General features: G+C 44.4%; 4 protein-coding genes and 1 non-coding gene across 12 annotated transcripts; 4 read left to right on the plus strand and 1 right to left on the minus strand.

The window, feature by feature from the left end:
- Positions 1-8576: 8576 nt before the first annotated feature.
- On the plus strand, positions 8577-30260 carry Smpdl3b (sphingomyelin phosphodiesterase acid like 3B). Of its 2 annotated transcripts, XM_021644093.2 has the most exons (8): positions 8790-9227; positions 18121-18334; positions 19124-19221; positions 22458-22601; positions 24143-24315; positions 26356-26536; positions 26623-26756; positions 29686-30260. In XM_021644093.2, exons 1-8 carry the CDS (start codon positions 9158-9160, stop codon positions 30043-30045), a joined length of 1374 nt encoding a protein of 457 aa, XP_021499768.1. In that variant the 5' UTR covers positions 8790-9157; the 3' UTR covers positions 30046-30260. The 2 variants fall into 2 exon arrangements, with proteins under 2 accessions (XP_021499774.1, XP_021499768.1); XM_021644099.2 differs by lacking the exon at positions 26623-26756 and having other exon boundaries at positions 8577-9227.
- A 346-nt stretch (positions 30261-30606) lies between these two features.
- Xkr8 (XK related 8) lies at positions 30607-39301 on the plus strand. The gene is made up of 3 exons (XM_021644052.2): positions 30607-31047; positions 32732-32928; positions 35387-39301. The coding sequence occupies exons 1-3, from the start codon at positions 30755-30757 to the stop codon at positions 36235-36237; spliced, it is 1341 nt and encodes a 446-aa protein (XP_021499727.1). The 5' UTR covers positions 30607-30754; the 3' UTR covers positions 36238-39301.
- Positions 39302-39467: 166 nt separating this feature from the next.
- On the minus strand, positions 39468-119831 carry Eya3 (EYA transcriptional coactivator and phosphatase 3). Of its 7 annotated transcripts, none has more exons than XM_060379377.1 (18): positions 119716-119831; positions 102020-102115; positions 98441-98484; positions 92894-92973; positions 89461-89527; positions 86803-86939; positions 79628-79765; positions 70920-71005; positions 69427-69610; positions 67486-67622; positions 63066-63149; positions 60982-61071; positions 56648-56706; positions 54425-54585; positions 51019-51133; positions 48709-48830; positions 44927-45027; positions 39468-42809 (listed from the first exon to the last, which is right to left on the minus strand). In XM_060379377.1, exons 2-18 carry the CDS (start codon positions 102050-102052, stop codon positions 42729-42731), a joined length of 1719 nt encoding a protein of 572 aa, XP_060235360.1. In that variant the 5' UTR covers positions 102053-102115; positions 119716-119831; the 3' UTR covers positions 39468-42728. The 7 variants fall into 7 exon arrangements, with proteins under 7 accessions (XP_060235360.1, XP_060235359.1, XP_060235363.1 ...); XM_060379376.1 differs by having other exon boundaries at positions 67486-67625; XM_060379380.1 differs by lacking the exon at positions 79628-79765.
- On the plus strand, positions 57777-60115 carry LOC132652984 (cytochrome b-c1 complex subunit 10-like). Its single transcript, XM_060379383.1, has one exon. The coding sequence runs from the start codon at positions 58364-58366 to the stop codon at positions 58529-58531; it is 168 nt and encodes a 55-aa protein (XP_060235366.1). The 5' UTR covers positions 57777-58363; the 3' UTR covers positions 58532-60115.
- On the plus strand, positions 104471-104594 carry LOC132653411 (U6atac minor spliceosomal RNA). The gene has a single exon (XR_009591153.1). It is a non-coding gene; the product is annotated as a U6atac minor spliceosomal RNA (small nuclear RNA).
- Positions 119832-140083: the final 20252 nt, after the last annotated feature.

Here is a 140083-nt window from a genome sequence, read left to right on the forward strand (position 1 = left end):
TCAGATCCCAGGGTAGATGGTTGTGAGCCACCTTGTGGTTGCTGGGAGTTGAAGTCAGGACCTTTGGAAGATCAGCCAGTGCTCTTCACCTCTGAGCCATCTCCAGGCCCATGTTTTGTAACTTGTAAACCAGGCTGTCCCTGCGTTCACAGATCTGCCTGCCTCTGCCTCCTTAATGCTGGAATCCTTAAAGATGAGCCATCTCAGGAATCCCTGCTTAGAGAGGGTACAAACACATCTTGTGGAAGTTGAGCCTCCTGAATTTTGTCACTGGCTAGTCATTTTTAGTGAGATGTGGTGGTACAGACCTGAACTGGCCGCACTTGCCCAGGCTGGAGGCTCTTGGAGTTTGAGGTCAACCTGGGTTATCCCCTAATAAAAATATTTGATCTCCTTCTTTTTTTTTTCCTTCAATGACTATTTTATTATAATTTGAGAGAGAAATATAATAATAAGTCAAACAGTTGAACAAAATCTTAGCAGCAGAGGGGCAAGGATAAGAGAAAGGAAGACAGCCATGCAATGAAAGCTGGTGAGCAGCTGGACGGGGTTTTTAGAGAAAGAATGAGAGTGTCCTAGTATCAGGGCAAGTAGTCTTAGGGTTCTGGCCAGTAGCCAGGAAAGACATAAAAAGAAAAGGAAACATACACACTCACTCACACATGCACATACACACACACACACACACACACACACACACACACACACATTTTAGAATCTCAATATATAACTCTGGCTGGCTGGGTTGGAACTCTGCATTTAGACCAGGCTGGCTTCAAGCTCACAGAGCTCTGCCTGCCTCTGCCACACAAGTTCTGAAATTAAAAGCATGCATGAGCCAGGAGCAGTGGCACACACCTGTAATCCCAGCACTTGGGGAGGCAAAGGCAGATGGGTCTCTTTAAGTTCAGGATCAGCCTGGTCTGCATAGCCTACATGCACATATACACACACAAAAGCAAAAAACAAAAACAAACAAAACAAAACAGAAAACCCTGTCTCAAAAACCCATGGGGAAAAATAAAAGCATGCATCACCATATCCTGCTAATAGCTACACCCTACACCGTTTGACATACAATTCAGAAAAGTAGGCAGACTTAGCAGGAAAGATCTGTAAGCCACTGATGAAGGACATCTATTATTTTATTTATTTATTATTATTTTAAAAATCATTTATATTCTGTGTATTGGTGTTTTGTCTGCACGTATGTCTGTGTGAGAGTGTCAGATGCTCTGAAACTGGAGTTTCAGACAGACAGTGCTGGGAATTGAACTCAGGCCCTCTGGAAAAGCAGCCACTGCTCTTAACCACTGAGACAAGCTCTCCAGCCCAAGAAACACTTACTCTTTTAAAAATAAAACAAAACCCTTATTTTTAAAAAAGATTTACTTATTTTATGTACATTGGTGTTTTGCCTGAAATGTGTGTCTGTCTGAAAATGTCAGATTCTCTGGAACTGGAGCTACAGACAGTGAGAGCTGCCCTGTAGGTGCTGAGCACCAAACCCTGGTCCTCTGGAAGAGCAGCCAGTGCTCCCAACTGCTGAGCCATCTCTCCGGCTTCCCAAACTCCTCCCCCCCACCACCCACCACCCCGCTTTTTGAGACAAGTTTTTTCTGTGTAGCCTTGGCTGTCCTGCACTCACTCTGTAGACCAGGCTGGCCTCGAACTCACAGAGATCCACCTGTCTCTGCCTCCTGAGTGCTGGGATTAAAGGCATGCACCATCATGCCCAGCCAAAACCCTTATTTTAAGTTGGGTTTAGTGACACATACCTTTAATCACAGCAGTTTGCAGGCAAAGGCAGATGGACCTCTGTGAGTTCAAGACCAGCCTGGTCTATATAGTGAGTCTTAGGACAGCCAGGACTATGTAGAGAGACCCTGTCTCAAACAAACATACAAACAAACCCAAAAAACTTATTTTATGTGTAGGAGTGTTTTGCTTATATGTATGACTGGTGCCCCTGGAGCCCAGAAGAGGGTATCGGACACCCTGGGTCTGGGTTTACAGACTGTTGTAAGCCATCATATGGGTGCTAGATATTGAATCCAGGTCCCCTGGAAGAACAGCCATCTCTGCAGGCCCCCTAACAATTACCTTATGGCCTTTTCATTTCTTTGCTCTAAGGCCTTTAGTGTCTCCTCTGTACAATTTAAAAGAAAATGTGGTGACAATTCTTGAATTTTGGTTTCTTTAAAAAAAAAAACAACACACAGAAATAGTATGTGAATATGTTTTTATTTTAATCCCAGGTGTGGAGATATGGGACTCCTTCGAAGCAGTTGACTACGATTTGCCTAGTGCTCTAGCAGAGGTGTGATTTTTGCCAGCCACAGATGTTTTCTGTGATGGTGTGATATTTGAAATTCTGGGGACTTTTCAGAGGCTGTATCAGTTCTAGAGTGGGGTGGGTGGTTGTTGGTTGTTGGGGGGGGTGTTAGTAGTCATGCTCAAAGAAGAAATTAGATGTTAGGAAGAAGGAGAATACCAACCGTTCTATAAGATGCTGGGGTGAAAACCTGCTAGCTCAGAGAAGCAGAGAAAGCACCCAGCTGACCTTACTACTTAGCTCACATCCCAAAGGAAAAAGCCAAAAACCAAAAGCTAAAAACCGAAAGCCCGAGGTCAAAAGCTTGCTAGCTCAGCTGACAGCCCAGAGGGAAAAAGCCAAAAGTTCTTTCTTCTTCTCCACAATGTCTCAAATACTCTTCAACTCAAGCTTCTTCCTTTCTGTTTAATGTCTGTCATTTGGTTACTTGCTCCACCTCTTGATTTATTAAATCCTGTGTACAGAAAGCTCTTGGAATAAAGGTGTGTGCTATGGCTGAGCCACACCAAACAAGAACACAGGGGGTTTTTACAGTTCACAATCTCAGGGATCATAATAGGATCAAATATCCTGCAACAATTAGATTCAAGGATCTCTCTCTCTCTCTCTCCCTCCTCTTCTTTCTCTCCTATCTAGTGGTAGGAGGTGAAACCAGGGGGATAAAGGGTAGGAAAAAGAAGAACCTGCAAAGCAGTAAAAGACCACCTTCAGAAAGGTCTTTGGAGCAGCAGTTATAATTCTATATGTAGCTATAGGAATCTGTCCAAAGGGTTGAAAGGAAGATGGGAGTGAGCCTGGAGAGTACTTGCCTCTTAGCTGCTGCTGCTTTGTCTTTTCTGTTTTGTGTCACACTGTAGCACAGGCCTGTCTGGAACTCAGCATTTTAGCCCAGGTTATCTCTAAACTCATGCCCCAGACTCCCAGTTGTTGAGATTATTGACATGAGTCACCATATGTATGACTCTTTTGTCAGTTTACCCCAACATTCTTAGTGCTGGGGATTGTAGAAATTACAGTTGCTGAGAGTCATACACATACACGGGGGTCATTTTAAGAAGGGACGTTTAAAAAACAAGTAAAACAGCAGCAACAATTTGGTCCTCGAAGGAAAGCTGACACAGAAGTTCCCTTCAGGATGAATTTATTAATAAAAGGGCCTCAAGGTTGTGATGCGTTGAGGCGGTACAGAGCAATACAACCCGTGGAGATCTGAGCATAATGGGAGTTTAAGGAAAGACAAACTTTCCTCTGAAGCCTGGAGAGGAACATCATTAAGAGTGATAATCAGGGAGCTGGTGAAGGAGTCTGGTAATGGAATTTTGCCTCTTGGCCTTGGCAGATGTGAGTTTAATCTAAAGGTCAGTTTCTCAGAGACGGACCTCGGCAGTGTCTCCAGCAGGGTGCTGGTCCCTGAGAACTAGATAACAAACCCTGTGTGACCTTGAGGGAATCCTTGGAAGTTTTGCCAAGTGAAACAAATGGGCTGTTTCTGTGAGAAAGTTGCTTGTGGCTTTCTGCTTTAAAAAAGCTGTTTGAGTGCCTAATAAAGGAGTCTTGATTGGAAACCTGTCTTGACTCCATTCTTTGCGTCTCTGTCCCTATCATTCCCACTCCCTCTTTCAGGTAGACCCTGCTTGACTTGCCTGAGGGACGGGTCAAGCTGGAGAGATGGCTCAGAAGTTAAGAGCACTGGCTGCTCTTCCAGAGGTCCTGAGTTCAATTCCCAGCAGCCCATGGTGGCTCATAAAGGGAGTTGATGTCCTCTTCTAGCGTGTAGGTGTACCTGGAGACAGAGTACTTCTACATAAAAAAAAAAAAAAAAAAACATTATAAATAAATTCATTGTAAAAGTGAGAAGGAGTGACATAGGGAAAGCATGAGAGTGTAATGCCAGGTTCACGGGACCTTCAGAGACCACCAGGAGGCGACTTGATGCAATAGCAAGAGAACTTTATTACAAGAGCAATCGAACTCGGGACCCAAGTCTCACTGACGCAGCAGTAGAGAAGTGGGACCCGAGCTCTGAGTGAACAGGATTTTTAAAGGGAAAGTCTATGAGCAGGGGGTTTCCATGGCAGCAAGCAGGGGGGCCCAAGCCTTGGCGTTACAGAATTGGGTGAAGTTTAGCAGGGCGGGGTGACCTTTTCTGGGGCACACAATCACAATGGCTAAGGCATATAATCACAATGGCTATTTTTCTAAACTATATCTGAAACATTGGGGAGAATTTTCCCACCCGATTCCCAACCGATTCTCAGTGATGATTGCCAGGGAGATTGTCTCTATTTTCTATGAAGTATTTATTCTGTGATATTTCCTGGAGGGTGTTGCTAGGAGAGTTAACTTTGTTTTTGTTTTCTGCCAGGTGTACATTTTGTGATTTTTCCTGGTACCTGAATTCAGCTCCCAGTCAAGATGGCTCTTTACCCAGGCTAACTTAAACTCTTCAAGAGAGACACAGGCACCACTGGGATGGGTGAGCCTTCGAGAGAACACTCATCTTCAGACCAAATTCCCTAAAAGAGTCTGGGGCTAATCCCCAGAACACAAGAAGGGTCTGAGTTTCTTTATAAACTCTTAGGGGTTGGGGGATGTTTCACATCACATCATCTAGCTCAGCATAGCTCATGTGACAGGGAACTGTAGAGGAATGGTAATTCAGAACATGGCTGTTTTGGCAAGAGATCACATCCAGAGACCTTCTAGGTCTGTGTGATCAGGCTGGACTACAACCATGCCATTAATCCAGGAGGCAAGCAGATATGAGTTCAAGGCCAGCCTGGTATAGAGCAAGTTTCAGGTAAAGAAAGGCTTAGATCAAGGTGTGTTGGTACATGCTTTAATCCCAAACAATGAAGGTAGAGTTAGTTTGTAGAAGGAAGGACCCATGTTTGAAAGGGATGTCTAATTGAGTGGGAGAAAAAGTCAAAGACTTGATGGAATAGGATATGCCCACCTCTCACTATAAAGAAGAGAGAGGAAAGGGAAGCTACTTAAGGGGCGATACAGAGGGAGAAGCAGAGGCAGTTTCTCCAGGATAGTAATAGAGAGACAGGTTGCGAAAAGAGAACCCAAATGAAGACCAAATGAGACAGAGAGTAAGGAGCCAGAAGATTAAAACAGATTATTGGGGTTAGTTTGAGACCAAGCAGAGAAAGAGAGAGAGCAGGAGAGAGCAAGAGAGGAAAAGAGAGAAAAAGAGGGAGAGAGTGGCCTACCAGCCACTAAGCACCTGGCCCAGATGAATGTCATAGGACACAGGTACTGACATAGGTAAAGGCAAGCCAGTTGATTGCTTGCACAACACAATAGCTCCAGCACCCCTGAGGAGACAGATTTAGGAGGAACCCTCCTACTCATTCTAATTCCAGGCCTAGTAGTTACTAATTCCCTGTTCAGCCCGGCGGGGGAGGGAAGGTAGCAGTCCTTGAGTCCTTGGTCCCTAGTCCCATGAGTCACCTTCCGAGCTGACTCAGCAAGCCTTTTGATTCAAAGGAAAGCCACACCGCAGTACCGAAGTACCATGGGTAAATCAACTGCACCCATTCTCTGAACTCTATCCATTCTTCCTTTTCCCTGGGAGAAAATTCAGACTCATTTATTTCATCACCTGCTTCCTCTGGGTGATGCAGGCTCTGGATGGGGGCAGAACTTGACCCTGCTGGTACTCTACTCATAGGAAAAGGCTGTACCATTCTGAAGGATAAAGGTTTTCCTCCATTTCCCTTCCTTCCCCCCTCCTGTCCCCTTTCACTTCCTTCCTTCCTTCTTTCTTCCCAGGACCTGGTGCAAGATAGGCAAGCAACCCGAGCTACACTGCTTGCCATCTATGTTTTTTGTTTTGTCAGGGTCTCCTGTACCCAGGCTGGCTTAAATTCTCCATGAGACAAACTGGAACTCCCCAGACGGTTCATCAGCCAACATCCATCCTCCTGCTGGAATCTTACTGGCTTCTCTCTTCCACCTTTCTCCACCCCCTTTTCTTTCACCTTTTCAACCCCCTGACACTAGATAAGAGGAAAGAGATCCCTGAATGAACTCATGGGTCAGAAAGAGGGCTATGTCATCCTTAGACTACTTCCTGTCGATTAGGGGTATTGAGCTCCTTGGGAAAATTTGATCTTAGCTGTCAGGATACCTAATTTTTTTTTCTTTTTTTCTGTTTCTTCTTTGTGCACAACTACTTAACAAATGGTGATCAATGGCAACCAACAATCCATGATGCCTCTAGGTAGCGTTTACACCCCCTGAAAAGTCCTCAGAATTCCAAACATCACACAATTGCAGAAACTATCTGCAGCTGGCAAAGTCACGCCCCTGCTAGAGCACGAGGCAAATCATAGTCAGATGCTGCGAAGCAGTCCTATATCCTCACACCTGGGATTAAAACAAAAAAAAAAAATTCTTATAATATTGCTATGGTTTAAAAAAAAAAAAAAGACTTATTTACTATTTATACAGTGTTCTGCCTACATGTGTGCCTGCACACCAGAAGAGGGCACCAGATCTGATTATAAATGGTTGTGAGCCACCGTGTGATTGGTGGGAATTGAACTCAGAATGACAGTCAGTGCTCTTTAACCTCTTGGCCATCTCTCCAGCCCTATAGCTGTGTTTTTCTAAAGAAACCAAAATTCCACAATTCTCACTGCAGAGATCCACCTGTCTGTTTCCTGGCTGCTAGGATTAAAGGTGTGTGGTACCACTGCCTGGCAGAGCTCATTCTTGTGATTAAAGGTCTCAAGTACTTTGCTACTAGCAGGGTATGTTGCAAGGGAATTTTGCTAAGTCTGGCTGTACGGAATTTTCATTCTCACCTCTTTGCGGTTTTCCTGCTGGTCATGACACCTGCAGGGACCTCACAGCACATGAGCACATTGACTTTAGCCTTCTGAGCTTCCAGGAATGTGAGCCAGCACATTTCTGTTCTTTACAAGTTACCAGGTCTCAGTCTTTTGTTACAGTAACAGAAAATGGATTAAGACAACTTTCCTGGCTTAGATGTGCTGCTGTTCTCTCCCTGCATTCACCTTTCTGAAATGCAGATTGAACCGTCTTTTTTTTTTTTTTTAAGATTTATTTAGGGGGGCTGGAGAGATGGCTCAGTGGTTAAGAGCATTGTCTGCTCTTCCAAAGGATCCGGGTTTGATTCCCAGCACCCACATGGCAGCTCACAACTGTCTGTAACCCCAATTCCAAGGGATCTGACACCTTCACACTAATGCACATAAAATAAAAAAAATTAAAATAAAAAAGATTTATTTAGGCTGGTTGTGTTGTCACACACCTTTAATCCCAGCACTTGGGAGGCAAAGGCAAGTGGATCTCTGTGAGTTGGAGGCCAGTCTTGTCTAGAGAGTGAGTCCCAGGACAGCCAGGGATGTTACACAGAGAAACCCTGTCGAGAGAGAGAGAGAGAGAGAGAGAGAGAGAGAGAGAGAGAGAGATTTATATATACCTCATGTGTGTAAGGGGTTTTCTTCATACATGTGCACTGTGTGAATGTTAGGGACCTGCGGAGGCCAGAAGAGGGCACTAGCCCCCCTGGAACAGGAGTTACAGACAGTCTGGAGTTACAGTCTCCAAGTGGTGGATGGAAACCAAACCTGAGTCTCCTGCCAGATCAAGTGCTGTTAACTGCTGAGCTGTCTTCTCCAGTCCCAGGGTTGTCTCTGATTCTCTTCCTGGCTCCCCAAAACTCTCAGCTCAGACGCCTAAAGCAGCCTGGCTCCTTCCTGCTTTCCCGGCCTCAACCCCTAATTCTGTTCTATCCCCGCTCCTCAAGGCTCCCTTATAACACTAACCCCTCTTTCTACCTCACTGACGACCCAGATCCACCTCCCCTACAACCTGTTTTCTTTGTTCACTAAATTCAACTGGTTAGGTGTGGGGGTAAGGCTGTGAGGTGGAGCAAGGACCTGGGTTTCAATCCCCTTGCAAACAACAACAAAACACACAAAAAGACAAAACCCGAGCCATCACCAACAACAAGAAAACCAAACCAAACCAAAAACTCTAAAGGAATTAAGCCTGTGCCATCTCCTCCCAGAAACCTCTCATCGTCTTCCTCAGACTGAGCCAGGTCCCTCCTCAGCCTTCTCAGGTTGCGTAACCTGCTGACGTGAGTCAGCCCTCAGTCTCCTAAGGGCAGGTTCAGCTGGACACCGCCACCTTCCTGTTGCCTGGTTTCCGGTAGTTCCCAGCTCCTGGCATCATCCGGGAAGAACCCTTAAGTGTTCTTTGTGATAAAGTCTCATGTAATTCAGACTGGCCTCGAAGTCATCCTGTGGCCTATGATGGCCATGAACTCCTAATCCTCCTGCCTCCACCTCGAGAGTGCTGAGATCATCGGTGCAGGAGTCTTACCACATCTGGCTTAAGTTTCGGTTCCTGTATTCACATATCTCCAACTAGCATTTAAGGCCTTTTGGTGGCCAAAGCCAGCCAATTAATTCATTCCTGTTGCTGTTCTGCAAGGAGAAGATCATGAGTGGAAGGTGCTTGCTGTGATTTCGAATCATTTTGCTCTTAGTTACTTCTGTATTTCTCTCGAAAAGTAGGGGGCTCTAATACAGTATCTTGCAACAAAGATGTGGTTTCCACGGAGACCTGCAAGTTTTCCCTCTCATCAAGCTCAGGCCCTACGGGGCAGAGGAGGAAAATAAAGCGCAGCCAGCCGCCAGAGATAACTTGGATCAAAGGTAGCAGCCAGACGGGAAGTTCTGCCCAGACACGTGGCTGGACAGAAGTTGGAAGGAGACTGCGGAGCGGACAGACCAGGAGGAGCCTCAGCCGCTGTGATTGACCTTGAGGACGAAGAGGATGACGAGGATGACGTTGCTCCGGTGGCTGATATTCCTGACCCCCTGGGGAGTCGCAGTTGCTGAACTAGGTACCGCCTCGGGGGAAACCTGCTCCGTCTTTGTTTCCTACTGGGAACCGGGGGTGGGTGTGGGGGATGGAGTCTGGGCTGCTGGGATCAACTCACAGAAGGTGCAGAAAATGTAAGGCAGCTTAGAGGTTAAAGTGAAGAAGAGTTAGCCATCAAGGCTGTTTGTGTGGGTTAGCTCAGTTGGTAGACAGACTTCAAGGGTAGCCTAGGATACATGGAACACGGTTCCAAAACTAAAACAGAACAAAACATACAAACAAACAAAAAAAACCCAAAGCCGGGTGTGGTGGCACTCACCTGTAATCCCAGCACTTGAGGAGGCAGAGACAGGTAGTTCAAAGTGAGTCCAGGACAGCCAAAGCTACACAGAGAAAAACAAACAAATAAAACAATAATAGTAATTTAAAAAACCAGAAAGGCTACTTGAGCTAGAGGATTTTAAGTGGGAGCAGCAGCCTGCCAGAGGCCGGACACTGACTTTGCCAGTGGGACGCCGAGTTGGCTTAGGGTTCGGTCCTTGAGAGCCAGCCACTGAGTGGAAGCAGGTGGCCAGAAAGATTGATGAACTCAATCAGGACGCTCTGATTGAAGGCTCAAGTATAGCTCTGTGGTTGTCCAAATGAGCGGGATCCTTCCTTGGGATTCCAACAAAGAAACACACAAAACACACAGGCTAAGGGCTGGCAAGCTAGCTCAGCGGGCAAGGTGTCTGTCAGCAAGACTGACAAACTGACAAATGGAGTTCAGTTCCCCAAGTCCACATGACAGAAGGTAAGTTGCCTTCTGACCTCCACATGAGTAGAGTGGTGTATGCTCACCCAGTAGATAAATGTTTAAAAAAAAAAAAAAGTTAAAAGCCCATCTCTGTACCCTGGTGAGTGTAGGAACCAGGAAGAAAGCAAAGAAAATTCAGGTCATCAAGGAAGAAACATTTCCTCAGTTGGGACAGTATAACAACCAAAGAGAAAACCAGCATAAGCAAGAAAAATGTGTACCGTTCCAAGGTGACCTTTTATTTTATTTTTTCCACGAGACGAGGTCTCACTGTGCAGCCCTGGCTAGCCTGAAAGTTGCTATGTAGCTCAGTCTGGCTTTTATGCTGGAGATCCACCTGCCTCTGCCTGTCAAGGGTTGGGATTAAAGGCGAGTGCCACCACACCAGCCAAAAGTGAAACTTAAAAATAAATTACAAATCAGAAAAGCTGTCAGGCTAGTAGGGCAGATCCGCAAGCCACTGCTGGAGAAAGATTGTTTTACATGCGTGGGTGAGTTGCTGGCATGCCTGTGTACCATATGTGTGCCTGGTGCCCTGTAGAGGCCGGAAGATGCTCTGGAGCTGGAATGACAGTCTGGAGCTGCCATGTGGGTGATGGGAATTGAACCTGGGACTTCTGGAAGAGCAGCCAGTACTCTTAACCACTGAGCCATCTCTCCAGCCCCTGTGCTCATGACTTTTTTTTGCATAATACCTTCACAACAATTTAGCTTGAGAAGTATTTTCATCCCCACTTTACACAGAAAATCTGAGCTGGAGAGAAGTATCCAGGATTACACAGCTAGTGCGCCTGGACCTGAACCCAGGCTGTGCAGCTGTGGCCAGGGACGCTGAGTGATTTCAGTGACTTACGCTTGGCATTAGGCTCTTGGAAAACTGTCTTTTAAAACCTTACCTGAAAATAAAGGAATAAAAGCCTTAATTTTAACAATATATGCCATGTACTCCTCCACACACAGCAGACACTCAGGCTGTGTGGACTCAGCTGTCTCCTTCCACCCTGGAGGCCCCAGGGATCGCACTCAGGTCCTCCGGCTCGTTGGCCACACCTTTGCTGCTGGGCCATCTTGTACAGATGATGCAGTGTCAGGATGCTCCCTGTGTTGCCCAGGCTTGCCTCCCTGGGTTGCCCAGGCTGGCCTTGAACTCCTGAGCTCCAGTGACCCCCGAGTGGCCACAACCACTGGCACACACCACCACATCTGGGTAGTCCCAGCAGACTAGGTGCTGTTAACCACCATCCTCATCTCACACGAGGCTCGTGGGACCCAGCGCCTGCCCGAGATCTCAGTCAGGGCAAACATTTTGCTCACTTGCTGTAAGCTGCATGCCCTTTTTTTTTTTTTTTAAGGACTATCTTTTCTATTTTCTTCAAGTTTGCTGGAATGCACATATGTATTAAAAAAAAAAAAATTCCAGGAGCTGGAGAGATGGCTCAGCAGTTAAGAACGTGTTGCTCTTGCAGAGGACCGGTGTTCCCAGCATGCATGTTAGGAGGCTCACAATTGCCTGTAGGTCTAGCTCCAGGGGATTCCACACCTCTGGCCTCCACAGGCATCTGCGCTCACAAGTACACACACTCTCACATAATTGAAAATGGCAAAAAGGAAAAATAGATCTTAAAAAGCCCGTCTAGGGCTGGAGAGGTGGCTCAGTGGTTAAGGGCACTGTTTGCTCTTCCAAAGGCCTCGGGTGCAATTCTCAGCACCCACATGGCAGCTCACAACTGTCTGCAACTCCCATACCAAGGGATCTGACAGCTTCACACTAATGCACATAAAATAAAATAAATTATTTAAAAAGTTAAAAAAAAAAAAAAAAGCCCGTCTCTATGGCACATGCCTTTAATCCCAGGGAGGCAGAGGCAGGCAGATCTCTGTGAGTTCGAGGCCAGCCTGGTCTACAAATCAAGTCCAGGACAGCCAAGGCTACACAGGGAAACCCTGTCTCAAAAAAAGCCCCCAAAAGAATCCCCTGGTATTGAGGCAGCTTTCTGGGGTCCCACTCGGAGTTTAATAATAATGATGACACATGGGGACATCCGTGTGGTACGAGGCTGTTAGCTTGTTTGCCGGGGCTGTCCCTCACCTACCCATCTAGACCACCCGATTTCTTGGCTCTGCTCCTGCTCTGCATCTGTCCCTCTGCCCCAGATCCAGCCGCCAGCCCTGTATTCAACAAGAGCCACTTTCCTTTCTCATACAAAAAGAAAAAAAGTTATTGGCGTAGAGGGAGAAGTTCTACACCTTACTCCTTCCGAGCCCCGCAGCAGGACTCCGCTGGTCTGTATTTTACAGCTGCTCTTGGGCCAGACAGAGGGCAGGGTGACCTTCCTGAATTTCCCCCACAGCAGCTTGCTTTTTAATATGATAATCTCAGAGAATCTCTTTTGGGGCAGGTGGAGGAAGTGACAAACATTTACATATCCTGCCAGCACCTGGCGCTGCTCCCATGGCAACGAACAATTGAAAATACAGAAACACTAGCTCCTTGCCCTGGTGCATACTTGTGATTCAAGCGCTCTGGGAGGCAGGGGCAGGTGGATTTCAGTGGGTTCAGGACAGCCAGGGCTGCACAGAGAAACCCTGCCTCGAAAAAGAAAAAGGAAAAAAGGAAAGAAGAAAGAAAGGCAATACAGGGACACACTTTCATAGTCAGCTGATACAGTGTAGGAGCAGGAAACCTGGGTTTTCAGGGTCTTCCAGTGAACAGGGGACTGCCTAATTGCCAATCAAGCAGCAGCCATCTCCACTGAGCCGGGAGCTGTGTGCTGTACCATCTTCAGCCAAGAGCGGGGGTACTGTCCCGGGCAGCTGTGGGACATCCCGCTGCTGTACGTGTCACCCCCCAGTGTGAGCCAGTGAGGTCAGGTATGCCCCCTCCCCTGCCCCCAAGGCTGCCTCAGGGCCAAGGGAGAGGGCTGGCCAGGGAGCATGGCAGCCTCCACACCTGTAAGACAGGACAGGTCCACGTGACCGGGGAAGGTGTTTGGAGGGGTGGTTGTGCCGTTAGCACAGGAGCAGGAGGTGCTGTGCACACACTTGAGCTTGGGTCGGGGCGCACGTGCTGAAGCCAAACGACGGTTTGCAAAGGTCAGTTCTCTCCCTCCACCACGCACATCTCCGGCATCGGACTCAGGTTTTCAGGGTTGGCAGCACGTGTCTACCTGCTGGGCCATCTTGTCTGCCCATGCAGAGCTCTGGAATATTGCCGAATGTCCACAGCAAAAGGCTGAACTCGGGCCAACGGCACCTTGGAGTGGGGGTTACGTGTGGCAACTGACAGCGTGGAACCAGAGAGGAGCTAGAATTGCAGAGGGCTCTCAGAGAGCCTTGTTCTAAACATCTTACACTGCAGGTAAACAGGCCTGAGAAGAGGAGCATGCCATTAATCCCAACACTCAGGGGGCAGAGGCAGTCGGATCTCTGTGAGTTTGAGGCCAGCCCTGTCTCCATAGTGAGTTCCAGGACAGCCAGGGCTACGTAGGGAGACCTTGTCTACAGTCAAACGTATTCCACTTCATTTATGGCTTCAGTGAATTTTTAAGTGTTGTTTTTTTAAAGGAGATTTTAATTTTTATGGAATAGTTTCTCTTTAGTAGGCCATAGATATTTTACTAGGCCCTGGGCTCTGGGTCTGTGATCAGCAATGGGTAAAGGAACCTGGTACTGTGGGTTAATAGGAGGAAGGCCAGGGGCTGGGCCAAACTTTATTTTTTCTTTTTTTCTGTTTGTTTGTTTTCCAAGACAGGGTTTCTTGGTGTAGCTTTGGCTGTCCTGGAACTTACTCTGTAGACTAGGCTGGCCTTGAACTCACAGAGGTCTGATTGCTTCTGCCTCTTGAGCTACCACCACCTGGCTCTTTTTCTGCCTTTTTAAAGGATTATTTTATTTTCTTTCTTTCCAAAATCTTTATTTGCTTATTTATATGCGTGTGTGCACATATGCGCCATCCCCTGTGTGTGGAGGTTAGATGTTTGCCACTGGGAATAGTTCCTCTCTTCAAACAGTGTAAGCCTTTATAAAGCATCTGAATTCTAACAAGATCCTTGGCCTGAACCCCCTGCTCTTATTTTTTAAGATTTAATTAATTTTGTGTGTGCCTGTGTATGTGCAAGTGTGTGGAGAAAGCATTGAGCGTCTTCCTGTATTGCTGTCCATCAATTCCTTTGAGGCAGGGTTTCTCCCCCAGTCTGGGGCATGTATTTTCTCAGCTAGGCTGGGAGCCAGCAAGTCCCAGGCTTCCTCCTGCCTCTAGCCCTGACAGAGCTGGCATTATAGTAGTGGGATGTCCCATTTGTATGGGTGCACTAGGATCTACCCATTGAGTTATCTCTCTAGCCCCAGGCTGGCCTTGAACTTCTCATCTTCCTGTCTCCGCCTCCTAAATTCTGCGACTAGAGGTGGGCAAGACTATACTTGCTGGGTGCGCCCTCTCCTTCCTTACGGCTGACATATAATAGCCAGTTTCCTGGGGTTAGGGTTAATTGTCGAAATGGTGCCCTGTCTGGCTTTAGAGAGGCTGACTTTGAACTCATCTGCCAAGTGAACAGTGGGGGCGCAGGCCTTTAGTCCCAGCACTCAGGCAGCAGAGGCAGGCGGATCTCCAAGTTCCAGGCCAGCCTGATGTACAGAGTGAGTCCAGAACAGCCAAGGCTAGACACACACACACAAATAACCTGTCTTGAAACACCCTCCCCATCCCTCACCCCCCAAAAAACCTTACTCCAACCATTTGCCAGTTATTTGGAAGGCTGAATGGAGAGATCACCTGAACTCTTGAGGGGAGAGGGGTGCGGTTCAGTAGTAGAGCATGCAGGAGACCCTGAGTTTGATTCACACACACACACACGCACTCACAGTGCTAGGGAGATTGGGTGTAGTTTCATTTTTACTAGAAAGTGACAACTGGCCTTACCTCACCACCAGCCAGGACTTTCGGGAATGAAGAAATGTGCACTTCGGCTGATACCAGAGAAACCAAGTGGCTGCTTGTGGTTAATTGAGAAAGATCCTCCTTGAGGCCGGTAATGGCTTCTGCTCGGGTCAGGAGTCGGGGGTGCTTGATACCAGACCGAAGTTGGTATCAGCTTGCTGCATTAGGCTGGCTAGCTTGCCCTAAAACATGGCCACAGGCATGAGCTAGCGGATGCTCGGGTACTCGGAAGGCAGCCAGCTAGTCCAGCTGTTGATTAGGATGGGCTACTTCATTATTCTGGTTTACAGTTTTTGTTCCCACGGGAATAATTTCAAATCCGCTAGGGGTTGAAATCTGTGTGGAAAGGTTAAATCCTACTGCAGGGCTTTCGGGGTTCCCCTTGTGGTTTAATAATAAAGAGGGAGACATCTTTACAGCTTAAGGCTTGGCATTTTTGATGTTGTTGTTGTTGTTGTTGTTTTTCTGTGGCAGTCTCCCCGCCAGCTTTTAACTTAGCGGGGCTTCTCTGCCATCGTGTCTTTTGACAAGGCTGTCTCTGCCTAGCCCCTCCCCCCCATTCTTCCTTCCTCTCCCGTTGCTCTCTCTATTCAGTCATCCTTTGTCCCCAACTTCTTCTCCAGCTCTTTATTAGGCAAAGAGACACATTTCTTGCTTAGCCAGTGTCTTTGAGGTCTACGTGACCTTCCCCACCTCAGCTTGCCTTTCTTTTTTTTTTTTTTTTTTTTTGGGCCATGAGAAATTGACAAACATTTACATTTCCTGCTGGCCGCCTGCCCAGCAATTAACAATTGAGAACACAAGGACACACTTTTTCATAGCCAGTAAATACAACATTTGTGGGTCATCCCAACAAAACTCCATTATAAACAAAGGTTCCATTTGGGTAAAAAATCAAGATGCAGGTACCTGTAGTCAAATAAGACGCCCATCTAAAACACTAGGGTACTGGGCTGGTGGGACCATAGTCTTGTCTGTTAGGATGTTAGTAAAAACGATGTCGTGCACACAGCAGATATTATATGAAAGAGATTTATTGGATGGAGGTGGAGAGACAGAGGGAAAAAGGAAAGAGAGAGAATGATGAGGGACCCCAGGAAAAAAAGCAAGGCAGAGAGCAAGAGAGGAGAGTAAGAGAGACACAAAGTGACGGGTTTGTCCTTTTTAGCTTACGCATGGGCAGCTGAACTGGGCCAGCCATACACCTGGTGGACCACACATGATGACATAGGTAGGAAGGCAACCCAGAAGCAGGCTGCCTATGTTAGGCCCAGTAGGAAGAGAACCCAGGAGACTAATCATCGATGCAAAATCCACAAGAGGTTTATTTTGACCATTGCGCAGTGGGGTCACCCCTGCTGGTCAGCAAGGAGTGGCCCCGGGAGACAAAGGCCTTAGGTTTTTAAAAGACAAAGCGTGGGAATTTCCAGGGGTTGCAATCTTGGCAATTCAGGGTTGGATGAGGTATTTAACTTTTAAAATAATTGGTTGTTTCTGGGCACCTGTAGGTCCGGTCAGCCCTGTTGTAAATATCTCATCTTCAAGTCAGTTTGGACTAACCTGCCATATGAGATACAGCCGCAGTTAATGGTGGGAGAGTGATGAACTCATCCCGTGTCTGTTCTGAGGTGTGGGGGCTACAGGCTTTGGGTCAAAGGTCAGGATTGGGGCCATTTGGCTCAGTTTCCAAACAAAGTTTATCTCACAGGTGCATACCGGTGATTTTCTCTCCACTTAGTAGAGATCTCTGCTTGTTCTCTTCCTTATCTCTGCCCTTGCAGATGGCTAATGTCAGGAACTTGTACATTCCTCTGTTCTCCGGAGAAGCACTAAGAACTTGAAAATATAAGTTATAAGGCAATTAAAAGAAACATAGGTTACAAAGTTAGTCTGATTCTTTCACCTATATGCTAACTGTCTCCCTGGAGAGTCTGCAAAGTTCAGAGGTTAACGGGCCTGAAAGTACGTTGCCAATGGCTGGGTATTCTAGGGCTCAGACTCTCTAGGGAGATGTGATTGCTGAGCCGTAGGACTTTTGCCTTTGCCATATGATCTCTGGCCTGTTGACCTCTGAACTTTGCTTCCTTATCAGGGCAGTGAAGATAGTAATCCAAACTTTCCAGGGCTTTGGGCAGGGCAGCTGTAAAGCACATTAGAAGGGTAATGATTTGCTTAATCAGTCATTTATATCTTAGCACGTTTCGGGTCCTTTCCCCAAATCAGGCAAAGGTCAGGAGCGGTGGGCAAGGTCTTTTTTTTTTTTTGGCAGGCAAGATCTTAAAATCACCCAGCAGGAAAGTTGGGGACCTGTTTGGGTGCCACATTCATGTCCTGGTCCTCACCCCAAGTTCAGCTTCCTGTAGGGAAGTTGTTTAAAGAAGTGAAGGAGGAAGTGATGGGGTGGTGGAGAATGAGGTAATCCCCAGGTTTCTCCCTCAGCCGGAAACACAGGACTGAGGGCAGAGGTTGGACCTGCTTTCCATGTGCTGTCGAGAGCTGGGTGTGGCCATGTGCTTGGGAGACTTACACGGAAGGATCCTGGGTTCAAAGCCAAAGAGAGGCTGGTCACATAGCCCCATGCTCCACCTCACCAGCTTCTTCTATCTCCTCGGAAATGCACCAGCTTCTCTTGGTTTGGATCGAAATCCAGTCAGCCACCATCAACAACATGCTTCCCCTCAGTGTGTGCTCATGTCCCGGATCACCAGCTCCCGGCCTCCGCTCTGATCTGCTCACACTCATCTCCACACATACTCCCCAGGGACTGCAAGGCCTCCCAACTCATGTGTTAGTGTAAGCCTTCTCCCTCAGGGTAGATCTTTTGCTCATATCCCATGGCATCTGCTGGGCCCGGATCTGTTGACACAGTCTCTCTGAGTGGCCCGGCTTACCGAAGGCCCCGTAGCTCCGAGGTGGAATCGGGGTGTTTAACCTGCACCCTTTTCTCAGCTCTACTTGCACACCAGCACCCCGCTCAGCGCTATGAGGGTCATGTGGTCTCATCCCTTCTGTACCTGCTGTGGGTACTGGGATGGGCAATTGTGAGACCCTCTCCACAAGGTCACAGGCTGGGCAGAGCTGGGCTGGGGAACTTTTTCTTGAAATCTGGCATCCAGAGGAGCCTGCGTTTGCCTTGGGGCTTCTTCCTCATCCAGCACTGAGGGGTGTTCTCTTTTCCCACAGGGAGGTTTTGGCACATCTCTGACCTGCATCTGGACCCCAACTACACCGTATCGAAAGACCCCCTTCAGGTGTGTCCGTCGGCCCAATCCCGGCCTGTGCCAAATCCCAGCCCTTGGGGTGACTACCTCTGCGACTCTCCTTGGGCCCTTATCAACTCCTCCATCTACGCCATGAAGGAGATTGAGCCAAAGCCAGACTTCATTTTCTGGACAGGGTAAGAATGGTCATGTACCACTTATGAGCCGGGCCCTTAACGTCCTCTGTCCCTTTGAATCCTCATCTCAGCTGAATATCCAGGATTTAGAGAACTTGGCAAAGTAGCTCAGTCCTGGGGTAGACACTAGGCAGAGACAGGGACCGGTCCTCAAATGGCTTTCCGGTTTGCAGAGGATACAGGTGAGCCCGGCCACCCACCGAACTGTGCAAGGTACCTGACCCACGTGGCAGGATGGGAAAGGATTTCCGCAGAAAGTGGTGACCCAGGAGGCCAGTGAGGATGGCTGGAGGTGCTCCCTCTGCCAGGCTCAGTGCGCTCAGTGGGTGATTGTGGGACGAAATCCATCATTCTTTCCCAAGGGCAGCATTTTTCTAGACACCTCTGGGAGCTGGCAGAGCTGAACGACAGTGGACGAGAGCATTCCTAGGCTTCTTACGGCTGTTTAGCTGTAGAGCCATTTCCGAGAGAGCTGCAGTTTCTCGGAAGATACAAGTCAGCTGTTTTGTTCTTATTCAGTGTGTATGACTCTACGATTAGGTCCCCGTCATTATCCATTTTACCTATGAGCCAACAGAGGCTGGGACAGGCTGACAAGCAACCCAGGGCTTCACAGCAGGCGCTGAAACGGCAGAGCCTGGGTTTTAATTCTGTCTTTCCGTACTGGGGCCCAGCTTATCTTTGCTTTGTCCTGTGGACGTGGCGAGCCCGCTCAGCAGCTTCCCTCACACCCACGGTTGTCCTTCTCTCTTCTTGTGCCTGTCCCAATGTCTCACTGGTGTTTTACAGGGATGACACCCCGCACGTCCCCAATGAGAGCCTGGGGGAGGCAGCCGTGTTGGCAATCGTGGAACGCCTGACCAACCTCCTCAGGGAGGTCTTTCCAGGTAGGACTGATCGCCTGAGCCCCCGGTGAGCCTGGCGTGGGGCACAGCCGCAGCAGAACAGCTGGCGCACAGACCTTCATTGGTCATGGCTGCCTCCAGGTTTCAAATGCTTGACGGCAGCCATTTCTTAGCTTTTGCGCAATCTTCCCAGGTCACCGGCCTGTGGAAGCAGGTGGCCGCTAAAGAATTGCCCCACCATTCCTCCATCTTACACTCTTCTCTGTCTAAAGCCAGCCTCGCATCTCAAGGTGTCTACACAGGGCATCCCTGGGCGAGCCTCCCTCAGGTTCACACACGGCCTCTGTATCCTGGCCTGATGCCGAGCTGGTGTCTGCTGTCCTCAGACCATCCGGCTGCCAGGCCTCTGGGAGATGCTGCTTCCGGCCAAAGTGCTGTTGCTCAGTGCTTCCTAAGCTTTTCGAGCAAGGCAGAGTGGGCAGCGAGTGGTAGTGAGAGGCATGACAGGGAAGAGGGTGCGTGTGGAGATGGCTCTCGGAGATGGTTTTAAATGGGCCGTGCAAAACGCAAGGCCCCGGGGGCTGAATCAGGCCCACGGGCTACCAACTGGGAACCTGAGAGAGCTCCTTACCAGTGTCTGCCCCTATCTCCCTCTGCTCCTCCTAAAGGGCAGTCATGGGCCCCTGGGCTCCACATGCAGAATCCTGATGCTAAAAACAGACAACCGCTGTATATATATCAAGGGCTGCTCCAAGAATCTGTCAGCCTGAACGCATCCATTGTCATGACAACTGCGAACAGGAGCTGTTAGAGTTTTCCTAATGGGGACTGTGAGTGTGGGCATCAAGTTAACTGGTCAGGGTTACGTGGCCAGTGTGGGGCTCTATGCTCCCTTATGGGCACCTCTAGTCTCCTCCTTTGCCATAAACCGACCTCTGCAGAGACGCCTGGATCTATCCAGCTTATCTAACCCAGCCCTGCATGTTCCACGAATATAGGCTTGTCCTTCTTCCAGCGAAGGTCACTGCTTTGGGTCCAGATGGGCTATTCGCCCACCCCCAGCAATAGGTACTTTAACCCCTGTTGCAGTTAGGGAATGCTGGCTTGGGAGTCACTTTCTCGTGACAGATTCGGATTCATCCCCAATGCTGAGCCTCTTTCCTCCGGGTCACACAGCACTTCTAGAATAAAAATGAGAGAATGGGGAGGAAAGCATTTATTGGGGGCTGAGTAGGTGGCTAGGTGGTACCTTGTCACATAGGCAGGAAGACCCGAATCTGTTCAGATCCCCTACGTTAAACTGTAGCCAAGAGGACAATGGGAAAATTAAAAAAATAAAGTGACTGGGGAAGATACCCCAGCATCAACCTTAGGCCTTCATCCGCACTCACATATATACCACAGACACCAAACCAAACCAGAAAACACCTCATTGACCACCATTTGACACGTGCGTCAAATTTACAGATTTTGTCAAGTCTATGTCACATTCGTCAAAAACTGCTAACACCGCTGGCTGTGAGGTGGATCGTTTTTTATATGGCCATGAAGAAAAGGACTACCCTTAAAGAAGGACACGGTGTTTTTTTACAGCCACACCTCATTTTGAGAGATGTTAAAATGGGACCGTAGTGGAGGATACTGGAAAGAGTTATAACGTGGGCCAGCAAAACAGTTCTCACATCCTGTAGATGTAGGCTACGGACACATAGGTCAGAGAATTCATTGAAAAAGAGCAAGAGGGCCAGGAATGTGGGAATGTGGCTCCGTGGTAGAGTGCATGGCTGTAGGTCGGATTCTCAGCCTGAAAACCAACCAACCAACCAGCCAACAAAAAACTCAAAGGGGTGGAGGTGGAGAGAAGACAGGGCTGACCTGGGGAGTTTCCTCTTCCTTTCACGTGGGAAATTAAGAGGCCTGCTCCGTGGCTTTGGTCTGAGGCTGAGAGTTTATTCCCTCGTTCAGTCGGTCAACAGGTAATTACTGAGTTAGCAGTTCGGGAAGCGGAGGCACACGATGAATGAAGCGTGGGTCCCCCGCCACGCAGCCTTCGCTTTCGTGGCACCTGGCCCGTAGTGAACAGTGCAAAGGGCTCTCTCCCTTCCAGGGATTTGTGTTTCCTCTCAAATCAGGTTGGCCTCGAACTCACCTGTAGCCCAGGAAGGACTTGAATTTGCAGTCCTTTCATGTCAGCCTCTTTAGGGGTTATTATTTGTCACTGGTTTCTGGAGGCATGGTTTCTGTGTTGCCTTCGGCTGTCCCAAAACTAGTTCTGAAGACCAGGCTGGCCTCAAACTCACAGAGATCTGCCCGCCTCCGCTGGGATTAAAGGTGTGCGCCACCCTGCCTAGCTCTTCCGGAGAATCTTTTGTTGTCGTTCGTTGTTAAATATTTGTGTCTGGCATGCAGGAGGTGCTTAATAAATGAAAGCAGAAATGAGCTTGAGGCACCGGAGCATGTCTGTAATTCTAGCAGTCAGGTGGAGGCAGAGAAGATGAGGCTAAGAGTTCAAGGTCAGGCCGGGCTTCACATTGCGACCACATCTCAGAAAACAAAACAAAACAAAACAAACCTAGCTCATCTATTACCACAACTAACAACATAAAAAGCCAGCAGGAGGCAGTCTCCTGGGCCCCCCTAATCATCTTAGTCACATTTATTGGCCACCAGAAGGAGGGATTTTCCAGCCCTCCCCTCCTACAGCAAATAGCCCTCACATATCTAGTTATTCCTGTCTACGGGTCTGCAGTGCTGCTCGGTCTGAGAGCCCGCTGGTCTGAGAGCCCGCTGGTCTGAGAGCCCGCTGGTCTGAGAGCCCGCTGGTCTGAGAGCCCGCTGCCCAGGGCCGCGCTGGCCTACGGCAGGTGTGCGATGCGAGATTTGTTGACTCAACTGAGTCGGGGGAAATTCCGAAGACCTCCTCCCTGAAGCAGGATGATCTGCAACTGATAAGAACCCAAGTGGCTGTTCACCATGAAGGATTGCCTTTCCCTCCTATCGTCTGAGGGGCCTCCTCTCTGGTCAGGATGGCCCCCTCTCTGGTCAGGATGGCCCCCGCTAGGATAGGGTTTGGAGATGGGATCTAGAGCTCAGGACTCTTCCTCGCCAGTTCTCAATGAAGCTCTGGCCAGATGCTATCTGGTTGTGGTTTTCTGCCTATCTTCGCTTTTCTCTCCACTGTGTTATCTCTCTTCCCCTCTGGCTTTGAGGGCTAGTGACTGCTGAAGAGGTCTGGGCCCTCTTGCATATTTTGGTAATATTTCTTCTTTTTCCTTCAGACACTAAAGTCTATGCTGCACTGGGAAATCACGACTTTCACCCGAAAAGCCAGCTCCCAGCAGAAAGCAACAGCATCTACAGTCGGGTGGCGGCAATGTGGAGACCCTGGCTTAGCAATGAGTCCTTCGCTCTCTTCAAAGGAGGTATTTAATGGCACCTGTTACCATAAGGACACAGACTGTTAGCCAGGCAGGGTTCAATCAGATTCCATCTTCACAGCAAGCCCTGAAACAGGTACAGAGTTTGTCCCCATTTTATGGAGCGAGAGAATGAGGCCGAGGTCACAGGGCTCGGCAAGGGAGTTGGGAAGAGAATCCAGGACGATTCCAAAGCAATGTGCTTAACTCAGAGCAGTGGAGGTGATCCTAAGCCAGTGAATGCAGGCACAACCCTCAGCAGCCTGCGGGACCCTCTCGCAGCCCCAGGACAGCGCTGGGAACTTCAGCTCAAGCTGACTAGAACTTGGGCAACTCCTGGCCTTGTGTGGGGGCTGGCTAGCGGGCTCCTTCTCTGGCAGAGCTGTTCTTATTCTACAAAAGTAGGCGTTGCTGGTCTTTGCTATTTTTCGGGTTCTTCTTTTTCCCACCCTTCATCTGCCTCCCCCCCTCCAGTTTCATCCCCTAACACCAGATAGGAGAGAAACAAGGATCGAGAGGGGAGAGAGATTAGGAAAATCCCTGAATCGAATTTCTTTCCTTTTGTTTCTTCTTTGACCATGGCTACTCACAAACTCCAGCCAACCTTCGTAAATGACCAGCCACCACTCATGCCTACTCACTCCTGGATTCATGTGCTCTCTGAAAAGTTCCCAGAATTCCAAATGTCTGGAAAAGCCACACTTCTGCTAGAGCACGAGGCAAATCTAGTTAGCTGCTGCAGACAGTTGGAAGCAGCCTCACACGCCTACACCTGGGATTAAAACAAAAGCACATTTCGTTTTTATCTATCTATCTATCTATCTATCTTGGTTTTTTTTTTTTTGAGATGGGTCTCTCTGTGATATCTCTCTCTGGATGTCCTGGCCTCACTTTGTAGACCAGACTGGCTTCAAACTCAGAGATCTGTCTGCCTCTACCTCCCAAGTGCTGGGAGGAAAAGTGGGCTATTTCTTTGAAATTCCATCATTTTCACTACAAGTAGGGTATTTAGCCTTGTCTCTGACCTCTGTCTACTAGATGCCAGTCACATCTCCAGTGTGACCACCAGATGTGTCTCTGAACATTGACAGATGTCCCTTGGAGGCCACATAGCTCAGTTGAGAATGACTGGTGCAGAGACCTCGCCAGCCCGGAGTTTCCCTGACTCTTTCTTCTCTGCCCCTTGTCTCCTGTTGCTGGGTCAAACAGTAGCCTAGCAGACACAGAAGCCTGTTCATTTAGTCTAAATAGGTCAGCTGCTGGGGCAGAGGTAGGCTCTGGATTTAGATTAGATTAGATTTTAGATTAGATTTAAAATAATTTAGATTAGATTTAAATCAGATTTAGATTAGATTGCTAGTCCATTATCCAGATGAGGAATACTGAGCAGAGAGGGTTCAAGTAACTTTTCCAAGTCCCCCAGCCAGTGAAGGATAGGGCCAGGATTAGAACTCCAGAACCTTACCCCTAGGTGCCTCTGTTATGGGAAGGGAGGGCACTGGGGAAAGAGGTCAGACATTGAGGCTCTCCTGGCTGTGACATTCTAGGTGCCTTCTATTCTGAGAAGTTGCCGGGTCCTGGCAGGGCAGGGCGAGTTGTGGTCCTCAATACCAATCTGTACTACAGCAACAATGAGCAGACAGCCGGCATGGCCGACCCCGGCCAGCAGTTTCAGTGGCTGGGAGATGTGCTGAGCAATGCATCTCGGGACGGAGAGATGGTAAGCCTTCCTGCTCCTTCCTGTGCCCCCGGGTTCCTTCCTGAACTGAGTCTCCCACCAGACACAGACTTACACACCCAGTGAGGCTGCTCACATCCCACAAGGCCCTGCAGCAGCCTGGGCCCAGAGAGGCTTCTTCCCACCACGAGGGCCCTGTGAGTTGAGGCTGTAAAGCCCGCTGCATGTGAAGACACTTAGGGCCTCAGAGGGCTGTGATGGTCTCCTCACAGCAATCCAAAGCCTAGAACCCCAGTCTCCTTGCTCCAATTTCAGATGTCTCTCCATGGCTACCACACCCGTGGCGGAGGAGCCCACGGTACCCAAGGAGGTTTCGCATGTGGGTGTGTCCATCTTGTCTGCTGGGCCAGCAGCTGTTCACAGACTGGTACAGTGGCTCAGGGCTAAGTCCAGGCATCACCCGGCACAGCTCAGGAGGACTTCTGATGCCAAATCTCATCTATGCTCTTGATTTATTGATTTTTTAAGATATGCTCTTATGTCGACCAGGCTGGCCTTGAACTCCCAGAGATCTGCCTGCCTTTGTCTCCCAAGGGCTGGGTTAAGGGTGTATACCGCCAACCCTGGCTAAGCACATGCTCTTAAAAAAATTAATTTATTTTTTATTATTAATTACAGTTTATTCACTTTGTGTCCCAGCTGCAGAACCCTCTTTCATTCCCTCCCAATCCTACCTTGCCTCCCTCATCTCCTCCCATGCCCCTCTCCAAGTGGGAAGGGGTGGTCCTCCTCCCCTTCCATCTGATCCTACCCTATCAGGTCTCATCAGGACTGTCTGCATTGTCCTCCTCTGTGGCCTGGCAAGGCTGCACCCCCAAAGGGGAGGTGATCCAAGAGCAGGCCACTGAGTTCATGTCAGAGACAGCCCCTGTTCCCCTTACTAGGGTACCCACTTGGAGACTGAGCTGCCATGGGCTACATCTGTGCAGGGGTTCTAGGTTATCTCCATGAATGATCATTGGTTGGAGTGTCAATCTCAGAAAAGACCCCTGGGCCCAGAGTTTTTGGTTCTGTTGCTCTCCTTGTGGAGCTCCTGTCCCCTCCAGATCTTTCTATCTCCCCCTTCTTTCATAAAATTCCCTGCACTCTGCCCAAAGTTTAGCTATGAGTCTCAGCATCTGCTTTGATACCCTGCTGGGTAGAGCCTTTCAGAGGCCCTCTGTGGTGGGCTCCTGTCCTGTTTCCTGTTTTCTCCCTCTTCCGATGTCTATCCTGTTTGCCTTTATGAATGAAATGCATAGCTTCTTTTTTTTTTTTAAGATTTATTTATTTAATTGTTTATTATGTATACAGAGTTCTGCCTGTATGTATACCTGCACGACAGAATAGGACACATCTCATTATAGATGGTTGTGAGCCACCATGTGGTTGCTGGGAATTGAACTCAGGACCTTTGGAAGGGCGGTCAGTGCTCTTAACCTCTGAGCCATCTCCCCAGCCCCCTTGCATAGCTTCTTTAGGCGTACAGATTTTAGTATGTTTATCCTATATTATATGTCTAATATCCACTTATAAGTGAGTATATACCATGTGTCTTTCTGCTTCTAAGATACCTCACTCAGGATGATCTTTTCTAGTTGCACCATTTGCTTGTAAATTTCATGATTTCCTTCTTTTTAATTGCTGAGTAGTAAGTATTCCATTGTGTAAATGTATCACAATTTCTGTATCCATTCCACAGTTGAGGGACATCTGGCTTGTTTCCAGATTCTGGCTATTACGAATAAAGCTGCTACGAACATGGCTGAGCAGCGCATGCTCTTAATTCTGCCTTCATTCTGCATTTTGCAATGGTGGCCCAGGGCGCAGGTGACTTAGGAACATAAAGCACAGCGCATGCAACCATGCAGTGCTCTCCTCACACAGGCATGGAGGATCTGCCCCAGCTCTGAGGAGAGAAGAGCGCTCTTTGAAGGGTTGGGAAGAGTTTGTGGAAGCCTGCCTTGGGGGACGTGGGCAGGCTTTGGAGGGCAATGGGGGGCTGCAGAGAGCATCTCTGATCCGTCTACCTCTCTCTTGAAGGTGTACATTATCGGCCACGTGCCCCCAGGCTTTTTTGAGAAGACACAGGGGAAGGCCTGGTTCCGAGAGAGCTTCAACGAACAGTACCTGAGGGTGGTCCAGAAGCATCATCGTGTCATAGCAGGCCAATTCTTCGGGCACCAACATACCGACAGCTTCCGGATGTTCTACGACAACTCAGGTACTCCATCTTAAGGGAACAGCCCCCACCCCGCCAGCCTCCTCCTTCCTTTGCCCCTTCCAGCCCGTTGTCTTTCTCCCCTAAAGGTGTCCCCATAAGTGTCATGTTCCTCACCCCTGGGGTCACCCCGTGGAAGACCACATTACCTGGAGTGGTCAATGGGGCCAACAATCCGGGCATTCGTCTCTTTGAGTATGACCGAGTGACACTCAACCTGCAGGTTAGGAGCGGGGGGGGGGGGCTGCCTGGGGCCGGGGGTGGGGGAGCTCGAACCTATCACCACCTTAGTAACCCCCAGTAACCCACCTGCCACCTGCCGCTGGCTGCGCTGGCTGCTTGAGGCTTGACAGGGACTGTTGGTTAGAACCTTGGAGCCACCTGCCGCCAAGTCAGGTCAATCCTTTCCCCAAGTCTTTCTTTGTTCTAGATCGCCGTCACTGTCCCCTACCCAGTCCCCCTGCCTTCACTTCCGGAAGGGATTCCTCTTCCTAAAGCACCGACTCCATGTTGCTGCTTTGTTACTCACAGACCTTAAATATCTCCCAGTGCCCTGGAGATAAAACCGCCTCTCCTTAGGGAAGAGCTGAGCTCAAGCTGCTTCCCATTCACCAACTTGGACCCAGCCCCTAACTCCTGAGCACGTCTTCACTTCCCGGGAGTTGCTGGGATTGTTGAAATGCTACTTCATTCATTTAGCAAAATGTACTAAGCATGTGCCACATGCCAGGCCCTGGTTGAAGCTCAGAGATGCAGAAACAAAGGGTAGAGTAACCGCTGTCCTGCTCCGAAATCCCTCCAGGAGGAAGATAGTAAACAAATAAAATTTAGCATGGGAGACAGGGACGGCAGGGCGGCTTCAGGGCCTTGCAACTATAGGAGAACCTAGCAAGAAGACCCTGCCTCAGAAAGGGTGTGTAGTGGGGTGGGGTGGGGTGGGGATGGGGGGGTTGTGCCCGCAGCTCAGCAGCAAAGTGCTTGCTTAGCGTGGAGGACACAGGAGGTTTGATTTCCAACACTGATAAAATAGGAGGGAGGGAGGGAGAAGGTGCTAACGATTTTGGAGTGTGTGGGCTGTGTCACATAGATGGTACAAGGAAAAGGTCAAAAGGAGGCATTGAGCTCTGTGTAAATTGAGTGAGAGTGGAAGAGAGAGGAAACAGCGAGTCAGATGCCCTGGGGTGGGAAGGGGCTGGGTGTCTTAGGGGAAGAGCTCGGAGACAGATGGGTGACCTCTGAGGGCACAAAGGGAGAGTGGAAGGCTTGAGGCCAGATCAAGGTCATGTGGAGAAATCTGCATCTGGAAAGCTGGGGACAGAAGCATGAATTGTTCTGAGTCATAGTTTCGCAAAATCACCATGTCTGCTGGAGAGAAAGCAGACGGCTGTGACCAGTGTCTGGGGATACCAGATGCCGGAGGGCGGTGGCTGGCCCAGGGTGCTGAGAATATTTGATCCTAAAGGCATTTCAGAGGCTGAGGAGCCTGAATTTTCTGACGGAGACTTGATGCAACCTTCCTTCCTTCCTTCCTTCCTTCCTTCCTTCCTTCCTTCCTTCCTCCCTCCCTCCTCCTTCTTTTAATGCTTATTTTTTCATTGTTGTTTTGCCTGCATGTGTCTGTGTGAGGGTACAGAGCCCCTGGAATTGGAGTTACAGACAGTTGCCAGCTGCTGTAATACGGGTGCTGGGAATTGAACCCTGTTCTCTGAAAGAGCAGCCAGTGCTCTTAACCATTGAGCTGTCTCTCCGGTCCTGATACAGCCTTTTGCCTCAGCTGCCTGAGTACTGGGATGACAGCTGTGAGCCACAGTGCCCTGTCCTGTCTGAGATAGAGAGAGCAAGGGAGAGAGAGAGAGTGAGGTAGGACACCAACTCAGTTCCTCAGAGGCGCCCTTGGAAGTTGGAGGGATGGCTCAGCGGCCAGCAGCATTTCCTGCTCTTGGAGAGCACTCCAGATGACTCTCGGCTCCCACGTCAGGCAGCCCACAACTGCCTGTAGCTCTAATTCCAGAGAATCTGACCTTTCTCTGGCCTCTGTGGGTACCTGCATGCACGTGCGTATACTCTACCTTACACAATGAAAAATAAAAGAAATTAAAAAAAATTCCTCTTAACTGCAAAGCCACCTTTTGCTTAGGTCTGAGGGTGTGTGTGTGTTTGTGTGTGTGTGTGTGTGCGTGCGCGTGCGTGCACGCCTTCCATCATGTGGATTATGGGAATCCATCCTGCTGGCCTGTTGTCTGTCTGCATGCTCACTGCCATGCCTCCTCTGTACACCTGTACAGAGAGGACTCAGTGCAACGATGTCATGTGCCCGGCACACGCAGTTCCCTGAAATCGCTCACTGAAATCCTCTTTCCTCTCTGTAGTAGCCAGACACTTCACCTGAGAGGCTGTTCTAGGTCTGAAGGCCCTGCTGAGTCCCAGAGGGCCTTGTCTGAATGCAGAAACCCCTGTCAGCCACCATTCTGTGACTTCTCCCAGCCAGGCACCTCCCCCTACCCTCACCTCCCTGCTGATGCCACCCGAGATTACTCCCCCTTCATTCTGTAAAGTTTTGCTGAGCATCAGTGCTTCTGTGGCCAGCGCGTGGTGCCTGTCAGTTTGGTGGGACAGGAAACCCGCACGTAGTGAGTCAAGTAGTCTGTTCTAATCCCACCCCTGCCACCGAAGCTTGCACGCTCTGAGAAGGTAGTTACTGTGATGGCAATCCCAGCATCATGGTTTCAGAGCGTGTTACTGCGTCGTGGTGGGGAAGGCTTGGCAGAGTTAAGGGTGGCATGCGGTGGGTACCGGGGCTCCTCGTATCAGCCTTGAGTAGGGAGCAACCGATCCAGAATCAGCTTCAGAGGCCTGCTTTTGCCGGCTAGAATTCACCTCCTAAAAATTCTCTAGCCACCCAAAATGCTGCTGCCATTTGGGGAACAAACACTCAAAACGAGCCTGTGGGGACACTTCATTCAGATTCAAACCGTAACATCCCCTTTAGGCCTTCATATCCTCGTCAGGAGAATGAGGGGTACAGTGACCTCATCGGAACCAAGCCCGGGGGTAACAAGCAGCAGCCGTTATGGAGGGCCTGGGCCCAGGTTAGGTTGTGGGTACGACTAACCACCTGCTCCTTGCTGACTTACCCCATGTCTCTAACCCAGGACGCGGTGACCTACTTTCTGAACCTGAGCCAGGCCAGTGCACACGAGACCCCACGCTGGGAGCAGGAGTACTGCCTGACAGAGGCCTACCAGGTGAAGGATGCAGGCACGGGCTCCATGCACACGGCGCTGACCCGAATCGCCAGCGAGCCTCACATCCTGCAGCGTTATTACGTCTACAACTCGGTCAGCTACGACCATTCGACCTGCGGGGACCTCTGCCGCGCCGAGCACGTGTGTGCCATGCAGCAGGTGGCCTTCGGCACTTACGCTACCTGCCTGCATGGCCTGGGCGCCCGGCTGGTGCCTGGTTTCCTGCTGGTCCTGACCCTGCTGCCGAGCCTGTTGGCGGGGCTGTGACTGCGGGCTGTGACTGCCTGCCCTCCTAGCCAGGGGCATCTTTCTCCTGGTAACACTGGGCAACCTCATCCCATGTAGAGATAAACTCTGCCATCGGTCTCCCCTGTCCCCAGAGAGTAAATGGCATGGGACCTTTGGGCTCACCAGAGAGGTCCCTACGAAGCACGCTGCTTCCAAGTTTTTGTGTTTTACCCACAAAACATGCACGTAGCACACGTCTTTGTTCTTTATTCTGTTTAATACGTATCAGACTGCCATGCACTCGATCACCCAGTAAAATGAGCCGCCAGGAAGATGGGCCCTGTGGAGATCCTGTGCGCTCGATGTAGCCCCTGCTCAGGGCCTGAACTGGGCGCCCGTGTGGTCTGCAAGACCCCTAGGTACTTCTAAAAAGACTTTGCTGGTTCGGTTTCGCAGCAGTGCGGCCCGGACTCTAGGCTCTCTCGTAGTCCGTTCTTGGCTCCCTGGAGCCTCAAACGTAAAATCCAAACCAGTAGAAGCCGGACTTTGAACGAGGCGGGCCGGGGGCGGGGTCTGGCGGCGGGACGGGCTGCGGGGCGGGGTCGCGGGCTCGCTCCTCCCCGGACAGGGCGAGAAGGGGAAGTTCCGCCCAGCAGCCCGGCCTCCCGCAGGACTGCCCCGCCCTCTTCCTGCCCCTTGAGCGGGGGCTGCAGGGCAGGTCCGCGGTGGCAGGGCTGGCTGGAGGGCCATGCCCTTGTCGCCGAACACTCATGTATTCTTGCAACTGGTCGTGGTCTCGGGAGGCACCCTGTCTTTCCTGCTGGACCTGGCCTGCGACCTGTGGGCCACCGTCCAGTACTTGCTCGTTGGCCGTTACCTGTGGGCCGCGCTGGTCCTGGCGCTGCTGGGCTTCTCTTCCGTGCAACTGCAGCTCTTCAGCTGGATTTGGTTGACAGCTGACCCCCCGGAGCTGCACGGGTCGCTGCCCTCGCGACGTTTCCTGGCTGGGCTGCACCTGCTGCAGCTCGGCTACCTGTACAGGTGAGTGCCTGGCCCGTCGAGGAAGGGGGACGTGGTGGGCTGACAGCCGGCGGAGCCAGGCCAGTCTTCCCCTGGGCACTGCTGAAAGCCCAGGAAAGGTGAAGGGGGCTTCCGGGCCTCCGAGTCAGATATTCTCTGGGACCCGAGGTTGGCACTGCCACCTGTGAATTCTGTTTCTCTTGTGCTGCGTTTGGTGTACTCAATGGTAGTCATGTGAGGAGGGCAGGCTGCACAGCCAGAAGTGAGGGTAGTGAGAAGGTCCCTGGTATAACATGGGTCTGAGGACTGCGTTTATTTAGTTCGTTCGTTCGTTTGGTTGGTTTTTTGAGACAAGGATTTCCTGTGTAGCCCTGGCTGTCCCAGAACTCAGAGATCCATGTACCCCTCCCTGCCTCCAGAGTGCTGGGATTAAAAGCCTGTGGCACGCCTGCTGTCTTATTATTTTTATTGTGAATAGGACCTTGAGTGAGACATTGACCTCTCTGAGTCTCGAGTTTTGTTTTGTTTTTTTTTTTAAATTATTTAATTTTCCCTTATTTTATGTGCATTGGTGTGAGGGTGTCAGGCCTGGAGTTAGACAGTTGTGAGCTGCCATGTGGGCGCTGGGAATTGAACTCAGGTCCTTGAACTCAGTGTTCTAGCTTGTATGGCAATATTTGCTTCTGGTGTCCTGGGCAGAATAAAGGCACATGTTTGTAAATTATCCTGGCACAGTTAGCTTCGTGCTTGCCTGGGTCACCGCTGGCCAGATCCACGACTTCCAGGACACTGCCCCTTCCTTTTCTTTTTCATTTCTGTCCTTTTCTCTGAACATTTGCTTCCCATCAGGGACCAAAGAGGGCAGAGATGGGTCCTGCTTGACTCACCTGTGTCCCTGGAACCAGCCAGGGCTGGACACAGACTGGTTCTGAACTGGGCAGGCCCCATGTTCAGCCAGAAGAGAAGACAGCAGAGAAAGTCCCTGGCACAGTGCTGGCCTGAGGAGTGTTTTAATCATGACTAGACCCTTGGGTGAGATGGAAGAAAGTGACACCAAGGGGTCAGGGTCACGTCATTCAGCAGGGCTTCCTGGCATGCTATTTGCTGGGATGGGGTGGCTGGATCCAGAACCGCCTGTGGAATTCTCATATCTTGACAAAGCTTCAAGTAGTCTCCAGCTGTGGGGAGGGAGCTTTGCATGTCTGCATTTTGCCTGAGGAATTGCATCATCACGTGTACAGCTCTGATGAGTATGAAGGACAGTTATTACAGGCAGGCCGGAAGAGGAGAGGGGTCCCTTGGATCTAGTTACAGGTGAGTTACCTCCCGTGCTGGGAGCTAAGCTCTGGACTTCTGCAAGAGCAGTGAATTCAGTTACCTGCTAAGCCATCTCTCAGGCGCCTCCCATTTGCTTCTTAATTCCATTTCCCTTCTCTCAAATGGGCCGTCTGTGAGTAAGTAGGACGGGGTTGTGGTAAGCTTGGGATCATGCCTGACCATCAAGAGTTGTATTTCTCCCCCCTTCTGACTGAGGACACCAGTTCCACGAGTTAGGTGGCTTGCCCCAGGTTACACCGCACTGAAGTGACAAGCTGGGCTGGAAGGCTGCCTCCGTGCGCTTGGTGGCAGGAAATGGAAGAACGCCCAGACCGCTGACCTGGCCCACTTGGGCGTGTGTGTGTGTGTGTGTGTGTGTTCTGCCTAGGTGCTTTCAAGGGCTGAAGCAGGGGCTGCTGATGTGGCACCAGGAGCTGCCGTCTGAGTATGACCTGGCCTATGCAGACTTCCTCTCCATGGACATCAGCATGCTGCGGCTCTTCGAGAGCTTCCTGGAGGCGACGCCGCAGCTCACACTGGTGCTGGCTATCGTGTTGCAGAGTGGCCAGGCCGAATACTACCAGTGTGAGTGCTGGGCCGGTGGCTGTCGCCGTTGGTGGCCTTCCAATGGCAGCGGTGGTCTCACTCTCAGGCAGATGAAAAGATTGGGAGCTTTGGGCAGTTGATCTAAAGTCATTTTCAGGCTGCATGAACTTAGAAAAGCAACCTGTCTCACGGGGTAACGAGATTAAATGTGGGGAATATATATATAAAGCCTGGAGTCCAGCACATACTACATCTTGTTTTGTGTACGTGTGTACATGTTTGTGTGTTTTTATAGGTGCATGTGTACATGCAGAAACCAGAGGTCAGTGACAGGTGTATTTCTCTCCATCTTTTATTTTTGAGACAGGGTATCACTGTGTAGGCCAGGCTGACCTGGTAGTTATTATGTAGACCAGGCTGGCCTTGAACTCAGAGAAATCCTCCTGCTTCTGCCTCCCCGATGCTGTACTTTTTATTATTTTGATGGTAATAAAATATGGTTGCCTGACACATAATAGGTTTGCTAGAAGACTGGCACTTTATTGAGCTCTGCCTCAACCTGCATGGTTTAGGGATTGACCTAACTGGCAACCAGAATGAAAAAAACAAGATAATCTAAAAAGCTGGGATCAGGTGGGCCTTGAGCTCAGAAACAGCAGCGAAGCACATCTGGAGGTCTCTGTAGGGGAGCCATCTCAGGTTGAGTCACGAGAGGAGGAAGCTGCAGTTGGCAGTTTGTACATATACCGGTTTTAGTTATAAGTCAGCTGTTTCTAAATCTCTGGGGTCCGGGGCATTGGGGTCCTTGATGTGGCCATGCCCACGGCAGTCACACACATCCCTGTGGGACTTCTGTGGTCCCCACAGAGCACCTTCATACACTCACGTTTCTTCTGGGGACACAGCAGTGAACAAGATACACAGAGCCTCCACCCAGGCGACCATTTAGGCGACCAGCCTGAGACTAAGCAAGGCTCTGTCTCACACCTGAGGTGTGCCCATGGCACCCCTTTTTGCTCCCCATTGCTTCATGCCTCAAGGTCCTCTGCAGCACCTCCCAAGAGAACCTGTCTTGTCATCACTTGCAGTGGGGCCTGGGAGAACCTCTCACATCAGATCAGAGGAGAGCAGTGCAGGAAGGTGCTCGCTTTGAGCGCTCGCTCTGGTACACGGGATCAGAGCCAGGTGGAGACGGTCTACACTGTTGGTAGTGCAAGAGGAGACAGGTTTTTCTAATTTTTTGATTAAGCACTTATTATGTGCCACATATTGGGCCACCTGGGGACCCCAGATGAGCTGAATCAGTTTAACCTCTGGTATCTCAAAGATGGAAAACAGGGGCCTGGAGAGATGGCTCAGCAGTTAAGAGCACTGACAGCTCTACCAGAGGACCAGGGTTCAATTCCCAGCAACCACATGGCAGCTCACAGCTATCTATAACTCCAGTTATCTGACATCCTCACACAGATATACACACAGGCAAAATATCAACACACATAAAAATAAATAATAAATAGTAAGAAAAAAAAAAGAAAGAAAACAGGCTGGGCCATTGTGGCACACTCTTTTGATCCCAGCACTTGCGAGGCAGAGGCAGGTGGATCTCTGTGAGTTCTAGGCCAGCCTGGTCTATAGAGTGAGTTCCAGGACAACTAGGGCCACACAGAGTAACCATGTCTCCAAAAACCAACCAACCAACCACAACAGGTAATTGCTATGTTAATTGGGTGGTTGGGTTGTTACAGGGGCCTCTGGCAACAGAGTGGGGTCTAGATGGGCATCCCCAGAAGATAGTCAGGCTAGGGTTTGTAGGGTGAGGAGTTGGCGGGTAGTTAAGAGATGGGGGTAGCTACAGCTTTGATACCAGGCCGCACGTGGCCTCTGGGGCACATAGTAGATCTCAGTAATCTGTTGAGTGAATGAGTCAGAAGAGGTGAGGGAAGACACGTAGGGCATGCCTCTATCACTCCATCCTCCTTGGAGGCTCCAGTACTTTAGGCAGTGCAGAGGTGGGACAGGAGCCCTGTCACAAACTCCTGGATCTTGGTCAGGCTGCACATGGAGGAGAGTGAAGAGGGGTGGGCAGGCCATCGCTCCCAGTCCTGAGGACAGCTGTTACTGAGGCCTGCTGCTACACTGTGGGATATGCCCACTGTGTAACTGGAGAAAGGGGCCTAGAGCTGGTCATCTTCACAGCCTGGGAACTTGGGCTTTCCTGGGAAAGGAAGGACTACAGAACCTGGAGTAGGCTTAGGGCACAGCTAAGGCGTGGTCCAGTCTTTATGTCACCGACCCTGCCATACTGAATGTTACCAGGGTGGCATTTGAAAGCAGAGCACTCTCTCTTGCTGGAACTTAACTGAATGTTCAAGTGTCTCTTGAACAAGCTGGGGCTTCTAAGGCCTGCCGCAGGGTCTCTGTGGGGTTTCCTGTGAGCCTTGAGGGGTTGCCAGGCAGGCTGCACACAGGCTGACTTGTTTCTTCTTGCTCTTGGTAGGGTTTGGCATCTTCTCATCCTTCCTGGGCATCTCGTGGGCACTGCTGGACTACCACCGGTCCTTGCGTTCCTGTCTTCCTTCCAAGTCTAACCTGGGCTGGAGCTCCTCTGCCATCTACTTCCTGTGGAACCTGCTGCTGCTGGGGCCCCGAATCTTTGTCGTTGCCCTGTTCTCAGCTTTCTTCCCCTATTATATAGCTCTGCATTTCCTCACCCTGTGGCTGGTAATGCTGTTCTGGGCCTGGCTTCAAGGCACAAAGTTTATGCCAGACCCCCGCTCTGAGTGGCTCTACAGGATGATGGTGGCAATCATCCTTTATTTCTCCTGGTTCAACATGTCCAGAGGCCGCACCCGAGGCCGGGCCATCATCCACTTGATCTTCATCCTCAGTGACAGTGCTCTGCTGGTCACAACTGTGGTGACGTCCAGCACCTGGCTCCCCAATGAGACCTTATTGCCAACGTGGCTGACTATAGGTGGAGCCTGCTTCCTCCTGGGACAGGCTTTTCGTCTGATCTACTACCTCTACCTGCATCCTCGCTTCTACTGGGAACCTGACCAAGTGGATGGGGCCATGGATGGGACTGTGGGTGGGACTGTGGTTGGGTCCATGGGTGGGTCCATGGGTGGGTCCACGGATGGGTCCGGAAGTCTCCTTCCTCCCGAACATACTAAGTTGCTTTTTAACAGGCGAGCCACTCAGTTAGCACATCAACTCTTCCCCAAGGCCAAAGCACGGATGGTTCTGTCCTCTAACTCAGACCCTGAGTCAGCCAGTGAAGATGAGACGAGGGGAGCTTGCAAGGGCTTCCAAGTCTGCTTGCAAGGGCCAAGGGGACTATTCACATAGAAGCCATTTTCTCTTCCTCTTCACCCAGTAGAACTTGCTGTCACCAAAGACTCACATTGTTGCCACTCTCACCTCTCAGGTAACTGGTGGAGGTGGCCTGTCTCCTGGTTCCCTAGCCTGCTCTAGAAGACCTTGGAATTCTGGGAGATGTTCTTGACAAGGCTTCCCTACTTCCCCCACATCCACTCACTTCAATCAGCAAATGCGGAGGGCACTTTATCTTCTGGGAGCACCATCTTAACTTTTGAACTGGCTGCCACCCTGGCTTCTTTCCCTGTCCATTTGGACAAATCCTGAGTAGGCTACAACAGCTGAGGCCAGCAATGTCCTGCCATCCCCTGCAGTATCACAAAGCAACCATCTCTGCTGTGGGTCCTAGGCCACCTTTTTAAACCAAGCGCCTTCATGGACCTGTGGTCTAGGCCATATACTGTCCATTGAGTATTTTTCATTCTAACAGCATACATACCTCCTACCTCAATCTGTGTGAAAGGAGAAGACGTGCTAACAGTATTAAAACCTCATGAAATTCTCCAAACCAGTATGTACCATTAAGTGCACTCTATCAGGCTTTCTACTGTGGAGAGGTGGCAGGGGCCTGGAACCCCTTAAAACTGGAGAGAGATGTAGGCCAGCTTAGGTTTGCTTTCCAAGATGTGGGAGCTGGTGAGTCAGAGTAGGTTGCTCATTTGGCTGGCAGCAGAACTCACATCTGGGCAGACACTGGTGCATTCTCTTAGCAGCTCTGTCTGGGTCTGAAGAATATACAGCTAGGAGGCAAGTCTGAGGGCTGGGTGGAAGGTAAAGTGCTGGGAGCCCTTTGTGGATGAGAGGTGAAGTAACTCCTGGGATGTGGATGTGACTGAGAGTTCTGTGGAGAGGGATGTTCTACTGAGAGGTTTGTGGTCTGATGGGACAAGGAATAGGAGAAAGGTCCTAGTGTCAGAAGAAAAGGTTCTAGGTCCCAGTGCTGGGATCCAACCTAGTTCTACTAGTCACTCATTTATTGGTGTGGAGGTAAGATAAACTGGCCAAAACACGTATCACAGCATAGTGCCAACTGCTGAAAGGAAAACAATGGAGAAGTGAGGGGTTGTGTGTTGTGTGTAGGAGGCACAGCTTTACAAAGAACCGTTAGGAAAGACCCCTGAGAAACTGAGGCACTGAAGGTGAAGAACTACTTCAGCAACTGCAGCCTGAAGCCTAGAGTCATGTGGTATGTTGGAGAGAAGTAATGTCTGCAAGGGCAGCAATCTCGCTGCAAGAGGACTGTGGGGTGCTGTTGGTCCCAGCTAAGGAGGCTGCAGAGATGCAACTGGGGTCTGGAGAGACAGGCTGGGAGAGAAGATGCTTCTTATACTAAAAATGTATGTGCTGAATATGGACAGGGAGCACCTAGTGGTTTCCAGACTTGAATTTCATAGACCAGTAAAAGGAGCCCCAGTGATTATTGATGTTAAACGGTCATGAAAAACCCCTACCTCTGTCTTCACCACCTCATGAAAGAACAGATACAATGACATCAGAGGGGCTGTTTTATAAAGGTAGGCACACACCTGAAATCACTGTTTATGCAAAGGGTAAGATCTACAGAGGGCTGGGCTGGCGGGGCACACCTGCCACTCTAGGCAAGGACTCCTCCTCAGTGACATAGTCGGAGGCCAGCTTGGACTGCATGAGACCCTGTCTCAAAACAAAAACAAAACCACAGCATGTGTTTAGGATTTTAGTTTTGGCTAAGCTTTCATCTATATTCCAGGTGAAGTTGTCAAATGATGGTAACATTTAATTAAATCCAAACAATGTGTTAGTATAATACATAGCCATATACTTTATAAAAATTACAGTGTTGTAACTAAAATACACTTGTGTACACTTTGTGTTTTTGAAATGGGGGCTTAGCCTATGCTGGCTTAGAACATATTACGCAGTTGAGGCTAAACTGATCCTCCTGCCTCCGTCTGTCAAGTCCCGGGATTAAACACGTGTCAGGGCTGGGGCTGGAGATATGGCTCAGCATTTAAGAGGACTGAGGTTTGGTTCCCCAGTACCCACTCAGGGTAGCTCACAGCTGCCTATCTTTGGCTCCAGCATCCTCCTTTGGCCTTTGCACATGCATATACAGGCACACAAACACATAAAATTAAAAAATTAGAAACATCACAACACTGGCCTTGTTTTATGACATACTGTCTAGCCTATTCAGGAAGGCTGTGAACACATCTTCCTGCCTCAGCCTCCCGATGGCTGGGGTTACAGGTGTGCACTGCCATAAAGAGCTCTGTATGGTATATAAAACCACATTAGTGAAATTACCTGTAGTTAGAAAATGTCTTTGGAGATTATCAGTAAGATACATACGTTTCTGGTTTTGGACATTTGAGATGAAGTTCCACACCCATGGCTTAGACTAGCTCAAACTCTGGACAATCTTGCCTGTTTCTGAGGATTACAAATACCACACCTGACCGAGAACTTTTAATTGTGAAGAAACCTGTTTTAGAAAAATAAACCACCTTAAAATTTATATGTCACCGAAGGGTTTGCCGAAGAAATGCCACTTTGTTAGAAGTTGGAGGTGTTTGCTGTCTGGGTTTGGGAAGCTTCGGCACTAGAACCTCTACGTGTACTGAGCAAGGGTGCAAGCAGCAGCTGACAGTCTGCTTCAGGTGCATCGTGGCTCAAAAGCTCAACCAGGGCATGAGACGACTTTCCATTTCCCGGAGGAAACTCACCTTGTGGGCCAATAGATCTAACCCCCAGAAATAGGAACATGAAAGGCTTCTAGGCTGTTCTCCAAGCCAATGGGGGACAATCAGACTAAAGGGGAGGAATGAACAAAAACTGGTTGATGTGACATGAAATCAGGCCAGATCAAAGGTTTCATAGTAGCTTGTTTGTTTTATTGGGTTTGCAGCTTATACTCAGCATACAAAGACTGACTTCTTTTTAATAAAGTTCAGCACACTTGACAGTTCATGAAATCTATTCCATTTCTACACCTTAAAAAGCAATGTATTTTAGAAACAAGTCAAATAAACATTTTTCTTGCAAAGTTTTAAAACCTTTTCTCTTTATTCAACATATACCAACTGATCGCTGTATATGTGAAATTAGTGACTCAAGTTATTGAAAGGGTGACATCCTTATGTTAATGAAGCCCTGATAAGGACCCTGCACAGCTGGACAACTGGGCTAACCTATTTAGAAAAGACAAAGGAGAAACTGTATAGAAAATAAAAACTTTATTTTTTTCAAGTTTATAAGATAGTTCCCATTACATATAACATTATGGTCAAGGACTCTAGCCACAAATGCCCAGAGTCACATAAATACATCCAGCCCAACTGATGCCTTTTCCTGCTAAGAGGCATCTGGAGTCCAGGGGGAGAGTGGTGATCCAAGTAGAAATGGCCCTTACTGGGATGGCTCCGCTCAGTGTCCAAGGAGGCAGCCAGGGAGCCGTGCTCACTAGAGCAGACTCAGGGTAGAGGGAGGGCAGGTGGCCTGCAGATGAGGCTGGGACACAAGCAGAGTTTTCCCTCTTGTGGTTAAGAAGCTCAGAATTCCAATTTGGCATCGACAATGAATGTGCCTGGATAGTTGTAGCTTCTTGAGGATGGAGACGAGGTGAGCAGCAAGGACACAAGCTACTTAAGAGACCCTCAGCCACAACCTGGGGAGGGGCGAGGGAGGTCAGGCTTGCCTTACTCTCAGGACAGCACAGTGCTTTGCCCAGTGCTCCTGTCAACTGCATGACTCCCATTACAAGTATGTCTAGAAGCGCCACATGCTTGCAGCTGAGGCTGTCAATCAGATTCTACTTGGAGCTATGAAAGTTGAGTTTGGGTGGACTGCAAACAAGCTGTGCCAAGTCTCTAGGGACACTAGCTCTAACATCCAACTTGCAGAGGAAACAGAATACCCACCAATCAAAAGCCCAAACAAATTCTGGAGCAGGTACCCACTCTCCCAGACATCACCAGCTGCCCCAGGGCCCTGGACAGAGTGATGCTAAGGCACAGTCAGTTTTACATTCGCAAGTCAAGCCACCTCGTATCCCAGGGCACTCCAGAGCCACTCCTACGACGAACCCTCATTCTGAGATGTGCAGACCAACCCTCCAGAATGTAGGATCCAGCAGAGAAAGGGTTCACCAACTAATTTCTTCAAGGTGCTCCTTCCAGTAAGGACAGCCTCTTCGTGATGAAAGCACCCAGTTTCCTTCAGCTCTAACTTCCAACAGCTTTTAATTTTTACAAGATTTTGACGTGTTTTCTTATATGTATTTAAGTGCTTGGTGCCTGAAGAGGCCAGAAGAGGGCATCAAATCCCCTGGAACTGTAGTTACACATGATGGTGAGCATCACTGTGGGTGCTCAAACCTTGGGCCTCTGCACAGTGGCCCGTGCTAATAACCACCAGCCTTCGTGATGCTGCCTGCTCTTTCCTTCCCAAGTCTGTGAAAGGGAGGGAAAGTCGGCACTTTTGCTTCCTGTCTGTCCTAATAGGGTGGCTGCTGCCAGAGTGGAGCTCAGAATACCTCCTTGCCTCTCCAGTCAGGGCAAAAGGAAAGGGATACTGTGTTATATTCTAAGAACAGAGTCTCCCCTGAAGTGTCTTGGTGGTACCTGTGTGCAGAGCAGTGTGTGTGTCATCACTTGGCAGTCTTGTAAGCCTGAAGCACAGCACCAATAGGTGGGCTTTTGTCCAGGACAAGAAACTACACTGGCAATGAGGAAAGGACTTGAGACTTGGAAGTAAAACTTATCCTGGAGTTTTCTATGATGGATCATGAAACAAGGCTGGGCAGGGTTGGGATAGCGGTGCTAAACACAGCCTAGTAAGGTCTAGCTTAGACTCCAGCTCCTTGCTCCCACTGCTACCTCAAAACAAAGCCAAATGAGTGGCCAAGACCAAACACCAACCTCACCTCCTGCTGAGCCTCTTCTTCAACTACTGGTGTCAGAAGTACTGTCCAAGTTCTGAAGATGGTGTCAGCCTTCTGCTGCCATCTGGTAGCCTGGCATTAAGAGGAATCCTGCTTCTACACTATAGCATCTCTGGCAACAGTGACTGTAGCTAGGGGTTGGTCAAGAACCTCCTGAGGACCAAAGCTGCACATTTCCTCAATTCTAGAGAAGTATAACCCAATTAAGCAGACACCCACATTGGTCTTAAAGAGATAGTGCCTTCAAAAAAACAAACAAAACAAAAAACAAAAAATGCCAAACCAAACCAAACAACCCCCCCCCAGTTGGGCTTGAAGACTGGGACTAGGCCCAGTTCCCCCCAAAACTGTCTGACTGGCATGGGACAGGCTAAGAGGTGCTCATACACCTAGCTCAGGATTCTATTTTCAAGCATTTGAGTCAAGAAAGTCTTTCTGGCCTGGCTTCCCACTTGAGCATGGAATCTGAGAAGTAGGGTATTTGACAGGAAACTGGATTTTGATTCTAGTTGTCTGCTCTCCACTCCCATGTTAAGTGCACTGTGAAGGAAGCAGCTCTCACCTGCTCTTGGACTTCTACTTGAATTGAGTGGGCAGGGGCTGGCCAGAGCTGCACGGAGAGGTGGACGTGAGATGTACAGGGCAGGGAGTGTGAGCCCAGCATCTGATGGCTGAGCTGGACACTGCTCTGCAGGAGCACTAGGTGAGATCTTAGCTCAGGAGCCACGGATGAAACTCCTAAGAAGCCCGAACCTCCGGGGACAGAGCCTCTGAATTACAAGCTAAAGGCTTAGATTTATTGTCTGTGCCATTTGGTTACAGAGGAAGGAGGGCTGGCAAGGAGACTGAGGCTTACAAGATGGGAGATGCCAAAGTCTAAAGTTAGTAAGCGACCAGGGCCCTCTTGAGGGCAAGGAGCCTCCCTAGAGAGCAGAGAGCTGGAGGCACTGAAGAGGCGCTGCTGTCACGGAGGTATTTCAGATATTTCCATTATTACTGTCACGGAAACTGTACACACTGCTTTCTTCATAGAAAAGGTAGCTGCTTCAAAGACCAGACCCTCACCTACAAAAATAACATACCCATTCACTGGGAGAGAAGCTCTACAGCTAAGGTTACAGAAGGCGTTCTCAAGGGGACATGTTTTCTGTCCGTGTGAACAGGAACAGCTCCAGTCTGTCCAGGCACCAAGAGTACAACTGTGCCCCAAGCATCGCCTTTTCTTGTCCTTCCTTTTTCAAATGAAACCAAAATTAAAGCACAGGGGTGCTGCAGGACTTCTGCTGCTCTAGCCAGCTGCCGTACAATGGGTGGTGGGGTGCAGCTCACTCTTAGCAAAAACTGCAGTTGTTGGTTCTGATTGTGTTCTCGCCAGCATTCCACGAAGAGAGAGAAAGAGCATGAGAGACGGGGAGGGGGCGCTGAGACAGAGACAGAGACAGAGACAGAGAGACAGCAGAGAAGGGTCTCAGAGGGTGCTGGCCTCTGGCTCCTGTGGGAGGTAAAAGAAGCTCACAAGGAAGGAAGTTCCACATTCCAGTTAGAGGAAGTCAAGCTCTAAAGCCTGGTGCAGGGACACCAGGTCGCCATGGTTTGTGATCCTCCAGAAGGGCATGTTGTGCTGGAAGGGAAGAAGGAAGGCTAGTTAGCTTAACTTCTGGGCCCCAACTCCCACGCCCTCCTCCACAGATGTCTCCTGGAGGCTCTTGGTAACCTTCTATCCTAGCCCACCTCACAGGACTGAAGACCACATTTGTAAGAACTCTGTACAATACACTACAGAGACATGAGGAATTTTTATGAGATTTTAATGCTACCTGTGCTTTTATGAGAGAGAGAGAGCTTTTGAGGTCTTCAGAATCCAATAAAATGGCTCAGATAAGAAACCAGTATTTCTGAATGTGGTGAATGCCTGTGATGCAGCACTTGGGAGGCTAAGGCAGGAGGATTACAACAAGGTTGAGGCCAGTCTGAGCACAGGAGATCCTGTTACAACTGACAGGCTGGGAAGGAAGCTAGTACTAAGGTTAGTTTCACTGCCTTGCAGACGGTCAGTTTCCCATCAGCCTTAGCTCTAACAGGCTCAAATACTACCCACGTCCCAAAATCAATACAAACACATTTTATGTCATCAAAATTGTGCCAAGAATGACATGTGCTACTTGGGAAGGTGCGCAAGTGCCGCAACCTACGTTCTGTGAAGTGGGCCCTGACTGTCCAAACTGGTTGTGTATGACTGGGAATGCTGAGGTCTAGACACTTGTGGTTTACAGCTGGTTTTCCCTGTGCAGCTGCTCAAGAGTACTGTGTAGAGTTGTTAAGTCACAGCAGAGGAGAGGGCAGCAGTGCTAGGTCAGGGCATGAAGGGGAAAAAGGACGCTGACTGGGAGGACCCTGTGTGCAGGTTGCTCAGAATCAGGCCCTCATCCCGGGGCACATTCATCAAAGACTAGTTTTCTTTCATAAAGGCCATCAGAAAGATTCCTGACAGAAAGCAGGTTGGGCTACATAAAGCACTCAGACAATTGGGGGGTGGTGAGGGTGCTGTTATCTTTTGAGACAGGGTTTCTCTGTCTGGACAGCCCTGGCTATCCTAACACTAGCTCTGTAGACCAGGCTGGCCTTGAACTCAAAGAAAGCAACTGGCACTCAGACATTTTTGATTTAAATTAGTTTTATTTAGGTTTGAACGCCTAATGTTTAGACTTAGAGCCTGGTGCTTTATACCAGCTGAACAACCCGAGGCTTTCTGGTCTACATTCAGACATTTTTATTGAGGATATTTTGTTTCTCTGTGTAGTCCTGGCTATCCTGAACTCATTTCATTTTTACCCTCAGTGCTGAGGGCTGTCTGTAGGGACTCATACACTCCATGGGCCCCTGGAGGGTATACTTTCTAGCAGATTCTAGCCATCAGGATAGGGGTGAACTCTGCTAAATCTCAAGCTCTTCTTTCTCTTCCTCATTCCTTCTCCAGAATGAAGCCACTGATGGTCTCCCCAAGGACAGACCAAGCAGTACTGGAGAATCAAAACTTCTAGAACTGCTCCATCAAGTAGCAAATAAAAACCATGAAATAATGATGCTGGCTGATTTTCAACCATGTATTTCACTAGCAGTTTCTGTGGTTTCTAGGAACTAGGTGAAGAAAATCAGGGTAGTCATAGCTGGTAAACCATAGCTCTAAATCTAAAAATAAAGAAATAACGGCAAAGGAGGCTGCCCATGGAGCAGCTGAGCAGGCACAAAAGATGGTAAAGAAACCATCTTTATTCACAGCTAATAGTGCATGTCACCTTACTTTAAAGAGATGGGGCCTTTTAATGTGGATGAAGCTGATCCAAACTCCTGGCTCAAGCCGTTTCTACTCTCACCCAAGTAATCAGGACTGTGGGTGCATACAACCACACTTGGCTTAATGTACCTGATTTTAAGTTCAATAGCCCAAATTTATCCACTGTCTGCTGTAAGAAGGAAGGATAACCCAGGGCTGGGCCTGCATAGTGATAGGGGAACTATGTGAAACAACTTTCAGGGCTTTCAAAAGTAACAAAGATTTTTCTCCATAATACAATTCCCGATTGCGTGTACTGTTTTCTTCTCCCTGAACAAACCACACCTAGGTTCAGCCCTCCTACTGCCTCCAGAGTGTAGGGATTACAGATGTGCACCACTGTACCTGGCTCTACTGCTTCATGCACAACCACATAACTGAATTTTTTTCCTTTCCACAGTTACCTGCTTGGCTGCAATTTCTTCATCTCGTCCATCACCAATCACTACATATGTGACTTTTTTTCCAAACCTCGACACAATTCTCTCAAAGCAGCTCTCCTTACCTACAGGGAAAAACACATTTCCTATTAGGACAGTCTTCCCTCCCTTTTCTAATATCAAAGACAAGGACTGCTGCTCTGTTCATCTGCCTGGGCTTGGCTAGGACAACTGGCAGCCTGAGGTTCAATAGCCCCCTGCCCAGAGGCTGTGAAAGTGCGCCGTTACCAAAACAACTCACGTTAATCTTCACACCAAGGGGAAGGTGCCCAAAATCTTAGCATGAAGGAGTATCTAAAAACAGAAGATAATAAGCCTTGACTGAAAAAGCTATGTGCAAACTCTTGTTGCATACTTTATGGTTCACATTTAACTCTCATTCCTCACTTTAGAGACAATGGGCCATCACAGGTTTAGCGACCTACATCAGGTCACAAACAAGCCAGCAGGTAGATTTGGCTTGCGTCTTGACTCTAAATCCAGGCTGCGGCTGTCATCTACAGCAAATGTTTTCTCTCTTTTTAAAGCTCTGTAACACTTTAAAAAATTATTTAAATTTATTTTATATGCATTAGTGTGAAGGTGTCAGATCCCTTGGAATTGGGGTTACAGACAGTTGTGAGCTGTCATGTGGGTGCTGGGTATTGAACCCAGGTCCTTTGAAAAAGCAGACAGTGCTCAACTATTGAGCCATCTCTCCAGTCCCCCATGATACTTTTTTATTAATTAAACTTGTTCTTGAAGAATTTCATGTGTATATAATAATGTGTTCTGATTACTCTCAGCCCTGCCTATCATCTCCCTTCCACTCCTGCGGTCCCCCCAAAGTCCCTTTCCCAGTTTCATGGTTTTTGTTTTGTGTCCCATGGTCTTGACCTGGGCCATATATGTGACCAAGAGCTTTGAGCGACCCACTGGCACTTAGTGGGCTCACTGTTGTATACCCAACGACTGTATATTTGTTTGCAACAGAGATGCTGAATTTAGTGACTTTGGGAAATGAGTTATTATTACTGTTGTTATTATTTTTGGTGGTACCTGGGACCAAATCCAGGGCCATGCTCTCACCGGGGGAGCACACTGCCACTGAACTATAACCCAGCCTAAAATGAGTGACTTCAATTCACTGTAGACAGTTTTTTGTTTGTTTTTGTCTTTTTTCTGAGACAGGGTTTCTCTGTGTAGCTCTGACTGTCATGAACTCACTCTGTAGACCAGGCTGGCCTTGAACTCAGAGATCCACCTGCCTCTGCCTCCCGACTGCTGGGATTAAAGGGGTGCACCACCACCTGGCTCACTGCAGACAGTTCTAAGAATCATTGTGTGGTATCAAAATTCAAACCTAACCTGGAGTCAACACCTAAAACATAAGCAAAGTCTAATGCTATGGGGAAGATATTTTACAGAATATATAAAAGATAGGACATTATAGCCCTTGCTTTTTGGGGGAGATATGGGGGGGGACAACAACAGGGTTTTACCATGCTGCCCAGGGCTTCCTTAGACGGGAATACTTCTGCCTTAGCCTCCCACATTCTGGAAACACAGGTGTGTGCCACGACCCAGCCTTGCTCTTCTATTACCCACTCACAAGTTACTTTGTTCAGTTAAGCAAGGTCCAACTTTCCTTCCTTCATCCAGCTCCATTAACCTCACTTTTAATTTCTGCCAGATCCAGTGACCCAAGACCCTTCCTCAAGACACTTGACTGCCAGCTGCAGGAAAGTGACTACAATACACACAAAGGCCAGGACAGTGAGATGGCACAATGGGTAGAGATGCTTGCTGCCAAGCCTGGTGACCCTAGTTCAATCCTCAGTACCCCATGTTGGAAAGAGGCAGCAGACTGACATACACAATTGTGCATTGGCTGTGCGCCTGCTGTAGATCAGGGTTAACTTTAATTCTGAACTAGGAGTGGTATGGATAGGTCTATGAGTAAAGGAGGAAATGAAGTCTGAGGGCATAGCTTACTTGGTGCTGTCTGGCATGCATGAAACCCCAGGTTCAATCCTCTGCACTTAGAAACAAAGACAGAGCATGCTTGTAGTCACAGCACAGCAGGAGGATTAGACTCCTGGGATACCTAGGCTACTGAGTGAGCTCACTGGCAGCATGAAACTCTGTCAAGAAGGAGTATGGGGGAAAATGGTAACCCTGAAAATCTTTTGCAACTATCGTGCATTTGTAGTATCTACCTTCCTTCCTCACTTTTCTCTAACAGAAAGGATGGGCACTGAGTTGAAGGTATTTAAGAGAGTGTGGAGAAGGAGAAGGGGCATTTGGCTTTTCCTTGTGGGACATGAGTAAGAAGGAGCAGCACTTTAAGCTGGGCATGGTGGCATATGCTTTAATCTTAGCTCTTAGGAGGCTATCAGAACTGCTGGGTCATCCTTGGCTACACAGAACATTTGAAGGCAGCCTGGGCTACATCAGACCCTGTCTCAAAAAAAAAAAAAAAAAAAAATATATATATATATATATACAAAAAGGAAAACCAAAATTCTGAAATCACTTTAGAGAAACTGGGAAAAAAAACTCTCCTCTTCTCACTCCCATTTCACAGTTCTGTCAAGGAAAGCCTTGGGCATCTTCCTGTAGTTACCTAGGCACCAGATCACTGCAACTTCCAACATTAGCTCTGGACTGAAGAAAATCACCAAATAAGCTCCCCTAATGTCAGAGAGAATAAAACCATTGAAGAGCCTATGGGCAATGATCACTACAGAAAATATGGCTCTTGGGTATGGGAGGCTCCCAGGAAAGGTTCCCTGCATGGGAAAGCAGAAGCAGAGGAGGCATACATGTGAAGAGAGCCTGTTTCCTCAATACTCAAAAGCCCTTGTCAATGGAGCATTTACCTTGGGGAAGGGGGTAGGTAGTGTAATGGAAGGAATGTTGAATAAACTCAAATGACTGCAGAACTCCTACTACTAACTCAGTGCTTTCTCAAGTCTTTTTTTTTTTTTTTTAGGGGGGGTCCATGGGTGGCGTTTTGAGACAGGGTTTCCCTGTGTAGCTGTGGCTGTTCTGGAGCTCTATAGACCAGGCTGGCCTTGAACTCCTGAGTGCTGGGATTAATGTTGCCAACACTGCCCAGCCCTTTTCTCAATTCTTAACACTTCATGATTGCTTTAAATCTTCATTTTACTTTTATCTTATTTAAAATCTTTAAAAATTAAATCTATTCATTTTATGTGTGTTTTGCCTGCATGTATGTATGTATGTATGTATGTATGTATGTGTACCACATGCGTACTTGCTGCCCTCAGAGGTCAGCAAGTAGAGGAGTTATGGGTGGTTGTGACCCACCATGTGGGTGCTGGGAACTAAATTCAGGTCCCCTGCAAGAACAACAAATGCTCTTAACTACTGAGCCGTCTCTCCAGCTAAAATATTTTTTTTAATTAATTTATTTATTTTGTGTGTGTGTGTATACATATATGTGCCATGGAAATCACAGGATAACCTGTAGAGTTCATTTTCTCCTTCTACCATGTGTGTCCTGGGAATTAAGACCAGGCCATCATACTTGGTGAAAGTTTCCCCAAAGGTGGGCACAGTGCATGCCTGTAATCCCCAGCACTAAGGAAGGTAGAGGCAGGTGGGTCACTGTGAGTTCGTAGGCCAGCCTGGTTTAGTTCCAGGACAGCCAGGGGTAACACAGAGAAACCCTGTCTTGAAAACAACAACAACAACAAAAAAGACATTTTCCCCAAGAGGCTGGTGGGAAAGTAGCACCATACCGATTTTGGTAGCACTGTAGATGTTTTCAATAGGAAATATTTCTCCTAGTCCATACAGGAGAACCTTGGCCAGGGCTGGAACCAGCTGGGTGGTTGTGATCAGAACATTCACACAATTCTTTCTAGAAAACAGTAAGAAGAAAAATGAACTTGTAAAACTGAAACAATGCAGGAGCACAAATTGAAACAGGTCAGCTCTTTAGGCTCTAACTTTTTTTTTTTTAAAGATTTATCTATTTATTATGTATCCAGTGTTCTGCCTGCTTGCTATGCCTGCTGGCCAGAAAAAGGCAGCAGATCTCATTATAGATGGTTTTGAGCCACCATGTGGTTGCTGGGAATTGAACTCGGGATCTCTGGAAGAACAGCCAATGATCTTAACTTCTGCACCATCTTTCCAGCCCTAAAAAGAAAATCTCAAAGACCTGGATGCTACTGGTCAATGCCAGTATTAATTCTTCTTTCTTCTTTCGTTTTTAAAGACAGGGTTTCTCCATGTAGCTCTGGCTGTCCTGGAACTCAACTCAGGAACCAGGCGGTCTTCAGCTTAGAGGTATTCCCCCCCTGCCTCCTGTGGTCTGGGGTACAGGCGTGCCCCACCATTCCCGCTCATTTATCACTCTTCAGAGTCTTTCTGTATTAAAGGGCAGAGGGGCCAGTGACATTGCTTATGTACACGTGTAGGTGCGGGGGACTGAACCTGGGCGCTCTGCACGAGCAGTGAGTGCTCTCAACTCCTGAGCCATCCCCTGCCCTGCACCCTGTTAGCTGCTGCCGCAGTCTTATCAAGAACACCACATTTTGGAAAACAAGTACACAGTGAGGAGCCTGCACTTGTTGTTCTAAATCATGGCAATGCCAGTCAGGGTCCTTCTGTTCTTCACACAACAGCCAGTCAGTTACAGAAGACACAATAATTCCCTTGGGCCTAAAGGAGTTAATTTAGGATTATTATTATTAATACATTATAGTATAATTATATTACACTATTACTATTACTGGATGGCTATCGTCAGGGAGAGTTTTGTTTGTTTCCCAAGTTATAGACATGAGGGAGAGAGGGAACAATATGGTATTGGTACAAGCTATAGCTGCATTTATTTTCCAGTCTATGGGTCAAGGCAAAAAAACCCCTTGATAATCTTAAAAAAAAAAAAAAAAAAAAGGAGGGAAGGAGGGTGGGATCGGGAGGGGAGGAGGGAGGGGCTTAGGGGGGATACAAAATGAATAAAGTGTAATTAATAAAAGTTAAATAAAAAATTAAAAAAAGATTTACTTACTTATTTGTTTGTTTTATGTAAATAAATACTTAATCTGCATGTACACCTGCATGCCAGAAAAGGGCATCAGATCCCAGTAGAGATGGTTGTGAGCCACCATCTTGTAAGCTGGGAATTGAACTCAAGACCTCTGGAAGAACAGACAGTGCTCTTAACCACTGAGCCATCTCTCCAGCCCCCATCTTAACTTTTTTAGAAATTACATTTGTTTACTATGCATGTTGGACTCAGCAGCATTGCTGGCCCCTAATAATGAACTGCTGCCATTCATTGTTTCTCCACTTTTTGAGACAGTCTCATGAAGCCCAGACTGCCCTGAAACTCACTATATAGCTCAAGGTGGCCTTGAACTAACTCCTGATCCTCCTGGCGCCATATCTCAGAACCTGAGACTGCAGGTGCGCACCACTATGCCTGGCTCTAGACCCCTTTTCATTTAACTTCTGTTATCTTTTTGTTGGTTTGTTTTTGAGACAGTGCTTCTCTGTGTAGCTGTGGCTGGCCTCAAACTCACAGAGACCCACCTGCCTCTGCTTCCACTGCCAGGGCTCACGTTAACCTTTTCTTTCTTTCTTTCTTTCTTTCTTTCTTTCTTTCTTTCTTTCTTTCTTTCTTTCTTTCTTTCTTTCTCTCTTTCTTTCTTTCTCTCTCTCTCTCTCTCTCTCTCTCCCTTTCTCCCTTTCTCTCTCTCTCTCTTCTCTCTCTCTCTCTTCTTTCTTTCTTTCTTTCTTTCTTTCTTTCTTTCTTTCTTTCTTTCTTTCTTTCTTTCTTTCTCTGTTTCAAGACAGGGTTTCTCTGTGTAGCCCTGGCTGTCCTGGAACTCACTCTGTAGACCAGGCTGGCCTTGAACTCAGAGATCCTCATGCCTCTACCTCTAGAGTGCTGGGATTAAAGGTGTGAGCTACCACTGCCTGGCTTATCTGAATTTTCCAATCTCCATTCCTAAGCCCCGTTTTGGGGGATGGCCTAGTTTGGACTAGGGACAGAAAACAGCGTGAGAAGATGGGGTGTAAAAGAAACATGTCCATACCGAGATTGGATGAGAAGCAAGGACTTTAACGCAGTTCCTAACCAGGAATCCGTGAGAACTTCGATCTCTGCTCTTAGTCTCTGCAGGGCTTCCTTCCTCTGGGGGCTCAGGAGGCCTTTCAGATAAAGCAGACACACTTGTTATTGCAACATCATAAACTTACTAAGATGGTTAATTTGTCATCAGCTTCATCTCTGGTCATGAATGTGAGGGACCATCAAAATTAGGTCACAGAGGTGGGAAGAGGAGAGAGCAGGCTGAGCACAAGGATTCTTTCATCTTTGTTTACCCCATGTGATCAGTGTCCCCTGCTCCTGCCACTGTGACTTCTGCAGTAGTGGACTGCGTCCTTGAACTGTGAACCAAAAACCCTTCCTTCTTTAAGCAGCTTTTGTCAGGTGCTGTGCTGGATACAAGTAACCAATTTATTTGCTATATGAAGAAGTAACTTCTATGAGTACCTGAGTTTATCCATTCCCATGTTTTAGAAAACTTTGAGAATGGTGCTACTCAAACCTGACTCTTCACCAAAATGTTTGCTTTCCTGTGGGCACACCGTAACAAGGTCAGCTGACAGAAACATGGGAAGTAGGTTCTGGTATAAGGTCCTTCTGTATTAACAATGAGCATTATCTACAGCCTGAGCGACCACACCTGAATAGCACTGCTTTACAACACAAAGCTAGGAAACAAGCAAGGACAAATGACTGTTACAACAGTTCTTAGCTCTAAAAACAAAGACCAAAGGCCAGCGGGAATAGCCAGGGTCAAGATTCTTCCCCAGCTAGCACTCCCCGTGACTGCCCTGTGCTTCCATCTGCACAGGAACAGGCCAGTGGGGATTCCAGGGTGAAGGACCAGGCCCCTGCACTTTAGTCACTTCTGAAGCAACTCCAGGCAACAGCAGGCTAACACGCTGATCTCCAAGAATAGATAGATTCTGCATAAAAACATAACAGGTTTCATGCGGGAGCCACTGTAACAATATTCAAAAAGCAAACGTGACTCAGAATTTTCTGTACCAAAGGTTAAATAAAAAGCCTTGTGTTCTTCTCATGTCATAAAAACAGAGAGGAAGGTTTTGTTTGTTTTGAGGCAGTCTTAGCCTGGAACTCATTCTGTAGACGAGGCTAGCCTTGAACTCTGAGATCCACCTGCCTCCACCTGCCTCCACCTGCTGGCATTAAAGGTGTACACCACATACCTGGCTGATACCACTTTTTATATACCAGAGTAAGCTGGAACTAGATCTAATTAGTAGACAGGAAGGATCTGAGACTTAAGCTTGGGAGAGGGGAAGAATTCAGAAAAAAAATTAGATTCCTGAGATCTGGAAGCTAATACAAGATTTTCCTCTGGTATTAAAGAGTTCTCACAGGAATGACTCAAATAAACTTCAAAGCTCTGTCTCTGCTTTCAGTCACACACATGTGGGTGACATGACTCTTGACACACAAGAACACTCTCCTGTGCAGTCTATAGCGTGCAGAATGTTTTGAAGACGATGGCTCATAGTTTTAAATATGTTCTTATATGAGCACATCACTAATAAAGGAACTATAAGATTGGAAAGTGGGGCTGGAGAGATGGCTCAGAGGTTAAAAGCACTGGCTGTTCTTCCAAAGATCCTGAGTTCAATTCCCAGCAACCACATGGTGGCTCACAACCATCTGGTTGTGAGGATCTGGTTCCTTCTTCTGGCCTGCAGGCACACATGTAGGCAGGATATTGTATAAATAGTAAATAAATAAATCTTTGAAAAAAGAAAAAAAAAAAAAAAGATTGGAAAGTGCCCTGACCTAAAATCAGGGAACGTGGCCAGCCTATTTATTTGCTATGTGACTGTATATGCTGTGCTTGACCCACGATGGATGTTAAGTTCTCAAATGCCAAAGAGGTGTTTAAAATAGATTTCTATTGTCTCCTTCATTTTGAACAATCCATGACTAATTAGTTCTGAGTAACAGAATTTTAGGCACACTAACACGAATAATATTTTTGGGCAAATAAAATTTCTTGGACACAGTCACTATAATCCTGGGCCTCTTTCCCAACCAGTGCAGTGACTAGGTCTATCTGACTTGCTATGATGGGTTAAATGTCTGCTCTTCAAAGTACAGCAGTCTATTAATAGTACCAACAGTGGTTGTGACTTAAGAAGAATAAAAACACTACACCAAATATAATGTATTGAGTTGGGCATTGTGGGGCATATCTAGAATCCTAGTGCTTGGGGGCAAGTTCAAGGATGGTCTAGGCATCCTCACAAGACCATCTCAGCAACCACCCAAATAACAGATCTAAACCATACCCCAAAAGCTAATGTGATAAGGCTTGTCCTCAGCTGAAGGTAGGAAGTCCTGTGCTTTAATGTGGTATTAGGAACCAAGCTACCTTCTCATCCTCCTCCCTTTTTCCCTCCCTCTCTCTTTCCCTGCTGCAATGAGGTGACCAGCCTCTCCCTGCCATGATATTCTGGTTTGCCTTAAGCTCAAGATAACAGGGCCAAATGAGCACATGACAAAATAACCCTTTCCTCCAGTTAAACTGATCCTTTCAGGCATTTTATCACAGCAGTAGAAGCTGACTAATAGAGCAGTTTCTTTAAAAAGGTGTTTGTCTAAAGGAAATAGCATAATTGTCCAAAGTTAAAATAAGAGGAATCAGGAAGCCAGGCAGTGGTGGCGCCTTTAATCCCTCAGGTAAAGAAAGGCAGGTGGATCTGAGTAAGTTTGAGGCCAGACTAGTCTACAGTTAGTTCCAGAACAGCCAAAGATACACAGAAAAGTCTCATCTCTAAAAACAAAACAAAACTCACATTAACAACAACAAAAACAAACAAAACAAAACAAAAAACAGAAAAAGGAGAATTAGGAATGTAGAGCTTCTACTGAAAGCCCCATTCTAATGGCCACCAATGGTGCAGAGCCTCAACTGTCATCTACCATTCTTTTTTTTTTTTTTAATTTTAAATGTTTTTATTTTATGTGCATGTTTTGTTTGCATGTATGTATGTGTATAATATGCATGCCATTTGCCCACAGAGGTCAGAAGAGGGCATCAGATACATTGGAACTGGAATTACAGATGATTGAGAGCTACTATGTGGGTGCTGGGAAGTTAACCTGTCCTCTGGAAGAGAAGCCAGCACTCTTAACTGCTGAGCCATTTTTCAGCCCTTTATGCCCCATTCTAACCGCCACCAATGGTACCCAGCCTCTCCTAACGTCTTTCATTCTGATGGCCATCAATGGTGTGGAATCTCCAAAGAGTTTCAGTTAGATCTCTATGTTTTTGTTTACAAACAGAATTAATGTGGCATAAATTCCTAAAAAGTTGCAAGGAACTCTGGGAAAGGAATGCAGGAAACCATTAAGAAACAGGTTCAGAATGGATGTCCACTTACCACCCACATTGCTTTTATGCTTATCGTAGATTTCTCTCACTTTCCGGTATCGGAAGGCCAGTTTCCTCATCCAGTCCACGCCTCCCTGAACGCCCACAGATGAACCATGGCTACCACTGCCTCCTGAACCACTGAAACCATCTGTTGAGAAACTATAGTTGCTGCAAAGAGAGGGGATAATGAAAATTAAAAAGCATACCCACAGGGCTTTAGGTGAAACGTTACCTGAGCTCCTGTGGCCTGTTCTTGGCATCTAATAAACAAAGGTAATGCTTTAACAATCTTCTCGCTAGAACACATTTGCTGCTGCTTGTTTTTTGGAGAAAAAGCTTCATATGGCCCAGGCCGCCTTAACCTCACTATGTAGCTGAGGCTACACTTACACTTCCTTCTGATCCTCCTGTGTCCACCTCCCAAGTGTTGGAACAACAGGTGTGCACCACCAGTATGTCCAGCTTCTCCCTCCCTTCCCAGAATGAAATGTCAGTGACCACAGAAAGGAAGAGGGGAAAAAAACATAAGCACCAGCATCCCATATAGGCTGACTTGGGATATAGCATTGTTTTCATTATTGACAAAATACTACATAGTAAAAAAAGCATTGATGACAGAATACTATACAGGGAAAAAAAGCAGAATATACAACTATTGTAACTGTGTAAATATGATTAAAGCTATATAAAAAAGGAGACATAGAGCTGGCCATGGTGGCTCACATCAGTAATTCCAGCATTTGGGAGACTGAATCTAGAGCACCATAAGTGTAAGGTCACATAGGCTACGTAACAACTTCCAGGGCAGCTTGGCTAGACTTTTTTCAAAAATCAAGCGTGTAAAAATAAGGTTCAATACATTAAGTGTAAGAGTCTATACTAAATATAACTGCCAAGAAGCCAGGTGGTGGCACTTGGAAGGCAGAGGCAGCTAGATCTCTGAGTTTGAGGCCAGTCTGATATACAGAGAAAGTTCCAGGACTGAGGACTGAGTTCCAGGATGTTTCATAGAGATTCCTTGTCTAGGGAAAAGCAAAACAAACACCCAAACAACCAAATAAACAAATTAGCTGCCAAGACATAAAACAGGAAATCCGGTCAGTCACATATATAAAAGAAAACAAACAAATACATAAGCCAACAGGCTACTTGCTTCCTAAGGAACAAACAGTCTTGGCCATGTAAGGTACAACACACACCAGTAGTTGCTGCTCTGCAAGGGTTTCCTTCTCAGTTCTACATGGACAGGTGTGTCCAACTTTCCTATGCATTTAGGAAACTACACATGCTTTTCATCCTAACACATGGGATGCAGAGGTAAGCTGAGCTGAGTTTGAGGCCAGCCTGTTTACATAGTGAGTTCCAGGCCAACCAGGGCTACACAGCAAAACCCTGTCTCAAAAACAAAAAATGGGGGCTGGAGAGATGCCTCAGCTGGCTGCTCTTTCAGAGGACCTGGGTTAGATTCCCAGCACCTACATGGCAGGTTACAACAGCTTGTAAGTCCAGTTCCGGGGAGATCGGGTGCCCTCTTCTGGCCTCTGTGGGCACCAGATACGCATGTGATGCACAGACGTACATGCAGGCAAAATAATATTCATACACATAAAATAAAATTTACAAACATATATTATCCTAGTGCAATGGCACACACCTGTAATACCAGCACTTAGGGAGGCAGAAGCAGGAGGATCTCTGTGAGTTCCAGGCTAGCCTGGTCTATAAAGCAAGTCCAGGATAGCCAAGGCTACACAGAGAAACCCTGTCATGACAACCCTCCACCCATCATACCTGATACCATCATACCTCCACAGTTCACTGAGCAAAATTCCTGATGCTTATGTGCAAGTAGAACTACCCAGTGAGAAGCATGCTTTCTCCTGAGAGGAAATCTATACAAAGAGAGAGCAGTACAACAGTGCAGCCATCACTCTTGAGATGTGGCTTCATCATCCAGTATGGCTACCTGGTAACTCCTGAGACCTTGGTCAAATGCTACGCCACTGAGGCCTCCCTAATGGTGCCACCTGCTCCTTTTACAGATCAGTGTCACTTCACGTCCTCTGCTTCCTATCACCTCTCTGCCTTATCACACTAAGTCTCGGTTAACTAGACTGGTTTCTGACTCCTCTAGCAACAGTGAGCATTTTAATCTTCCGCTTCCTCTGAATGCAGTGGCTTTGTACATACTAGGTGTGCTGATGTTCAGCCATCACTATGTTTACCACACCTCAGATCCTGGCCATTGTCATCAGAAGCCACATCTTCCACATGCACCTGGTCACACTCCTGTTAAAAGACAAAACACATTATTTCACTCCAGGGAACAAAGGTGCTGCCACTTACCATGACACGCTATACAAGAGCACGTACGACAGGCAGGAGGTGAAACACCTCAGTCTCTCTGTCACATAGACACCCCCACTGTCCAAGGGAAACCAGCTGCTTGAAACCTTCCTTAACAGTTTTAGCAATCACAACAGTTCATTTCCACAACTGCTTTCACACTGTCCCGAGCCTTTATGTCCCCTATTAGAGTGTAAATTCTACTACAAGATAGGACGCAGGACTCGGGTATTATATCTCCCTTGCATAATTTAGGGTTTTGTTTCTTATTATTTTTTCCTTCCTGAGACAGTGTTTCTCTGTGTAATCCTGGAACTCATTCTATAGACAGGCTGGCCTTAAACTCATAGAGATTTGCCTGCCTGTCTTCCAAGTTCTGGGATTAAAAGTGTGCACAGCCTGGTTTGTATATAAATTATTTTTGTAGATGAAACAAGATACTGGAAAAGTATGATATCAAAACTGGGAATAGGGGGCTGGAGAGATGGCTCAGCAGTTAAGAGCACCGACTGTTCTTCCAAATCCTGAGTTCAATTCCCAGAAACCACATGGTGTCTTACAACCATCTATAATGGGATCTGATGCCCTATTCTGGCATGTAAGGAATACATGCAGATAGAGCTTATATATAAATTTAATACCCCCAAACAAACAAACAAAAAACAGTCAGAATTACTGGAACAGAAATGCATACCTAAAATATAAGCATAATCACAGGTTATCTAAGTCAATGCTTAGATCTAGAACTTGTGTTCTAAAGAGAGATGAAATGATTTTCTCAGGATCATACAACTGGAGAGTAGTAGAAAGAGAAGGTCAAATGCACCAACCGCCTAACTGCCTGCTGTCTTCCCTGATAGAATCCTGAGGAAGGCTTTTAAAAATGCATATTCTTGGGTTCCTAACACACCTACTTGAACTGCTAGAATTGAAGACCTAGAATCTCCAATTTTTAAATTATTATTTATTTTTAAATTATTATTATTTTGTTTTGTTTTTCAAGATAGGTTTTCTATGTGTAGCCTTGGTTATCCTGGACTCACTTTGTAGACCTGGCTGACCTCCAACGCACAGAGATCCACCTGCCTCTGCCTCCCCGAGTGCTGGGATTATAGGCCACTTTGCCCCAGCTTAGAATCTCCAATTTTAAGACATTCCCCAGGGATTTCTTACGACCCCTAAAGTTGACAACTACTGACCTGGGAATCAGGAACACATTTAGGTCAAATTCTTTTAGAACTTTCGGGCCTGAGTGCGGGCTATGTCTAGAAAATCATTACAAATACACTTTGGGAATAATAATTGGCACATAGTAGGTTTTAAACTAGAATTTGCTAATTAAAAACTATGCTGTCTCATTTTGCCAACAAATGTAGTTGAAGGAAGATTAGAACACTGTGGACCTGAGGAGAAGCAACTGGATAGAGCCACAGTGATGTGACTTGCTGGAGAGCTGTCTGTGTTTAAGGAGAACTGGGCATACAATGTGTTTAGAAATGTTTTTACTTTACTTCCAAATTGCTGTTAGAAATGACGTAACATGACACAGGCGCCGTGGCCCATGGGAGCGGGTGACCCTGACTGTTGAGGTCCTGCAGCGATGCTGAGCAGGTTTCTAGGCCTGCGCTACCGGGAACTGGTCAAGAATTGGATCCCCACGGCCAGCATGTGGGGTGGGGTGGGTGCTGTGGGGCTGGTATGGGCCACGGACTGGCGGCTGATCCTGGACTGGGTGCCTTACATCAATGGCAAGTTTAAGAAGGATTAGGCAGCTCCGTCCTCTTGCCACAAGCCTCACTGGTGCCACACCCAGCCACCTCAGAAGCAGCCCTGTGGAGGATGCCTAGCTCTCTCCTGGGGAGCTTCTGCACTGATGGACACTGGGGCTGACGGGTGTGTCATTAAACCTTCTTCTTGCCTCCAATGCCTGGGCCTTCTCCTGCGCCATCTGCCTCCCGCCTTGTCCTCAAGGCATCCCCAATCCAAGGGTCCTTTAAGCACTCAGTGTTTGCACGTCTGGAGTCTTTAATGGCAGAAATCCTTACCACACTGACACAGTTTATGGATGGAAACTGCAGTTGTTCTCTGGGGCTGGCCCCATAAGTCACTTTCAACTTTAAAAAAAAGAAAAGAAAAGAAAGAAAAGAAAAGAAAAGAAAAGAAAAGAAAAGAAAAGAAAAGAAAAGAAAAGAAAAGAAAAGAAAAGAAATGACGTAATGTAGCACACGGTGCAGAGTGTAGAGTCATGAAGTGGAAATACTCACTCCCTTTCCTCCTCTGTCCTGTTTCCCAGCAATCCATTGCTCTGGCCAGAACAACTATTACTAGTTTTTTGAACAAGGCACAGGCTCAAGCCCAGGATGGGAACATGACTCTCAGCCTGAGATTCCCACTCTGAATTTCTCACAGCCCCAATCCTATGATCTATTATGCTGTGTTCACTTCAAAGGAAAACTCAAAAGGCAAAGCCAAGAGTTTTTCACTGTATTTTCTCAGTGTGTTCTATTTTCCTGGCACCTAATCACCGAATGGCTGAGTACATGAAGCTTCACTTATACGGATAATTCACATGTAGAAATATAATCAGAGCCAAGTGTGATAGCGTATGCCTACAATGACAGCACTTAGGTGGCAGAGGCAGATGGACTTTAACTTTAATGCCATCCTGAGTTATACAGACTGAATGAAGCCTTGTCTAAAAAAAACTTCTAGACCTCCAAATAAAAAAACGAACAAAACACCAAGCCCAAAACAAAACAAAAAATACTTAAAAGTTTCTACAAGAAAATATAGAAGAATATATTTCCCATTTGAGGATAGGTAAATAAACTTTAAACAAGAGCCAGAAACTTTTTAATATAAAGAAAAAAATGTAATAGTAAATTATACTTTATTAAAACTAAAATTATGGATTTCTAAAAGGCATGAAAAAGTCAAATCATATTTAAAACACATTTATAGTGCATATGAGATACAGGACTTTTTTTTATTTTTTTAAACCCAAGTCATAACGTTACTTTGACAAATTATACAGAAAAGAAAATAGCCAATTAAAGTAGACAAAAACTATCTAATAGCAGTAAGAGTAATCACCTATCAATTAGAGACCTAAAAGGTAAATTATTTTTAAAAAAGGTAGGATTAAAGAGTAAGCCAGGTATCACCAAGAAGCGGAGCATAGGGACTGGAGAGACAGCTCAGGTCAAGCATGCTGGCTGCTCTCCAGAGGAGCTGGTTTATTTCCTAGCATCCATCGAGCAGTTGTAACTGAAGTCTCAGGGGATCTGATGTCCCTTTCTGGCTTTATAAAAAAGAAAGAAAAACTTAAAAACAGAGAAACAAACAGAAAACAATACAGCAGCAGCAGCAGCGGGACACAACGGCACAGGCCTTTGACCCCAGAACTCAGGAAGCAGAGGTAGCGATTTCTCTGAGTTCAGGGCCAGCCTGCTCTACAGAGTCTCAGGCCAGCTAGAGCAGAGACTGCCTCAAACAAAACTAATCAAACAGTTATGTTATTTTATATAACATACTGGATTACTGACTTTTATTTTAGTGTTCCAGTACTTTACTTCCACATAAGTTGACTAAAACAAAAACCAACTTTTGCTTTATTTTTGGAGACAGGTCCTGAACCCACTATCTTCCTACCTCAGCCTCCTAACTGCTAGGATTACAGGTGTGTGTCCCCAGCCCAGGCTGAGAGGGGCCACATACTTTCCTTCCTAGTGCCACTTTTTCTCTTAACTCCTATGCTTAAAATCTATGTTTTAAACTTCTTTTAAACTCTTTCAACATACTCTAACTTGGGCTATCTCAGCTGGTAGAGTGGTTGCCTAACATGCAGAAAGCCCTCTGTTCACTCCACAGCACTGCATAAACCCTGGCATGGTTGCACATCTGGAATTCAACCACCCTGGATGCACAGGTAAGAAATCAAGTTCAAAGTCATCTTCAGCTACACAGTGAATCTGAGCTACAAGGGAACCTGTTTCAAAACAAAATGAAACAAAACATCATACTACAAACTACAACTCCTGCTAGCTGGTGATTCAACTGTGACATCTTCCTCCTGGAAATAGATTCCTGCAGGGATCCTGTTAACAGATCCTTTCCATTCGTCTTATCCAATCTCCTACCTTCTAAATACAAGTGCAGGCACTAACAGTTATAGAACAAAACACTCATGGAAGCAGAAAACCTATTTAAACCACTTACCTCTAAGTCATTGAAAAACAGATGTGTATCAGCCACTTCAAAAATCATTTCTTCCATTGTTAAACCTGAGCCAATTACTACTGTTGGGTCCTGGAATAAAAACAGAAGTGAGAATAGCACTGGTTCTAAGTTTCAGATATTTCAAAACTACTCTGGGCCTAGTCCAACACGATACAAGTCCATAACAGTACTTCAAATCTTACTGAGCCAATATCACTCACATTTATAAGAACCCGGGATTACAAAATATAGAGGCTATAGGGCATTAATAAAAATGTCAAAGTCAGGCGGTGATGGTGCTCACCTTTAATCCTAGTTCTCAGGAGGCAGAGGCAAGGGGGGCAGGTCTGAGTTTTAGGCTAACCTGGTCTACATAGGAAATTCCCGGACAGCCAAGGATACAAGAGAAACTGTGTCTCACCAAAACAAAACAAAATTCTGCTACTGCAATATGCATGATCCCTTTTTTGCTCATGTGACATAGGGAATACCAGACACCTAACTATCTAACCAACCAGGAAGTAAAGAAGACCAGAGTCAAAGGATGTGCAGGGTAACCAATGCAGGTTGCTTTAAAATGAAGCGTCAGTCTTCACGTAGAGCCTAAGTATTTTTCTAATGGTCTTAGGGATATAGTTTTGGAGCCTCTGTCAGCTGTGGAAAAGTACTCACAGGAGAGATTCCTGATACTCCAAGATAACTGGGAGTAGCAAGACAGCAAAGTTATTTTTATAATTTATAATTTATTTCTAGAAATAAATGATCCTGGAGATGATCTGTGGTGAAGCATTTTGCACATTGGAGGCCGAGGCAGGACAACTGAGTTCAAGAACAGCTGAGGCTACACAGTGAGACCCTGTCTCAAAACAAAGAAATACACAGAACTAATAACAACTCATTCTTCTAGTAAAAGTAATGCTTACACTGAAGACTAAATACATTTAATTTTGTCTGGTACAACTAACTTTTTAAGAAGCACATCTCTTTCAGATCTAGGAGATGTGGCTCACACCTGTAATCCCAACATTTGGGAGGCTTTAGAGGCAGGAGGATAACTGACACTTAGAAGCCAGATTGTGCTATACAATGAGATCTTGTCTCAAAATACAACACAACAGAAGTCACGTGATGATCTATTTTAGAAATCTTAGCTCTAGCTCATTTGAGGCTAAATGAAATTCTTAGAGATATTTTAGTGATTTAAGGCTTAATAGTCAGTCCTTAGAATATATAATCTTGAGATTTCATTTAATTTTGAGTCTTATTTTTATATTTCCATGCTCATAAAACACATTAAAAAGTGCAGTTATTTATTTTGGGATGTGTATGTGTGGTGTGCACATGGTCAGGGGACAGCTTGCGGGGAGCTGGCTCATGCTTCCACCATGGGTGTGGAGGACCGCACTCAGGTTCTTAGGCCTGGCAGCGAGCACTTTCACCTGGTAAGCCACTTCATCAGCTGGAAACGCTCCCTTACACAGCTTCAGAGTCAGCACTGCTCCTAGACCGGGCGTCTAGCTTTACCATCAACGCTACCCAGTTATGTAGCCTGCCTGGCACAAGACATCTGTCAAGTTTTATACATGGGGAGTTCCGAGCCAGCAGGGTAGGAGGAGGGGTATAGCCCAGTGGAACAGCACTTACCTAGCACTTGTGAGGCCCTGGGTTTGATTCCTAATACTGTTTTTTTGTTTTGAATTTTTATGTGGATGGGTGTTTTGCCTGCACGTGCGTCTTTGCATCACATGTATACAATGTCTGGAACTGGTGTTATAGATGGTTATAAGCTGTCATGTGGGTGCTGGGAACCAAACCAAAGTCCTTCGTAAGAGCAGTAAGAGCTCTTAAATCACTGAGCCATCTCTCCAGCCCCAATCCTAAGAGTATCAAATATATATGTATGTGTGTGTGTGTGTGTGTGTGTGTGTACACTCACACACATATATATGCATATACACACACACACTCAATAGGGCAAGACAAGCAGCAGAGAAAATGGATTTTCTACCTCAGCAGTTGGGAGAATTACATCAGCTGCTCATCTCTGTCAAAGAAAGGACGTTATAACAGAAGACTCAAATTACCTTTCCATACTTCTGAGCATAGGATCCAGTAAGAAGGGAATGAAATATGATGATGGTTTCATCCAAGTCCCAGAGAAATACCCGCTGAGGGGGGAAGACAAAAAATGAGTTATCTTATCTGTCAGTCACAGTGAAATAAACCAAAAAGAAAAAAAAAGGAAAACTGGAAAATCCACAAATACGTGAGAGTATAATAACACAATTTTAGACAATGGTCCACAAAAGAAATCATAAATAAAATTAGAAAACCCATTGAGATGAATGAAATAACAAAATGAAACAAAACAAAAAAACCCAACATGTTAAAACTTATGAGACAGTGAGAGCAATGGTGAAAGGGAATTTTAACCGTAAATACACATTAAAGGAAGGAAGCAGGTGGCATGAAAAGCATGACTTTAATTCCACCAGTTGGGAAACAGAGGCAGGAGAATCTCTGCGAGTTTGAAGCCATCTAAGTTTACAGAGAGAACTTCAGGCCAGCCTGGGCTATCCAGCAAGACAAGAGAAAAAAGAGAAAAGAAAAAGAGAGCAAGCAAGCAGATGGCATGGGTGTATGCCTGCACTCCCCAAACTGGGGAAACAGACAGGAACTGTTAATTGCTACCCTAGGCTACACAGCAAGAGCCTATACAAGAGAAGAAGGCAAAGGAAGCAGCAAGCCTCCGGGCAGATCTTTACAGGCCTATGGCTCTGGGTTCAATCCCTAGTCCAAGAAGAAGAAGAAAAAAAATCTCAAATCATAGCCATACTATATATCCAAGGACCATTAGACATGAAAGGCAAACTAAAGCTAACGCTGGGGAAAGGAAGAAGTCAATAAAGGATAAAAGAGAAAGAACCTAAGAAACAGAACAGAATAAAGACAGTGAAAGCAACAGTGGGTTCTCTGAAAATATCAGCAGACCTGACATTTACCAAGACAGATGAAGGAAAGTCAGAGATTCAAATTACTAAAACCATAAATGCAAGTGGGGACAACAATATGGACTTCCTAGACATCAGTGGACCCTATGAATCATCAACAGTTGCATGCCAAAAAACTGGATAACCAGGTGAAATAGTCTACTTCCCAAGAAACACACAACACAACCTAAATTGACTCAAGAAAAAGAAAAAAACCTGCCACTAGTAAGGAGCTTGGAGCCAGCCATTTAAAATGACACTAAAGGAAAAGCCTGAGATCCAGTGGTCTCACTGGTGAATTACAGCGGACATTTAAGTAAAGTAAGAATCAACATCACTTCCTAAATTTTTCCAAAAACACACTGAGAAGGAAGGAACACTTTCTATTTCATGCAGTGAGGCCAGCATCACTCTAAGACTAGACAAGACTAGAGCAGTGTGGAAAATGACAGCCCTCGTGAAAAACAGTGTACAGATCTCAACCAAATAGTAGCAAGTGATCTTCCCCAACATATAAAAACAACTATATATTGTGATTGAGTGGGATCACTTCTTGGAATGACAGTTCTCTGAATACATAAAATTAATCACTGCAACATAATGAGAGGAAAACCAAGCTGGGTGCAGTGGCGCACGCCTGTAATCCAGCACTCTGTGAGGCAGAGGCAGACAGATCTCTGAGTTCAAGGCCAGCCTGGTTTACAAAGTGAGTCCAGGACAGCCAGGGCTATACAGAGAAACCCTATCTCAAAAACAAAACAAAACAGAAAGTTAAACTTGAGTTCAACAGTGTTTTTATAAAACTAAATTTAATAACTACCAATTTAAAATAAACAAGTTAAAAAAAGAAAAAAAATACCCTGTTCAAAAATTCATAGGGAATTTGAAGAGATCTCTAAATAACCAAAACCACCTCGAGAGAGGACAGAGTTGAAGGAGTTATGCCATTTAATTTACAACTCAAGGTCACAGAAAGATACTCAATATGATTAGTCATTAGGAAATGCAAGTAAGAACTACAGTGAGATATCACTTTATACCCAACAGGGTAGCTTTTATTTTAAAAGGGGAGGGGCCAGACATATCTTTGTACGTTAAGTTCCAGTAGCCAGAGCTATGTAGAGAGCCTTTGTCTCACTACCACCACCTAAAATACAATTTAAAAAGGGAGGAGAGAAATAAGCATTTATGAGAATGTGGTCAATAATGGCGATGTAAAAGTGTAGAAGTCTGGTGGCTCCTCAAAAAGCTGAACACGAAATAAGATCCAGCAATTCCACTCTCTGTATAAAGAACTGGAGAAGTATAATACAAAGTATTCAAAGCCTCATTATTCACAATGGCCTAGAAGTGAAAGTGCCCTTCAACAGACACAAGATAAGCCAGATGCAGTATGCACACACATACAGTGTGGAGTATCATCCAGCCATTAAAATAAGTGAAATTATGATCCATGCTGCAACGCAGGTAAATCTCAAGAGCATTACACTTAGTGAAATGAGCTTGACAAAAGAGTACAGATAGTGGCTGGAGAGATGAGATGGCTCAGCAGTTAAGAGCACTCCCTGTTCTTCCTGGGTTCAATTCCTGGCAACCACATGGTGGCATTTATAATGCCAACCATTTATAATGTGATCTGATATCCCCTTCTGGCCTACAGGTATACATGAAGATAGAGCTCTCATATACATAAAATAAATAAATCTTAAAAAAAAAAAAAAAGAGTACAAATACTGTATGTTCACATTCAGCTATAGCTACACCAGGCAAATCCACAGTAGCAGAAAGCAGAAGAGTAGTTGCCATGGGCTATAAGGAGTATGAAGAGTTACTGTTTAACAGGTACAGAGTATGTTTAGGATCAAGAAAAGGTTCTGAATACATGGCTGTCATCTCAGCACTTAGGAGTATGAGGCAGGATTGCCCAGGAGTTCAAGGCAAGGCTGAGACTGTCTCAAAACAAACAAACAAACAAACAAACAACCCACAAGTGTAGCTACTGTATTTAGTAACACTGAATTATGCTCTTAAAATGGTAAAATTGGGGGCCTAGAGAGATGGATCAGTGGTTAAGAGCACTCACTGCTCTTCCAGAGGTACTGAGTTCAATTCCCAGCACCCACATGGTAGCTCACAACCTGTAATGGGATCTGATGCCCCCTTCTGGTGTATGTGAGGACACAGCACTCAGATATGTATGTATGTATATATGTATGTATGCACACTCAGATATATATTATATATATATAATGTTTTTTTATATATTATATATATATATGGTGAGGTTGGGGCTAGAGACATGGCTTAGCAGTTAGAGCACTGGCTGCTCATCTAGAGGTTTGACTCCCAGCACCCATGTGTAGCTCACAAGAGTCTGTAACTCTAGTCACAGGGAATCAGACACTCTCTTCTAGTCTCTGCGGGCATGAGGCATGCATGTGATATATAGACATACATGCAGGCAAACTACCTACACATATTTTTAAATATCATCCATACTCATAAAAATTTTCAAATCTTAAAAAAAAAAAAAACAAAACACCACAGTAAAGTCTTTTAAAAAGTGTTTTAGGTGGAGTCTCAGGTAACTCATGTATCCAAAGATGACCTTCAGCTCCTGCTCTTCCTGCCTTCTGAAGTCATGGGATTACAGGTATGTACTATGTCCAGCAAAAAATGTTAAAGGTTTAGGTAATACACGCTGTAGTACAACTGTTAAAAGTAAAGAGCTGTCAATATTCCTAAGACTGACACCAGAACTTTAGTTTCCTTATTTCTTGTTGTATTTGCTCCCCAGAAGAGAAGAGGAAGACAGACTCTCTGTGCAGCTTCAATTTACCTGTGTCTAAGAGCATATAAATATATTTCTTTGCTTTACTGAATAACATCAAAGAAAAATAAAAACTACAAAATAAAGGTACTGCAGTAATTCTGACTTTAGAATTCTGTATGTTTTTTTATTCTTTCCAACCATAACTGAAATCTATGTCCACAGTAAATTTCCCTGGTGTTCAAAGCACAGCATGGTTTGCTGGCATGCTCAGTAAGCAGTCACCAGATCCCACTTTCAGTTTCTTAATAGAAACAGTATGACATCATTTATAGCTCCTCTGGCTTTCTCCTAAAATGCAGTGTAATTTTTTTTTTCTCTGAATGTAGAAAACAATTTGTTCTTTCTGTTAAAGTTATCCTGAATCAGAAAAGGTAAAAACAACTGGAAGGGTTTATATATAGGTTAATACACACACACACACACACACACACACAAAACAACTGGAAGGGTTTATATATAGGTTAATACACACACACACACACACACACACACACACACACACACGTGCGCACACGCTAAGTCATGGGTATGAATGGATTTTTTTTTTACCTACATTTTTTTTTCTCTTGGCCCTGAGAATTCAAGCAGACACAACACACAACATTATTTCTGCAAATTCCAGACATATGCCTGACAGAAGTGAGGAAAACAGAATAAGTTAAGTCAAGTTTCTTCACATACTTCTAATTCACTGTCCTGGGAAGAACCGGCATCGGCTTTCCTCTTGCCGCGGTTCTTGACAGTCATGTTTTTCCGGGACTGATCATCAGCATCTTTATTTGGTGTATTCTGGGATAAAGACGGGCTTGTGGAGGAGTCTGCTGAAAGGAGAAGTAAGATACACAGGCTGTAAGAACCGCAGCAGGGAGTGGGGCTGACAGGAGGAATAATAAAAAGACAGGGTCCTTATTTTAAAAATAAAGGAAACTGGGAAAAGAAAGAAGCCCCTTATACCACAATGGCCAGGAGCCTGAAGTAACCAGAACTGTCTACAGAGACAACATCTGCCTACAGAGATAGTATCTGCCCACAGAGATGAAATCTGCCTATAGAGACAACTCTGCCTGAGAGAGACAATACTTGCTTACAGAGAGTATCTGCCTTCCTAAAGACACCCTAAAAGGACAGACTGAACAACAAATTATGCCTTCTTATAGTCAGAATGTTTGTGACCTCCATTTGAATTACACCAGGACCACCTCTCTCACACCTCATGAAAAGCACCTCACAATTTCATTTATGAAGAAAATGTTCCCGACTGAGAGGTAGCCCAGTGGATAAGAGCACTTGCTGCTTTTGAAGAGACTTTGGTTTAGTTGATTCAAAGCCACCTGTAACTCCAGTTCTAGAGGTCCCAACGCCCTCTTCTGACCTTTGAGGGTAGCAGACAAGCAGTGGTATACATACATACATACATGTACACAAAATACACAGATGTAAATAAATCTTGAAAAATTCAGAGGATAAAGCTTTAAAAAAAGCTTTACAGCTTTTTAAACTGTTATTATTGTTATTTTACATGCGTAAGTGTTTCGCTTACATGCATGTCTGTGTACCACATGCATGCAGTGTTCCAGGAGGTTTGAAGAGGACATCAGATCCCTGAACTACTAGATCCGGACAATTGCTAACTTCCATGTGGACACCCGGACTTGAACCCAGGCCCTCTAGAAGAGCAGCCAGCACTCTTAACCGTGGAGTCATCTCTCTAGTCTAAATTGGAAGAACTAATCTCTAAATTTTTTTTTTTTGAAATGTAGCCCAGACTGGCTTAGAACTCACAGGTATCCACCTCCCTCAGCTTCCCAAGTGTCAAGGGTGTTCACCATGTCATCCAGCCTTTTTACTTACTATTTAAACTGTATTTAATACTTAAATTTAAGCGGTTTATTCTTTAAACTTTGTTATAAATCACACTGTTTTGAGCAATGTAACTTAGACACATAATCGTACCTGCAGCCACTGTAAAGCCGTGGCAGAGGGCTGTGTAACCTTTCCCACGCGCTCTAGCTCCCACACTTACTCCTGTGAAGCATGATCTTAAATAACCCACTAACTTTGCTTCACTCTGCCTCATCCTGAAATTCTGTGGTGTAATCAAGGACTAGGCTTTCTACAAGTAAGAAGTCCTTAGTGAAAGGGGACTCCTTGGGCTGCTGGTGGCACTGCAGGCAGGGCCACGCCTCCCAGTGCCACTCACAGGCAGTCTCTGACTTGAGAGTCAAATGTTAGGACTGTTGGGGAAAAAAATGTAGTTGTTCTTGGAACATTAGCGAAGTTTAAGACAGAAAGATTGCCTGCTCCGAGTTCCTAGCGGGAGTTTAAGACAGGCCTGGGTTAAACCTGGAAGCTGGCAACCTTCAGGCTGGCCCTTCGTCTGAAGAGCCCTGCTGAGTGCAGCACACTCACGAGGAGGGCAGAGTGTGCTCTAGAAGCGCATCTTCCCACTGCTGGCACTCTTCTGTTCCCAGCATCTACACACATTCTACCAAGCAGTTTCTCCCCACAGTCTGTTTGTGCAGTTTACACTTGAAAGGGAAGCCAAGAGCATGGTAAACTAGCTTCTCCCAGAACAAAATCATCTCAGCATCGCATGGAAACACCTATTGCTCCAGTACTCACCAGAGGGAAGCCGCTGTGGGGCTGGCGCAGGTACTACAGCACTAGGCTTCTCTGTCTGGTACGTGGTAGCCGCTAATGTGGTATTCTCAGCATCACTGTTAGTTTGGCCTGCAACTCCAAAGCTGGAACTAGGGTAGCAGGCCTGGTACTGATTCTGTCCAAGAATAGTATAGGTAGGATAATCCTGTGGGCCAAAGGAAAGAAAACAAGACTATTACCTATTAGTCATAATGATTTTCCTAAAATATTGTCTTTTTATTTTTTCACCTACCTAGCAGTCCCAAGAAATCAATGATTTTCAAAACACAGAAACATGAGTATAGATGAATCATCTAAGTGAACAATTTAATCAAACAAATGTATGTTTGATTAAACACTCTTCAGGAGTAAGCCATAATGTGAAAAACTAAAGACAGTGTCCTTAGAAGATCAGAAACAAGAGCTGTGAGAGGAGAGAGCCCATGCAGGGCCGCATGCTACACAGATGGGGATGCACTAGGAACACTGGGCCTCTGTGCTGGCACATGGACCCAACTCAGGAGACAGGCAGGAGGATGAATGAAAGTCTGAGGCCAGCCTGGACTATGGCACATCCCAGGGCAGCCAGGGGTACAGAGTGAGGCCCTGCCCCCAAAAATCAATTTACCCAATCAAAACTAAACAGCCCCCCCCAACCCCAAGGTACTTGTGGATATAAGAAAGAACAATCACCACAACAGAGGGACAGTCAGACCCAGAAAGTCAATGAGTAGGTTAATTGTAGCCAAAAAACCCACAGTCTGCGGAAACAGAAGTGGTCCTGGCCGTTGCTGCAGAGAAAGTCTGAGCGTGTTAAAAACAAAACAAACTCTACAACACAACACTGAAGATGTTACAGTGATCATTTAAGCACACATGTAACTGATCAAAACCAAATCACAGCCAGGCATGGTGGTGGAGAGATGGGTGGATCTGAGTTCATGGCCAGCCTGGTCTACACAGTGAGTCCCAGGGCAGCCAGGGCTACATGGGGAAACCCTTGAAAAGCAAAATACCAAAACCAACCAACCAACCAACCAACCAACCAACCAACCAAACTATAATCAAGGAATAAGGGGATGGGTGGAGGTATTTACTTATTCCACATTAGTTGTGAGTGCCTTTTAAGTGAGTGCCAGTAATTTGTATAGGTTCTGGGAATATGAAAGTGAACACAAACAGAAAAATGAATCACTGCTCTTGGAGTGCAAATTCTAGTGGAGGTTGGGTGAGGCTTAGGTAGAGTAAACACAGTAGGTAATGCGGCAGATAGAACCATATTCCTGGGAAGATTAGTAAGGAGCAAGAGAAACGTGATAGCAGCCAGAGAGTTCTGAGGGCATCTGGCAACAGGACTCAACAGTCTCCACTATTGCTGGTTGTTCCTTAGATGGGCAAGTTAACCGTGGAAAGAAGAGAGGAAGTGAAAATCAGATGAATCTTACAAAGGAGGATGAACAAATGGGACACAGTACCTGATTTGAGATACTGGCCACAGCTGCTGCTGGAATATTGGCAATTGCAGATGAAGTGGATATCAGGCTGGCATTTGTGCTTGAAGCTACAAGATTGAGAGGATTAGGAAATATTAACGATCCCATGTAAATGCCTTAAAGATATGGGAAACAACTTGTTTTAATAGAACATATGTACAAGGAGACAAAGAACACTGGCTAAAGAAGCAAATGCTGGAAGCTAGAGAGACAGTTCAGTGGTTACGAGTACTGGCTGCTCTTCCAGAAGACCTGGGTTCAAGCTCTAGCACTCATATGATGGCTCGCAATCATGTAATCCTGGCCCTCCTTCTGTCTCTGCGGCACCAGGCATACATATGGTGCACAGACATAAAACACGATACACATGAAACTCAGGAACAATAAAAAAGAAGCAATCACTTGTTTTGCTTTTGCATGCCATACCTTGATTATAAACAAAACAATGGAATATTTGCTTCAACTTGAGTCCTCAGCTCTTAATAGGAAAGTCCTAGAAGAATGCATGCACAATTCACAGCTCATAGTGACACACCAGTAAAGCCAGAACTCAGCCAAATCATCACAATCTTTTCTAAAAGCTCAAGAATGATCCCCCTGCAAGTGACCTGACAGTCAGTAAAGCTCTGGGAATCCTAAGTTGTGGCACTGTTTATGGCCAGTCATCCCAAATTAGGTCTTTCCCGAGGGACATATTTATTTTGAGAAATATAGCTAGTTCTCCAAATTCTAACTGCTATATTCAAATAATGGCTTATTAATGTAGTACTCTGCCCCACAGCCATGACAGGGCTCTTAAGGGCTTCCTTTCCTAGATGAAATGCATTTAATAACTTATAGGAGGTATTTGCTTCCCATCAATAATCAGTTTCTTCTCTGCTATAACTTAATCCATTCATTTTCCTAAGAGGAAGCGTCAAACAATTATTACACAGCAATTTTAATCACTTTATGGGAAAGGACTTTCCGGTAGTTTCTAGATTCTGCAAGCAATATCTTCCCCTGGCAGGTCTGAAACAGACTGGACTGAATAAAGTACTTTAAACGATAGAGAAGAAAGCTTACTAGCATTCTCAGCAGTCACTTCCAGACCAACTTCCCTTTCCTCTGGGTGTGGCTTGGCCTTCTCTTTTCTCCTCCTGCCCAGCATTCTCTTATTTACTAACACCTGGAGATGGCTGGACTCAATCATACCCGGCTACTATCCACACGGGAAAAATATATTCTGGTAAGCAGCTTTAGAAAGGTAATCCTCAGCCAAGCATGGTACAGTGAGGAGGTGGAGGAAGAAGGATCAATTCAAGGTCAGCCTCACACCCACAGTGAATTAAAGGCCAGTGTGGGCTACATGAGATCCAGGCCCCTCAAACCAACGAAAAACAATTATAAAAGAAATATAATAATCCTCAGTCTAAAAAATGACTGGAATATTTCAGATTCCTATAACTATCATTGAACCCAAGTTAATTTACCTAAAAATGTAGATAATCACTGTATGCTTTACCCTGTATACATGTGCTCTGTGTATAGCACAATCACTCACTATATGCTATACCCTATATAAGAAGTTAGGAATAAAAAAGTCCTAATCATCATACACACATGTATTTGATGGTCTCAATAAAGAATATTAAACTGCAGATATGATAAAAACAACAGTGAAATACAAAACAACAAGTACAAACTTAGAGAGCCAAATAAAATTTAAATAATATCCCCTATTTTTATGTACGGAAAGGCTGTCAGATCTCTACCAATGGCTGATTTTTACATGGTCCTCATTCCTGTTTTGACAACGTTGTTGATAAGTTATTGAAAGACAAGGCTTCTAAGAATCATATTCTATTAGGTCAGCTTAATATAACCAGTGTATCAGAGCTTCGATGAAAAAAAAAATCATAGTTAGAATTAAGTGATACTGTCTTAAGGGTTAATGGCACATAAAAACTTGAGCAAGGCCAGTGAGATGTACAAATTTGGCAACCTCAATTTTATCTCTGGAACCCACAATGAAAGGAGAAGCAACTCCTGAAAGCTGTTCCTGTGCCCTGCCCCACCCCCAATTACAGAAAAGTTTACTCAAGGCCAGGCACAATAGTTCACCCCCACAATAGTTCAGTATACATCCCAGCATGCTGGAAGTAGACACAGTAGGATTTTGCAAATTCAGTGTCAACCTAAACTATACAGAAAAACCCTACCTCAAAAAGGATTTGGTTTTCACCCACTTTTCTAAATTTAAGCATGTCACTCTGCTTTGTTAGCTCACAAGAGCTTCATGTATGTTACTCAAAACAAGAGAGATTCTTCAAGGTACTCCCTACCAGAACTGCCCCTCCTGGTCCTCCCAGCCAGGTCAATGACTCCTCAACATGTCAGTTTTCCTTATACAAGCTCTCTCAGACCTCTCTCTTAAAATGAGTCCTTTCCTGTTTTCTCAGACCCACAGCATTTTTTGTTTGTTTTGTTTTGAAGAAAGGGCTTCCCCGTGTAGCCCTGGCTGTCCTGGCCTCCAACTACAGAGATCCACCTGCCTCTGCCTTCTGAATACAACACAACAGCTCCTTCCCTGTTTTCTCAATCATGGTAATGTGCCTTTTCTTCCTTCAGAGTACTTACAGAAATCTTATTCACTTACTCTTTGTGTTTTCTAGACTAATCATATAGACTGTGAGCATCAAGAAGACGTATTCTGCTATCTTATTATCTCCAGAACCTAGCAAAGCACCCAATATATAAAAGATGAGGCTCAACCGGGCATGGTGGCTCACTTCGTTGATTCCAGCACCTAGGAGGTTGATCTCTCAGTTCAAGGCCATCCCAGTCTACACAATGAGACAGCCAGGGCTATATAGAGAAACAACATCTTGGGAAAAAAAAAAAAGATGAGGCTTAATAACTATTTGTAAGAGTCAACCTGCACATACTAGGTATGAGAGACAGAATCTTTCTGTCTATTAGAGGATGACAGTCCAGTTATACACTCTTTTATTCTTTTGGTTTTTCAAGACAGGTTTTCTCTGTGTAGCCTTGCCTGTCCTGATCTTGTTTTGTAGACCAGGCTGGCCTCAAACTCACAGCAATCTGCCTGCCTCTGCCTCTCAGAGTGCTGGGCTCAATTACATACTCTTGAGAGAGTGACATACTCTCAGTATGTAACCAAAATATCTAAGCCAAAAGTTTTAGCCTTTGGGTCTCAGCAGAAACTGCATATTTGTTTAAAACTGAATGCCTATGTGGATCATTCATTTGTCAAACACTGTCTACTATATGCAAGCACTATTCCATGGGCTCAGACTATATCAATGTACTTAAAAAACAACCCAGGAGAAAAAGCTGCACTGAAGAAGCTTGGTAATGAAGTCTCATCTCCTCAACAAGGACTGCTGAGATGGGTAAAGGCACCTGACTTTAACCCTGGAACCCACATGGTACAAAGAGAGACCTGACATCCAAAGCTGTCCCCCAACCTCCACATGCATGCTGAGGCACGTTCTCATACATGCTTTCATGCAGAAACATGTACAACACATGATGGAGTGGAGATTTACATCTGCAATAGCTAGTCTGAATTGAACTGTGTGATAATGGATGGGAACTGGAAAAATCAGTGTGAATTCATGCTGAACTTTAAAATATTTACATATGTACTTACACAGGCTAGAACACACACATCTACCTATTGCTCTGTTAACACAGCATCTAAAGGAAATGAGACCTGACACCCTAGCTGCAATGTGTCCACATCTTGGTCTCTAAACATGTCTTATTAGTTTAGTAGCACTGCATGTGTGGTGGTTTGGTAAGAATGGACCTCACAGGATCATTTGTGTGTGCTGGTGTAAGTACGGAAGTAAGAGGACAAGTATGGAAGGGAGCTGGTACTTCCTCTCCACTGGATGAATTCAGGTCATACGGCTTCCATGACAGACAAGTGATTTTACCACTGAGCCATTCTGTTAGCTCCATTTCTTTTCTTTTCTTAATGTGCTTTCATACATTTATTTTCCTTTTAAAGTTATATTCAGAATAGGTACGGGAGAGAGAGTGGGACTGGAGGAGAGGAGGGAGGGGCCTATGACGGAGATATAAATTGAATTAATTATAAAAGCTATGTTTATTCGTGTGTGTGTGTGTGTGTGTGTGTGTGTTCCCATATGGAGGTCAGAGGGCAACTCAGTTCTCTACTTCCACCATGTGTGTGCTGAGGAACGTATCAAGCACTTTTACCTATTGATCACTGTAATAACCCCATGTCTTGGTTTCTAATACCATTCTTTTCATAAAGAAAAACCAAGCTTGGGGCTTGTGAGATGGCTCAGAGGTTAAGAGCACTGGTTGTTCTTCCAAAGGTCCTGAGTGTAAGTCCCAGCAACCACATGGTGGCTCATAACCATCTAGAATGAGGTCTGGTGCCCTCTTCTGGCCTGCAGGCACACATGTAGGGAGAATAAATAATAAATAAATCTTAAAGGAAAAAAAAAAAAAGAAAAACTAAGCTTCTCTGGAGAAATGGCTCATCAGGACTTAGGCAGATAATATACAAGATGTGCTTAGAGCATCTCAGTGTCAGATGACAAAGATTCTAAAAAAAAAAAAAAAAAATCAAACATCGAAAACAAAAACAGGTCAGTAGTGGGTAATATAAAAAGTGTCAACCAGGCAGTGGTGGTACATGTCTTAATCCCAGCACTTGGGAGGCAGAGGTAGCAGATCTCGGAGTTCGAGGCCACTCTGGTCTACAGAGTGAATTTCAGGACAGCCATGGCTACACAGGGAAACCCTGTTTTGAAAAACCAGAAAGGAAAAAAAAGTAAAAAGATACCAGAGTCAACTAAATATGACCAAATGAGATAACAGTTAAAGCTGTTCTGCATTATAAAATAAATGTATATGAGTCCAGGCACAAATGATCAGTAAATAGTAAGTGACAAGAGAAAAGTGAATGGCTATCAAGGAGGGGGAGGGAAATTTTAAGCATGGATATAACTTCTAGGCCAGGTGGGGTGGCTCACGCCTCTAATCCCAGCACTGGGGAAGTCAGGAGACAAGATCAGCCAGGGCTATACAGCAAGACCCAGTCTTAAAGACACACCACCCACCCATACACACACACACCGGAAATATTTAGAAAGTAATTTTGCAGTGGAGATACCTGATGAACATTCCTTCAGCAGATGATCAAGGTTAACACTAACTGTCCTAAGTCATATGGATATAATGTACATTTGACATGTGATGGCATCTTACCTCTGTGACCCTTGAGAAACCTGTAACTCCAGTCTAATCATAAATAAAACATCAGATAAGTTCTAACAGAAGGCCATCCTCAACCCCACCCAAGTCAACAGAAACCGGAAAAGTCTGAGAGCATAAATCTCTGGAATCTAGGAATCTAGGGAGACATGACTATTAAATATAAGGTTTGTCTTCCATTTGAGTTAAGTTACCCTGTTAACAGATAACAGTTTCTAATATCAGCTCATTAGTCATACCAAATGTAGCATACTCATAAGATGCTAACTGTATGGAAAATTGTAGGGTGTACATATTAGCCATGATCACATTATTTTGCAAAGCCCCATTTTTGCAAACGGTTAAGAACTAAACTCACTTGTTTCCCAGAGCTCAGTAACTTCTAGGCCCTTGCCCTCCCCACCCTATCAACCCCCAGTGCAGTGAGCCTCGAGATACTGATCTGTATCTTGAGAATTCTTTTTGTCCCCTTCTCTCTTCATTCACCCTAGCTGCAACGGACCCCAGGCTCTGGTTCTTCTTTTAAGAGACTGCACACTTCTTCCAGATGAAGCCCAGCTGTTGCTGAGTTGTGCATCCTCTTGTATGTATTTTCTTCTGCCCAACTTTGCAATACAAATTATATGAGGACTGTGCACACTCTGCTCAACTGTTCTGTCAATCTAAAAGCATACTAAAAAACAAAGTCTGCAGGGGCTGGAGACAATAATCAGCAGATAAGAGCACATGCCACCCTCACAGAGGACCTTATTTAGGTTTCCAACAAATATGCTGGGCAGCTTCTAATTGCCTGTAACTCGGCATCCAAGGAATCCAATGCCCTCTTCTGGCACATTCAGCTATACAAGTTTTAAAAAGGGGCCAGAGAGATGGCTCAGCACTTCATTAAGACCACTAGCTGTTCTTGCTGGAGACCTGGGTTCAATTCTCAGCACCCACACAGTGACTCACAACCATTTCTAACACCAGTTCTAGGGAACATGACATGACATGACATGACATGATCTCTGCTGGCACCAGGCGTACACGTGATGCACATACAAGTGTGTAGGCAAAAATCATATAAGTAAATAAATAAATCTTATAATAAATAAATAAACAAATAAATAAAAATCTTTTTAAAAAGTCTGCTAATGAAACGAAAACTCCTGGCCAACAAAAGGCTACTGGGTATTATCAACAAAATGGGAGTCCAAAGTCATCAGTGTGTGCCGAGGAGAGAGACAGCAGGGGGACCTACTATGAAGATGCCACGTGCTCAGCCCCACTAATCATGCCTATACTTCATTTTAGTCAAATGTCTCCCATAAACTTTTTTTTTCATATTATGAAGAAATAAATGACAACTTGATGCCTTAAAATTTATACTTTGTATCAGTATTAATAAACAATAAATAAAGGAAAAACAAAGTTAGATATATGTTAATAAATTCCTCAAATATGGGCAAGTTGACACTGGTGCCATGACTTCAACCCTGAAAAACATAAATATTACACTCACACTCTAGAGTTAGAATGTTCCACCTCCATCCTGATTTAAAGTTATTTAGATTCTCTGTGCCTCAGGCTCCCCATCTGGAAAATGGGGTCAATAGTACTTACTCACAGGGTTGCTGTGCAGATGATACAGTACCTAGCCATGACTTAGAACAGAGCTGCGAGCACAATGAGCACTCACTGGGCTCCAGCAGTTACTACTAACGACGAAGGAAACCAGGTTAACAGACTCCAAGGAAAAAATAGACACTTAAGACATGACGTAAAGACAGCAGGTAATGAAATTCAACAGACGCTTTCCTGACCCACTTAAAGCAACGTCTTCTAACTTATTCCAAAGATATGATTCCACTTATTTTGCAAGGGAAAAGAAGTGTTAAATTCAAGACACAATTACTGAAGAGTGCAGACTTTACACCCCAATGGGAAAAGAACCCTTATTTTCCCTTGTCTTCATGCCCTATGTGATCCCTAAATAGGGATGTATCTAAGAGGGACCTGGTTATCTCACTGCTTGTAGCTGATCCCAAAGGCCTATTATCTTAGAAAAACACTGAAAATGAAATGAAAGTTAGAAATGGTGGTGTATGCCACTCCCAGATGGGCTCAAAGGGCTGGGTTGGGAGCTTCTTCTATTAGGCCCACGGGTTCAAGGTGAACCTGGGTCACTCCTTAAGCTTTGTTCTTCTTGGGTTGTTCCTGTTAGGAAGGAAGAAAACAGGGAGGAGAAGGCAAAGAGAAAATGAAACGCAAGAGAAGACTCTGGCAACTGGAGGTAAAGGTAGCTGAGACCTAGGTCTTAAGAACAAAGCAGGGGCTGGAGTGACGGCTAGGTGGGTAAAAACACCACTGACTTCCCAGGGGACCTGCGTTCTGTTCCTAGTTCATTCCATCTGAGCAGCTTGCACAGCTTGTCCCTCAGGTTGTCTTCTGGCCTCCGTAAGCCAAGACATGGCTACCCTCACGCACATGCATAGTCATACACAAGTAAAATTAATCTCAAAAAACAAATATCAAAGTTGCCTAGCACTGTCCTACAGAATCAAACAATTCCCAAGTCAATTAATTGAAAATAGTTAAAACTAAGTCTTTTTCATCAGCAAAGTTCCTATCTTCAGAGGTTTTGGGTGCTTGTACTCATCTCTCCAGAGTTTATTTTATGAAGAACAAAGTGCAAAAAGCTGTAAAAGAAATAAACAACAAAAACATCACAGAGGCAGATGAGAAGCCAAGTACATGGACACAGCTTTCCACTCTAGACCAATGGGACTGAGAGTGCAGGCAGTTAGCACCACACTGCCCTTCTGCCTGCTCATTCTGATTAGAAAATTCTCAATTTCAAAGAAGAACTCAGAAAAGCACAATTGTTCAAAATTTAAGTTTCACTCTGAATAGGGATAAAAATAACTTTTCTTCTTTTCTTCAGAGCTGGAGATGAAACCCAGTGCCTCACGCATGCTAGGCAGGCACTCTACCACCAACCTACACCCTCAGCCTGATAGTAATCTTTTTAAGCAAAAGAAATACTCTCACCAAGGAGTAAATGGGGATGCGTGTCACAAAGCCACCAGCAGAAGAGCCATCCACATCGCACATTCCACTGACAATTCACATAGAAGCCGGCCAAATTCGGACTCAAGGAGTTGCCAACTTACATGTGAAAATGCCACTGAGAACAGACTAGAAGGAAATCAAGAGAAGCTTTCTGGGTATCGGCATGCAAAGGAAGGCGTCACTTCTATTAAGCAGCTCGCATTCAAAGCCTAGGCTACTTACAAACCATACTCTGCTCAGATTTGCCTAACACAAAAAAGCATGCACAAACGCATGCCATTCCCTTTACTACAGATGCTGCTCCTGTATCATCCAGTTTGTTTGGATATACGGGCAAACTAAAAATAAAAAACAACGACACACACACAACCATGCCTATTTACCTTGAATGGGATAAGAATAATGTGCTGGGCTTGGCTGGCTTGTGGTTAACCCTGTAGTGCAGGTGAGAACACTGTGTTGACTTGGAGATGGAGTCTGAATTAAAGCACTTTCAGGTTTCACACCTGGCCACAGTGCACCTGAATCAGATAAAGTGGACCAGTTACAAACAACGCATGGGGCTGAGGGACACAGCTATGCTTTAAACACCAGCTGGCAGGTTTCAAGCCGAAATCTTAAAGCAAGTCTGCTTGTAGGAGAAAATTACTCCACTTCTAATACACCACAAGCAAACATATTTCCAAGAATTAGAGCATGGGGCCACAGGAACAAACCTTGGCGAAGAGCCCAACAGGAGCATGTATGTACCTTCACCTCAAGGGTTGCAGCAAGTGACCAAGATTCAGAAAAGAGTACACGCCGGTTGTGGTGGCGCACACCGGTAGATTTGCTGAAGGAGGCAGAGGCAGAAAGAGTCCACTAAACCAGAGCATTTGTCAGAACTGACATCGTATAATGAGAAGTTCAAATTGGCAAGGTGGGAAATAGTCTATGTGAGTTAAAATTCACTTACCCATAGAATAAGCAAGTTTTCTAAATGCCTTCGTGACAGCTTTTTTTAAACTGATTATTTTATAAATGTTGTTTCCTAGATTAGGAAAGGCATGCCAGCTTTTCAAAAAAGATAACAGCATCACACAGGCCCCAGATGTGGTTCAGTTGGTGAAGAGCTTGCTTAACATACAGAAAGCCCAGGCTTTAATTCCACCACATGAAGTGGGCATGTCTACAGATTCATGTCTACAACCCAGTACTCAGGAAGCAAAGGTAGGAGGATCAGAGTTTCGAGGTCATTCCTGGCTACCCAGCAACTTTAAAGTTATTCTTGGCTACATGAGACCATGTTTAAATAAATAAATAAATATAATCTATAAATACACACACACATATATCTTAGCTGAGTGGTGGTGCTCAGCAGGCTGATACAGAAGACTGTGAATTCAAGGCTGTCTACACTTTATAACATCACACCGTCTAAAACAAACAAACAGAAAAACACCTTGAAATATGTAACTTAGGAAAAAAGTTATATTATACATAATTCTATCATCCAAACATCCAAACTTAACTACTATTAAAGGATCACAGAAAAATTACCCATAGTTCTCAGGGCACCCTGCTCTATCACTCTCTGAGACAGGGTGTCTCACTGAACATGGAGCTGGGATCACAGCAACCCCCGTGCCTCTGGGCCCAAGCCCTGATGCAAGGTTGACGGGTACACATTGCTACACCCAGCTTTTTACAGATCCTCACTCAGGCTTGAGGAGCAAGCACTCTTTCCCATGGAACCATCTCATTGGGCCACTATTTTATGTTTTTACATTTACACGTAAAAGACTCGGTGCTATGATTATCGGTGGTTTGGCATTATAGATTTTTGTTACACTCATTATTTACATGTTACAGTAACTTCTGTATTTATTGTAAGCAATGTGATTGGATTTCCCAAGTTGGTTTAGACCCTAAAGAAACAGATTTGTGAACATGCTTATTCACACATGGTATTAAAGCAACATCTCATCAACACCAAAGCATCAATAAGAATGTCTTGGCCTTATTACTTAGCATTTCACTCTCTGAGGCAAACTTTTACCATGTGCACCAGTCCTCCTCAGCCCTGAGATTAGAGGCATGTACCCATCATGCCAGGCCAGAAACTCAAATAAATTGCCTTTTTTTTTTTTTTTTTTTTTTTGAGGAAAGGAGAAATAAAAGACAATATGAAAACTGCCTCTAGCATCATTGTAGCTTCTGTCCTTCAGACATGTAAATATACTTCTTTAAAGGCACCCTGTGCTGAACTCCTTATATTAAGTCATGTGACTAAACGTTGAATCCTTTAGGACTATCACACAGAACATATGAGGAAAACAAACCATGGTTTTGTTTTCTTTTTTAAATGCAGAGTATGTGCATGTGCACTCTCATGAGCTCATATTAAGGTCTGAGGAGAGTTTTCTCTGCTTCTACCATGTAGGATCAGGAACCAAGCTCAGATCATCAGCCTTGACTGCAGGCACCTTTACCTGCTCAGCTATCTCACCAGCTTTTCTTCATTCATTCAGTCCTTTATTCATTCATTAACTTACTCAGTGACCTTTTTTTTTTTGAGCCAGGACCTATCTAACTACATAGCCCAGGCTAGTCTTAAATATATGTCCTCTGCCTCCCCGACTGCTCCCCCCAAAAGTGACTCTATTTGCGTGCTACATCTGGTTTAAAACCTCAATTTTTTTGTGTCTGCATGTGTATAACTTTTTAGTTAGTATACAAAGTAATTGGTTTCACTGTGGTATTTTCATGTATCTGTCATACTTTGTGCTCATTCACAACCCCCCCACACACACACCTGTCCACCTCCTTGTTCCATAGTCCACTCTGCTTGGCATCTCACCAGATAATTCCTTTGGCTTTCTTATCACATGTACTCCATAACCTTCTCTTTTACCTGTTCCCTTAAAATCTCTTCTTCCTCTTCCATGACTTTCTAGTTACAAAATCCCTCCCTGCTTATAAACAATGTGAACCTAAGTCCACAGACAAGAAAACATTTGGTGTTTTGAGTTTGGCTTGTTTTGCTTAACATAATCATTTCCAACTTCAGGTATTTTTCTGTAAATGTCATGACTTCATCTTTCTGGGTTTTCTGTTTCTGCTGCTCTAGACCCTGAATTCCCTCTTGATTCTATTGCCTCTATTTCAGAGTGCCACCACACCTGGCTGCAATCCTGGTGATGGACAGGTTCCATTTCCAGACTACTGTGAGTAGTGAAGTAATAAACAAGAGATATTCAATGATCCCTGTGATAGGTAACTTATTGTCCTTCAAACATAAACCCAACATGGTGCAGCTAGGCCACAAGGGCTTTCTCTTCTGATTTTTTTGAGAAGCTCCACAATTGCCACACAAATTTATATAGCCATAGTTTTTTTGTTGTTGTTGTTGTTGTTGTTTTTAAAGACTATCAGGGGTTGGTAATTTGGCTCAGTGGTAAAGTGCAAGGCCCTGGGTTCAGTCCTCAGCTCTGAAAAAAACCAAAGAAGAATATAAATTGCAGGGCTTGAGAGACAGCTCAGCGGTTAGGAGCACCCAGGCTGCACAGCCCACAGCGGCCTGCAGTTCCAGTTCCCGGCACCCAACGCCTTCAAGTGCACACATTCGCATCTACCTTCCCCACATCATTAAAAAGTCACAAACAAACACAAAAGACTCTAAGGCTGCTGAGGTCTCCATTCTCTGGACAAACTGTAATCTAGCACATGCTTTTCTATTCCATACATCATGTTTCTAAGTTCTTACTATCGTGCATAATGCTGTAATGAGTATCTCTATTAACAAATTTTTGTATCTCTGATTCGTTCCACAGGATAAATTTCTAGAACTGAATGTAATGTGGGAAATGGAATGAACTTTTAATATGCATCACTAACGTCTTCTACCTCACAACAAAGTTTTTTCAAAATAATCAGGTCGACGCTGGCTCCACGCACACTGTGTGGGCCTCTGCACGAGCGTCAGTGCCCTTCCTCACTCACCCCTTAGCTTACAGACGCGAGACCTCCGGACCCTTTCCTACATCATCCAGCTTTCCACAACTCTGCAGAGCATGAGTAAAGATTACTCCTAACAATGTTTGTAGAGTTCTTCTGATTTTTTATTTTAAGCTGAACCCTGAGATCATCTTTTTGATACAGACCAAAATTTAGGAGAATTTAGCAGACCAAGGCTTAAATCTAATCCTAAGCATTTACTAATTTTATGACTTTGGGACAATGACTTAACCAAATTTAACTTGCTGAAAGGGGACAATGCTACTTAGCTCTAAGGCCTTTTTTAAGGAGTAAATGAGGCAATAATGCAAAATGTGAAGTCCTATTCTAACCTATTGCTTGATACAGGAAACATTAAAAAATATAAGTGTAATGAAAATTTATTTACTTAGGGGTTTTGTTTGTTTGTTTGTTTGAAATCAGGGTTTCATTTAACCCAGGCTGACCTCAACTCATGGCAATCTTCCTGCTCAGTTTCCCAAATACTACAAATATAAAAGTAAGCTACTATGACTGGCTATAATTATAATGGTATTTTCCAGTCTACTTATGCCTGAAATATATTAATGAACTAGTTAACCTGAAAACAGCACTAAGGTAACAAACATACTACAACTTTGACTTCAAAAGTAGTATTTTCTTATATATAAATGAAAATATTACCCAAAAAAGGCCTTGTATTAAATTCTGAGAAAATAGTATTATTTAAATTAGTGTTGCATTAAGAGTATTTCTTTAACATGTTGTGCGCACTTGTGGGTCCACAGTGCAGCTTTGTGAAGTTGGCCTCTCCCTGCACCTCTTTATGAATTCTAGGGATTAAATTCAGGTTGTCAGACTTGTGCTTCGGAGCCTTTACCTGCTGAGCCTTTACCTGATGGTTCCCCCAAAAAATGATTTTTAAAGACATGGTGGCACATGCCTGCTATCCCAGCATCTGGGAGGTAGAAGCAGAAGCATTAGGAGTTAAAGACCAGATTCAAATACACACAGAATTCAAAGCCAGCCTGACAAAGACAGCCTTGAAAGACAAATATAAGGCCTGTGAGATAGCTCAGCAGGTAAGAGAGGCACTTGCACGCAGGTCTGACAACATGTTTGATTATCCCAGATTCCACAAGGTGGCAGCAGAGAGCTTACTCTCGAGACACTTGTGCCTGCACTCAGTCACATGCACACAAAGTTAACAAAATTGAAACAAAGATGATACAGTAACCTTAAGAAATATTACAAATGGGCCAGAAAGATGGCTCAGTGTTTGAGAGGTTAGTTATTCAATCATGAGGACCTGAATTTGCATCCCTGCCCTCTTGTAACAATGTAAGCAATCCAAGTTTCAGTATGTGCCGGGTCACAGGGCTATAATGGGTAAAGATAGGAAGATCACTGGGGTGTGCTGACTGCCAGCCTAGCCCAAAACACAGGATCCAGGTTCAGAAGAGACTGCCTCAAAGGGCTGAGACGGAGCGACAGGGCATGATACTCAATAACTTCCTTCAATACTTAATAACCTCTACACACACACGTTGCATGCCCATACTCACACACAGACAAACATACAAATATATTCCAAACATTTCCTGTAACTTCTCTGGAAAAATGTGTCACTAACCTAAATCTTTTGTCAGTAAGTCTCACATATGACTTGTTGGAACATGTCAAAAGAATGACCCATGGTGAACAATGCCTTGGGAAACTGAGTGGGGCTCCAGTAAAAACAGCAGAGGGCCTGTTACTTCAGGGCACTCTGTAACCTGGGTTGTTCTTGAACACGATTTTGTGCCGTCTGTGTTAAACATTTATATTCAATTTATAAGATGTTTGTTCTTGTTGGATGTCATAACATAGCTATAGAACCCAATCTGGTCAGTGCACCCTGAATCTGGATATGGCCTTCTGCCTTGCTTTCATACTTTCCCGCATATAATCTATAGTGCGAGACAAGCAACTGTGTTTTAGCTGCTCTGTCCTGAGAAAGTTCTGGGAAAGGGCTGCTCTGTTACTATTTAGTATGTGCTCACTGATGCTTACTTATATGGTTTTTGGATCATGGTTTTCTACACTCAAAAAACCTTTCTTGGGGTATTGTTTTGTTTCATTTATGTATAAAAGTGCACTGAAACTAAAGACTGTCTACAGAATCAATCCACCGCATTCTTTCAGGACCTCAGATCCCACGTACAGCTGACAAAGAGCTCCATAGGTTGACTGAAAAGTTGACCATTACTTAGTCAAATCAAATCAACATAATCAACTGATTATTTTCTCACTCAATTTACTCACAGGATAATCCATGTAAGTTTCTCTCCCCTCCAACTACAACACACATATTCTGAACACCCACATTTACCAATTATTCTTCACGATACAATTCCTTCTCTCAGTTCTCAGCAGAGCTCTACTTACAGAATTTTCTTTTTTAACATGAGAGATGGACAGACTATAAAGGGCCCTCTGTTAAGAACGCACAGAGCACCTGTGAGGTGTTTATTAACTGAGTTCGAGGCAGCTGAACCCTCTAAAACTAGTCACAGACAGTGGTAAGCTGTGGGTGCTGGTAACTAAACCTTAGCCTTTGGCAAGAGCAGAAAGTGCTCTTAACTGTTAAGCCATCTCTCCAGGACCTTACCAAACCATAACTTTTAACATATTAAGTAAAATATTAAAATAATTTTTAAAACTAGGGCTAAAATAGAAGAACAATAAGGCATACTGTGCAAATATATTAACTTACATATGCATAAAAACTGTCATGGATATTAAATGTTCAAATAACCTCAAACTAATTTCCAGTATATCCAAGATACATAAAACTAATGAAAACAACTTCCTATACCTGTGACTTCAGATGTCTTCCATTCTAAAAGCACTTTTGTTTTATCAGAACAACATCTGATCAATTTGGGGAAGGAGCAGTGAGGAAGGAGAAGGAAAAATTAGCCAAAACAAAACAAAAACAGAAAACAATGATAAACAATACAAAACAAAAAACTACCGTGAGACAGTCTCACAGAGAGTATTTAGGCTACATGCTTTTTAGTAGAAATATATTTATACTTGTTTACCTTAGCATGGCACTATGTCCTATCTAAAGTAAGTAAAGTCGTCGGTTATTCCTCAGGTTTCCAAACACTGACTTCCAGCTTCTCACTGGGTGTGATGACGCACACCTGTGATCCCAGTTCTCAGGCAGCTGAGGCAGGAGTACTGAGACTTCCAGGATGGCACTGGATACACAGCAAATACAAGGGTGGCCTGAACTGACGCAGCAAGATTCGTAACTCAGTGTCTGGGAACCCATGATTGGAGGGGCCTGAGCTCCAACTCCAGCACTGGGGGGGGGGGCAACCCAAGTTTCAGAGTAAAGAGCTTGGAAACAATCAAATTTTGGTGAGTAACAAACTAATTATGAAAAAGTATAAACACAGCTTCCACCATACACTTAATAAGAAAATACTCCACAAATGACAATGTGTCTTCCTCTTCCTGGTCAGCCATGCTTGCTTTCTGAGGAGGGACAGAAGTTTGATTCTTGAGAACCTTTCACAGTAGGACAGCTTACCGAAAGGAGGTAGTCCGTATGTTTGGGTTGCCTGAGGGTAGACAGCATAGGGTTGAGACTGCTGTAGTGTCTGGTACTGAGTCTGCCCAGGGTAAGCGGTTTCTGACACAGGAACTGAGAGGATATGTGCATAAGGTCTAGAAAAATCAAGAAAATGAAAACTTCCATTAGGTGGCTCATTTTAGTTCATGAAAATGGGTGAAACAGTCAATATCACTAAAATAAATAAATCTCAGAATGAGATTATCTTTCCACGATAAAAAAAAATTAAAATAAAAAGAAAAGACCTTTATTATGGTCAGAAAACACAAGTTTTGTCCTTTCCAGGTTCTACTATCTATTTTTCCAAGGAATAATTTTATTGAAAATCAAATAGTTTCAAACAACTTCCCAAGTTCTAGCTATTACCCTACAAATAACAGTGTTATAGGCAAAGCCCCAAACAAGACACAGGATTACTTATTTATGCTCTGTGTTTGGATAAGGACTGAGCTCTGGGCTGGGGACACAGCTGGCAGAGCACTTGCGTCTGATTCTTAGCACCACGTAAACCAGGCTACACAGAGAAGCCCTGTCTCGAGAAAACAAAACAGAACAACCCAAAAAACAAAAAGCCAGGGAGCAGAGGTGTTCTCCAGTATCCTCAACTCATGAAGCAGGAGCCAGCTTGGCTAACAGACCACACTTCAGCACACTGCCACTAACTGGTGCCAGTCACACCAGGGAGAGTCAAGGAATCAACCTCACCAGTAAATCCCCAAGACTTCACCCTGGCTTGCTGACAGGCAGTCTATCCATTCTATTATACCCTATGTGTAACTTCTACTTATTTTATTTGGCATATTATGTTGCATGATAAAGTGCTATTATGCATCATAAAAGTCTTAATAAATATGGGCTGGAGAGTTAAGTTATAAAAAGGGAAAAGATCCTCCCCCCCCAAAAAAAAAAAAAAAAAAAAAAAAAAAAAACCTCTGGAAGTAGACAACAGAGGAAGGCTAGAAAGCAGCAGCATGTGTACTGAACAAACGACATGTTCTGGGACAAGAGAAAAGCCCCAGAAAAGGCACTCAGAAAAGAGAGCAAGGGTTTCAAAATCTGAGAGGAAGCCTTGTACTATCCTAAGGGAGGTGCCTTGAGGAAGCAAAAGAGCATGCAAAAAGGAGGAAGATGGAAGCATGGCCCTAGAGCGGTGGGCTGGAACTCAGGCAGATCTGAAACAACTGGAAGGCCCTGAGCTCGCCACACAAAGAACGGCAAGAGCAGAGCTGTTCTTTACTAAAGGCTAACGTCACGCTGCTTTCTAAAGTGGATCAGAAGGGAGAAAACACCAGGGAGGTCCAGATAAACAAGGATTTTAATGGAATGGTTCCCGTACGTGATGAGGAGGTGAAAATGACGGCAAAAGGCACACCTGAATAAAGTGTCTGAATGTAGCAACTATGTCTACATTAGGGATAAATTTGGTGGATGCAACATATTCATTTCCAACAGATACTCAGAGACTTGTATTAGTCAGATCTAAGCCTGGAAAATAATTTCAACAGTTGAAATTACTCTGAAATAGAAGTGTTTCAGGATGGCCCATTTCCAGATACTGTAAGACCACAGTGTCCTTTCCTTGCCTTTACAGATAATATTACCAGGTTAGAGCTAAAGTATTTCAAAAATTCATCATCTCGCTATTCTGTCTTTCAAACGAAGTAACATGCTACAAGATGAAGACAGAGAGCCTGCGGAGCTGACATGTGCTTCCCATTCAGTATCTAATCTAGGGTGCCCACTCTGCGGCCAGCAGGCTGAGTCATCCCAGGGTAGCTCTGAATGAGACTTCGTACATTTGTAGATGACAATGTACTGTCACATGTCCAGAGGGTGAACATTCCTATAGCATGGAAAGCCTCCCCGTAATACTTCCAAAAGACGGTGTTAATCTCTCCAGAGAAGATTAACACATGCGAATGGCTAGTCCAAGAAGACATTAACACCAACATGTAGAAAGCTGTGATTTATTTAACTAAAGGTATAAGTAAGTGGTACAAGGGCAGAAAAAGGTCACTTTCCTCTCATAATAGGGATCTCTCACCGCTGCTACCAATTTCTTCGTGAACCTGTGTTTGCAAGTGCATAAAAACACACTGGTTTAATGAGTGCAGCTGTGTCTATGTATGGCTATAGGTCCATCCCTCATTAATACACAATTGCAACTTGATATAAAGATTGTTCTGCACCCTACACACCTTAAAGATGACTAACCTGGTTGGTCATAAACACTGACCTTACACTATGAAGGCCTAAAATGTATCTTTGCAACTTTAATCCATTACACTTGTTTCATTCAAGCTCAATTGTTTGTAGTTCCAATTGGGAGCAATGTTGAGCTGTTTTTACTGATCCATATGTCAATGTAGAGAGGGGAAAAAAAAAAAAGATCAGATCACCAAAATACTATATTTTGAGTGCCTATCTGACCACAGTCAGTTCCTATGTAATAGCAATCTATTCCAGGAACCACCTGATTTTTAAAAGGATGGCAAGAGTATATTTAGATGTGATAAAAATTAGAGTAAAGACAGAGAACAAGGAAGGTGAAAAAAGTTATATGTTAAATTTGTAATGAACCTAGAGAAAAAGTCTGGAAATAATTATTCGACTTACTTTGCAGAGTACATTTGTGAGGTATAATCACTGGATGAACGAGGGATGTAATCCGTACAAGTCATAACTGAAAGAAAGATATTATCAGGTAAAAGTTAGAGCTTTTTAAAGAATCAAATGGGAAACTTACGTATCTTACTGATTAGTCCTTCAAAGTGAACAACACACAGCCTGGATACCAAAATGTCAAAGACCGTGCAGCAGAAAACACCTCATTTTTGTGTTTACAGACCTGTTTGTAGAGTTTAAGAGGCAGTAAAAGAAAAGACAGGACAGAGGGGGACAGGTGAACACAGAAAAGATCTGAAGATAAACCAACTAATCCCTATTTTACCATCACTGACCTAAACTATCTGTGGAGCAAAACCCCCTAGGCTCTCAACCATGCTTACTGACAACCTTGAAAAGGAAAACCCTTATCTGAGAAATCAAATGGTGTCTCTGACATCTTTAAACTCTGGACTGCTGACTCTATTCTTTGTGAAAAGCCCTAGGACTGACTTTGTGAGGCAGGTTTGGTGAAGTGCCAATCTCCTTTGGAAACCATTGCTATTGCTACGCAGAACCAGCAGCAGCACAGACAGGAGAGGGTCTGTACTAGCACTCTCTGCTTTATAACAGACTTGAAGTCTGGCCAACCAGATGCCCTGAGACCTGCGGAGTGACGTACTTCTCCAGCTGGTGTCCTTTCTCCCTCCATGACTTTATCTGGAAAAAGCTGCTATGAAAGCTTGACCCTCATGGTCACAGCTAGGATAAACGCCATAAATATGTGGCTCAAGGTCAACAAATGTTGAAAGCCACTCATCAGGCTCCACTTCAGTTCATTATACACAGACCTGCGCCATAAATGCTCTGACCACACTCTTCAAGTGTTCAGACTTCAGTATCACAAAAGGTGCTGTTCTGTTGCAAAGATGAACTAAAAATGAACCATCTGCTTTCTATCCAGCTAGGTTCCCTGAAAGAATGACTCACACAGAAGTAACCATCAGAAGATGAGGGGCCAATTCACACCCAAGAGAAAGATAAGCTAGCACTGAGTTTATATAAAGATCTTGTCCAATGCCATTGTCTGAGGTTTTTAAAAGATTATTAAAAGTAGCCGGGAGCAGTGGAAGCAGAGGCAGGGAGATAGATCTCTGTGAGTTTGAGGCCAGGCTAGTCCACAAAGCAAGTCCAGTACAGGCAAGGCTACACAGAGAAACCCTGTCTCAAAACAAACTGTTATTAAAAGCTTGAATATCATTTTTACTTATATTCAGATTGACAGAAACTAAGGTAATCTCAATTAGATGTGAATTTCTTATCCATCATGGAACATAGGGTAGGGTCATTCAAATTCTCCAAGATGGTTTCCTCTCCATTGACAGGTTTTCAAACCCTTATCTACCCTTCCTTCAATGACAGATTAAGACTAGAGTTTGGCAGTATCTGGAAACTGATGGATTACAAAGCCAGGGCATAATCTGTTATTATACAATAGGGGGTTAAAAAGTAGTATACTGTCGTAGACTACAGTAACAACGTTAGGACGCAGCAGAGTGAAGCTGTAACACACCATTCTGATCAGCTCTGATATATGGAGTGAGCAAGACAGGGACGCGCAGGCTATTTCATTTGGACAGATGGTGGGGCAGTGATACAACTTAGGATGGGCATGTCTGGGAGAAGATCTGACCAGGTGAAAGACAGAAAAGCTTCTTACATATTACATGTGCCTTTGCTTCCAGACATTAACTAGAGATTTCAAATAAGTAGTTGGATACACAAATGAAATCAGAGAAATCACACTGAATATAAAAATGTGGGATTTGGGCATGATGTTCCACGCTATTAATCCCAGCACTAAGGAGGCAGAGGCAGGCAGATCTCTATGAGTTCAAGGCCAGTCTGGTCTACCTAACAAGTTTCAGGCCAGCCAGGGCTACATAGAAAAACCTTGTTTCTAATTATCAATTAATTAACTAGTTGGTTAATTAATTTGGGATTTGTTAACAATATATGACATTTAAAGTAACGTAATGTAATGGATGGGAGGATCACCAAAGAGGATGCTAGCCTAGAACCCAAAGCTGAAGCCTCCCAATATTCAAGTACAGCTAGAGAAGGGTCATAAGGGAAGAAAAGTGAGAGAAAACATGCTGAGAGGGAGACTGTGAGGAGAAACAAATGTCTACTAGAATTGGCAGTATGACAGCAACTGAGGAGCTTGGCAAGCAGCTTCCCATGAAGAGAGACAACAGAAGCTACGTCAAACAGCTGAAGAGTGAATGGGTGGAAGAAAGGAAGCAGAGGCAATTCTTTTCTGAGGTTCTGATATATCATGAAACACAGAGAAAATCATAAAAGATGTGGAGCAAAGAGAACTTTTGTCATCTTTTAAAGATGGCAGATAGCAGAGCACATCTCTTCAGGAAAAGAACTAGGAAGAATGTGATAATGCAGAAGTAGAGTGTGAGAATCATCATACCAAGTCTTGGGGAAGGCCAGAGGGGTACAGAATGCAAATAAAAGGACTTAGACAAGAATACGATTCTGTTCCAGGAAGGAAAAAGGAAGCAAGACAGTATGGGCACAAACACAGGCAGGCCTAGAGATGGGGACGGTGTAATAAGGGAGCTTCTTGTGTGCAGCTTTTGTTTGAGAAGACAATAGTTAGGCTTGAGGAAAGGTGTTTTGAAAAAAGAGGTGGTGTGAATTAAGAGGAAAAGCTCATCAGAAAAATGCAGACTTCCCAAACACACTGAGTACTCACCTAAGCTGTGGTTAGGACTAGGAATAACTACTCAGTTAAGTATGTAACTCCACCTAATGCAGACTTCCCAAACACACTGAGTACTCACCTAAGCTGTGGTTAGGACTAGGAATAACTACTCAGTTAAGTATGTAACTCCACCTAATGCAGACTTCCCAAACACACTGAGTACTCACCTAAGCTGTGGTTAGGACTAGGAATAACTACTCAGTTAAGTATGTAACTCCACCTAATGATGCTTAGTTATTTGTTCACATTTACAGAGAAGAGGAAGAGCTGACTGAAATTAAGGTTGGGAAAAAAAAGCATAAGGACTATTAAAAACTGACAGGTAAGATTACTTGGTTTTAAGTTTTCATTTTAACTCTTGAACAACAGTCAGGCATTAGCCCACTAGCTTTTTTAATTTTTAATAAAATGCTACTATTTTTAGAAGTTCAACCTCCAGATAAAATTAAAATTACTGAGTATGACTCCTTGGATGAGCCAATCCATGAGGCTGCCCTCAACTGGTGTGTCCTAATGCTTATTCCAGTACATACATGAGGAGGGAAGAGGGACCTTCTAGATACATTCTGGACAACCCAGACACTAGGGAAAACCCCAACTCAACAAGAATAACATCACTTAGTTGTAAGAATAACATATCCACCATGCATAAAACCTGGTACTTACTTTCTTCTGACATGCTAAGATTTGATGCAAGGCTGGATGTCTCAGGCTTCTGATCACTGACATCCGGGTTGTTTACTTGACTAGGAGAACCAAAACAAACACATTAGTTCTGATGAGTTCCTGCAATGCTGAACAATAACCTCCACCACCTCCTCCTAGGCTATCACAGTAAGAAGTAAGTCTAGATGACCTCCCGATTCTTAGTTATTTAGCAACTAAGGTGAAAGGAGGACCAGAACCTTCAACCGTCTACTGTTTTTTTCATATCCCTAGACCCCTTGAAGATTTTATCTGACTTGGAAGCCCCAGCTAAGTCACAGACAAGTCAATTTTTTCTCTAAGATCACACATTAAGACAACCCTGAACATCTAACAGTGCTGTCACTTAAAAATACTGTGTACACTGTATCCGTATCCGGTGGATCATAACATAATGTGCTGGTGCGTATATATACTATGAAATGATAAACTAAGCTAGCTAATAAACCAGCCACCTTACATGCTTATTCACTGTGGTAAACAAACAAACAAACACTTCTGAAATCAATTCTTTTGGTAATTTTGAAAGCTACAGTACTTTATGTCCATGCCATTCCATGTATCTGTTACTTTGGCTAAAAGTGTAACAAAGCAGGAAGATGTCTTATTAGACAGAGTGGGTCATCATCAGTTACAAATTGTAATTTGAAGTTTTTAAAGATTACATGTGTTTGTTCCCAAGGAGGAGTTCTGAACCCTTAAAACCGTTCAGTTTGCTTTACTTCTCTTTTAAAAGAAAAATTAAGTTTGGCGTGGTGGTGTACACCTATAATGCCAGCACTAGGCAGATATAAGGCAGAAGGACCAGGATTTCAAGACATCTTCTAAAGTACATGAATCGGAGGCCAGCCAAGGCTACAGGAGTCCCTGAGAAACTAAAAGGTTGCAAGCATGCCACTAAAATTGTAGAATGGAGTTGGCTCCAAGTTGAGTCCTCTTAATAATGTTTTCCTCTTTTCTTTCCCTTTAAGACACTGGATTCAGTCACTTCCAACCACAATGCCATAGTGGGTGGAGTCCAGATTCTAACTGCATGTGATGACTCACTCTAATTCTAGTGCCTGAGATGCCGAGGCAGGAGGATTTATCATGAATTTAAGGTCAGTATGGGTTATAAAATTAGTTTAAAGCCAGGCTGCACAATAGAATGAGACCCTCCCTCAGAAAACTAACTTTATTACCGCTAGTGCAAGCTCTAGAGCTGGAATGGCAAGTTCATAATCCACTTTTCAAATACCTAGCTATATGGCTTGAACAAGTCACTAATTTCTCTAAGCCTCAGTTTACCTGTCAGTGAGGACACAAACAGAACCCACCTCACTAGGTTATAAGAAAAATTATAATACATATAAAATAGGCAAGTCTAGACACAGCAAGCACACAGTAATCACAGCTGTTCTAGTTCCTGTTTCCAGCCATGCGCCCTTCCCACATTTATGTCCCCCAATAGGAGCCTGCTTTACTCTTTCCTTCCTAGGAAGAGGTAACGGCCACAGGCTCTACAGAAGAGAACAAAAACTTCTAATCAGAGTAAAAGTAGTTTCTATACAGCAACACTGAAAGCTCTCATATGACCTCTGATAGCAAAGCATTAATTAATAAAGACTTTTCTTCTGATCTATTTTGAATGTTAAATTAATTTTTCCCCAGCAACATTAACTTATTTATTTGTGTTTGTGTGTTTTTTGAGATAGGATCTCACTCTGTAGCCCTGGTTGGCCTGAAACTGAATATGAAGACCAGGCTAGCCTCAGACTCCGAGATTCACCCACTTCTGCTTGGTAAGCACTGGGATTAGTGGCATGCACCCCCATGCCTACTACTTTTTTATTTTTTTAATGTAATGCGAGTTTTGCCAGCATGCATGTATGTGGACCATGTGTGCCTGGTATCCATGGAGCCAGAACAGGGCATTGGCTCCCCTGGAACTGGAGTTACAAACAGCTGTGAGTCACCTATGAGTCCTGGAAACAAAATCCTTTTCCTCTGCAAGAGCAGCCAGGGCTTGTAACAGCTTAGCCACCTCTCCAGCCTAGATATTTAATTTTTAAAGCTACATTTTCAAAGTTCAATTTTATCTCTGTCAAACGGTTACATTTCTGAATAGCAATGTACAACCCAAATTATGACTATAAAAATTAAAGGGAAAAGAAAATAAATGACATGGATTAGTTATACTGGTACAAATAAAAATGTTTAATATCATTATGGTCACCTGAATTTTAGATAAAAGTTAAGGACTTCTCAAAACACACACACACCAAAAAAAAAAAAGTTTAAAAAGTCAAGAAACAACAACAAAACACATGCCATGCAAGCTGGGCATACAAGCCTATAATCCCAGCACTCAGGGAGGCAGAGGCACTCTGCCTCTGATCACTTTGAATTTGAGGTCAGCCTGGTCCACAAAGCAAGGACAGGACAGGACAGCCAGGGCTATACAGAGAAACCCTGACCTGAAACAAACAAACAAAGAAAGAAAGAAAGAGAGAAAGAAAGAGAGAAAGAGAGAAAGAGAGAAAGAGAGAAAGAGAGAAAGAAGAGAGAAAGAGAGAAAGAGAGAAAGAGAGAAAGAGAAAGAGAGAAAGAAAGAAAGAAAGAAAGAAAGAAAGAAAGAAAGAAAGAAAGAAAGAAAGAGGGAGGGAGGGAGGGAGGGAGGGAGGGAGGGACCGACAGAAAGACAAAAAGTTGAGGACCCTGAGTCCCTCATGCCTATTTAAGCAGAATCACACAAGGAAGAGCAGAAACTGGCCCAGAACTTCACCTTCCAATGCAATGACAGCTTATCTTTTCTGTGTACTTGGGATAAGTCTGAGCTTCAATGTTATACCCACTGCTGCAGACTATTTTCAGACCCTGAATCTTAGAAGTCATACATACTCCTCCACACTGAGCACACCAGCTCTAGAGGGTCTTGGATTCTAGTTTGCTTCTGGAATTTTGTTTTTGCAAAATCTCCTTCATAGTTATATGAGGAGACAGACTGGAAACACACCACCAAGATGGTGAATTAATTCTGGCACTCTGTTAAATGTTTAAAAGTGTCCCTAGAGAAATCATATACTGTCTGAAAATATTATTACTCTCAGAACATATAAATGTAAAATTTTACATAACAGACGTTGCTTTAAAAAATAACAAGAAAAGTAAAACACTTAAACGCCATAAATTACACAGTCCAAATACCTTCTCACTCAACAGAACTCTTGTCTATTATCAATGATTGATAGAGAAGAGGAAAAAATAAAATTATCATTCATCCTTAAAAGGAAGAAAATTCTTTTTCAATAATTTATTAATTTTATTTTATGTACATTAGTGTGAAGGTGTCAGATCCTTTGAACTGGAGTTACAGACACTTGTGAGCTGCCATGTGGATGCTGGGAATTGAACCTAGGTCCTTTGGAAGAGCAGACAGTGCTCTTAATCACTGAGCCACCTCTCCAGCCCCAAGAAGAAAATTCTGACTGGGCAGTGGTGTCACATGTCTTTGATCCCAGCACTTAGGAGGCAGAGGCAGGCAGAACTCTGTGAGTTTGAGGACAGCCTGGTCTACTGAGCAAGTGCCAGGATAGCCAGGGCTACACAGAAAACTCTTGCTTGAAAAAACAAAACAAAAAAAAAGGAAGAAAAAGAAAATTCTGATACGTTATAGAGATATAACTTGACAAATTATTGCTAATTTTTTTAAAGTATATATATATGTCTTTTTTACTATATCTAAAAAACCTTACAGTCCTTTTCACGAAGCGTTTAGAATAACTGACAGACTAATCTCACAGAAACAGAGAGTGGACTAGAATATGTTAGGTACAAGGAAGTTTTGGTTAACAGGTGTGAAGTTTCAACGTGGGAAGTCACTAAAGGTTAGAGACAAGCAGCACAAGTTCATGTACACACTGCTGCTCAATTATTCTTTTAAAATGCTTTAAGGGATGTGGAATGTAGCTTGGTGATAGAGCACCTTCTAGCTATCCAAGGCCCTGGACTCAATTCCCCTAGTATGGCTGGCGGAGAGGACACTTTAAGCCTAGACATGGTGGTTAAAGTCTTTAAATCTCGGCAGTCAGGAAGCTAAGGGTTATAAGTTAAAGGCCAGCATGATTGACACAGTAAGACTCTGTCAAAGGAAGAGGGAGTAAATGGTAAATTTTATGTTGACAGATTTAACACTTACTAAAGGGGGAGAGGGACTGCAGAAAATACAAAGTAAACAGGTTCTTTACATGGCAGGAAAACTGACTTCCCAGGAAAAGGAAACAGAAAGTATCCACAATAGATTTGGTGAGAAGCAAAATGCTTCTTTTTTAATGTCTTGAACTTGTCTTTGAATTAGGTAGCAAGTTCCCTAGCTAAGTGAATACAACAGTGGGAAATTAAGAGAAAGACTGTAGGCAAAGATGAAAGGAAGAAAGAATTAAGATGACGTTTAGATAGCAGGAAATCAGACACACAAAGAAGGGCGTCTAAATGTGTTTGAGATGTAACCATGAATGTAAACTAAAACGAGCCAGTATAGTTTTGCACTGTTCTATTACAGTGTTATGGCGATAAAGCATAGATACATGATCTGGGTTTTGGCAAAGTTGTGATTTTACTGTCAAGCAGATTGGAAATATGCACAGAACAGGTGGACCACTGGGCTCGAGCAAGGATGTACGTTTGCTGGCAAGCAGCACACAGGAAAATGGAGAAGGCCAACACTTTTAAGGAACTGACTATAGTAGTAGATCTTATAACATAATCAGCATTAAGAAATGGAAATCCTTTTTTGAGAGAAAGGCCAGTGGGTGATAGAGAAAATATGCTAGAAATTTAAACAGAAAGTATGGCCAGATTGGAAGTTCCAGTGTAAAGGGTCTGGAGTGATCTATGTGGTAAAAACAGCAATCTTGAAATTCTTGTGTTGGTAATGATAGAGTTACTGGCTCAGATGGTCAGTGGACAACTGACAGGAGGTACAACTCTAGAAAAATGACAATCCTGATAGAGACAAAGCATGAGATGCTAAAAAGACAGCTCCTTTCTACAGGAGTAGAGCAAATGTCTAGGGTATCACATACTCAACTCATAATTAATGCCATGTTCTTTGTATTTTCTTATTTCAGTCTTTCCTTCCTATATTGTATATTTGACTGAAGAATGTATCATTTTTCATTTATGAGTTTCTCTATAAATGCCTGCTACATATGAAATGAAAGTAAGTAATGAAGGCATAACAACGAAAAAAATCTGCATACATATTAGAGGGAAAGCTACACTGGAGAAGTAATTGCATGTTTTCTGAGACAGGGTCTTGCTATATTGCCCAAACTAGTCTCTGGTTTGGGGTTTACACAATCCTATTTTAAAGAGAATGTTTAATCTGAAACCAAGTAATTTCAAAATGTAAAGGTGACAGTGAGGACCAAAAAGGCAGTTGGCAACAGAAAGCAAGCCCTGTACTCGTCAACATATGGTAGAGTTAGTTCAAGCAGATCATTAAAAAGAAGCCCAAGTCTAGAATACCTTAAAGTTTGTTCTCCTGGTTCCTGCATCTTGGGTTTTTTCACCTGCAAAGGTCAGCACACACAGAAATCAGTGCAGTGATCTGATTCTGAAAACCTAGTTGTTCAAACACAGTTGGCTCTCAGTATCTCGGGGGGCAGGTTCCAGAAACCTTCACTGATAGCAAAATCTGTACAGTCAAGTCCTTTATATTAGCATGCACAGTTCTCATGTACTTCAAGCCATCTCTAAATGACTGACAATATAGAATATAACCGTATGTGAATAGTTGTTATACTGCATTATTTAGGAAATATGAATGTCTATATAATATGTGTACTAAAAATTGTTTTTGCTCATTATATTTACCTTCAGTTGGTTGAATTTACATATTGACACCTGGTAGAAAAGGCTGACTATACATTAAACCAAAGGCCACAGCTGGAATGTGCTGGTGTAGGCCATACTCCCCTCTACTGTCCACTTCATTATGAAAATTTTAAAACTGTGTGCTAACTTCAGGAATTTGATGGGGATGAGCTGCTAAACCCAACTGCCTCAGACACAAAAACATGTACATTAAATACACACAACATATACTTATTCCTATGTTTTCTACTTACCAGAAATCTGGTAACAAACGAAGGGGATTGATCCCATCTACTTAAAGCATTTTTTTGTCCCTTAAATACATGGGGGCATAAAGCCAGCACTCTTCAGTCATAGTTTAACATGGCAAAACAGGAAATAAAATGGCAGACTCTCTTATTTTTTGGAAAAACAGCATAGAGCAAATACTTCTAGCAGGCCACAATTCGCTAACAGTGAGGGGGCAAACCATCAGTGTTACCAGGAACAACCTTACAAAACACAGCAACCCTATCTACAGACGGAGGCCCCTTTCTCTCTGACTGTGTAAGCCTCTACTTGAAGAGGAGAAAACAGAGTGACTAAACATAGGAAAGACCCAAAGACTAGCTCAGAGATAAAACACCCACTTAGCATGAGCGGGGTCCTGCATTCAATCTTTAGTACCAGGTACAAGAAAACAAAAACAAAACAAGACAACAACACCTACCAGACCTACAAAAAAAGGAAGAAAAAGAAACAGAGAGAGGTGAGGGCTCACTGCAATTTATAGAGTGAGCATCCACAAAGAAATAGTTATTATTCTCTGGTGCTTTGAAAAATCTGTCTCAAATAGTCAGTTGAGCCATTCATATTCTAAAAGTTTAAACTGTCAACATTACTGCAGAATGTCATACTCTTCTCTAAAGTCCTCAGTTTTAGGATGCTGTCAATGAGGCGACAATAAAGCAGCGCTTCCTCCTCCACTCCTCCCTGCCATCGCTGTCGAATGAAATAGCAACAACCAGTAAGCAGTGCACTTCTGTGCAGCTGATTCAAACGTCTCTCTCATTCACTGGGACTTTTTCAGAGATAATCGACACTGGCCTGGTAATTGTGTTTCTACGTCTCAGGTCACCCAGACAGCTGATTATGGGAGCACATGACTGTACTCCGAGCACTCAGAGGCAAAAGCAGGAGGACTGCCAGTAGTTTACGGCCAGCCTAGATACAAACTGGGATTTTGTCTCAAAGAAACAAAGTGGGTTCGTGAGGTAAAACTTCTGAGTCTGGAAGGTCAGAACTCATTCAAAATCCTATAAGCTGGATATGGTGGCACACTCTGGTCATCTTGGCACTTAGGAGGCTTGAGGCAGGGAGCTGGCTCATGAGGGTCAAGCCAGTCTGGGCTTCTGAGTGAGACACTGCCTCCAAAACAGAAAGAAGGGCGGTTCAGGGAGGCTCTCCTTTACAGCCTACAGAGACTCCCCTTCATGGAAGAGAGAGAGAGTGGCATTCAGTTCAGTCAGTCGTTCAGTCTCGGCAGTCTGGGGCAGAGGCGCTTGTTCTATCATGTTAAGGATCTCTACTCCAAGCTGTGAACTCACGCTTTCTTAGAGTCTGTACCTGTCTACTTGGCTTCTACTAGAGGACAAAGCTGTAACTCCCCAGAACCTAGCTCCCTCTATCTAATTCAAATACTCCTTTTTCAGATGCTGTTTTTGAGACAGGGTCTCCTGTAGCCCTTAGGACATGTTGACTTAAGAACATGTTAGGCAGCAGAGGATGAGCTTGAACTCTTGATTCTCCTGTCTCCACTCTCCAAATGTCTCCATTAGGGTTTCCATCAATGTGATAAACACCACAACCAAAGCAACTTGGGAGCAAAGGATTTATTTCATCTTACACTTCCAGGTAATAGTCCTTTACTATTTGCGGAGTGCTGCTATAGGCAAATAGAGATAGGGGCCATTTTCTCAAGCGGGGTTCCTCCTCTCAGATGACCCTAGCTTCTGCAAAGTTAACAAAAAAACTAACCAGTACACCAGGTGCTGGGATTCCTAGTCGGCACAGGCTTGGCTGGTTGTTTCCTATCCTAACTCACAGAACAGCCTGCTGGAATCATGTTAATGAGTCATATCATTCTGTCTGCCTCATCTTTACGTAGAAAATCTTAATGAAGCTGGTGCTCATGTCTTCCCTTAGATGCTTTCTGCCTCCACACTGACACTGCTACTTCACCCTGTTATCTGACAGGAACGCTGTTGTCTTTTCCAATGGCACTGACATGTCTACGTGGTCACACACACAGATACCAGGAGCACAAACAAATAAGAAAGGGACTTTCTGTATCGATCACCACACAACAGACATACTGGCATTAAAGCGCTTCAGTTTCTTACCTTTCTCTAACATTTAGGCTTTGCATATAAAGTTACAGAAACTGAGCAGAGTGAGAAGGGAGGGAAGCAGAGCAGAAGAGGTGAGCCGTTATCATGTTAGTCTCACCATTGTTACTTTAACCAGACAGGGAGTAAACTAACAATTTCTACTTCAACAGTATGTCAACATTTACGTAAGTCTTTCTGAATTTATGAGTGGACTTTTGTCCTACTACATTAAACACTCAGTGATATTATTGCCCCGTCTATAGTTCAGCTGTTTGTTTCAACAGTGCACATCCTATATACTGTTCAAGATGATTGCAACCCTATTACTCCCCGATTATTAACAACTCACCAAGGACGAAGAGCACATTGAAAAGTCTCAAAAGGTATTTGTATGAGTTGCTGTGTCTTCCTAACTTTAACAGTTACCTTAGCTGAGAGGGCTAACAGAAAGGCAAAGTAATCACAAGTATGCAATTCTCAACACATAAAGAAAAAGGCAATATTCACTTGGTAATGCTGAGTGCACTAAACAGATTCCCTAGCATGAGGTTAGGCAAATTTTAGCTTAAAACATGCAACATGCCAGGTAAGGCAGTGCACATCTGTGATCCTAACCTGGGAAGCCGAGGTAAGAGCATCACACATTGGAGGCTACCGGAGGCTGCGTATAGCAAGACTCCATCTCAAGAACAAAACAAAAGAACACACAACATTGCCTTCTCAGAGGGAAACTGCTAAGGGGTCTGTTCTTTATTCCCATTTCTAATTTGGATTCTGTAAATATAATTGAGTAATATTCAAATCTCTTCAAATTAGCTTTTCTACCATCAACTTGTATCAACTTGAACTTGGAAACACTCACCGGTTGCTCTGGTAGGTCTTGCTCTTCTTCCATGAGGACCACAATCTCTTTACACACTTAAGTGACTGGATTGCCGGTCTCTGCAGTCTTCACAAACTGTTTGTACAAAGAGAGGAATGCAAAGCTTTATAGACTCGTAAAGCATTATCATCGAGGCCATCAGAGAAGAACTTTTTAATATTTTGCTACACAAGCTTTCTACGTTAGTTCCAATCTCAAAATCTCAAACTTGCACGTGGCTTTTCGACACCGACACGCTGTTCCAAGTCACGAGAGCTGTACGCAAAGACTTCTGTAAACTCTGCAAAAGCCAGCACGTGGAGCCACTTCTGCTGGTTACTATAGTGCCTAATGCATTAGACACTTTACAATGACAGCCATGTGCAGATAATAAAACAATTTATTTAAGGATTAGGGTTACATTTAAAATGATAGAGACTGGCCTAGCAGGTCAGTAAGTTACGATAACATCTAACCTGTTTTAATGTGGAACATTTACATAACTGTTAACAGACACACGGAATCGCTTTAAATAGGACAAACTGGAAAATCAATTAAATACATCACAATCAACTATCTGTCTATATGTAATCAATTTAAATGAAAATGTAATTCTTTTGGATTTTGATAAGGCAGGTAAAGTGAAACCTTAAATATGAGAATTAAGGAAAAATAATTATGTAAAGCTAGGATCCAATTTAATCTGAAATAATGAACCTCCACTAAATATACTAGGTAATTATTGAAATAAATCTTTACTTTTCAAAGCCTGCTCCTCTGGTCCTAAATTTTAATCAAAAGAAAAAAAAAAAAAAAAAAAACACACACACCACATTCTTTGACCTGCTAAGAGGAGATACATTATAAAAGCAAAATACTCCATTCCTACTCAACTGAGGCTGGCTTCTTCCCGGACAGTCCCATATCTCACCTGTGCGACTTCTACCACAGCCCAACTTGACACACAGACAGAGTGAGTTCACAGTCCTGCTGCTGCAATAACGAAACAACAGCAGGGAAAACCAAAGCCTTTGTTTCTGCTGGTGCCTACTCAACCCATACGGCTCTTTTGTACAATATAATATACTTTTCAGAGCCACATGTAAGAGCAAGAAAAGGACAGAAAACAAGTTTAAAAAAATACAAGCAGATGAAAACTTTAACAATTAGATAATACAGCTCGACTCCCTCCTCTGCTCTTAAATGTCAAAAGAAAAACAGAGTTTAAAGGTCAGAAGTACTTGATGCTCAGTGCGCTCACGTGTGGCTCACACAAAGCCTCAGAAGCTGGGCTGCAACTATGACGCAGACAACCTGCACTGCAGAATCACAAAATGCAAAACGAAAGCTCACAGCTACAACCTTCCCTGGACTTGTTTTGCTCAACACAGAGAAGCATAATCTATGTGATCATGAAACTGACTTTTGTAACCGTAAAAAAGAAACTTTTTATCTTACTAGTTTATGATTGCCTTAAATTAAAATCTCTTTATGGATTCTCGCACTATGCAAATGTACATCAGTAAATATGTGATTTCAACCCAATAAGAGCCAAAAAATAGGATAAAGTTGCGAAGCAGAATGTCTTCACTCTTCATTTGTTGAAATGTGCTAACTCTGTTTTCCCAATCAAAGGACAGAAATGTAAAAACTGCAATGTGAAGTTTTTTCAAGAATTTGCTCTTAGCAAAGAGGGAGAGAATCTCTTCCCTGTGACAGGGTTAAAATCCATATTGGGATTGAGGAAGGTAAGAGTAATTCTTAAAATTGATAGTCAATAATGTTTTTTAATTTGTTTTTAAACACAAAGCTTATTTTAAAAATTTGAACATTAAAAGAGAATATATAAAACGGGCAATACCTCTTAAAAGTAAGAAATATTACCTAAATATGCATAATCAAATATTCAAACTATCAAAAAAACATTAAAATCCTAAGCTAGTTGAGATGGATTTTGTAGTAAGTTATAAGGTAACTTTTTTATGAAAAAAATAATAAATAATTCTCTCTACTTGTATTTCTTCTTTGAAAATAAACACTCTTGTTAACATCTTCAAAACTACCAATATCCTTTCTCTTAGCCTTTCAACTGAAGGGAATAAAAGGACAGTTTCCATAATTCAGAGAAAAAAAACTTTGAAAACTAAGGCTTGATATTTTTAAGTAACTGGTTAATTATCACCGGTCATTTCCATCATTTTAAAGCAAAAGCTGGCTGTGGTGGCACACACCTGCAATTCCAGCACTTACGAGGCCTGGGTAGGGGGATTATTGCAACTCTGAGGCCAGCCTAGGCCCCACAGGGAAACAGTCTCGAACACAGCCAACGGAAACAACCATACCACCAAAACCAAATCAGATCAAAGCACCGGACAAAGAAATAATACAATTTATTACAGCATCTCCTCAGGTTCTGACAATTATGATATCTGGAACACTTTCAAATATGTAGTGTTGTATGAAAGGAGAGAAGTTAGCACTCCCCTTGACAAGGATGGAAGAGGCCCTTGGGCCTAACAACATGCACATGGTTAAGGCAAACATATTTTAGCAGATCTGTGAATAAAATGTATTAGTAACAACCAATTACACAATTCTAATAAAATACGCAGCTGAATACTATTGCTATCAATACAGTATTCATCCTTCCAACTTTTTAAATTGAAATATAATAATCTGTTAAATAAAAGGATGCCAATATTGTTCACATTTTCAGTATTTTATCAATGTGCTAAAATTGTATTATTTTATTTTCATTTATTTTTTTTGTGATTCTAGAGAGCAAACCTGGGGCCTCACATCTTCTAACTGTAGTATAGTTTACCACTGAGCACATTATAGCTCAGCCATAAAGCTTTTAATATTATGTCACAACTTTCTTTTTTAATTGACACAGGCTACATAACAGAAAGTCACACTCACAAGCGATCTAGGAAGCTGTATAACATAAACACAATTTTTGTTCCCAGTTTGAGTAATAAAAGCAGTACAGAGCTGCTGCAAAAAACCTTAGAATTCCCATACCCATGGATTGGCTCTAGTTTGCATATATTTTTATCATTAATGAAACCTGACATTGTTCTGTGGTAAGACAAAGACTGAAAAACACCAAATAATAAAAGCTATGACACAGAAGTGAAAAGCAGCTTTCAATGCTGTAAAAATGAACGTAGAATTCAGTCAACAGCTGAGGAGGTTACAAACATACCGAGTTAATCTTTCAGTTTAAAAACCTTTCAAACATGTGGGTAAAGTCTCTCCACAACTTTCAAGTTTCGGTTCTTACTACTGGTTTCTAAACACTTGCTTTATCACCTTCTCTGAAGATGAGAATTCGTTAGTAGCCATAGGCCTTCATGGAAACATACATCCAAGTAACATGGGTTCAGTGAGTTATATTTAGGACACATATGTACATACAAATATATATATGCAGGTCATAGCAATTAATGAAAAAGAGGCTATGAATCTGAAGGAGAGCAAAGAGGGTGTACAGGAAGGTTTGGAGAGAAAAAATAAAAGGGAGAAATGTTGCAATTAAATTACAATCTCAAAAATAAAAAACAAGAAAAATATAACATTGAGAAGAAAAAGATTCCCTAGGATTTCACATTTCTCTACAGTGTCAATGAAAAAGTTAAGAACTGGTTTGACTCTGTCCTTTTGTGAGTTTTTTTTTTTTGGGGGGGGGGGCGGGGGGCGGGTGTAAGGGTCGCACAATGTTGCCCAGGCTGGCCTAGAAACCCTGCACTCAAGCGACACCCCTGCCAGTGGTAGCTATGCCTCTGCTCTGAGTCACCACTCCCACGCCAACATCATTTTCCTTCATCTGTTTATTCTGCGGGGGATAAGGGGCATGTGCGTGGCAAATGTGGAGCTCTCCTTCCACCATGTGGGTTCTGGGGATTCAACATCAGATTACCAGGCTTGGCAATGAGCGCTGTTACCAGCTGAGCCGTCTCACTGGCCCTGAAACAGCCAATTTTAAAAACACTATTGCAGTTTTTCATGTTCATAAACAAAGCCAAATCTTTTTACAGTATCACAACAACTTATTTGCAAAGCTAAGAAGTTAGAAAGTAAATAATTAGTAAGGAATATTTCAAAATTCTAGATTCCTACTTCATAATCTTTCTTTTATAGCTGGATCACCACATTTATTTTATGATCATAATGGCCATAATCAGAACTTGGTCTATTTCAATGTCCTATTGCGGCTCTTAAGAAGAAAGGAAATAAGTATATATTTATATATACTGTGCCTATGTAAAACCATGTATCACTCTTAATTACAATAATGCAAAAGATCTGAATATTGCTACAACAAAGGAGCTTACAGGCATCTAGATGTGCACAAAAATGTTTAAAGATTAACATAGTTCTTTTCAAGTATCTATATAGCTACAAAGAAGGAACTTATAGGCAGTTAGATACACACAGAAATGTTCAAAGATTAACATAGTTCCTTTCCTTTTCCTTTTTTCTTTTTCCCAAGATGTGATTTCTCTACGCGCCCCGGCTACCTTGTGCTATACACTGGGCAGTGGGTGATGCCAAGTGGGAGCCTGCCCGAGGTTTGTTGTTTGTTTGTTTGTTTAGATTTATTTATTTACTATGTGTACAGTATTCTTCCTGCATGTACACCTGCATGCCGGAAGAGAACATCAGATCTCACTATAGATGGCTGTGAGCCACCATGTGGTTGCTGGGAATTGAACTCAGGTCCTCTGGAAGAGCAGCCAGTGCTCTTAACCTCTGAGCCATCTCTCCAGCCCCCTGCCTGAGTTTGATACATTTGCTTTCAAATAAGTAAATCATGGCTTGTCCCAATACTTATATATTTACAGAAAATTATGGCAATAATAAATATTTGTGAGGAAAACAAGAATAGAGGCAATAAAAACTGAAAAGTCTTAGCACCAACTACAAAGAGGACAGAGCAGCAAGCAGGACTCCAGAGCATTGTGCTTTTCCTTTCACTGCCTCACTCATCTTTATCTCCCAACTATCCCAAAGACACAGGCGGCATCTTGGAGTCATGAGATTTAAACAATCTGTCAAAGATCAACAGAAATAATGTTATTGTAGATTAAAGTGGAAATCCAGTATAAAAAGACTAGAGGATAGTGATGACTAACATCACCAAATGTTACTTTAAAAGGGTTAAAATACTTGGTGTGTCAATTCCCCCCTTTCCTCTCTTTCTCTCTCTCACACACAGCAGATTAGAAAAACACATTTGTGATCAAACCTAAAAAGCATTTAAAATCTGAGCTGCGGTAGTGGAGGAGGCAGGAAGAGCTCTATGAGGCTGGCCTGGTATACACTGCAAGTTCCAGGCCAGCCAGACTACAGACGCACAACTATATATGAAACTGTCGTAAAAGTTGAGTATCAATGTATAGAGAACATTCATATCAGATACTATCATTAATTACAAATACATGAAGAACTAGGCTTTCAAAACACTGAGAGGAAAATGAAGAATACCAACCACACTGCCCCTCCAACAGAAATGAGACAAACTTATGGGCAACAGACTTGTAAACTTAGCACTTGCGTGGAGACAGGAGGACCAGAATTCAAGATCATCTCAGCTATACAATTTAAGAGCAGTCTGGACTAAGAGAGTCTCTGCCTCAAAACACAAAAACACAACAATAACAAAAAAAAAATCTGTTTAAATCATTCATTTTTCTGGTTCCTATGAGGCCTGTGACCAACACTGTTTCATTATTCTTAGCACGGGGTAGCACACAGCAAGTTATCAATAATCAATACACAAAGGAAGAGGTACATGAAGAGGAAGAACAGACTGGTGTGATAAAGGCCAAAACAAAACAAGCAGTTCCCACAAGAAGCCTGCAAAGGTGAGGACTTTCTCCCAGAGCTCCTGGAGGAGGCTGCTAACACCTTGGTTCCTTACTGGCCCCCAAAACTGTGAGCAAACTATTTCTACTATTTTAAGACTCCAAAAGCAGGGCCAGACGCAGTGGTGGATGCCTGTGAAATCCCAGCACCTGGGAGGCAGAGGCAGACAGACAGATCTCTGTGAGTTCAAGGCCAGCCTGGTCCACAAATCCTGTCCAGAACAGCCAAGGCTCCAAGGCTACAGAAAAACCCTGTCTTGAGAAAAATAAAAAAAAAATTAAAAAAAATAAAAACCTTCAAGGCATTGGTGACACATACCTTTGATCCCAGCACTAGGGAGGCCAGTCGACAAAGAGTTCCAGGACAGCCAGGGCTACAGAGAAACTGGGTGGGGGGAGGGGGATATTTGTCACAGAAGACACAGAGAACAAATAGAAAAGAATTTTGGGTTTTGGTTGTTTTCTTATTTCTCTCTGGGCTTGCTGGCTATATCCTACTGAGTGAAATACACAAGCTGGGGGGAAAAATGGAAAATGAAAAAAGATGTGGAAATAACAGAAAGTGGCTGTATATCCAACTGACCAAATACTTCTAAACAAAGCAGGAAGCTGGGTGTGGTGGCACATGTCTGCAACCCCAGGACCTGGTAGGCAGAAGAGTTGGGAGTTCAGGGTCACCCTGCGCTACATGTTACAAATGTTCTTCAAAACACATTTTCCTAGGCAGACTAGCCCCTTAACTCCGTACTATTGAGAAGGAAAACAGCCAGCGGCTAAAAGTGTTAAAAAACCACTGTGTCCTTGATAACAGCTGGAGGTCACAAACAGACACTACTATAGTTTGGCCCTGGACTAAACAGGGACAAGAAGCCAGCAGCTCAGCCACAGGAAGCTCACCTATGGAGAAAAGGCCCTCAGTAGCGACTTTAGTTGACTGCCTCATCTCCCCCAGATGATTTCTGCTGAGTGCTGTAAAGCCCTGGTTTCATGATACTTTGTCTGGTATCCCTAGAGCAATGTGAATCTCTGCTCCTCACTGTTTCTTCTTTTACTTTTGCTTGCTAGGTATGTAAATAAATTCACTCATTTGAAACTGGAAAGAGCGAGAGAGAGAGAGAGAGAGAGAGAGAGAGAGAGAGAGAGAAGAGGAACATAAAACACTCAAAACTATTCCAAATAACTAGAAAATTTGTCTACCAGATCTGGCATAGAACTCCAAAGTTGATACCCTGCTTTTTACTGTAACACCGATAGTTTCAGGTACTCTATTGTCTTGATAAGTCTTACAGATCTTTCCAATGCTTTAAGAATGAACTCAAAGCCTGGAGAGGTAGCACCTGTGATCCCAGCTCTCAGCGAGGCAGAGGCAGAGCCAACCTGGTCTATAAATTGAGTCCAGAAAAACCAAGGCTACACAGAGAAAATCTGTCTCAAAAAAAAAACAAAACAAGAAAAGAATGAACTCAAATACCAGTATTTGTAAAACACCCATTCAAACCGACCATCTAGCCAAGTATAGTGGTGCACACCTTTAATCCCAGCACTAGGAAGACAGAGTTCCAGACCAGCCAAAGCTACACAGCTAAACCCTGGCTCAAAAATAACCAATCAAGCAAAAGACTACCCACCTGCAAGACATACTTGGCTTGGGAAAAAAAAAGTTACTGTATTTACTGCAATTTACTTTTACCGATGTAAAAGTTCCCTTCTCTGGTTGATCTTTACCATTTACCAATTAGAGGCAAACTATAAAGACTGAAGCATATTTTTCTATCTTAATGAAGTTCATGTTTTTCTTTTTGAGTTTTGAGAGACTTAGGCAGCCATTTTATGGCAGCTACAAAATAGTATGCTTCTCCATAAAAGCATTTACTAAACATTCAGTTGTTTAAAAAAATTTTAAGCCAGGATTTCAAGTAGCCAAGGGTACCCTTGAACTCCTAATCCTCCTACCTCAGCCTCCCAAGTAAATGGATTACAAGTATAAGCCATCAAACCTGGCTTAACTGTTAATTTTGTAACACTGGAACTACCGGCTATGACCTCAAAGGCCACTTCTAAAGTTCTCCAGCCTCCCAAAACAGTGCCACCAGCTGGAGAGCAAGTCATGGCTACCTCTCACGATATTAATTTCCCACAGATGACTGAGAAATCTGAGCTGTGAGTATAACCACACACTTTTCCTCAGTGTAGAGGAGGTAGATGAGAGTCTGTTAGTCCGTTTTTGTATGTAGGTTCCAGTTATACATCCACCTCTACTGACTACAAGAAAGGTAAACTACACAGCCAATGTGAAGGAGCATGACCCTAATCTCAGCACCGAGGAAGCACAGACAAGAGGACTGAAATTCAAGTCAGATTTGGACTACATAGGAAGACCCAAAATCAAGGAAAGAAGGAAAGCAAATTAGGAAGGAGCTGGGAGTGAGGGAGCTCAGTTAGGCAGGGTCAAGTTTGCTTTCTGGGTGTGGATTTATAGGTTCCAATCATCACAAAAATTACGTGGGCCTTAGCTGGTCTCCCATACCAGGCCTTTCACTAATTTAACTTACAGCTTCAATCTGGTGAGGGGGGTAATACAGCTCTTACTCGTTTTCTTTCTGCTGCTTCTGCTTTTGTTGTAGAGATCCACGGTTCCTTTAAGGCTCTACCTGCTTCTTTCTCCAGCCTCATATGTAGCCATTCATCATAAAGTATTTAATGTCTGTCTATGTCAGACATTAGCCTAGATACTAGGAAGTCAGTGATGAATAGAGTATAAAATAAAGTAACTTTTATTCTAATGGGGAGATTCAAAAAGTAAATAAGGTGATGTAATTTCCTGAAGCTGTTAACTACTAGAGAAAATAAATCCATAAAATGAAGAATGAATGAATTGCGTGTGGTGGCTCGTATCTGTAACCTCAGTGTTGGGAGGTGGAGGCAGGAGGATCAGAAGTTCAAAAGGATGAAAGAGACAAAGTCTCAAAAGAAAAAAAAAGAAAGAGAAAATGACAACAGAGAAGATGCTTGGAGTGGAGGGATAAGTTTGTAACTAGTCAGCAGAGATCTAAAGTAATGAAAGGGACAGCTGTATGTTGGCAAAGGGCGCTTTCCATGAATGAACATTTGGTAAACAAGAGTAAAGAAAGCAAAAATAGTGTCTTGACACTTTTGAGAAATAGTAAAAAGACTGGTAATATTGTTAAGAACCCTGGGAAAGCAACCAGAGTCAAGAAATAAAATGGCATGATTTCATCTTGACTCACTGCAGGCTGAATAGGGAATAAATTGCAGGGAAATAGATGCCTGGCTGCTACGGGCAGAGTCTTCATTGTTTTAAGAATGTTCCCAAGGAATAGTTCCTCCAATCTGAGAGCGATGGCCAAGAAACTGGGAAATGCCCCGGTGCCGTCCCTTCTTGTTAGTTCAACTGTTGTCCGGTACATCACTGAACCTTCTACAAGTGTCTCAATTCCTTCACCTACTTTCTCCATCAACTCAATCAACCCAGTCTCTGGTACCTTACTCCATTAACGTCTCAACAGCTGGATGTAATGTTTCTATCTTTAAAAAAAGATATAATATATACTAGACTATCCTTTCAGAATCCTTTATACAGAGCCTGATAGGAGACAGAAATATACAGTGGCTCTAACCTCAACCCTTAAGTAAGAATATTTATAAAGCCAGGCAGTGGCAGAAGCAGGCAGATCTCTGAGTTCAAGGGCAATCTGATTTACAGAGCAAATTCCAGGACAGCCAGCTACACAGAAACCCCATCTCAAAAAAAACCAAAACCAAAACAAAACAAACAAAAAAAAACAAAAAAAAAAAAAAAAAAAGAACAAAAACAGCCAAGAATATTGTATCGGGAATATATTAAGAACAAAAATTGTTCTTTACAATTTCTAATTTTACTTCTTGGAAATATCCTTAAAAGTTGTCTATAAAACTCTAATGAAAACTAACACAAATTTTCCCCTCACTAGCGTCCAATAAAATAAGATGCATTCCACAAGAAAAACTTCAAAACCACAGTATAAAGTACTAAGGAATGGGTTAATCTGAATGCTATGTGAAATGAGTCTGAAGCTGGGGATGTGGTTCAGTAAAGCGCTTATTGCATAAGCATGAAGACTAGAGCTCTGATTCCTGGAATCCACATAAATGCTGGGTGAGTGTGGTGGCCACTTGTAATTCAGTGCTGGGAAGGTGTAGACAGGGATCCCCAGAGCAAGTTGGCTAGACAGCCACATCACCAAGGTACTTCAAAGACCTCTAAAGGAACCCTATCACTCTTACCCCAGCGCTGTCACTTCAGCCTACACAGTGAGGAGCAATGAAGGGAGTTTTAGTTTACTGTACCTTTCAACAAGTAATCTCTTTAAGAAGCAGGCCTGGCAAGCATAAGCTACTGGGGATGTGCACTCTGGGACCAGACGATAGAAATCCAATTTACCAGCTCTGGTACCATTGAGGGCGTGAAACTGCAGGTAAGGCCTCCTGGACTGCAGTTATTTTACATGTAAAACATGAGTAACAGCACCTTTCTCATAAGAAGTAAATGTGTTAATAACTGTAAAACTTGGGGGCCGGAGATATGGCTCAGAGGTTAAGAGCACTGGCTGCTCTTCCAGAGGTCCTGAGTTCAATTCCCAGCAACCACATAGTGGCTCACAACCTTCTATAATTAGTTCTGGTGCACACAGAACAATGTACACATAATAAAATAAATAAATCTACAAAAAAAATTGTAAAACTTAGAGTACCTTGCACATAATAAGCATGATGCATTTGTTTTAAAGTCTGAAGTGGGGAGAAAAGAAAGGAAGAATAACGCAGTTTTGTTACCTACTGCTAAATACCAGGAACAAAAAAGTCTGTGAGAAGTACTGAATGGGCCTAAACTTTGTTATGTGGAAACTAAGAATTCTAGCGATGCTCTGCAGACCAAGCACCTTCACAACTGCATGATTTAAGATAACTGCAGTGGGAGGGGGTTATTTGTTATTTTTTAATGTTTGATTATCATATATTACTCATACACACAGGCTAGAGAGATGTTTAGCAGTTAAGACTGCATGTTGCTCTTGGAGAGGACTCACTTCTGTTCCTAGCACCCTTATCAAGCAGCTCAAAATTGCCTCTAACTCCAGTTCCAGGTGGTCTGAAACCTTTTGTCCTCCAAGAGCACTTGTACATATGTGGCACACAAAAACCATGTAGATATATACACGCACACATAAAAATAATAAATATAATTACACAAAAGGGTGGGTTTCACTGTGACACTTTTATACATGTATGTAGATCATTTTGATCATGTTCACGCCTCTCATTGTTTCTGTTTTTTGAGACAGGATGTCACGTAGCCAACACTGGCCTTAAACTCTATCTGTAGTTGAGAAAAACCCTTAACTCTTGATTTTCCTGCCACTACCTCCCAAGAGATGGGCTTGTATGAACTGCTGGTTTGCTGCAATTAAAATCAGGCAGCAGTAGAGTCTCCTCTCAATTGTCTTATGTAATTATTTGGCTAAAATCTTCACAAAATCAAGGTAACTTTCAGAGGATAAAACCAGGTAAACCCAGGGGTTGGAGAGATGACTTAACAGTTAAGAGTGCACATTGTCCTTAAACAAGATCTAAGTGCAGTCTCCGGCACCCATGTCCAACAGCTCACCACGCTGCTAACTCCAGCCCCAGCAGGAATCTGATGCCCCTGGCCTCCAAGGGTACCTGTAATAGTGTGCACGTACCCACAGGAAGACACATGCAACTCACATAATTAAAAATAAATCCCCCCCACGCCCAACAACCCCAAAAATTCAATCCCTGCAAAAGCTAATGTAAAAAAAGTAACTAAAATTTTTCAAAATATAGGTATACTGCATTATAAATCATCACAGCAACTTTGTGACTGATGAGGAACCAGCAGTCTAAGTGAAATACAATAAAACAGAAAATCCTGCAGTCTGTCACTGTTAAAACAGTAGTCTCTTGAACAACAGAAAAAAGGTTAGAAAGCTGAAGCCACAAAGGCCAAATTCAAATCTGCCTAATTAGCTTTGTTACTTGAGTTAAGTTATATATTTCTAAGCTGCTGTTTCTTCAGATGGAAAATTAGATTATACTTCATAAAGCTGTAAGAATTGGAGTCATTGTATAAACCACTTAAAAAAGAATAATACTTGACATGACTGCCATGGAGTTTGATATTACTTACTTATTTTGAGGCCAGGGCTGGCTGGCTTGTTTCTCTGCTCTGAGGCAAAGTCTTGCTGTGTAGCCCAGGCTGAGCTGGAACTCAAAATCACCATCTCCCTACAATGGTCTAAGTCCTGGGAGTACAGGAACACGGAACCATGCCCACTTGAATTCACTTTTCTTTCTTTTTTTCTTTTCACTTTTATTACAGATTTTTGTGGTTCGGTTGTAAAAGAAATCACCAAATAAAAATTAATTGTACTTAAAAAGAATGTAATCTTTATATTAAGCTGTGATAGAGACTTGCGCAATAATCTTAAACTCTTAAATGGTTTCAAAGCAATATGAAATCATAAGTCATTTAAAAAATCATATTCCATTTTCACTGGTGACACATTCTTAGGTCTAAAAATTAGTTGTTCATTTTTTGAGGGTTTAGTTCCTCTCAAGTGGCAGGATTACAAATGTGCACAACGTCCCTCCTAAATTAGCTTATTTCTAATTCTGTTAAGTCTTACATTTAACTCAGAAATTTATAAACAAGATTCAGAATTTAATATAATTACTGGTCCTATATAAGATAATAAAATTTATATAAGCAGCCTAAATATATAATATTATAATGGACAAAGTAGGCACCTGAATTATATTCACTAAAGAACTGCACTACAAAGATTACTGTTCACTGCTTTACTGAAAGAAAAAAAAAATCTAGTTGGTACAAATCTTAACAAACTGGTAAGCTACAGAGCACCAACCACAATCTGTAGAAGCTTCTTTAAACTCCTACATGCCTGTAATCCCAGAGCTCAGGGAGGCAGAGATAGGCAGATCTCTATGAGTTTGAGGCCAACCTGGTCTACAATGTGAATTCAGGACAGTCAGGGAGGGATACACAAAGAAACCTTATCATGAAAAACAAACAAATCAGACATTAAAGCATGGGCTTCATAATATTTGTCTACAATGTTTTTCCTTTTTGACTGTGCAAAATCATTTCAAATCACAAAATGTCTATAGTTTAAATCTGACTTTTTTTTTCTTTTTCTTTTTTCTGAGATGAAGGTCATATATCCCAGACTGCCTTTCAACTTTCTATATAGATGAGGATGAGCTTGACCTCTTGATCTCCTGCCTCTATCTCCCAAGTGCTGGGATAATAGGTGTATGTCACTACATATAGCGGAATAGTGGCTTAAGTTAGTTAACAGATCAGTCCAGTGAAGTTAGTATCTAGTTAGTCTTTTGTTGTTTTGGGTGTTTTTGTTTGTTTGTTTGTTTTCTGAGACAGGTGTAGCTTTGGCTGTGCTAGACTCACTTTGTAGACCAGGCTGGTCTCGAACTCACAGACATCCCTTTGCCTTTGCCTTTCTGAGGGCTGAGATTAAAGATGTGTGCCATAGCTTGCAATTATATTTTTAGGTTAATCAGAATATAAAGTCCAGCTGTTTTTCTTTATATTTCACTATAAATAGAATTCAACCTTTAGGGGGGTGTGGTGGCATTCACCTTTAATCCCAGCACTCAGGAAGCAGAGGCAGACAGATCTCTGAGTTTGAGGCCAGCCTGGTCTACAGAGCAAGTTCCAGGACAGCCAGGGCCACACAAGGAAGTCCTGTCTTGAAAAACCAAAATTAGGTAGGTAGGCAGGCAGAGATAGAGATAGAGAGAGAGATAGATAGAGAGAGAGAGAGAGAGAGAGAGAGAAAACACAAAACAAAATTAGAATCAGCCTTTTGATATCCACTTAGGTGAATTTATGAAACAATATCCCACCTAACACTATACATTTCTATTTCAACTAGTCTTGTTCCACTTAAAATGATAAACTACATAACATGTACTCACATGCAATAAACACAAATCTTTTTGACAAATAACTACTAAAAAGCTTCATGAGAGCCTTTTATTTGTGAAAATAGAGGATGAGATCATAAAGTTGCATAGGCACATCACAAAACCAAGGTTCAATGGTGAGGACATGTTAAAGGTATAATTTGCTTCTTAAATATTTAAAATTGCATCATTCTTCAATATCATAGTACTCAAGAGAAAATATTAAAACACTGTGATAAAGTAGAGTAGCAAGTAAGCTGACAAAGAACAAACAAAATTGATCAAGCCAAAACCAGAAAATGTGGTAGGTGTAAAACACGCAGAAATGCTGTTTTGTTGTTGTTGTTTTGCTGCAGAAATGGTTTATATTAATTCTTTAATTATTTTTATTTTGTGTAGACTGATGTCCTGCCTGCATGTATGTCTGTGTGAGGGTGTCAGATCCCTTGGAACTGGAGTTACAGACAGTTGTGAGCTGCCATGTGGGTGCCAGGAACTGAACGGCCACTGAGCTATCTTTCCGGCCCCCAGAAATGCTTCTTGAATTGAATTCTCAGATTAAAAACTAAAACAAGTCCTAGGCCCAGGCGATGGTAGCTCACACCTTTAATCCCAGCGCTTGGTAAGGCAGAGGCAGGCGTATCTCTGTGAGTTCAAGACCAGCCTGGGCTACACAGAGAAACCCTGTCTCAAAAACAAAAAAGAAAAAAAACAAAAAAATTCCTACAGTAGAAAGTGCTACAGAAAACCAACAGCAATTTCTCTTCAGAGCTTTAAAAGCACAGTCTTTAATGACGTGAGAGCTGGCAGAGGTAGCAGTCTGAATGAAAATGGACCCTGTAGGCTCAGAGGTTTAAACGCTCGGCCCTTCATGAAACTGTTCTGGAAGGAGTGGGAGATGCTGTCTTGCTGGAATAGGTATGGCCTTGTTGGAGGACAGCCTGGTTGGAGGTGTGTCATGGGGGTGGGCTTAAGGCTTCAAGAGGCAAGGACCAGGCTTTCTCAGCTCTTGCAAGTTCTCTCCCATCTGCTTCCTGCATGGTAATCATGAGTTAACCCTCTTAAAAAAAAAAGCCCCCGGTTTAATGCTTTTTTTTTTTTTTCCTCTTCAGAGTTGCCTTGGCCATGGGACCTCCTCACAGCAATTGAACATCGACCAAAACAGCAGCTGAGTAAAAAAGGCAGGTTCTTCAGGGCCTAGAGAGACTGTCGGTGCTCTGTTCCAGTGACAGTAAGAAAGGCAGGTTCTTCAGTGCCTAGAGAGGCTGTCGGTGCTCTGCTCCAGTGACAGCATTATTATTATTATTATTGTTGTTGTTGTTGTTGTTTCATTTAGGGGCTTCTTTGCAACAACAGGATAGTATCACTTTAAAAATCTAAGTTCTACTTCCGCACTAGCTGTTTGCTTCTCTGGTCCCTTTTTAAAGGCAAATCCAGGTTACAGATGTTGTTTTGGAGACACAATCTATGCAAGTCTGGCTGGCCTGGAACTCAGATATCTACCTGCTTCTGCCTCCCAAGTGCTGACATTGAAGACATGTGCCACCACAACTGGCATGTCGCATACTTTTAATCCTAATTTCATTCCTATCACCTAAACCCATCAATGTGGCCCACCAAAGACAATATAATGCTCATTAGTCTACAGCTTTCAAAGAACTAAAATTCACACTCTGAATGCAAATGCAGAATTTTAAAAACTGATCTTGGTGCGCTGGAGAGATGGTTTAGTGGTTAACGGCACTGGCTGCTCTTCCAGAGGAACCAAGCTTGAGTCCCTGCACCCACATAGAACCTCACAGTCATCTGTAACTCCAGTTCCAGGGAATCTGGCCTCTGAGGACACCAGGCACACATACACATTAAAAAGAAGAAAAGCAGACCTTGGAAAAAAATCATCATTAATTCTTAAAGCTGGTTATCAATGGAGGAGTACATCTGAACTTTAAATTCCCTTTGGCTAGAGACTATAAAAACTTCACTAGGTTTAGACTGAAAATATGCTTTAAGAAACAATTAAACATGATGGCATGACCTGTAATCCAAGTTTAGAAGACAGGAGGATCAGGAGTTCAAGACCATTTTCAACTACATAGCAAATTCCAAAAGTTACAGGCCAGCCTGGGGTCAAAACATACCACAAAAACAGAGGAGGGAGCCAGGTGCAGTGACACATACATATAATCCCAGCACTCGGGGAGGCAGAGCACTGCGAATTTGAAGCCAGCATGGTTAACAAAGTGGATCCAGGACAGCCAAGGCTACACAGAGAAACCCTGTCTCAAAAAAAAAAAAAAAAAAGAGGAAGGAAAGAAGGTAATGGAGGGAAGGAAAGAAATATAAAGTTCAGAAACATAAAAGTTGAAAGTTGTGCAGCAACTACTTCAAACCTAGAGGTAAAGAAGCCACTGAAGCCAGCTACAGTTACTGGGGTTATTTTCAAAGATGGGAAATGAGGAGATCAAGCTGAAGAGCGGAGTCAGTGTCAGTGCAGGGGAGGACAGATAAACTTTCACAAGGGCTTGCCTCACCAGTTAAATCCTGAAAGCCCACCAGAAGGGTCTTTCCCTGTGGCATCTAGGACTAACATGGACAACCTGCAAAGTTCTTGCTAAAAATAGGAGAAGAGAGCAGCCCAATTTTGGAACATGCCATACAATGCTATACTCTCATGTCTGTATGAGAGAGACCAGACAAAAAAAAAAAAGGAAAAGCCAATAATAAATGTTGCATTTGTTCTGTTCGTATTTAATTACTAATACTGAATTTTAGACTGAAAAGGCAAATGAGTCAAACACTAAAAAAACTAAAGGGGGGAGGTGATTATCCAAACCTGAACCTCTAGTATACCTGAGGTCACAAAATTTAAGAAACGGGACATTAACCATTGTTAGGTCTGACCCTTTTCACATTATAGAATGATTTAAAACCTCCAGAGAATGTAAGGTGTCTTAAATGTCAAAATGAGAAAATGATGGTTTCTAAACTCTGTTAACAACGCTAAGGAAAAACAAGTTAAAAGAATACTCTCACAACTCTTATCTGGCTTGGAAGGAAAGTTACTTTTGAGTTACAGTGGCGAATTTCAGCAGAAAACTAACACCACACTATAAACCTGGAGCTGATCTCCCGATGCCCTCTGTCCTCTAACTTTAAATCCATGCGGAGTGCAGTACGTCCGAATTTTTGCCCCGGCTGGGCACATCCATTCTCGTGAGACAAGAGGACACAAAACGGACAGGACGTACTCGAGACCTGTCAATTAACGAGCTCACACAAGCCCGACAGCGAGCCGGCCACCTGTTCGCTGCCGTTCAGAGCGCCCAGAAAACCGAGGCAAGGCGAGCGAGGAACTGGGAACGCCTTTGTTGTCCTCCAGCTAGGGGGGCGGCCGGGGCTCAGCTTTCCCTCGCGCCTCCAGGCAGAGCTCGCCCCGGGCTGGAGAGGTCGACCCGATCGCGGGCTCGAAGAAGCCCTCGTCTCGCTCCGGAAACGCAAGCAAAACTCTTGTCATCCACTAGTCCCTGGACGGGATAAGGGACGCGGGTGAGGAGAGCTGGGGGACGGGGCCGAACCCCAACGCTCCCCGACCCCCGAGGCGAAGGAGGAGACGAGGCGGTGCCGGGGCCGGGGCGCTGAAGTGAGAAGGGGCGAGGCCGGCGCGACGGGGAGAGCCGCGGCGGCGAGGCACCGGCGAGGGGACCCCCACCCAGAACGACCCGGAGGAACGCTGCGGGCAGCCGCGGCCCCGGAGGCTGCACCCGAGGCGCCGCGCTCACGCCGCCGCCGGCGGGGACTCACCAGACGGCTGCAGACGCCCCACGGCGCGACATGGGACCGCCTCAGACCCACTCTGGAACCAACAGAGTGGCGGAAACCGCGGCGTTAGCGTGACCCGGATGCGCATCCCTAGGAACCGGAAGTGGGCGTACGGGGTCGCCTAACAATCCACACCCCGTTCCGCCCGAACCCGGAGTCCGCGTCACGCTTCTCGGGGCGCAGAAAGGCCCGGTCCCGTCCCCTCCGCCTGCCGAGGGCTTGTGATGGACTCTCTGGGTCCCGCGTGCTCGACGCTTTTTTTTTTTAGAGTTTCGCTGGACCCTGGTGCTGCTCAGCTGCTGCAACCTGCGTGAAAAGGACTCACACCCGCTTTTCCTTTCCCTCTTCCCCTCCCCCCCACCAGAAAAGCAAAGTTTCATTATGTAGCTCAGGCTGGTCTCGAACTCAAGATCCTTCTCTTAAAGCAGGCTCTTCAAAATGCGTGGGATTCCTACCGTAAAGGGACGGAGAGGTTGAAATAGTGACTGCTATTGGCTGATTTCTAGAAAAGCTAGGAAAGGAAAAACGGATGGGACGTTTTGAAGGCACTTGAAAGGCTAGCTCAAGGTGAACATTTTTGTCCGAAAATTTAGTTTATACCTCGTATTATACCACCCTTGCAGCTGCCTTCATGTTTTGCACATTGTGTGACTTTGGGGGCGGGGGCTTTGTTGTAGTTGTTGTTTGGTTAGTGTTTTTTCCTTGACAGGGTTTTTCTGGGTAGCCGTGGCTGTCCTGGAACTCCTGCTGTAGACCAGGCTGGCCTCGAATTCGGATATCTGCCTGCTCCACCTCCCGAGTGCTGAGATTAACGGTATGCACTACTGCCCAGCTCAGGAACATTTTTTTTTTAATGCTTCATTAATTTTAAAATGCAACTCAAAGCCAGGCATGATGGTACACACCTGTAATGCCAGCACTCGGGTAGTCAGAGGCAAGCAGATCTCTGTGAGTTCCAGGCCAGCCTCATCTATAAAGCGAATCCAGGACAAGGCTACACAGGGAAACCCTGTCTTGAAAAACCAAAAAACAAAACAAAACAAACAAAAAAACACCTCATGTGTGGACGAGAAATGGGGAGTCTTCAGTACATTCAATCTAAGGAAGGGAGAAAGACCCTCAAGAAAAAAGACTGAAAATTACAAATACATTAGATTAACCACAAAGTTAAAAAAAAAAACAACTAGCTTTTCAGTACAAATACAAAGACTTTTATTAACTGCTTCTATTTCAACGATTTTCTAGTTACCTTGTTTTTTTTTTTTGTTTTTTTTTTTTTTTTTGGTCTTTTTGTTATTTTGTCTTTTTTTTTTTTTTCCAGAGCTGAGGACCGAACCCAGGGCCTTGAGCTTGCTAGGCAAGTGCTCTACCACTGAGCTAAATCCCCAACCCCTTCAACGATTTTCTAAGCAACTAATTTTGGTAAGGCTCTTCACCATTCTTTGTCACATACATCTAATTAACACAGTTAATTAACACAGATGCTTTTTTCAAAGTCTTTGCAGAATCTGCTCATTTACCGCCGGTGTTGGTATAAACCACAGTCAGTCTGTTATCCTAAGAATCCTGTTTATTTGCCTGCTACCCATCCCTCGCCACAGACGCTCGAGCCTCCTTTTAGAGCCTTAATCAGATCACATGCTTCTTCCAAGAGTCCTTCTATCTTGGCGTGAAAGCCAAAATCTTTGCATCACCCACAGTCCCTACATTGCCTACATGACCATAGGACTTAACGCAGCGAGGAGGGCTAGAAGCTTGGACTTGGACTTCATCTTGTCATCCCTCCACTTAGACACAGGGGCCTCTGCTGTTCTTCAAGCCCGCAGGTTGGCTCAGGTGCTGCCTGCTTTCTGTTCCCTCTGCCTGGAGAGCTTCTCCCTGATACAGCTGTGTCATTCACCTTGTCATCTCCTTCCCATCGGCCTTCCAGTGTGCCTTCTCCATGACACCGACTCCCACTCTGCTTTAAATGGGAGCACCATTATCTTCCTCTGCTTTCTTCCCTACTGATTGTTTTTCTCATGACATTTATCCAACAGTTGCTTGTGGGTTTGGCTTGCCATCTTCCTCCCCGCTAGGATATAAGCTCCATGAGGTCTTGGATTTTTGCTTTGGAGGGGTTTTGTTTTGTTTTGTTTTGTTTTGTTTTGTTTTGTTTTTTTGACATAAGGTCTCCTGTGACCCAGGCTAACTTTCCAACTAGATTTGTGGTTGACAATTGGCTTGAACTCCCGATTCCTCTGCCTCCTCTCTCAAGGTGCTAGGATCACAGGTGTGCACCATCATGTCCAACAACCGACTCGGATGTCTTGTGGGGGGGCGTGTATTTTGACAATAGAACACAGTGCATCACCTAGTAAGTATCCAATGAATGAAAGGCTAGATTAATTGCTCATTGTATTTTTGCTTTTACGGACATGAAACCATGCAAATTGAACCACCAGTGCCACCAGAGGGAGCCCACAAACAATGTGATGTCCCTAGACACTATTTCCACAGTGTATGTTGTACATACTCATCTGTCCTATGCCTTATTAGCAGTTTAAAAAACGAAACACTCTAGGGCCGACAAGATGGCTCAGGTAAAGTGCTTGACCCCAAGTGTGATGATCCCAGTTCAATCCCTAAGATTGAAGAAAATAAATGATTTCTGTACGTTCTCTCACCTCCACATACAAGTTGTGGTATACTTACACACATATACACAGGTAAATAAACAAAGGTTAAAAAAACAAACATGCCACTGTCTTTGCAGTATGTGTGTGTATATATATATATATATGTATATATCATACATATGTGCACACAGGGTTTCTCTGTGTAGCCATGGTTGGCCTCAAACTCACATAGGTCTTATTTCTGCCTCCAAGTGCTGGGATTAAAGACATTCCCCCGCCACACCCAGCTTTTGGCATCTTTTGAGAATAAAATCCTTGCCTCTTACTGTGATTTACAGGGTCCTAGATGACCAGCTCTCAGATGGCATGCCGGGCCTCACTCTCATCCCTCTAGCAGGAGTGGTTCTTCTCTGTATTTGTTTGTCCATTTTGAGGTCATGGTGGCCCAAGCCTGTAATTCTAGGACTGGATAGACAGGGAAGGGTCTGTTCCAAGTTGGAGGCCAGCCCAGTCTCAGTACTGAGACATTGTCTCAAAAACAAAACTATAGACCTTGACTTTGAATCTTATAAATGCACACAAAAATAACAAGTGAGTTCAGTCTGTAGATGAGGTTGGGGAAGAATTAAGGGACTTGCTTGAGGTCATATGACTAGCAGGAAAGAAACAAAGCTGGCCAAGATGATATACTGTCCATATCTGTAATCCCAGCACTCAGGAGGCTAGGTCATCAGGATGCTGAGTTTAAAGACCATCTGGGCTCCATAGCCAGGTCCTAGTTCAGAAAACTGAAGAACAGCAGTTCCTGTGGAGCTTCTGCTGTGTAGCCTGCCCAAAGTGGAACTTTTCCTTTTTTCATCTTTTTTATTCCTTTCTTTCTTTCAAATTCTTGCCAAAGCCTGGGTATGTTTTTCCTGGTATCATGAGCTTTCTCAGTCTTCCTCTGAAGCACCCTCCCCAAGGCCAGCTTCTGCTATTGCTGATTTCCATAGCTAACTAAAAAGTATCTTTCTCTGCTCCATCTCTCTCCTCCTGGCAGGTGCCAGGACCTACAGCTTGCCTGCCCTGTTGTTTTTCTCTTAAGCTCTTAAAAAAAAAAAAAAAAAAAACACACACACAAAAAAAAAAAACTGTTCTTGAACTTAATAATTAAAAAACAGGACAAAACAAAAGAACAAACAAGGACTTGACCTAGGTCAGGATGACTTCAGAGCTCAGATCTTAACTACTGGGTCATGCCTCTCTCCCCCTTCAGGAAGAGCAACAGGTAGCAACAGGATGAAGGAGGTTGGTACTTACTTACAGGTTCCTCAGTGATTGCATGCCTCTCTCCTCTTCTTCCTTCCTTTCTCTCTCTCTCTCTCTCCCTCCCTCTCTCTCCGTCCTTTTCCCTCTGATTTTTTGGTTTGTTTGTTCGTTTGTTTTTTGAGACAGTTTATTATATCTCTCTGTCCTAGAACTCCTTCCATCTTTGCTCCCCAGTGTGGGGATTCCAGGCGTCCACCACCCTGCGCCTTCTTTGTTCTCACTGTCAGGGGAATGCAAGCTGAGTACCGTTTTCTCCGACCCTCGTGAGAACAAACCTCAGTAAATACCCCAAAAGGGCTGCTGTAATATTTTTCAAGCAGAGTTGCAAACATTCACATATCCACATAATTTTATATTGTTTTCCTGTAGATTTGGTCTAATTCACTCTAAATTTAACACAAAAGAAAGGCTATTACTGTACTGCTATAGACAGGTATAAGTAAACAAAAGCCAAGGTGTGAATCAAAGCGCAAAACCACGTATATAAAATAATAATAAAAGGCTGGCATGCTGGCTCGCGGGCTAGAAGAACTTGCTATTCTGTTTTTGTGGTTTTGTTTTTTGTTTGGTTTAGTTTTGTTTTCTGAGGCAGGTTTTTTTTGTGTAGCCTGGGTGTCCTGGACTCACTTTGTAGACCAGGCTGGCCTTGAACTCACCACCTACCTCCCGAGTGTGGGGATCAAAGGTGTGCGCCACCACACCCGACATTAAGAGTACTCGCTATTCTTGTAAAGGACCCAGGTTCAATTCCCAGCACCCCTGTGGAGGTTTTACCGCTTCCTCAGGCACCAAGTATGCCTGTGATACACAGACATACAAGCACATAAAACATTCATACACACAAAATACAATAAATTGTTTTTTTAAAAAAAAACTGACTCTAAGGCCTCCGAATTGAATTATTTCCAGGTTTGTTTGTTTGTTTGTTCTTATTTTTAATTTTTTTGAGGGAGAGTCTCACTATGTAGCCTTGGCTGTCCTGTAAGTCGGTACTCAAAGAAATCCACCTGTCTCAGCGTCCTGAGTGCTAATGCTAAAAGCATACACCGTCACCCTCACTTCCAGTTTGAAGATGATGTATGACTCATGTTTCTAACAGTCGTCATGTGAACCTTTGTGCGTGACGGGCCTGGAGAACAATGACCTGGGTTTACATCTGTCGGTGTTCTCTAGTCTTCTTCTTTTGCATGCGTGTGCGTGTGTGGCATGTTCACGTGTAGATTGCATGTTCAGATGTGTAGGCACATGTGTGTGCAGCTGCATGTATACTCATGTGCATGTACATGTGGGAGCCCTCGCCAGTCACTCTCCACTATATGTATTGAGCCTGGCTCTCTCCTTGAGCCTGGGGCGAGGCTTCTCAGCTAGTCTGGCTAGACACCTTGCTGCAGAGATTGCCTGGTTCCGCCTCCCTGTCACTGGAATCACAGGAGGACACCGCGTCCACTCGGCTCGGACAGGGGTCCTACACCGAACTTCAACAGTGCTCTTCAGGTTTGTGTGACATGGGCTTCACCCATTGAACCGTCTTCCAGGCCCATCCGGTGTTTTCGGTACATTTTAAATTTGGGATGGGGGGATTGTGAAGTAAAAAAATTGGGATTATGAGGCTGGGCCTCGTGTGTGTTAGGCCTCTTCTCTTCCGCTGAGTTACATCTCTAGCCCCAAGGTAATTTCTATATAGCATTTAGCTTGTTCAGTTCAGTTCAGTTCAGTTCAGTTCGATACAGGATCTCATGCAGCCCAGTCTGGCCTCAAGTTTGCTATGAAGCCCAGGCTCACCTTGAACTCCTGATTCCTCCTGCCGCCACCTCAGGGAAAGTGTTGTGATTACATGTATGCACTACCATACCCTATGTTGGCTTTGAGATAAAGTCCTCTACACAGCTCTGGGTGACCTGGTAGTGTAGAGTAGCCTTAAACTTCTGGCCATCCTCCTGTCTCAGCCTTCTGAGTACTGGAATTACAAGTTTGCACCAGGTCTTTTTTCTTCCCTGTTCTGTTTGATCATTTCTCATGAGAGAGGAGCCTCTAAAAGCACTAAATAGTTGGTGGGATTGTAAAAAAAATGTGCAAACATTACAGAAAAATAGGACAATGTTCCTAAAAGAAAATTTAGGGTTGGAAATGCCACCACAAGCCTTTAATTCCAGCACTCAGGAGGCAGAGGCAAGCCAGTCTCTCTATGAGTTCAAGGCCAGCTTGATCTATATAGTGAGCTCCAGAAGACAGAGCCTGTCTAAAAAGCTCTGTCTTTTTAGTCTTTTTAGACAGAGGAAAAGATATGACCAAGTAATCCTGCTAGGTATATATGAATGAAAATTGAAAGCATAGTTTCTAAGAGTTAGTTTTGGACCCATGTTCATGGCAACACTAATCACAATAGTCAAGAGGTAGAAGTAACCAAGATGCCCAACAAGAGATCAGAGAGTAATAATACTACAATGAAACTACCATGAAACACCATGTGTCCTGAAGAAGAAAAGGAGTTGGACTAGAGATATGCCTCTGTGGTTAAGAGTGTACTCTGCCCTCGTCCAGGACCCAAGTTCTCCTCCCGGTTCCCACAGGAGTGGATATGGAATTCTAATCCAGGGGATCCAGCTCCTCAGGCCTTCTCTGGCACCTGTATTCATGTTCCCACACAGGATACACGTACATACACATAATTAAACATAATAAAAATAAATCTTTAAAAAAGGAAGGGAATTCTGGTACATGCTATAACATGGGTGAATCTTGAAGGCATTATGCTAAGAGACACCATTAATTAAAAAAAACAATAACAACAACAACAAAAAAAAAAAAAAAACAAGGTCTTTAATTCCAGCACTCAGGAGGCAAAAGGAGGTAATCTCTGAGTTTGAGGCCAGCGTGGTCTACATAGTGAGTTCCAGGCCAAGCAGAGCCATCTTGTGTCAAGAAAAGAGAGAAAGCTAAAATAAGGACTCCAATCCAAAGCAGAGGTTTGAAGGTCAGGGAATGCATCTCAGGTCAAAGGAGGGGGACGGCAGAGGAATCACTCTAGAGGGTACTAAGACAACGTAGAGAAGATGGCCAGCCAGTGGGGAGTCGGGCTCACCTCTGCTGCCGGTCCTCGCTGCCAGCATCGGATGGGTTAATTCTCCCAGAAAAAAAGCGTACCCTACAGTGAGCTGCAGACCTGCACTTGGATGGACACAGCCTTGGGAGAACGGAGGCAAGAGGATCACCCTAAGTTCAAGACCAGCCTCATCTGCATGCCAAGTTGAAATGCCGACTCAATTAAATCAGCAGCAAAGCTATAAAGATGACTCAGAGTTTAAGAGCACTGGCCTTCCAAAGGTCATGAGTTCAATTTCCAGCAACCACATGGTGGCTCACAACCATCTATAGTGAGATCTGGTGACCTCTGCTGTCGTGCTGGCGTACATACAGACAGAACACTATAAATAATAAATCTTTTTAGAGAAGGAAAAGAAAGAAAGAAACCAACAGCAAATAAAAGAAAAAGAAACTACACGGACTCTAGAAAGAAAGGCATGCAATTCAGATTTATGATTGTTTTCATGGACTGCCAGAAACCCTGGCTATAATGTGAAGGAGACAGGCAGTGCCATGTCTGAAAGAAAGGGGATTCCATGGCCCTGAAGCCACACAAGTGTTTGGACACAGGGATCGCCTCTCTAAGTTGGGCACTGCCTTCTCCAGGCTTATGAAGCCGTATTATTCTCTTTACCATCTTGAATTCATCACAGTTACATAAAGTGAATGTATGTGCCCTCCCCTTCCCCTGACTCCTGCCCGTAAGCCTTTAGGTTCTAAACAAATTGAAATGCATCCGCTTGGATGCATTAGGCGTGGGAGGGCCGTGACATGACTATTCTATAAAGGCTGTTCGTCTCAAGCCCTCCGGGAAAGTGAAAAGAAGGGTTGTCACAAGGCTTGGCCGATGAGGAGGCCCGCCAAAGAAGCCTGAAGACTTGAGTTTTAGTCCCCCAAACTCAACTGGATGCAAAAAGAGAACTGAGTCGACAGAGCTGTCTCCTAACCTCCACACACACACCATGGCATCCGTGCTTGGAAACACATAGTAAAACACAATAAGACACAAGTAACAAATCGAGGGTGAAGAACAGGGTCCAGCATTTCTTACAAAGGTGTGTTGTAAAATATATGTATGTAACCAGAAAAAAAAAAAACTAAATAAATACTAACCTATTAACTGCATTAAACACTGTATTGATACCCTTGCTGGTGTACTGTTTGAGGGATTGTTTTGTTTTGTTGAGACAGGATTTCTCTGTGTAGCCCTGGCTGTCCTGGAATTCACTCTGTAGACTAGGCTGGCCTTGAACTCACAGAGAGCTGCCTGAGTCTGCCTTCTGAGCACGGGGATTAAAGGTGTGTGCCACCACGCCCAGGAGTAGATTGCACTTAAAAAAAAAAAAACTAATAATCTTTAATTTTGAAAAGAGCAATTATAAATAAAAACCCTTTGGGATCCTAGTTAATTATTTGAGATAGTTTTTCATGTAGTGAAGCCTGGCCTCGAACTTGCTCTGTGGGTGAGGATGACCTTGAAGTTATGACTCTCCTGCCTCCACACCCTCGGTCAGGAGACTAGGTCGCCCACTGGCTGTCTGTGGTGCTGAGGACTAAACCGGAGACTTCATGCCTGCTAGGCAAGTTCTCTACCAAGTGAGGGACATGTTTTACTTCAGACCTCAATACGTTCTAAATGTGTTTGTTTGGGATTTTTATGAGAACCCAATGAGGCATCATATAGCCGAGGGCTGGCCTCAAACTCACCAAGTAGCCAAGGATAATCTTGAGCTTCTGATTTTTCTGTTTTTACCTTCCAGGGTGCCAAGATAATCATGTATCACCAGGCCTGGCTTATGTGGTACTGGGGTCAAACGGGGGGCTTGAGTTAGGTAAGCACTTTACCAGCTGAGCTACATTCCCTCCCCTTGACAATTGTTAAGACTTGATTACCAGATCCTCAGATGAAAACAAAGAAGGTAGGTGTAATGGCACAGGCCTGTATTCCCAGCCCTGGGGCCTTGGAGGCAGGAGGATCGTAACATTTGAGGCCAGTCTAGGCGACAAAATGCTGTCTCAGAAGCAACAAAACCAGAGGGTGGGGAGGGAGAAGAATGAGGAGAAAGAGAAGAGGAAGGAGGAGGAGGAGACAGGGTGTGACATTTCTGAGCTTCTGCCCGGGGTCTTTGTGAATCCTCCTGGCACTGCTTGCCCAGCCCCCACACTTGGACCATTTTTGGACACCTGCTGGACACACAGCCTCACCCTCCTGCCATGTCCAACCCTCTTCTGCTAGGATGCCTTTTTGTTTTGATTAACACGCTTGACACGGTGTCTTCCAAACACATGTCCAGTAACAGCTGTCTTAGCACGGTAGGCTGCCACATAACTTCAGCCTGTCCTCACGAACAGCGTTAGACCCACAGGCCAATTCCTTGCCCTGCTGGCGCCAAATTACTTTTTCTGGCCGGAAGTCCGGTTCCCAGATTTCTGTCACCGCCTTAACCTTATTAAATCCAATTGTGACCACATTTGGTCAGAGGTCAATACGTTCTTCTTGGTGCTCCCTACTGTGGGATGATTGGCAGCTCCCCGTCAAACTGAGCTAGCCTCACCCTTATCCCTGGTCAAGTCCAGAGTGTAAGCTGCATCAAGCCGAGGTCACTTGGAGGTTTCCTGCCAACAAGAAAGAATGAATATATGCGTGTGTGTGTGTTTCTAGACAGGTTTTCTCTGCGTAGCAGCCTTGGCTGTCCTGGACTCACTTTTGTTGATCAAGCTGGTTCCAACTCACAGAGATCTACCTGCCTCTGCCTCCAGGGTACTGGTATTATAGGCGTGTGCCACCGCGCTAGGACAGGAATATATATTTTTATATTATGTGTATGAATATTATTTTGTATGTCTGTGCATCACATGCATGTCTGGTGTCCTTGGAGGCCAGAAGAGGGCACCCGATCCCCCGGAACTGGACTTACAAGCTGTTCTAACCTGCCATGCTGGGAATCCCACCCAGGTCCCCTGAAAGAGCAGCCAGTGTAAATAAGAGTTGTTTTTTTAAGAACGCCAACACTCAGCAGCCCCTGTGTTTCTTTTTTCCCTTTAACACAGATTCTTTGGTAATCCAAACTAGACTTTTAAAACTAGCTCAGGCTGGCCTTACATTGCTATTCTCTTGCCTCTACCACCCAAGTGCTGACATTACAGATGTGGGTAAATATACCCTGAAAATAGCTTTTCTGTATTAAAATACATTATAATAACATCAAGGAAGCTGAGCCTAGGGCCACTTACCTATGATCCCAGCACTTGGGAGGCAGAAGGAGTAGGAATCCAAGAATAGCCATGGTTACCTAGCAAGTTGGTGAGCAGCCTGGGCCAAAACCAAACCAAACCAAAACAAAACAAAAGCAAATAACATGAGGGCTCCAGAAATATTTACCTGGAGCCACAAAGGTCCTTTAATTTTAATTATAGGAAATTTCATTTTTTTTTAAGTTTATTTATTTATTTATTATGTATACAATGTTCTGCCTGCATATTTGCCTGCACACCAGAAGAGGGCACCAGATCTCATTATAGATGGTTATGAGCCACCATGTGGTTGTTGGGAACTGAACTCAGGACCTTTGGAAGAGCAACCAGTGCTCTTAACCTCTGAGCCATCTCTCCAGCCCCACTTTCCATTGTTTTCAATGAAAGTTTGTGATACAAAACAAGGGGATCTGGTTCAATTCCCAGCACCGCCATGGTGGCTCACAACCATCTGCAACTCCAGTCCCAGGGGATACCTTCTTCTGACGCCACCTTCCAAAGGCACCAGGCACATGTGGTGCCCAGGCATACATACAGGAAACACACACACACACACACACACACACACACACACACACTGTTTTGGTTTTTTTTAATGTTGAAACAGTTCTCTCTCTTCGAGGAGCTAATACCCGCGCTTTGGGGTATATCTTACTCCCTTCTGAGTGCCTCTCTTATAGCCCTTATCCATAAGCCCTACATTTAAATTAAAACGCCCAAGTCTGTTGGCTGTTGTCGTCCCCTTTTAAACATGTAGAGGGCCAGAGATACAGCTCAGCTGGTAGAGGACACACCAAGCATTCGCGAAGCCTCGGGCTTGGTCTCCAGCAATAAAAACGAGGCATGGTGAGGCACGCATGTGATCCCAGCCTGAGGAGGCAGGAGCGGTAGCCTCAGAAGTGTGTCGTCCTCGGATGCACAGCCGTAGCTGCACGAGGGCCTGCTGACTTTGGCAGGGGGAGGGGAGATTTTACTTCCAGACCCCATGTGGGATGGCTCTCAACCACTCCAATCTCAGGGTGAGCTAAACCTTCTGGCACATGAAGGCACCTGTACTCTTGTGCTCAGGAACACATATACACATAATTTAAAATAACAGAAACCTCGTATAGGGGGTAAAAAGGATGACCTCGCTGTCAGGAGCACTTGTTATTCTTGCTGAGGACACAGGTTTGCTCCCCAGCGCATGTACGTTGGCTCACAACCATAAGTTCAGTCCCAGAGATCCAGTGCCCTTTCCTGACCTCCAGATGAACCAGGCAAACACATGCGTGCACGGAAAACAGACATAAAATAAAATTAATCAATCTAATTAAATTAAACAATGGTAAACCAGGTATGGTGGCGCACACCTTTAATCCCAGCACTTGGGAGGCAGAGGCAGACAGATCTCTGCGAGTCTGAGGTTGGTCTGGTCTACGCAAGCAATGCCAAGCTCAAGGAAAAAATATAAAACAAATGTAGTGAAGGTTGCAATTGCTGAGTTTTGAATTATTCTGTGGTCTGAGGCTGTTTGAAAGGTTAGAATGATGACACGTCATCACAGAGAAAAATGTGTGTTGAAGACACTGTTTGTATCCATACAGTGACAGGGCCTCCACTGACCTACAGGGGAGTCCCGTTCGGAGCTGCTGTGAACATGCCTTCTCCTTTCCTTCATGAGAAGGCACAGTGCAACTCGTAAAACAGGTTACTCACAGGCCCCCTTCGAAGACGGTAACCTTGGAGCTGGGTAGCACACCCCTGTAATCTTAACAATAGGGGAGACAAGGCAGATGGATCTCTATGAGTTTGAGGCCAGCCTGGTCTACAAAGCAAATCCAGGACAGCCAGGGCTACACAGAAAAACCCTGTCTCGAGAAACAAAAACAAAACAAAACCCAAACCAAAACAAAAAGCATACTATGCCTTTGGAAGAGCCAGGTGGGCTGGTGTAGGAAGATCAAAAGTTCAAGGACATCCTTGGTTACTTAAGGAAACCAGGTCCAGCCTGGGCTGAGAGACCTTGTCTCAACACACAAACAAATAAAACAAAAACATGTTAAATGAGAGGGTGACTAGGGCAGTGGCTCTGTCGGTGAAATGCTCGCTGCACAGCCATTAGGATCTGAGTTTGGATCCCTGGCACCAGTGTAGTTCTTGGCATGATGGCATGAGCCTCTAATTTCAGTGATTTCAGCAGAAGGGGATGAGGTCTCCTCAGGCTCAGCTAGTCTAGACAACAGGTAAGCCTCAGGCTCAGGAAGAGACCCTGTCTCAAGAAACAAGATGGAGGGGCTGGAGAGAAGGGGAAATGGTCAGGAGCGCTGACTGCTCTTCCGGAGGATCCAGACCCGATTCCCAGCACCCACCCTGTTGCTCACAACTGTAACTCCAGTTCCAGGGACCGGAGTTGCACAGTTGTGCGCGTAGGCAAAATACAAGCACGCATGACGTTAAAACTACCACAAAATTTAACAAATGAGGTAAAAAGTAATTAAAGCAGACCCGGACCTCTGATTTACACACAAGCCAGACAACAGTGAAATGAGCTGTGAGCCATAAAGCCAACCCAAAGCGTTCAGAATTTGAATGAGCGCAAGGGGACAGACAGAGGCACTACCCACCTCCGTGGACGGCACCCACAGAATCCCCTGTATTGTCATACTTTTAAAAAACTCTTCTATCTTACCATATTTCTCAGAGTGAACACGCTGGCTATTTTAAGCTCCGAGGCTGCACTGGGCATATTTCCGTATCTAGAACCTCTGGCAGCTGCTGGGAAAGCTAACGGAGTTGATCTCTTAACCTGAGGCTGCTTCTCCGGCAGCTCAGTTAACTGACCTGATGGGGCCATCGGACACAGCCCAATCTGTGAGCTAAATGAGATGTCTTTATGGATACTCACCTTCAGATACTTCTTCTAAAAGGCCGATCTCTGTATATGTGAGAGTTAGCATGTGCACATGTGTGCAGGTACTAGTGTGTGTGTGGGGGGGTGCTGTTGGTCACTACTGGGAGCAAGTGCTCTTGACCCCAAAGCCGTCTCTCCACCTCACACTCAGACATTCTGGGACAACGACAGAAAGTGGACCAGGACCAAGATCTGAGGCAAAATTTCTCTGTGCCTGTCTTCCTCTGAGGCTCCGGGCTTTCTTGTTCTCTGTGGCTCTGCTTCGTGATGCGCTCGCTCTCTGCCTCGACTGCTGAACACTCGTGGAACACAAAAGGCTGCCCCCGGCCTATAGCGTGTCAGCTCCCGGCTCCCCGTGATGGGGTCAACGGTCTGAGAGAATGAATTTTAGGCTCCTGGGAAAGAGAACTTGGCTGGCCTGACTTGGTGGAGTATCTGCTCTGGCCCGTTTATGGATGGAGACTATTTTCTTGAAACAGGCTTTTTTGTCTTTTACCTTTTCAGCTTGCACAGCCCTCTGCTCCTGCTGGCTCCCAGCCTGCCCAGAGGCTGTGGGAACTTGACACCGAAAGTGTGAGGAGCAGGGCTGGGCGGCGGTGTGGAGAATTCCGGCTCTCCTTGACTTAGGAAAGAGTAACAGTTCAGTTAAGCCAGAGCTGATTTGGGGAGGAGCTGACCCGGGCTCCACTTCACCTTTACCATTCTCTCTATATGCGGCTGCTGCAGCGTGGAAGTGGCTCATCCCCCCCAAAGCTTCATATGCCGGAGGCTCCGTCTTGAGTGTGGCAGCGTTGGGGTGCTGGGACTTTTAGGCCTGTGAGATGGCTGCTCTGCTAAAGGCGCTGGCCACCAAGCCTGATGACTTGAGTTTAGTCCCCAGAGCCCAACTGGCAGAAGAAAAGAACCAAATCCCTCATCCCTCCGGCTGTCCTCTTACATGTGTGCATTGAGGCACACAGCCACACACATAAATAAATAAATACGTGTAATAAAGGGGGGGGGGAGACTGGAGAGATGGCTCAGAGGTTAAGAGCACTGGCTCTTCTTCCAAAGGTCCTGAGTTCAATTCCCAGCAACCACATGGTGAAATGAGATCTCTGTAGTGAGATCTGCTGCCCTCTTCTGTCCTGCTGGCACATATGCAGGCAGAACACTGAATAAATAATAAATAAATCTTTATATATATATATATATGTATATATATATATATATTTTAAAGGGGAAGGCCCAATGGAAGGGCTTAAGGAATTGAAGTGGCACCATAATGAATGGATTAATCACACACACACACACACACACACATACACACACTTTTTTGACAAGGTCTTGCTATGTAGGCCAGAATGACTGGAAAATTGCCATCCTACTGTCTCAGCCTCTTAATGCTGACATTACCATGCACAGCTGTTAATATGAGTTTTACACAGTCAGTTGTACCTCCTAGGAGCGATTTAGTTCTTTTTTATTTTTATTTTTTAATTTTGGATGTCAGCGCTGGGATGAAAGCCATGCGCCATCACTTTCAACATTTTTTTTTCCCCAAAGAGGAAAAGTCCCAGCACAACCCTGATGTAGAAAAATAAAGTCTTGGGAGGCCCAGTGTGGTGTTTCTGGACTGTAGTTCCAAAACTCAGGAGGACCAGAAGTTCAAGGGCATCCTTGACTACTTAGCAAGTTCAAAGCCAGCCTGGGCTTCATAAGACCCTATCTATAGAAGCAGAAGAGGAGGAGGAAAAAGAACAGGAGGAAGGAGAGGAGGGGGAGGAGAAGAGGAGGAAGAAGAAATAAGCAGGAAAAAGAAAGGAAAGGAAAACCAAAATTTTCTTTTTTTCTTTTTCTTTTTCTTTTTTTTTTTTTTAAACAGGGTTTCACTGTGTAGCCTTGGCTGTCCTGGAACTCGCTCTGTAGACCAGGCTGGCCTCAAACTCACAGAGATCTACTACTGCCTTCAACTGCTAGGATTAAAGGCGTGTGCCATGGCCACCGCACTGCCGGCCCCCCTCCCATTTTTATTTTATATGTATAAATGTTTGAACTGCATGTGTATGCAGCACATGTGTGCAGTGCCAGCAGAGTCCAGAAGAAGGTGCTGGGTCTCTTGGAACTGGAGTAACAGACAATTGTGGGTCCTCTGCAGGAGCAGCAGGCACTCCAGGCACTCTCCACTGCTCTTCTCAACTAGATCTTGAAAGTAAAGTGAATCTACAAAGGAGGTTAGCCATGGGGCGGGGCTCATACCGGGCTCTCCTAGCATCTGGGCCTGACTGAGCCTTCATGGGCAGCAAGGCATGGACATAGCCCTCCCCACCTTTGAACCTCGGGCTCCTCAGTTGCACAGTGGAGCATCTCCCACTCAACCTGAAGGGGTGTGTTAAAGGTCCCGAGGGTCAGGGAGAATTCAGGGACCCGGCACAGAATAGACACGAGGGATGTAAGCGTCCTTCCCAGCCACACATCATCGTTTCATCCCCAACAGCATCCTAAGAGACGAGTCCAGCCTAGAAGGAAACAGAAAGGCTTGCTCTTTCCTGTGGACCCCTGGACTTTCCCACAGTCACACACTCCTTCATTTCTCCGAAATTCAGCCACTCTGTAGTTGGGGATGGGAAATGGGAAGACATGAGGTAGAAAGGCCTGTCCCCAGGGACTCAGCTCAACCCAGCCGTGCTCAGATGCTATTTGGTCATGAGCCAGAGTTGCTATTTAGAAAAACACATCCGTTCTGAGCTCCACTACCTCAAGGAAACGCAGTAAGACTTAAAAAGTGACAGTAAAATGACTCATGAGCTAGAGAACAGGACTTCTGAGGAAAACTACGGAGTCCAGACTAGTGAGGGTAAGGAAGCTAAGGTCAGAGGGAACAATGGGACTGCCGAGAATCCACACTCAAGTGGACGGCTGGCTGCATGTCTGGGTCCCAGCACCCCTGAGGTCGAGATAAGAGAATTGCTACTAGTTCAGGCATGAGGCTCAGGCAGGAGTATTGCTATGAGTTCAGAGAGAGCTTGGCATACATAACAAAATGCTGTTTCCAAAAAAAGGGTCTCATAGATTTGAGGGTATGGCTCATGTGTGTGCGTGCACACACACACACACACACACACACAAACACACACGAACACACACAAGGTGCTGCAGAAGACATGATAGGTCTATGCAGTAGATTTGAAGTAACGCATGGCAGGAAATTAGATGGATCTTGGCAAGTCTCTTGAGGCAGGAGCCTGAAACAGGCGGTCCTTGCCTGCGTGTATACATTGGTGTCACCTGCATGCAGCGCTCGTGGAGGCCGGAAAGGAGTTGATCCTCTGGAACTAGAGTTGCAGATCAAAGAAGCCAAGGAGAATGTCAACAGCCAAGACAGGGAAAAGGGCAAGAATTCCACTCAGAGAAACTTGCAGCTTCTCTGGGGCAGTTTGTAGTCTATAACAGAATCGTGTGGATGGAGTTGTTAAAATAGACTTCTGGAAGCCAGGCACTCAGGAAGGCAGAGACAGGCGGATCTCTGTGAGTTCGAGGCCAGCCTGGTCTACAAAGTGAGTCCAGGACAGCCAAGGCTACAGAAAAACCCTGTGTCAAAAAACCAAAATTCTTGAGCCCAGTTCCAGAATTCCCAAGTCAGTATAGGACCAAGCGTAATGCATTTCTAGCAAGTTTCCAGATGCTGCTGCTCCATGATCCATATGAAAAGGCCTGCTCTAGGGAAAGAACCATCAAAAGACTCAGGACCTCATGCCCCCACCCACAAGTGTCTCTACTCATAGCTCCAAAGTGCTAAGAAATTCTAGCTGACCCAGGACTGAGTCACTTCTTCGGCCAGAGAAATGAAATCCTGCCACTGGCAGCCTTGTGGGTATTAAATGGGCAGGGAGGGAAGGTGCCCAAAGGAAGGAGTGTGGGACACACAAAACTAGAAGTCCTCAAAGCTGGACCTGAACACGCTTTCACCATCTGGAGCAAGGTCTTCTCCAGCAATTGCTCTCAGGGTCAGAAGTTCTAGAAGAAGCTGGGAGGTGGTGGCACACACTTTTAATCCCAGCCCCTGAAAGGCAGATGTAGGCAGATCCCTGAGGTCGAGGCCAGCCTGGTCTACAGGGAGTTCCAGGACAGCCAGGGCTACACAGAGAAACAAACTCTTCTAAAAGAGAGTATGGCGTGTGGTGGGGTTGCCATAGATGCCTACAGGCCAGTATCCCTATTCAAACTTTATCCATTTTCCTGTCTAAGAGAGGAGACTCCTGCCATGGCTGCTTTGGCGAATGCAGAAGCATAGAGGATTCAGGATACTGCAGTGGGTCTCCTTTGGACCCACTGGGCCTCTAAACTGGACAGCGTGTCATTATGAATCTCAATCTGAGGGAGGCTGGCGGGACAGGATTGCTGTGTCAGTTACCTCTGCCTCCCTGTGGCATACCCGAAGGAAACAACCTGAAGAAGGAAAAGGTTTCTTTTATCTCGTGGTACAGGAGGTTACTTACGTCAACAGTTGCTTGTCCTCATGGGCTAGTGGCAGGAACTGGTGACATAAGAGTTTCTTTGCTCCACAGCAGGCAAGAAACAAAGTAAAAAGCCTGAAGGACCTACAAAGCCATGGCCCGGGGCCTCCTTCCTCTAACCAGGCCCCACCTGCTTCTGTTTCCCCAAACTCCTCAAATACTACCACTGCCTGAGAACCAAGTCTAAAGTAGGTTGAGCCTGTGGGGACTTTTCACATCCAAATCACAGCACTGATTGTCCCTTAAAAGCTCATACATCTCTGGGCTGGAGACATGGCTCAATGGTTAAGAGCACTGGCTGCTCTTCCTTAGGTCCCCGAGTTCAATTTCCAGTGACTACATGGCAGCTCACATCTATAATGAGATCTGATGCCCTCTTCTGGCATGCAGGTGTACATGCAGAGAGAGCACTCATACATTTTTTTAAAAAAAGGGACAGGGGAGAAAAGAAAAAAAAAATCTCATTCGTACGTGATCCTGTAAGATAGGAAAAACTTCCTTCTCCCTTCCTAGGTCCTGAGGCTAGCCCAAGGATTAAACTAAATTAAAGGACAAGAATGAAATTAAATTGAAGAACAGGAAAGCTAGGCTTGGTGGCATATACCTGGGTACCAACACTTCAGAGATGGAGACAGGAGAATCAGGAATTCAGAGCCAGTCTGAGCTGACCCTATTTTAAGCAAAAAGAAAAAAAAATGATTCAAATTTATTTACACACACATGGGAGAAGTCATGAAGCCCAAAAGCGAATATAGTTTATTGATTCTTTTTTATTTTTTTTTTTATTTTTATTTTTTGAGACAGGATCTCATGTGTCCCAGACTAACCTCAAACTCATTATATGTAGCCAGGAATGGCTTTGAACTTCAGATTCCTCTCCCTCCACCTCCTGAGTGCCAGGACTGCAGTGTGCACTGTCATACCAACTTTTATTTGATGCTGGGGATTGGACCCAGGGCTTTGTATGTGCTGCTCAAGCACTGTGTTAACTGAGCTACAGTCTCAGCCCTCACCCATCCATTCATTCCTTTCTTTCTCTCTTTCTACTTTCTTTCTTTCTTTTTGTTTGTTTCAGGCAAGTTCTCACTAAGTAGCCCAGGCTGGCCTCAGATGCACGGTCCTGCCTCAGTCTCCCAAGCACCGAGATCATAGTTAATTAGCTCCCAACCCAGTTTATATAGTTTTAATACAACTAATAATAAACTATAGGACTACAGCAAGACAGAGGGGGCACTGTGGATAATGATTAAGACATGATTTTCTCAGAGAGAGACTGATGGAACACAAGGTTGGTCTGTATAGGCGGCTTTGGTGTCGGCCCTCCATGTCTGCTGGTCCCTGGTACCAGCTGGGACCCCTCAGAGAGAGTTTCATGGAAGGCAGGAAGGGGGAACTCAGCTTTTCTTGAATTTGCTGTAGCTCAAGTGCCTTCAGCTCCCAATAATGACTTTTCTAAAATGACACGTTTTCGGGCTGGAGAGACAGCTCAGCCGTTCATCACTCCTGTTGCTCTTGACAAGGACCCGGGCTCCATTCCCAGCACCCACATCAGGCGGTTCACAACCACCTCTAACTCCAGGCCTCCACAGGCATCCACATACATGTACATACATTCACACAAACACATAACTTTAAAAATGAAAAATAAAATAAAAAGTTTTGAAGTGAAATGTCTCAAGTAGCATTCCCCAAATCCCTTCACTAGTAGAGAATTTCCTACCTCAAAAAATTTTTGTAAAGAAACACAACAAGCCTTTAATCCCAGCACTCGGGAGACAAAGGCAGGAGTAGGCAGATCTCTGAGAGTTCAAGGCCAGCCTGGTCTACAGAGTGAGTTCCACGACAGCCAGGGCTACACAGAGAAACCTCTTAAAAAGAGAGAGAGAGAGAGAGAGAGAGAGAGAGAGAGAGAGAGAAACAAAAAACTGTGTTAACAAGTGTGTTGCTTAAGTCTGGGTTGTCGTCTTTATATATGTGCACCTGAGTGCAGATGCCTACAAAGACCAGAAGAGGGCATCAGATCCCCTGGAACCGGAGTTACAGATATTTATTAGCCACCCAGTGTGTGCTGAGAACCCAACCTGGGTCCTCTTCAGTGCTCTTAACTGCTGAGTCATCTCTCCGGTTCCTAACACTGGCTCTTCTTGACTTTACAGAACAGTATGATGGAAACATCTACCTACAATCCCCTCACTCAAGAGGCTGAAGAATCTCCAGTTTGAGGCCAGCCTGGGCAACATAGTAAGTGTTTATCTTAATTTAAAAAAAGATGCAGCCCACCAACACGGACCATATTAAAACCATTATGCTAATATTTACAGAGGACTATGAATGGAGTGGATCCCATTAATATAATTACAGACAGAAGCATAACTAACTCAATAGTCATATAAGAAACAATTGATTAAATATAATTTGCAAGATTTTCAATATATTTTCAATATGAAAATAACCAACCAGGGATGGAAGGAAATTCTCACTTTTCCATCCTGGCCAAGACTCTCCACTAAAATCGACCATACTTATTAGTGAAAACCGGAATGCTCTCTCCTGAGACTGGTAAGACTAACAGCTCCAGGGCTGACCGGATGGCTCAGCGAGCAGAGGCTCCTGCTGTCAAATCTGATAACTTGGGTTTGATCTCTGGGACCCACATGGTGGAAAGAGAGGCCCAACTCCGACAAGTTGCCCTCTGA

This window comes from Meriones unguiculatus, chromosome 3 (assembly GCF_030254825.1).
Source record: "Meriones unguiculatus strain TT.TT164.6M chromosome 3, Bangor_MerUng_6.1, whole genome shotgun sequence".
NCBI lineage: Eukaryota > Metazoa > Chordata > Mammalia > Rodentia > Muridae > Meriones > Meriones unguiculatus.

What these genes read in the sequence shown, in the direction of transcription:
- Smpdl3b (XM_021644093.2), top strand. Translation starts at nt 9,158, where the DNA reads ATGACGAGGATGACGTTGCTCCGGTGGCTGATATTCCTGACCCCCTGG. An exon ending in AGTCGCAGTTGCTGAACTAG is followed by an intron (nt 9,228 to 18,120) that starts GTACCGCCTCGG and finishes CTTTTCCCACAG; the next exon opens with GGAGGTTTTGGCACATCTCT. An exon ending in CATCTCGGGACGGAGAGATG is followed by an intron (nt 24,316 to 26,355) that starts GTAAGCCTTCCT and finishes TCTCTCTTGAAG; the next exon opens with GTGTACATTATCGGCCACGT.
- LOC132652984 (XM_060379383.1), top strand. Translation starts at nt 58,364, where the DNA reads ATGCTGAGCAGGTTTCTAGGCCTGCGCTACCGGGAACTGGTCAAGAAT.
- Eya3 (XM_060379376.1), bottom strand. Translation starts at nt 102,052, where the DNA reads ATGGAAGAAGAGCAAGACCTACCAGAGCAACCG. An exon ending in GCATAAAAGCAATGTGGGTG is followed by an intron (nt 51,134 to 54,424) that starts GTAAGTGGACAT and finishes TTTATCTGAAAG; the next exon opens with GCCTCCTGAGCCCCCAGAGG. An exon ending in TTGCTTCTCATCCAATCTCG is followed by an intron (nt 48,831 to 51,018) that starts GTATGGACATGT and finishes ACTGTTTTCTAG; the next exon opens with AAAGAATTGTGTGAATGTTC.
- Xkr8 (XM_021644052.2), top strand. Translation starts at nt 30,755, where the DNA reads ATGCCCTTGTCGCCGAACACTCATGTATTCTTGCAACTGGTCGTGGTC. An exon ending in CAGCTCGGCTACCTGTACAG is followed by an intron (nt 31,048 to 32,731) that starts GTGAGTGCCTGG and finishes TGTTCTGCCTAG; the next exon opens with GTGCTTTCAAGGGCTGAAGC. An exon ending in CCAGGCCGAATACTACCAGT is followed by an intron (nt 32,929 to 35,386) that starts GTGAGTGCTGGG and finishes TGCTCTTGGTAG; the next exon opens with GGTTTGGCATCTTCTCATCC.